The sequence below is a fragment of the Diadema antillarum genome, unplaced genomic scaffold (assembly GCF_040938485.1).
Source record: "Diadema antillarum isolate AM-2024a unplaced genomic scaffold, OU_Dant_1.0 scf00000141, whole genome shotgun sequence".
NCBI lineage: Eukaryota > Metazoa > Echinodermata > Echinoidea > Diadematoida > Diadematidae > Diadema > Diadema antillarum.
This window is the reverse complement of record NW_027271030.1, coordinates 4473037-4617215: the sequence shown is the minus strand read 5'-3', so window position 1 is coordinate 4617215 and position 144179 is coordinate 4473037. Positions and strand designations below refer to the sequence as shown.

Sequence of the window (144179 nt, the reverse complement as noted above, 5' to 3'; positions counted from 1 at the left end):
ATCACCGTCATCGCGCGTATAACATGACCCTGATGTTGCAACGCGTAATCCATGTGTAGGACCGCATAGCAACCGGCTTGTGCCGAAAGGGTGGGTTGGGTGGTGGCGCGTCGCGTTAATGGGAACACCACCCTTCGTCCAAAGCCCCCCCCCCCCCCCCCGGTTTTGCCGAAAGGGTGCGTTGGGAGCGTTGGATCGCGTCGCGTTGACTGGAACCCCACCCTTCGTCCAAACCCCCCCCCCCCCCCCCCCCCGGTTTTGCCGAAAGGGTGCGTTGGTACTTTTTCTCTTTTTCTCATGTAACCCTATAAAGCCCAAGCTATCTTGATGTTATTGTTTGATGTTTCATCGTCACATTCGGCACATGGGTAGAGCAACTCATAGTCTACATGACCGCATACTTGATTTTTTTTTTTCATGGTGACACATAGAGGGCGCTATTCACCAAAATATAAAGAAATACATAGGAAATATGCTAAAAACATGATTTTTCTGTATAATTTCTTTATCCCCACTATGTGTTATCATAGACCAATATTTTTCATATTTGCCACAAATGATTTGCAAGTCAAAGCTCATTATTTTTTATGGTCGAAATTTCTCAAGGTCACTACATGGGGGCGCTATTCATAACAAAATAAAGAAATACATTATGAGACCTGTGATGTATTGTTAGGAATAGGTACATGCATATAGTTATCATATTTCATATACCAATAATATCGGAATTTTAAGTTTGCAGATTGATAATGTGATAAACAAATGATATTAGAGGTATAACTTGGGTGGAGGAATCAAAATGACACAAAATAGAATGGCAATCTTTGGAAAATACTGTTATTTTCAAGTACCTCTATTATATCTACTGTTTTATGGCATTGTCACAGAAAAACAAAGGAAATAATAGGAAGAACATTTCAGGGCCATAATTACTTCACATTTTGCTCCTTCAGCAAATTTCAGCCAAGAAACGCCCATTTTATACATTATAATATGGGTAATTGGAATTGGAACAGAAAAATATGCAAAATCTGACTGACATGGTTGTCAGTTTTATTGTTGCCATGGCAACCAGCAATATCAAATATAGCTTAATCATATGTCAAAATGTTTGGAATAAGATTTTTAGAAAAGTCACCAAATTTGGTTAAAACTGAATTAAGGGCGAAGGAGTGGCGAATGAAAATCGGGTAGGGGGCACAATGTGCCCCCCCCCCCCCCCCCTTGGGCTTTATAGGGTTAAAAGACGAGTTTTGAATTCATATCTAACCAACTGATATTAAACAACAAATAGCAATTAGACCAAACAGTAATTGGACGAAATGATGACTAGACCAACTGGTATATATTAGACCAACTGATATTAAACAGTCTATTAGACCAACTGGCTGTAGACCAAGTTGTAATAGAGTGTAAACCGATCCGGACGATAGCCTCTTTGAAATGGTTGTTTGAAGGTTAAATATAAATTCAATTCTTTTGATATTACGTAAGAAAAAGTACCAACGCACCCTTTCGGCAAAACCGGGGGGGGGGGGGGGGGGGGCTTTGGACGAAGGGTGGGGTTCCAGTCAACGCGACGCGACCCAACGCTCCCAACGCACCCTTTCGGCAAAACCGGGGGGGCTTTGGACGAAGGGTGGTGTTCCCATTAACGCGACGCGCCACCACCCAACCCACCCTTTCGGCACAAGCCATAGCAACCAAGCTGTTTATTATTCATTTTTTTTTTGTTATTTGCATAGTAAACGATTGACCCCCTACTCTAACCTACCCATTGCACATCTTAGATACCTGTTCTATCATTGTACGGGGTCAGTTCAGTATGAAAGTACATCGTTTAGGAGCCTATTCGTGAACAGACAAAGAGAGAGTCTCTGATTTTATTAGTTTAGATTTCAAACGGGTTAAGTTTGCATCATGTTTGCTCTAAATAGTAGGTGCCAAAAGAGGTGTTGCTAATGAGTAATGACATCCAAATAGTAGGCCTAATAATGTTACTTCTGAAAAACTGTTGCTGCTTATTGTCAATTAGAGAATGAAGGTATTGTTTTTAGTTGCTGACGTGCATCTGTCGTCTCATATAACACAGGCGATATCAAGAACTGTGAGGCGTAGCCGAACGGTTCTATCAGAGACTCCAACCCAAGCGCCTTCTGATCTGGAGATTCTCCCGCCTGAAACCCCTAGCAAACGGGAGACTCCAAGTTGATGTGTGAGAAGCGCGAAGTTCCTAGGATTCTAGATGTTCTCTGGTGCTATCAAAGGCTTGTTTTTTCAACATACGATAGAAATAAGTAAGAAATCCTTTCCACCGGGAGACACAGAGCCAGGGCGGGAGAAATCAAATCTCAAACGGGAGAACGGGAGATTGTGCAAAAATGGGCTTTCGGCGGGAGATCTCCCGTCGAAAACGGGAGAGTTGGAGTCTCTGTTCTATGCTAAAAATAATGGAATCCGATCGCTTGTTATATGATATATAGATGCAAGTCAGCAGCTAAAAACAATACCTTTATTCTCATTCTTAAACACTTCAATTCAAGATTGGTTTTAATTTTAAAAATAGACTAACTTTTAGACTAGGCAATTTTTACATTTTTTACACAAAATATTACCTGGGCTTTAGAATCGATCAGTCCCGTTATTACTATGCGGCTCCAATTGGTTCGAGCAGCGCGTGTGCGCATTGCGTAGACGTGCACATGCTGCAGCCATGTGTATGTAACACGGCCAGGAACCAATGAAATTTCAAGAACTGACTAAAGTGTTTAAGAATGGTTGATAAAGTTTAGTGATAATGTTTGTGAGACAAATATTTCACCTTTATAAAACATTGTTAGAATTACACGCTTCATATAAACTGTGAAAAGTGTTAGTCATGATGAGAAGTACATAGGCTTAGGACATGATGATTTTGATTGGTGGGGGGGGGGGGGGGGGGGGTTGGGACTGAGATGCAATGAAATTTCTGTCCAATGTTATGCATTCCAGGAGGCAAAGCTACTTGGCAGGGGTTCCAGGGGGAAAGCCCCTTATTGAGGATCATGGCAAAAATGTGACCGTCCACAACGAATCACTCGTTAAGTTGGTACCAAGGTGAGTCTGGTTTCTGGGTTCTGTTCGTTTCCAGTGGAAGAATTGAACAGGTGTTCTCTACGATAATGTGATCCATGGGCGTTTGTTTGCATTGATTGAATGAAGTATGTTATACATGACCGACCCAGTTACCACCCATTGCCTTTTATCGTTCTTCGTAATCAACAATGCCCAGGGATTGCACTATGGTACAGAACACCTAATCAATTCTTCTACTGAAAACAAACAGAAACTAGTCTCAAGTCGGTGCCGACTTTACAAGCGATTTGTGGTGGATGGTCACAAAATAATGCTGATGCCTTAATGAGATAACGAAGGTCTAGTAGATTTGTTCATAGGGTCTTCCTTTGCATATGAAGTGATGGCTTGAGAAAACTACTGGTAACCACAGTATTTCATGTGTTTTTACTACTATGTAAAGTGTGCTTGTGCATGTCAACCAAAATCAGTATCAGGTAGCCATTGCACATAGATATACCACTATTGTTATTTATATTAGGCCATATGAGCCGACCCATTCATTTTTAACAGAATTTTTATTGGACTTTTTTTATGGGAGTATCCGCTACAGACCCTATATGCATTCCACCATGCGGAACAGCATTACAATTGAAATTGCCGCCATCGTGGAGGACATGGCTTGTCATGTACACCATTTCGCTGGTTTGCATCAGAGTTGACAACCCATTGATACCGGGAATCGGTTGACCAGGCAACATTTCAATATAACCATTGTTTTCTGGCATCTTGTAGGGGCAGAAATTCTATGCATAGGGTCTATTGCATTTGCAAATGAAAGTGAGTCAGAATTCCCAGTTACACCAGCCCAAATCAAATTATTGTCCCCTGGATTTACATTTGGAAAACTGTTTATAAACAATGTCCCTGCTGTACATGTATCACAAGCAGTGGTGTGTGTATTGTGTAAAAGTATATTTCTTATATTTAAGAATCCCTATATTCCTTAGTTTCTTTTTGTTTGTTTGTTTGTTTTGTTTATTTTTTAAAGATATCGAAATGACAAAACTGGCTCAAAGCCTGTTCACTTACTCCTTTATCTAATTTTTATTTTCTTGTGACAGCTTCTAAAATCCACCAAGAACTAGTAAGAGAACTTAAGTCTGATGGAAAATGGTCAGAAAATTGTAACAAGCTCCTCTGCAGCACAGATGCTTCGTTTCTCCTTTATGAGTTTGACCGATTCAGGAGCATGACTGGCAAAGTTTATGGCGATAAGACCTATGAAGTACTGACAATAAATCCAGTTATGTTCTGGTGTCCAGTGATGGACTGTAAATCAAAGAAAGGTATGATACAATTATCTATAATGGAGCTCTAGGGTCATTCCATGCCAATTCACCCAATGAAAGTGCAATTTTGCACCCTTCCGTCTCAGAATTTGCTCAAATTTGGTACACATAAAGTTTAACATTACCTTCCCATGAAACAAAAAAAAAGCCATTCCGAGCTATGGCCCGCCCTATTTGATTCGTTTTGGCAAAAATGGTTGTGACCTTCCATTTCAACGGCACAATGCGTCTGAACTGGTTGACCAATTTTTGTGAAACTGGTACCATTCAAAATGAAATTCAAAGAGGAATTCAAAAATGGTATCAAACATATTATTGGAGAAAGTTAAAGTGCTATGACCTTTGACCTTTCCTTTAACCTTGCTTTTGCCCCCCAGACGAATAATATTTTTACTTGATTTTTATGTATGTTAATTGTCAGTATAGTATTAACATAACATGTAAATATCTAGGATGATATTTTATTTCTTCACCTTTAAAAACTCTTTTTAATGCAATTTACAAAGTTACTGTTACCCCCACATACTGATATTTTGTTGGTAATGTGTGTACAAGACTCCATTATAAATGAATACTTTCAAACTAAAGTAACATTACAATCAAATGCAATAATGTATTCCATATCTGTTGCTGATGCTTCAAAGATCTCAAGGATGTATCCAGTTTGGGACAGTAGAGCTGACTACATGTAGGAAGCATTTTGTTTCTGTCAAAACTGCAGATTTCTGATGATTTGTATATGTATACCTATTGCACCCCAATCAAAAGGGCTAAACAAATGTCTCTCTTCATAAGCAAATGGAGTCTACGTACATGTATACATTATCATTGTGTTTAATGTTTCCTTTATTACCTGAAATGTTTAGTTTTCTGTTTTAATTGAATGTAATTTAACTTCAGTTTGGAAGTATTCAAGTAAGCCTGAAGACACGTGAAAAGAACGTCGCTGCATTATTTTTTTTCGCAAAAGTTCTTAATTTTTTTAATTATTATAATTTATGCAAATGAGGTGCATCAAATTTCATAAAATTCACAAATATATCAATATTTCCTTCAAAAATTATAATTGGATTCTAATTCTTTGCAGAAAGTATCCCAGAAGCATTGTCAACAAGATTATATGGTAATATTTTCAAATTTCAAAACATTTTCTTTGTATTGTATTGTTTTCCGAATTTCTTATGTATTCTATTGTTTTTATTTCTTATGTATTTCCTTGTTTTTAAGATTTTTTTTTGTTTTCTAATCTAAAATTAGTTGATGTGAAGTCACATAACATCTTTTAAATGGCCTAGAAGATTGAAAAAGCTGTGTTTTAGAGCAATTTATGAAATATGCTGCTTTGCACACAAACGTATGGGAAAAGCAGGTTTTTGCCAAATTTTGGGCAGACATGCACTTACGAAATGTCACGTGACCTCGCGACCGGTGGTCGGATTTTCGCAAAATTTATTTCAAAAGAAAAAAAAAGTCACCAAAAATTATCACGCGATCAGCGGCGGTCGCGCGGCAGCAGAAAATTTTTGTACGGGGGGGGGGGGGGGGTCAATTTGACCCCCCCAGTGGACATAGGGTTAAGGGAATCTCTTAACCATGATTAAGTTAAAGGAAGCACATAGTTTAAGGGACTCATGGCGAGTGTTTTATTACACAAGTGTTAATGGTGAAAATGGCCACAGGACAAAAGTTCCTTCTAAGTCAGCAATATTTAATTCTCCATTTTCAGTGCCACAAAAATCTTCTTAATGTGTGTAATTATGGAAGTTATATCTCACTATAATAAATGCTTTTTCCTGACCCCCCCCCCTACTATACTTCATGATCAATTTTGCCAAAACTGGTTTATGTCATTAAGAGACAATGCCGACGAACTGTTCAATACAGTTAGAGGAAGGGTGGTAAACAAAATCCAGCAGTCATATCACATGTATCACATTTTTAAGTATAATAAATTGTTTCTTCCATTACAAAATATTTTTGCAAGCAGGTCTTTTTATTTTGTTCACTAGTACCACATAAAATACTCCAGGCATTGCATGTCATCGTTAGATTTGCGATAGTATATTTAATTAGTTAATGCTAGAGTTCCATGTAATTATCTCCCAAAGAATTTAAAAGGTGGGTGATCCGTTCCACAGCATCATCCCCCACTTTACCGTATTGCATATATGGAGATTTTGGAACCACATGAATGTTAATATTTTCTCCATGATCCCTTTAGATATGAACAAAATATTATAGAGGGCTAGAGGATTAAAAAATTAATAAAGAAATCTTTTATATACATGCACATCTGACATTGCACCATTCTTGGTGTCCTCATACTCTGTGACTGAAGTACATGTATGAATACAGAGTTTCAAAGATGATGTTCAACTATGTGATTGTTTGGCAGAAGTGCATGACCACAGGAAAGATGCAATAGTATTATTATAAAGTCCTGATATTTGAAATCATATACAAGATAAGATTTTGAGACGAATGAAAGAGAGCAGGCACCAAAAGTCAATATATTTTGAAAACCTGCTCAAAGTGGCATTGTATTGTGTGCAGGTGCTAAAAATTGCTAAAAAATGTTTGATATTGTGCAAAGTTCCCTTAAATTGTGCAAACTTTTCCAAAGTTTCCTGAAAATGTGCTAAGTTGCACAAAATTGCTGGAAATGGCGCAAAGTTGGGCAAAATTGCCTAAAATGGCGCAAAGTTGTACAAAATTGCCTGAAATGGTGCAAAGTTGCGCAAAATTGCCCGAAATGGCGCAAAATTGCACAGAAATGCCGGAAAATGGCACGAAGTTGCGTAAAATTGCTGGACATGGCGCAAAGTTGCGCAAAATTGCCGGAAGTTGCGGAAAATTGTCAGAAATGGGCACAAAATTGCCGGAAGTTGCGGAAAATTGCCAGAAATGGGCGCAAAATTGCCGGAAATGGCGCAAGGTTGCGCAAAATTGCCGGAAATGGCGCAAGGTTGCGCAAAATTGCCGGAAATGGTGCAAGGTTGCGCAAAATTGCCGGAAATGGTGCGTGCAAGGTTGCGCAAAATTGCCGGAAGTTGCGGAAAATTGCCAGAAATGGGCGCAAAATTGCCGGAAATGGCGCAAAGTTGCGCAAGCAAATGCAAAGTTGCCTAAACTTGCATGTCAACTTTGCATAATGTTGCGCAATCTTTGTCAATTTTGTCAATTTTTGGCAACTTTTGTCAATTTCCATTGTGACATGGGGCCTTGGGGAGGAAGACAGGGCAATGGAATGTGAGTAGAAAGTGAGGCAGCATGAAGGATGAAGGAGCATGGAGAGTATCTCATTGACTTGGGGCTCAGGTGGCGCCCTTGTGGCGAGTAGCATAGTACATAGGCTACAGGATCGTGGTGGTCGCGGCGACTTCTCCGCGACGTCTTCACGACGTCTGATCTCCACGTATGGAGACTATAGATTATAGCCAGGCCTTATCGTCAAGAACTCGCGAGAGAATCGAACATGTTCGATTTTTTTTCGGATTTTTTTTTTGTTCCAGTCTCCAGCTGGTCTCCGAGACGTCTCCGAGACTTTTTCACGACGTCTCCTTAGTCAAAGCCAATTCGTGGAGACTGTCGTGTACGCTCTCGGAGGTCTCCGAGACGTCCCCGCGACTGAGAAGACGTCTCGGAGACGTATCGGCGATGTCTCCACGATTTACGGACTATTGTTGTTGTTGCCCGTTTTATTTTGGAAACGTCTTTGCTAAAGTTGCCCTGGAGTCGCTTTCTTGGTGAGAGCGCAAGACTGATCAGTCACTAACAATGCTAACAGTCGCGGTTAGGCCCTTTTGCTGAGGAGAGTGGAGACGGATGCACAATGACGATTGAGGGAGAGTAGAATCGGAGATCGAATGAGTGTGAGAAGTATAGTACTTGAAGGGTGAAGCAGATTGGTGCTATATGATGTTTGTAATGTTGGAACGAAGTGATATAAAATGAAATAAAAAATGAAATACGGGTGGTCGTGTTTCCATTCTGGATCTTTTCATGGGGGGGGGGGGAGGACTTTCCCCTTAAGCTTGTTATTCTTTTACATATATTTTGTAAGCATTTTTGTAGATTTTGTATCTGCGAATTTTCAAAATGTACAGGAATTTTGAGCTTAAAATTATTCCTACAAAAATGGACACCCGGATCATTATATTTCAATTCTAAAAATCCTAAAAGTTTCCTTGTGTGAGAGGCGGACACACCCTCCCCGCTTCGGCCCATGCACTTCAACGAGCGTATAATAAAAGGGTCTATACACCGAAGACCAACATGCAGATCTATGTAGAGGCGAACAGATAGCGAGATACCACGATTTCATTTTACATGTAGGCTCTAGATATTTCCATTGCCATACATTTTCTATATTTTTATTATTGCATTTCGCAGATATTCCACCCGTGTGCACAAGATCGATTGAATTCGGGGTGGGGGGGGGATGTTATTGTCATAAGGGGGTATTTCATAAAGCTGTTCTTGTGCTGAATTATGGAAACTCTGATAAGCATAGCACATCAGAACTGATCACCAGTCGTTCTTAAGTCGTTCGTAACTTTAAGAACAGCTTTATGAAACATCCCCGCGAAATGGAAGAGTGTACCTTTGAAAGCGGTTTTGAGACCTTGTAATTTAGTGTGGGGAGAGAGGCAACAGAATGGAGAATGAGTTCAGTGAGAAGAGAGTGAGTGTGAGTGGAATCTTTCGTGGAGACAGCATCATTGAGAAAGTGAATCAAAATTAATGACACAGAAACTGACACTCGAACAAGTCAGTCCATCATTAATTTCGTATCCTATCCCTTTTATGATAGCAGTTTTGTGCCATTGGGTTTGGTCCAGAAATAGACGTTCTCTGATTGGGTAACTACCGACTTTTCGCGCGAATTAAAGTTGCGCGTGCTCATTCAGTTTCGTAATCAATGAGAACAGCCAACACGGGCCACCGCAGGGAAGTGTGCGCACGCTGTACGCTTGTGTGTGCTAGTAATTGGCATCGGCGTTGAGAGGCGAGACACGCGCGCGAGGGACCGACCGTACAGGTTGTTTTGTCCATGTGTTTTGTGTATGTTTACAATGGTCCTCTTTCTACTCGACTACAGTGAAGCGCACGCAAGCGGCTGAGGTGAGTAGTGTGTATTTTCGAAATTTTGCGCCCATGACGTGAAAATCGAGCCTTACCACCCCTGTGCTTCTTGATCCAATGCCAGAAATTGTCATATTTAAGACAAGGCTCGCATAGTTGTGATCTGCAATTATGTAAGTTTGCTGAAAGACAAGCCCGTGTTGCACCTCACAACGGTACGGATCACAGTGCATCGTGATGCCGCAACCAGTGGGGAGGAACGCTGTCACCAGGGTGCTGTTAGTTGTGCAACTGCTGTGTGAATACGAGTGTCACCGGTCATCACTCTTCATATCAATTAAAGGACCTAGGGGACGCCTTGGGCCTACTCTACTATAGGCTTGTTTACCGTTCCACTAGTTTTAATGTTTGGGCCAAATTGGGGATTGGTACTAATTGTCTGATTACATTATGTGTTCTCATAAAGTCATATTTTATTTTCTTCATAAATTTTCTTTCAATATTAAATAACAAATTCATACTTTGTAGGGTCTATTAATTACTTCTAGTAAATTTTAAGTTTATAGATTAGATTCTATCCCACAATCACGGTTACGGATTGACAGTTAAATCAAAAGTAGACACCCTAGGCTAGGGTCTACTACTGGTAGCCTAACTGCGACCAGCAGCCCCAACGTACAACGTACAGTGTTGGGGCTGCGCCGTTTTGGCATCGATATTTTAATGTTGTACCAAACGGGTGCCGTTCCGGCGCTGTATTTCCTTAATTTTTCAACAAAAACTACTGGGAATACTTACATGGGTCGACTAAACCTAAATGATTCACATCGGCGACTGTTTGATGCATTTCATTGCTTATGATGCAGAAAATGCTGTCTTATAAGGCAAATAATCTTCAGCTCACCGATGCTCACTAAAACTCACAATCACTTGCACATGCGCACACAATGCATTCAGTGCAGTGCATTGACAGCTGTATTACTCGCTACATGATGCATATTCACCGTGCGATGATGCATTATTCATATCCTTTTGCGTCCGTAACGTTGACGTCATTGTTTACGCATGCGTAGATGAGTACTGATGGATATACACATTCAAAATAGCAGCAAAGCTCTCCACTAGGGCAGACCGCCTACTCCTAAAAAATGTGGAAAATTATGCAGTTTCCAGATAAATTGGTGAGAAGGACCAAGGCAATGGGGTAGTGTATATTTCATTTTATATTGTCACTGTGTTTATGATGGACATTTAGCCATGGTTTATTTGTGAAGTTGCCGTATATGTGGCAATAGGGAGTTGTTCGTGATTCTCACTTGAACGAAACTGCGGGGTAGCCGCCAGGACCCCGCCGCAGAGCGGCGGGTCTCCGGGGCTACTGGTAGCCCTACCTTTCTATGTAGAGACCTTAGAGTATATTTACACAGATGTATTACACTTATTTACAGGACATCATAGTAATTCGGAGTGCATATATCTACTCTGACTCTGTGCATAAATAATGAAATATGCAGCATGACAGTAGTGGGACTTTATAGACCGTAGACCTAATTTATATCACCGAATGTTGTATGGGCCGAAATCGCCAGAATAAAATGTTACACATTTTACTCAAAAGCAGTCCAACGCTGTTTCATACAGCTAACAAGTGCTAGCACCAAGTAGCCAGCTATGTTTAGGCTTGTGTCCGTGCCATGATTTAGCATTATTGCCTTGTATAAGGGCAATTCCGCAGTTAGGTGGACATGGCATGGATAAAAGAAATGTGCCTCTTTATCATACTCTTTAATTTAGGTTTCAACTAATGCCATGGATGTTCACCAATCATTAAGGTCTTTCAAATTCAGTAGATTTTATTTTTCATATTTATTGATTTTGCGAGATCTAAAACCATCATTGAAAATGTACATGTGGGACTGGGGATGCTGAAATTCACTTAAATGCAAATTACAGTGGGTTCCTTTGAAATTTTTTCCTCAAAGTTTTGCTAAAGGGTAAAAGATGAATACATTTAAGTACTCCAGAAGTCATGTGACATTTTGTCAATTACAAAAGGGTGAAATGACCTGCGGAATTACTCCGGACAAATGTAACGTTACTAACCGTAACGTTACTAACCATGCTTTTGGGGGTCTAGCTAAGAAATCATTGGTCGAACTGCTAAAAAAATTTGTGTGAACATTTGTCATGATGCGATAATTGAAATTAATGCAACACTTTGTTTGAAGTAACTTTAATTTTTGCACATTTTTTGTTACAAGACATTGATTTTTTTGTCATGTCCTTTTTTCGTAACGTTACTAACCAGCCCTTTAAGTTGCCATAGCAATTCTAATATTTCGTGGATTGTATCCATTATTTTTCTGTATCATAAACCTGGGAAAGATGAACGTGTTTTTGTCATAATTTTGACTTGAAATGAATAAATGGTAATTTAGTAGTAAAAACAAATATCTAAATTTGTTCAAATGTAACGTTACTAACCGCGGAATTGCCCATAAATGTCTTTTATATTTGTAGGCTTAAGTTACAATTTCAGAATCAGAATCAGATGAAATATGTGTAATGATTTGTGTTCTTTGTCATCTGTGTATTTTGTTGAAAGGTAAAGGTTGTGCTTGCCAGCATTAAATGAACTTGTAGTGTGTGTGTGTGTGTGTGTGGGGGGGGGGGGGGGGTAACATGTGTTTTGTCCATCTGTATTCTGTACTTTCCACTTAATCTTGATCAATTTCTCTTCTTATTTGAAAACACACAGAGAAGGGATATTTTGCTATTACAAAAAGTACAATGTAAAATGGGTCGTAAAGTGCTTTTGTTGACAGGATAGTTCAGGGATGAGGTGTGAGACAAACTACAGGTCAAAGGTGAGGTTGTAATTTTTGTATGTGCTATGAAATGGTTCCAACAGGCAACAGTATCCAGAATAAGGTATTGATGCAATTTCATCAACTTTTACATAAAAAAGGGTACTGTGCCCATATGCGAAGAATTGACTCTCTTTTATCTCATTTAACCATTCAAAATCAAAGGATTAAAATCAGGAGTTCAAAATTAAGGTCCAATTTGCTCATTTTATTTTGTAAAAGCAGTTAAGTTTAGATATGTAAGAACTACTCAAATGGGCATCTGCCTGTTGATATGAAAATACACAAGAATAACAGGGTTTATATTGTGTGCACATAGAAGTGAAAAGATTGGATGGCATATTACTCTTTTCAGTGGTGGTGAGGCTGCATGTCATCATTCTTGTTCATTGCAATTTGTTCTAAATTTTGAAAACATTCTTATTCCTCATCCAAATCACTCTCAGTTCTGGAACTCTTTACCAAGTATAACTCATTTATAGTTGTACAAGTCTCAAAATCATCTAGAGGTTTCCTTTAAAGGAGAGTGAAACCCAATTTTTATACATGTTGTATGTTGATTGAGGGGATGCAGCCAGCAATAGAATAGAATAAGTACAGTAGAATACACTGCAATGAAGTTTGAGAAAAGGTAGACAGTCCGTTCAAAAGTAATCAATTTTAAAAAAGCTTTAAGTGTTACCATCATTTGAAAACAACACTACAACATCTTATGGCATCATGTCTGGACAACAATATAAAGAAAATTCAACATATTTTCACTTTTCTAGCATAATGGGAAGGTAATTCAGGGAATAATTTTCCTGGTATCGCATCGCAATGTGCTATGCATTTTTACACCACTGCTACACAAATTATCTTTTGTGTAGCAGTTTTCTTCCATAGAAGTGTACAGGTTATCATTTGAAGCATTGTTCACCAGCTTAAATTGCTAATTAAATTTGAGTTGGAAAATTATTCCCTGGTAATTGATATACAATGTATCTCTTTCAGGAGACCTGGGGAATAGTTTACCCTTAACACATATCAGTAACAAGTTGAGGGAATGAATGTTCTTTTCATAAGAAATTAAATTTCGTGGAATTCTCTTTATATTTTCTCTTTTATTGTTGTCCATACGTGATATAACAGGATGTTGTAGTCTTCTCATGCAGCAATGGTAGCACCATAACTTTTAAAAATTCATAACTTTCAATGGATTGTCCAATCTACCTCAAACTTGGCCGATGTGTTCTGCTTACATTGCTGCAGTCACTCAATTAACGGGTGTATTTGGGTTTCATTCCCCTTTAAAAGTTGGAGATGGTGTGAAAAAAAAAAATGCTAACAAATCTAACATTGTTACATACTTAGAGAATTCTGTGCTGGTCTTGGCTTTTCCTTTCTGGTGATGGTGCCCTGGGGTCAAATTTTGTTTGTGTGCACCGCGAGATGTGTTTCTGGCTGCCATCACATCCTGTGACAGAAACTGAAGGGACCTTTAAAGCTACATTGCTTCTGCTTTCTCTGCTGCTATTTTCCAAGATAACTGTACCCGTATTAAAATCTGATCTTGACTACAGCTTGGAGGACGCAGGGAGACAAATTTTTATCCTGCCTGCCAGGAAGCATAAAAAAAAAGAGGGGCTGCAGTTGGCTGTACAGACTCTTGGCTGTTGAGGGCGCTGTGGCGCAGCCATGATAGGGTTGAGCCGTCGCTTCCGTCACATCTATACATTCCAATCAGTGCTGGCGCCATCTCTTGGCGGATGCCGAACCACCTTTTCTCATAATACTGTGCCACAGCCTGTCTTGAGATCAGTTGGGACCGTGTTTGCTCACCAAATCTGCAGCCTCACTCGAGCACAGGACCACCTTGTCAAGCCCCGATTCCTTTCCTTGGCCAAAGGACTGCCACTGTCGGGAAAGCATCTCGCAGCCGAGGCAGCAATGAGGGACTTGATGCACATTGCGTCGCTGGGGAGCAGTGCGGCTCACGTTGCCAGCGCGTCTCCGAAGAAGCCAGAGCGGGATGCAGACGCAGAAAAGTGCATCTCGGATGAGCCAGTCGTTGGCTCGACGGAAGAAGTATATCAGGTAGGCACGATATGTCAAAACATCATTCATGTAGATGCTGTTTTAAGAACATCTTAATTCTGTGTTATTTTTTTTTTTTTCTAATTGAAGGTAACATCCTTCGTTACACTTATAGTATACACAGGTATTTGTGCATATACCATATTGGTAAGAATACATACAATATACACAGAAAGAGAACACACATATTGAGATATACAAGTGTATATAATACGTGTATACAAACATTGTGTATGGCATATTAAGGAAACATTTTAAAAGAAAAAAAAAAAACAGAAGATGGCTTGCCAGCATATTTGAATGATTAGAGATTCATCAACCAACATGCCACTGCACTTTTTTTGTTGTTTTCTCAATATCAGTGTTGACATGGCATATCATTGGTTTGTCCATGTAGTATATATGTCCATTTTGATAGGTAAATGTAAATTTTTAAAAACGTCTACAGGAAGCTGTGAGGAGACTTAACACACTGCAGTCAAATGCCAAGACCATTGATGAGATCAAGAAGAACAGGGACCGAGGTGCCTACAAGAACATCCCCGATGTCATCGACTACGCCAGCCGAGTTGGAATATCGGTGAGTGCATCTATTCACTTGTTCTTGGTTTGAATGCTTTAAAGGGAGAGATCACGTCTTACTTTCAAGGACGTTTGGAAGACTCAATTGGTTTTTAATATCTGTTTTCGTGATATAAGAACTAGGTCTTCTGCGATGATACTGCATAGGGTCATCTAGAACATCCATCATAGTTTCTTTATGTTTTATTCTTTGTTAAATCGGTGTAGGCTGACAAGAAATTCTGTGGACCTTTTTTTGTCCGTTTTTCTGCTGAAATCATCTGTAGACTCCAAAGCATGTGTGCGGAGCCTGGTCTGTCTGATAAGGATGGGAATGATGTAACCGGCTCCAGTATTCACTTATTGGGTAGATAGCCATGCACATTTTGCATCTTAAATAATCTCAATGACCTTTAACCAGAAATTGTGTACCTTACATTCAGCCGAGGTGTCAGTAGACCAGACGGTAAACGCTATAAACGTCCTCGGTAAGCAGTGGCAGGTACAAGGACGTATCAGGAGTGGGGTGTGTAGGTCATAGTAGAATGGATCAGGCAAGGATTGCCCTTTTTTTTTCTTCTTCTTTTTTGTGGTGTTGTCAGACTGAGGCAGGGGTGTTGTATTCACGTATCGATGAACACTTGCCTTTGTGAAGTAGCATACAGACATTGTTATTTCATTTTTTCCAGCCAGCAGTTTCTTTGAATGTTGTGTGGGAAGGTTTTATACCATTTGCTATTGACTTTTCAGTATTTGAAATTTTTTCTTTCTTTTCTAAACCATTGTGAGACAGTTATCAGCACCATTGTGGGACCGTAAATTTTTCGGTTGGTATCATGTAGCATTCTTGTTAGAAATGCAAACCCTGTTTATGAGACAGAATTCCCTCCAGATCTTGACATTGGAGAGCGTTTTCTATCATAAGATTACAGGAAAGTGACAAAATATTGACCTCCTGTACCTTGACAGCTTGGAATCTCATATTCATCCAAACAGGTTTATGCTCACAGATTTTTAAGCATAACCCAAACACTTGTAGATTCATTGTGCTTACAAATTATAAGCTAAACAAGAAACACCCCTCAAACCCCACCCATTTTGGTGTTAGAAGGTGACATATTTTCACACGAAACAAAGTACATTATGTGATGAAGCACAGTCTTTGTAAGCTCTATATACCATTATTTTTGCGTGTTAATAATTTTGCGGATTAGAGCTTGTAAGACTTGCTATTGTAAACCACAGTGACATGTAAAAATTCTAGTGAATTCTTAATTTTCAGATGATACACGGCATATTCATGTTATGGGAGACAATATTTGTGCAATATTTGTAAAATGAAAATGCCACAAAATATACCAAATATGCAGTATGTCAGATGATGCTATTTCACATATATTCAAGTACTGCACATTCAGATACCACTGAAAGAAAGCACTTACAAATGTTCATTCACGAAAATGTATGATTTGATGATTCTTACAAATGTTTTCAAGCATTTATAGATAAAATATACTACTTAATTGATTTTTTTTTGTTCAGTTCAATGCAATTCTACTTTATTTCCATCCAACAAGAGGCAATCCACAATTTAAAGCATACAATTCACAAATTGTATTGTGAACAATATTTGTGAGCAATGTAAGTCACTTACTACTAGTATAATACAAAATACATGATATGAAATATATGTATTGGCAAGAAAAATGAATCATTACATAGAATGGATCAGGATTTGACTGAAATACCAAATATGCATTTTCAATTCTGATATCAACCAGCAGTGCCTCGACAAGAGAAAATATTGCGTGATGACAGGATGCATAGAAGATTATTATGATGTAAAGTAGGGTTAAACTTCTAAAGATTGATGAGGGCTGTCGCAGTTATTTTTTTGCTGGTTGGCAATCACATATTTGTTGCCCAATAGCATTTGACAATGCAGATGTATTCTAAGAACCATATGACTGACTGTGTGGTATACAGAATGGATTTTTGAATTTTAATCATACTATGGTAGAGTGAGCATTTGAAATATCTGTGCAACTCTGGCAGAGCTGCAATTCCACATCAAAAGCTCTGCATGGCACAGTATTATTCTCACGCATTGACACAGTCTTTTATCATTGGTTGATTGAGCAATTATTGAAGCCTGTATTTTATGATTTTCTTCCTCGTGCAATCTCTCCTACAACGTAGTTTCCGCAAGAAGTACAAAATACTGTAGTCTTTTGTCATTGCTAGACCACGTGGTCAGTGCAGCTTTTGATTTGTAATCATTTCCCGTCTAATGGCATCACCCTCTTTTCTTTGTATAACTGCAAGAAGTACAAATAAGAATAGTAATGTGTCCTTGATTATTCAAGAAGTGTAGTCACCAGACACATATAATAGTAACTTTCCTCTGCTCACTCTACTCAGTGACTCTCACTGTCTTAGGATAGGAAATGGAGACTCAGATATGAGGATAAAGCAACAGCAAGCAAAGACTTTGTCTGATTCTGTAACCTTGTGATGACTCTGTGCTAGTTCCTGTCATGGGTTACCATTTGCAGACTCCACAGGACTGTTCCAATATTCTATAGACTCAATTAAATGTGGACGACAGATCACCTGAGTTGTATCTGTATAATTCAAGCAGAAATAAATTTACATGGAACAGCAACATGATTTAAAATGATAAAATATAGATCACCTTTGTATCTTTTTGTGACCCAAACAGGGAATGATTTACTTAGAACAGGACTATGATTTTAAATGCTCTACCACTTGATCTTTGTGTTTGCTTTGATAGATAGATTGGGTGAAATGAGAGGAACAGAACGGGATGAGTGTCATAAAAATTGGCATTGAAATGGGAAAGTTGTTGTATTTTACCAGTAAACATTCAGATGTTTTTACCCCCCCACAGCCCCCCCCCAAAAAAAGCACCACCACTTGATAAATAGATGGGATAAAATAAGATGAACAGAACGTGAAGAGTGTCATCAAAATCGGCACAGATATGGTAAAGTTGTGGTATTTCAAATAGGACCTCCCCCCCCCAAAAAAAGAGAAAAAAGTAAGAAAATAGGTGACATTAGTGGAAGTTGCAACCCTTCATTCAAATTAGCAGTGATGATGCCATCCCCTCTCATGTCCCTCACTGAATAATGAACAAATTATTCACTGAAGATCCTTTATGACAGGAAATCGTGAAATGAGAGTAGGACTTATCCTTTGCCTCAAGTTATTGTACATTTAACCTTGTGATAACTAGGCAATGATGACTTCTAAGTAGGAAGACATTAACTTGCCAAGTCATCATTCAAAAATGTGGTTTTAATAATTTGTGTGTTTGTGTGTGTGTGTGTGTGTGTGTGTGTGTATGTGTGTATGTACAAACTACTGGGGAGGGTCTTAGGCAAAACATACCACCCATCCCCCACCAATTTGTGTGTGTGGTTGCAACAGATACTACTATTTTGTGGAAACTTTGGGAACTTTGAAGTTCCATAACATTCTTATTTTGTTTTTGTTTGAAAATGGGAAAATGAATGGCTGAGTGAGTGAGTACATCAATGTTTCCTTGCTTGTATTGCAAACTCTACATAGTGAATGACTGTTTAAAATAGTGATGCAATGATTATGATAGAAGGCACAGATACCGGTAGATACCAAGATGTGAAATGACATGCTGATGACATTGAAGGTCACGTCCAAAGTAATATTCGGTCAGGCATGCTATTCTTTTCAACCTGTTTGATCAGTACATACGTTTTGTACAATCCGAATCGAGATGAGGCAGTGTTATCACAGTCAGAAGCCAAATGCAAATTCAGTTTGTCAAACCTGGTGACACTAGAGTTTGACGGCCAAGATTTTAATGTCCTTCACAGCTCGACAGGCTGGATGACCTGTCGGTGATCCATGTGGCCGGGACCAAGGGGAAAGGATCTGTCTGTGCCTTCACGGAGAGCATTCTGCGGTCAAGTGGCTTCAAGACAGGATTCTATAGGTAAGAAGAAGACCCTTGTTGCATGTCTGTCACAATCACCAAGATAGATGCGGCTCAGAAATAGCAGTTAGAGTGAAGTCTTGCAACTCTTGAAGCGAAATGTCTTTATGCTCTGGATGAAATTATCGGAAGTGTCACCAAGGTAAAGGGAAAAATCTGTGTAGAGTTGAATTCATTGTATTTGTAATCTTGAAACTAAGTATCTTTTAGGTTAAAAACAAGATATGTGCAGTATGAGTCAGATAAAGGGAAAATCTGTCTGCAGTCTAAGTCATTACAATATGTAGTCTTGAAACAATGCATCTTTAAGCTTTGAACGAAAATGAGCAAATGAGTAGACAAATCTGTTACCAATTGAAATTCATTGTATATTTTGTCTTGAAATATATTGTCCTTAGCTTTGTTGAAAAAAAAAGAAGTACCAGTTAGTTAAAGAGAAAATCTGTTACATTTGAATTTGTTGTATTTAGTCACAGTGGATATATTAGATTTAAAAGAAAAAACAAGATGGAGGTGCACTACAGTGTGACCTTTGTTCAGCAAGTTTGTAGAATTTGCAATGTCACATTTCATAGCTATGTTTTTCTAAAGGGTCATTTGACTCAGAGGCTGGAAATAGAGGATTCTTTTTTAGTTTTTTTTTTGGTGGTATGTATTTTACGTTGGTAGTTGTATTGACTGTTTAGAATGTGATGTAATCTGCTCCTTATCAACCAGACATTTTTTGAACTTTAGCCGGCTGTCGGAGGTGTGTTTGCCAATACTTGTATCTTTACCATGCACTCTTGACAAACAACTATGTTTGACTGTTATCACAGCAATTCGTGGGGACCGTTTGTAGTAGAATTTCGTACTCTCTTCGTCTGTGATGATAAAACTTAAGATTTGTGATTGCCTTTTCATGACCGTCTCATTTCTGGGGCTACTGTCATCTGTTTGAATGAGGCAGACATCTTTAACACCTACTGTAAAGCAAAATAGTTTTGAGGGATGAAATTTCTGCGAATCAGAGCCGATAGCCTTTTTCGCGGCATGACATTTTTGAAAAATTGCCAATGGCATTCGATGCATATGGTGTAGACGAGAACTTTGTTGTGTATTTTGATTTCACGAATCTTGGCTCGCGAAATTCGTGCAATTAAAATGCATGCGATCATTTCTAGTTTTACAGTATACACAAGTCTATTCAAGAGTTTGGTGGCGTAGTGTATGAGCAATTCTCGATGTATGTCATGGCAAAGATTCGCAGTGATATGAGCTGCTCTGCCGTGACCGAAGGGAGATAGATTATTGCGATGACTTGATTTGTGTCGACATCTTCTTCCCACCAACGCCGTTGTTGCCACGGTCACAGCTCTCCCCATCTCGTGGAGGTGCGAGAGAGGATCCGGCTGAACGGCAAGCCCATCTCCAAGGAGGACTTTGCCAAGTATTTCTTCAAGGTCTACAACCGGCTGGATGCCACCAAGGACCAGTACCAGGGCAAGATGCCGGCCTACTTCCGCTTCCTCACTGTCATGGCGTTCCAGGTCTTTCTGGAGGAGAAGGTACTGTCTGCATGTCACCCTTGTTATTTCCCCTTTGCCCACGTTTAGAATTCATGCTCATTATCTTGCGTTACTGTATACGCCATATATCTTAATAGCGAGTCTCAAATTTCGGGAATTGGGACTATTTATATATTTTTGTTCGAGTCATTGTTTGTCATTTCTGTATCTTAATACACTGTACATCTGTCTCCTGCAGGTAATGAACTTTATGTTGTAAAATGTAAAATATCAGTTACTCACTAAGTTACTGTATGATATACTGGAAGCACGAAAATGAAGTCCTTCCTGCAATAAGGAAACAAATCAAAATAGAATGAGAAGGAGACATTAAGCATTTCATAGTATTTCCTCTTCCAGTTTTGAGGTATCTTGTGAAATTTTATGCAAAGAATAAATTTGTGGTTTTTTTTGTGTGTATATGTAGGCCCTATATTGAAGATTTATTGAAAAATCAACAGTTCTGAGTTGCCAACTGACTGTAATTGTGCTGGAATCGTTGCAGGTGGATGTAGCTATCATGGAGGTCGGGATTGGTGGCGAATACGACTGCACAAACATTATAAGGTCAGTGAGGGTTGAGGAGCTGATTGTGTCTCGCTATGTTGACGTCTCCCCGAGGAAGTGATGTGAATGTCACCTTCTCTGGGACGTTGATTGCTCACAGAACAGGCGTGTTCGCACCATGCGCTGTTGGGTCGTGGCTTATCTCTAAAGTCCAAACAATCATGTCTCCTGAGGAGTAGATATTGAATGAAATGTGCTATCCTGTTTATGTGGTGTACCAAATACCATGTACTATGCAGTGGTTTTATTCACTCGTTTTTTTTGAGTCAACTGATTTTTGTAGAAAATAACATCAAAACATTCTCTCACATAGCCCAAATCCAATATAGTATGTCATTTTCAAGGATGGGCGTTGCTTACATTGCTTCTTGAAAAAAGGAATGATACTTGTTCGTCATTGTGATTCTGTAGTTTTTCTTTTATTTGCAAAAATTCAGCTACTTGCATTATCTTTATCTTGATATGAAGATTGGGGGGGGGGGGGTGGTAGCAAAGACATGTTTGTAGTTAGGGTTGGAGGGAAGATAGCAAAGACATGTATGTTGAAGTTCACACAAAGGGCATCCGTACTAGAGCTACATGTACACACACATGATAATAAATGGCATAAATATTTGAGGCAGAATGTTGTAAGGCCGAATTGAGCTCTACATTAATCTTCCTCTTTCATCTCATATGGCACAATGTGCCTGGTTGATGCTATTTGCTGACTATTGCCATTCACCTGGGGCGAATACTAGGGGTCGGCATCATTAGTTAGTTTGTCTTGTGTGGGTACAGTGTAGGTAGGGGGACCACTTCATCGGGTAAGCATCCTGGTCTTTGCAATGAATGAATGAAGTGGGACCTTTTGCGTACTTAGTCGGGGTAACTCACACACAGGACCTCCATTTTAATGTCCTGTGGGAGGGATAGAGTGTTTTGCCTCTTACTAGAGGGAATGAGATGATTACACACAACATTGCTCAGCTAGACTTGGGAATCAAGCCTGGGTCATTTGGATAGGGAGGCAGCTGCGCTATGCCGACTGAGCCAAATCATCGCCCTACTCTTTCTATCTCTCGGTACACAGGAAACCCGTCGTCGTGGGCATCTCATCTCTGGGCGTGGACCACATCGGTGTTCTGGGCTCGACGGTGGACAAGATAGCCTGGCACAAGGCAGGCATCATTAAGGTGAGTCTGGCCTCCTCCTGGAAGGTGGTGGCAGATACCGGTAGCTTTGTGCCACGCCCAATTCATTTCCATACAGTTGGTTGCAATTTGACTTGCACATTACTTACTGGATATTGACTTCCTGAAGATTTGAGCCTCCAGTCAACTATGCGAAAGTTGATCTTAATGCTACTGAGGAAATCGCGTTGACTTAGTGATATTGAACCTATGCGTGCACAGAGCAATACACACATAAGGCTGTGAATGTGAATTTTGTCTTTGAATTTTCATCGCCTTAGACGATTATTCAAAGCGTGCACCACCAACTTGTACAGAGTTGATTGTACATTGATTTATAGACAGTGCTATTGCAGCTGAAAGTGTTGTGTATGGGGGGGGGGGGGGAGGGTATTATCTTATATATCATTTATGTAAAATACAAACACTTCATTGTATAGATAAACTGCTATGGACACACTGTGTGGAAAAAAAATAATGGATTGTGTTTTGATTCGGTGACGAAGGCAATTGCAGATTTTGTTTTTGTGTTTCATTATATGCACATGCCTTGACATCAACTGTACTTCGACTACCCTCCCTCAAGTCTTAATAATGCCTCAGCCTATCGTGATCATTCAGTTATATCTTTACATGTCATACTTATCACCGTGAACAATTTATTTCTCAAATGATCAAATATTTACCTTTGCACAAGTATTTTTTTTTAAAATTATGTCCTGTGCATTAAATTAGCCTTTGATGGCATAAATGTTGACAAAGAGGGAATGAGTTCTTCAAATTATTTTTTTTTTCCTGTGGTAATTATTTGATTGAAAGTCTGCTGTGCTTGATTGAATTTGTATTTGTTGTAGTCCATAATAACTGGCGGATGCTCAGCACACACCCAAAAAAGATGGGAGACAAAACGGGATTATTCCTGGTGTAAACAGTGTTTTCCAACAGGAAGGAGAGTACAGTGTGAGATTTTTTTTACATGCTATTCTGAGGCATACTTCAACAAATTGTGCATATCACTTTGTTGGAGGTTGAATGGTACTTCAAAGGGAGGTCTGCTGCCTCCAAAGAGGGAATCGTGAGAAACAAAACGGATGTTAGATGATATTCCAGGGGCGGATCCAGGGAGGACCGCAACCGGCGCATGCCCCCCCTTTATTTTTTTGTTGAAACAAAAGAAATGAAAAGAAAAAAATGGGGGGAGGGGTGCGTGCGCCCCCCTTTAATTTTGTAAATGCACCCCCTCTTTACGAAATTCCTGGATCCACCCCTGTATTCATTGTGTGAGGTACATACATTGAATATCCTGTGAACTCTATTGCCTTATTCATGACCTTTCAAATGAAATGATGATGTATGAATTAGAATAAATGTGACCTTTTGACTCTGTTTTTGTCATTGATGTGTTTGTATATGTCGCAGACGGGAAGACCAGCTTTTACTGTTCCTCAGCCTGAAAACTCAATCCAAGTGATACAAGACAGAGCCAAGGAGAAAGAAGTTAGTGATGATTCTTATTCAAATTCCTGCAATCCTACTGATATCATTTTCAGTGTGCATTGCAAAATTTTGTTATTAAGCTGTACTGCCATAATTTAGGACTTCCAAAGTAGAAAAATGTCGGTCTCATTGAAGATGAACTGATATTGCATAGACACCTGCCTGAGTATACTCAGAACTAATCTTTAATTGGTTAAGCCAATTAATGAAAATGTGGACTTACATTGTGATCAAAGCGATTAATGATGGACCATGTTTGAACCACCTGAAGAAGGATTTCTTTGAATCCCACAAGAGTCTTTGGTGGTAATCACACCCTATGACAAAAAATTTATGTTGTAACTGATGCGAACCCAACAGGATGTTTTATGTTTTGTGTGTAAGTTTGTTTGTTCTGCCAATTGAAGTCATTTGTTCCAAAGTCGTCTTTGTATCTGTTCACACATACGCAGATCAAACTGACCTAGGGTATTCATATTAACCGTGATATATCTCCATGTATGTACGACTATACTGAGACATGAGAATTTCTTTACATTTTATTTTCATGCTTTTCAAGTGATTACGTCCTAAGTATTGGATGTTATTGGGCATTGATATTCAAGTCATGATATGATGATTTGCCGGCCTAGTTATTTCGTAGATCTGGCCAGGGCTGGGGTCCAAATTTGGCATTCTTTGATTTTGTTGTCAATCAGGGACTTTTATCTTATCAAATCTAATCAAACATGATGCAATTATAGCATATGACAGATTGACTAACTTGACATGATTTGGGGAAGATTCTGGTGAGGATCAACAGCCTGTGTAGAATCTTGCCGTATTTGTCACAACTGAGGAAACGGGAAATCATTTTCTTGCCTGATTTTGGTCATCTGCAGGCATCCCTTCACGTTGTGCCCCACCTCGCCTCGTACGACTTCCACGGCCACGACCTGACCCTGGGACTTGCTGGTATGCATCAGTACCTCAACGCCACGCTGGCCCTCCACCTAGCCAAGACGTGGGTCACCGAGAAACATCCAGGAAAATTCTCCTTTGAAGGTAAGTCAACTTTTTTTTTTGCAGTTGTCTGTCTGGACACAATGCCATTGGTCATTTCATGCTGAGTATTTCTCCATACCACAGTCATGGATGAATCAAAACTTCATACTTCTTGATATTTCCATTTTATTGAATATGGTGCTCTGTCATAAATGCTACACTCCCAGTTAAATACCTCATTGCTGACAAAAAGGTAATGAACTGCACATACTCTTGTCATTGTAAAGTCATGGTGGAGCAACTGAGGAATTAATGTTCCTGGAAGGTGCGTGCAAGGCTTCTTGCTCAGGAGCAGACCATTTTCAGCTTAAAGGACAGGTTCACCTTCATAAACATAAGGATTGAGAAAATGCAGCAATATAAGTAGAACACATCAGTGAAAGTTTGAGGAAAATTGGACAATTGATGCAAAAGTTATGAATTTTAAAAATTTTTGTGTTGGAACCGCTGGATGAGGAGACTACTACAGCTTGTGAGTCATATGCGTACAACAGTGTAAAGAAAATGTAAAGAAAATTCTACATATTTTTCGCATAATAAAAGACCACTGACTTGCCTCTTTCTAAAGGCAGGGGGAATAATATTACCCATAACATATGTCAGTAACGAATGAAGGGAATGTGTACTTTTTTTCAAAAGATGAAATTTTGTGAAATTCTCTTTATATTTTCCTTATATTGTTGTACGCATGTGACATCTAAGTTATTATTAATACACTGCAGTAGTCTTCTCATCCAGCGGTCACTGCACAAAAACTTCAAAAATTCATAACTTTTGAACGGATTGTCCGATTTTCCTCAAACTTTCAATGATGTGTTCTACTAATATTGCTACATTCTCTCAATCCTTATGTTTATGAAGGTGAACTTGTCCTTTAAAGCTAACTAGGCAGAGGTGCCTGGGAGCACCTCTTAGAGACATTCTGCGCTATATGCTGCCATTGCAAAAAGCTGTCACCATAACATTACAGGACTTTTTCTTTTGAGTGTCCCGCATCTTTTGGCCCCAAATTTGCAACTCCTGGACACAAGGTTACTAAGTTATGCATTAATACGTACATGCATGTCAGACCAAATATTGCTAAAAAATGTGAGTTCAATAATTTCAACACAAATTGTGCCTTAAGTCATATTTCATAAAAGCATGATTATTGTTTTTTTGCATTTATCAATTAAAATCTATTGATAACATACATTCATGCTCGGAACAGTGTTGCCAATAAATTTCATCCAAAAAACAGTGAAAAACAAGAAGTCAAAAAATAAAGAAATACAGCGTACATATAAAAAAAACAACAGCAATGAAATACTAATGAAATTATGCTTGATGGTACAATTTTTTTCACTTATATTTGCTAGGAAGACTAGAAAGAATATGTGTGCCATAGGTATGTCTTTTTGGAGCTTTATTTTAGATAATGATTTATAGCAAAAAGTCCACCCCCCCCCCCCCCCCCCCCCAACGCAATAGCCCGGCATAGTTAGAGTTAAGTCATGTGAATTGAATTTGTTAAATTTGTCATTTAATAACAACAGGTGAGGAGGAAGAGGAGGGGCCAGCTAGCAAACATCGTAAAGTGACGGAGACGACGCAAGTCAGCGAAGAGGTTCTGTCAGGAGGAGACGTTCCGGAGGCCACACCCTTTGCTCTCCCAGAAGAGTTTATACAAGGTGGGAAGGACTATATGGTAGGGTTGTCATGGTAGTAATGACTTACATGAATGTTCATGTTGTCATGTGATGCATTGCATTTTGATGTTTCATGTTGTATTGCAGTTGGTTTTATCATTGTGTTTTGATTCAGCTGTGTCTGGTGTTCAAAAGTTCAGGATACTGTAGGTGAACACTTTTCAGTTGATATTGAAGTGTGCACTTATTATTCTGTTTATTGATCAATGACCTGCAATACAGTGGTGTATCAAAAAAAAAAAGAAAAAAAAGGTAATCCAAATTTGGAGGGCTGCTGTTTCATAATTGTCAGCTTTGGAGAGCACAATGTTGGTTGTAGGGAAAGAAGAACTCTTTGTCTTTCCATTGGTACCGAATTATGCTGACAGTGTCATGCATGACTAGGCACATGAACTTTAATGACAACAGTGACAAATTTGCACTTTTTCCAAGTTTTAAGTGTCACATGAAGGAACGATAAATGTCTCGTTGAATGTATGAGATCTGTCAATGAAAGTGGCCGAATGAATAGGTCAGCCTGTACATTTGAATGCAGGTTTGTGTTTAGAGTTTGTGTTTACGGTTTCTTCTAACACTTAATGATCTCCATAGCGTTCCATAGCTGACAATTATTAAGTAGTAGCCCTCCAAAGTTGGATTACCCTTTTTTTTATATGCACTGTATTTCAAAATGCTAAGAATTTTTCCATTGAACATAAATCTGTTACATAACAAGTACAGTTTTATAAGTTCGGTGGAGACAGTTCGAAGATTAGTCATTGGCTATGCTGTATAATGTATTTATGCTCAGTAAGAGTACTCATTTGTGTTATACTATATGTTATTTTGATTCTTCTTCACTTGGGAAGAATAACAAAGTAAAGTGAAATAAAACTTTTGTATACACCAAGCAATCATGATTGTTTGTAGACCAAGTTCTACATGTATGCAAAAATTTTACAGTGGTACAGCTGTACCTACGCATAGGTGTGCCCGTTCAGAAGATACACCTGTAAGTGTAATTTGGTTATATCATGAAGTTCCATTTTGCTCAAAGACCAGCAACATATATGTCTGAATGGTACTGTACAACTTCAGACTGTCGCTCTTTGCACCCCTTGTGGTAAAATTATGAGACAACACGAGGGACTCTACTTGTAAACATGTTATACATTATATGCTTCATATTGCAACATATTCTTATTTTGTATTTATGTGTTTGTACTCTCATACTCTGAGGGTGTTCATAGAGTCAATTAATATACGTATGTCAGAGATGGACCTCATTCATGTCGTTAAATAGGCCTTAAGAAATGCTACTGGCCCGGCCGCAACCAGGTCGTCCGTCGGGAGAAGATCACATACTATCTCGATGGAGCTCACACGCCGCGCAGCATCGCAGCGTGTTGCCGCTGGTTCCACGAGAAGGCTGAGGCCGAGGCTGAGAACATCAAGGGACCCGTTGCTAGGATACTCATCTTCAACTCCACGGGGGACCGGGATGAGTACAGTCTGCTCCCGAAAGTGGTGGTAAGATAGGCGAAAACAGTTGCTACAACTTCTCCCGAGCTGAGATTGAATGGACAAATAAATATGATGACTGCTAATAAGTTGGATAACTTGATTAATTTGGTCAGTTGGACTTTAGGAGAGAACAGTTTCATAACCTGTCTCAGTTGCTTCTATAGTACCGACAAACAGGTGTAATGGATAGTGCCTCAATTGACAAGATGTCCAGGGATTTGAAGATGTTAGTGAAAAGTTGTGTCTCAAACCTCTCCTCCATGTAAGGAAGGATTTTCCACACATACACAAACATGGATTCCCGGGCCCCTTGTTCAAACCACCTTTGGTTCCTCATTGAAGAGAGCAACTTCCTTTTAATATGCTTAGAAAGTTCCTGAGTGTCTACTAAAGAGGCAAAACAATCACTCCTTCACCCAATAATGGTGATTACCTATTTGTCAGTCAAAGCAAAACAAAAACAAAGACAAAAACTGAATAAAAACATAATAATAAAAAAAATGATTGGATTAGTCATGAAATCCTTTTGTCTATGACTTACCAGTATATCCAGTTGACCTGTTTGAACAATTTATTCAACTACCTGGATGAATCAAAATCCACATCGCCATGACTGCTAAAAGTTGGTTTGAACTCTGATGACGACACAGAGCTATGCGGGAGTCATCCATTAAATGAATTTCTTACCCACCTTTGCAGTGATACTTGATCCTGTAAAGCAAACAAATATCTCATGGAAGAATCTCAATGGATAGTTGTCAAACACAGGCTTGCCACATGGCGTATTATATGGAGATATATGGAGAATATTTGATAAAAAGGATGTTCTTTTTCTTTTTCTAGAACTGTGGTGACATTTTGATTTAGTGGAAATGTAATTTTAGAGGAACATGGAAAAAGTCTTACAAATGTAATGGAATTGTGCAAAGTTCACATTACAAAATGAGCTAACGGTTAAGAAATATCTTAGATCAGTGAGGGGTATTTGGAAGTGGCTCTTCAACTTTCATCATCTTGAGAAATAATGCTATTAGACTTGTTCTGACTTCAAAACCACAAGCATGTACAGCACATTTGTAGTTCTTTGTGTACTTCCTACATTTCTTTCTGATGTTAACCAGTACTGGATGGAAGTCTATTTCCAGGTCTGTGTCTCAGATCATCTCGTGGTATGTCACACAAATATCAAATGTTTATGAACACTATTGCAAATAATTTCTGTATAACTTCGAGAGGGATTAATGCATGGGATTGATACCACACTCTGCCATTTCAAATGTCTTATTTCAGACCTGCAACTTCAGTGGAGCTGCGTTCTGTCCAAATATAATCAGTCTTTACAGCCATGACAGTGTAGCTGGTAAGTAGAAATATCTTCCTTTTCTGTCAAAAACAGAAACTTGAAGACCAAAGAAGATTTCTTAGTTTGAAAAAGATGAACTAGGACAATTCATCCAATTTGCACTGCAGTACAAGGGACACAGAATTGCCAGCTTTGTAACTAGTCCATTTGTACATTTGAATTTCAGAAATGTCAAAGGTTGATATTGGAGGATAAGGATACATGAAATTTAGTTTAAGCCTATACCTTCAATAAATGAGTGCAAAAACAAAGAGAGTATTTTCATAATCGTTTACTTTGCAGTAAATGTCTGGTTGGCCCTAAACAAAAAACCGAACACCACTGTTTGTGATGTGGAATCTCTAGTAGAGAGAGAGAGAGTGATAACTGTATGGCTCAGGATCAGTCAGCTCCTAGCTGACTCTGATTAGGACACAAGGCAGCATACCAGGGTATTTAATTAACAAAACATGTATGATAGCAGATCTTGCTAGAATAGCAACATTTTGTAGCAATGCCGTTAGTTGGCTTCAAAATAATGCATATGCCAAAGTTATACAAATTCCTCCACAGGGCCTCTGAGACTCTTTTGACATAAAGGTAGGAGTACAATCTACATTGTGACACCTCTAGATTATGTTGCTCTCTGTTTTCTTTAACAGACACAACAAATTACACCACCACCACGGAGAGACAAATGAAGCGGTGTAATCAGAACCTTGTGGCTTTCCAGACGCTCCTCCAACAACTTCAGAACAAGTCTTCGTCCCCTGGAACAGTGTCCTCTACCCCAACAGCTGCAGGCGATTCTGATCATCACAGTGTTCACACTGTCAGTGATAACCCCTCCCATGTAATAATGGACCATCCCAGTAGCACGAACAGCCAATCGGCAGAGGGCATCTATTCCTTAGACTCTGACTCCGCCTCTAAGGAGGTGCACCAAACCAAGGTGGTGAAGCTTCCCTCCATTCTGGATGCACTGCAGTGGGCGGCCTGCGGCAGGGACCCAGTCTTGAGCTCCCCTAGCAACCATGACCCCACCCCATCCAGCCACGCCATAGCAGCCAATCACATCCAGGTCCTGGTGACTGGAAGCATCCATTTAGTAGGAGGGGTGATCCGTATACTAGATCCCAACTTAGTATCACAGAACTCTTCTGACTAACACTGCATTACTGGCATTACTAATTTACACAGAGCTGAATGTAGTTAAGGACACTGCCTTACCATGTGTGGGGTACAAGAGTTAGTGTTGGTAGGACAAAGAAAGATTTTTTTTTAATCATTCAACCCCCTCCAAAACCTTTGAACATTATACCCAAATGCTAGTAAAGAAAATGAAAGCGATATGAATGAATTACCATCTGATGACTTGCGTGCTACCAATTTCTTCCATTAATTTCTTCTGATTTCAACTGATGTGAAATGCCGCCTCGCAGGCAGTAGTGCAATTTTCAACCCATCAACCAGGAAAAATGTTGCGATGGTTGTGCTAACTTTACCTTCCCCAACAAAATCTTGTCATGTGTGTCCAACGTGAGCTCAGTGACGTTGAGTAAGTTGTGCCGTAGACATGCAGTCTGTTCTGTGACAAGCATCTCACCGTAATGAAATCCCAGTGTTCATTCCTACCTTTAGGAGAAGTTAGTGTTCACTATGATAGTGACGTACAATACAATTCTTGATTTTGCCAATGTGCTTTCTCTAGAATATGAATATAACCACATGTGGAATAATTCTTAGTAGGCCCCTGCTGATTTGCAAAATATTGGCATGTGCAGTACAAGATTTCAACCCAATTTTGTTTGTTTGTTTTTTCAATTCAAATCTTTTGACGTCAGCAGATTTGGCTGCACTCTTGTAGACAGCGTATACCACGTTATGTTTGTAGTTACTGTTCAGTTACATTGGCAGTGATGTAGGCTGTTGTCATTCCAAATGTGGCAGATTAGATGCGTGGTTTGTGGGATTTTATTTCATGCAGGAATTTCAATTTACTTTGGTTCATGTTAAAAGAGGCTCAGAGTGTGTGTCTAGCTTTTTATGTGCTTAGCCCTGTTTAAAAAAGGAAATGTAGCCCATTGCATATAGTGTATTTAGTCATACACCTCAGGTTTACTTGTATAGGGTTTGTGAAGGACTTTGTTTTGTTTTGTTTATGTAGACTGACCAAATTCCGAAAGTTTTTGCCTGCCAATCTTACAGATATTTCATTGGAGTGTGGTGTATACTCTAGTATGTCTTTCTAGTTAGTATGTGGCATTAATCATAACCAAAGTAATGTAAAATAAGCATAAGGAGGGATTTTTGACCTTATGCATGAATATCTAATTGCGTTATGTGCCTTAAGTTTACAGTTGTACCGACTGTTTGCACAATGAGAGTAGTATGTCACGGTGCATTTTATGTCCCACCAACCAAAAATCATGTTGCAAAATTAGATACATTTATGTGTATGATGTTTAGTGAATTTCAAATAAGAGTGCAGCAGCAAAGTTTTTTGGCAAAGTGATTATCAAAGTTTTTGGTAAAAAAACCCCAAACATTAATTAATTTGCAAGTATTCATTCACTTACAGTCAGGATGTAGTTTTCTTTGTTTTTGTTTTGTTTTTCTTCAATTTTGTTAAAGGTTTGACAGAGATGGGCCAAATTGATGTTTAAAAAATGTATGTCTTGTGTATAAATGCAGCAAAAAGTAGATAGATAAGATTTTAATGGTCGCTACCAGCCTTCATCTGAGGGCAGCACTGTAAACCCGGAGTCAAAGGTCATGTATTCTGACGTGTCTTCTCATTAATGGGGCAGAGAGTTGATTACAGTCATCTGTGGTGCTTCACAAGAGAGGACTACTACCTCATGCATATGTATGTCTGATACAGGGGAATCCCGTTAAAATGAGCTTTTTGGAACCACCGACATTTCCTAGTTATGGTTCAATGACATTTGCTCCTGCGACAATTGCTCCCACAAAATATCTGCACGCTACTTAAGCCAAACATAAATTCTACCCACGAGCATAACCCTCACCCCAAACTATACCTAAGACCCTGGATCACATTCCTACCCTAACCCCAGGTCCGTTGAGAAAATACGACCAGAGCAATTGTTGCAGGAGGAAATGTTGTGTCACCCCTAGTTATATTGGGCATCTTATTTTATCAGGGATAAAAACCGAAAAATGTAAAAGAATGGGATCTGCAAAATTACCAGTACCTTGGGTTTATCGGGTATCTCACTACTGTAAGAGTGGAATTCTTTTTTGCACGAGTAATTATTTTTTGCACTCAGATAGGTTAGACAACTTTTGCACATCTTTAGATATGTGGAATCGAAACTTTCAATAGTGTTATACATAATGAACAAGCAAACATTTTGGTGCTTTTATTTTTGCACAAGTTTCTGGTGGTGTGAAATGTTCGAAAATATCTACTTTTAGAGCATATCTGACCTCATTAAAACTAAATTCCACTGTATCATTATGCCAGTAATTTTGTCTCACAACTGCCATGTTGTCTATTAAGGGGATGGTATAGTTTTGGTTCATATCTGGCATCACGTTTCATTTTTTTTTTGGTGAGATGAGAAACCTCTTATGAAATCTGAAAGAGCAAGTAATTCCAAGAGGAATTCAAAGTTTATTTGAGGAAGATTGGTTTTTTGAAATGGCCGAGATATCCAAAACAAGCCATACTCGTGAAAGGTGGGACCCACCTTTTATTAGGATTTCTTTGTTTTACATTGTCAGCCATGTCTAAACCGATTTTGGTCAAATAAACTTTGAATTCCTCTTAGACTGGTATGCTCTGTAACATTTCATAAGTGGTTTCTCAGTATCTCACAAAAAAGATTAAAGCTCGATCCCCATCCCCACCAATACTATACCATCCCTTTAAAGCAGGAAGTTGGTCAGTATTGTTTGAATCTCAACAATCGCTTATTATATGGTACAAATTGTGAATTCATATATTTTATGTATCTGTAAAGCCATATACACAGTGTACCCGGTAGAATATTAATTGCCTAGTCGAGATTTATTATAAGCTCAATTTTCTTTTTTATATGAACAATACTGTACAGTATGTGAATTGTTTATTTTTCATGCGTGATGAAAATAAAAGACTAGAGTCCCATATTGGGAACATGTGTACATTCATCTATACTGGTACTCCCACAGTGTTTTGGAAACAGTTATTACAGTGGAACCTCGGTATAATAAGGACCTACATGTACACGATCAAGTTACCACAACTGCTCCGTTAAATCATGTTTCTCATTACATCATTGTACAAAAAACAAAGAAATGTAAAGAATTAGGATCAGCAAAGTCACCTTATTATGAGAGTGTTTTCTTATATCCAATCTCTGTATATCGAGGTTCTACTGTGTGTTCCATCTGGCTGAAAAGCTTTTTATCTGTAACTATTCGAGCAGGCTGCACACAAGCATAGCATTCACTCAGAAGTGGAATATCTAACATTATATAACGACTGAAGAGATCCATGTCATTTGATTGGTTGTTTGACATTGATTATTCGGCCCATTTCACTATGACGTCATCATCCGTGCAATTGTGGTTCCATTCACCGTGCAATTTTGGATCCATACGATTTGCTCCATCACACACTCGCTGCGAGCCCGGCTTACTTCGCGTATACGCTTGCGTGTACGTGTTGCAGTGTATACCGGGTGTCCCAAAAAAAGCGGAACGGTGGATTTTCAGTACCTTGCGGTCTAAAAGTTATATATCCTTTGACATTATTAGAAAGAGCATCTTCCGCAGAAGACTATGATACCAAAATCATTAAATTTGGTTCAGTACTTTTTATTCTACGCCAATTTCTGAAAATGCAGTCATTGTCAAATTTCGCCGGATTTTTGCGACTTATGAGATAATAATTTGAGTGCGACACGCGATCCATACGGTGAATATTGTGTAAGCTCGGTGATCCATGTCAACAAAAGATACAGCTTTCACATTGGGCACGGGCCAGGAAAAAACAGTGTGTGTGTGTGTGTGTGTACGCTCCCAATATAAAAGCGTTATCTTTTGTTGACATGGATCAACGAGCTTACACAATTCACCGTATGGAACGCGTGTCGCACCCAAATTAATATCTCATAAGTCGCAAAAAATTGAAAATGACTGCATTTATAGAAATTGGCGTAAAACAAATAAAGTACTGAACCAAATTTAATGATTTTGGTATCATGGTCTTCTGCGGAAAATGTTCTTTCTAATAATGTCAAAAAATATATCACTTTTAGAACGCAAGGTACTGAAAATCCACCGTTCCGCTTTTTTTGGGACACCCGGTATATGCGACAGCGCGCTACTGATAATAGCGTAAAGGCTAAAGCACTCAGTGAGCACTCTCTCGCGATCTCAGATTCTCTCTTGTTTCTAAATTAATAAAACATGAAAGGACAAGGATCTCTTTCAGGCGTTATATAAAACAAATAATAAATGTTTTTCATTCGTGCAATGGACAGAATATTTCATTCGGTGAAAGATGAAATGTTCGATCCATTCAACGAGGCTGCGCCTCGTTGAATGGATCATTTCATCTTTCACCTCATGAAATATTCTGTCCATTGCACTCATAAACATTCATTATTTGTATACAGACTCTCCTAGGTGTGTTTAATGTCTTGTTTGGCATTGAACCCTTCGTTCAGAATCATCTTGTTTGAAAGATTGTGTGAATGATGTGATAGGACAAATATCTTTGTGTGTCGAAAGTATGCCTCTGCGTGCATTCACATAGAGTTCACACAAGAAAACAGACAAAGATATTGGACACTGCGATAAAGATTTCAGAAAAGAATATCTTCAATTTTATAATAAAATGTATACAATACATGTACCTATGTATGTACACACACTATTGAACCAGACTTTTACATGTCACTTGTGCATCTCAAATGTCGGGAACATCATGAATACATTTGTAGCAAAAGTGTAAACACAAGAAAGTAGACTCGCAAGAAAGGTTTACATCCAAATATATTTAGTACTCGGAGAAAACTTCTTGTTCAAACTCGTTGCCACATAAATAATGTTTGACAAAGCTTCCGAGGAAAAAAAAAAAGATAAATACACAGGTAGAAACAATGTCAGTATACGTAACATATCATATTGGTGTAGCCTTTCTGTGTGAACATCCCCCACCAAACAACAAAAACAAAAACAAAGGAGAAACAGTATGGCAATAACAGACTTGTTTGGTACAAGCGAAGTTTCCACTTTAGGCTATGGCACAGAACAGCTGGATTATTTGTTCCATGTGGTTAATGCCGATAAACACATTGGGTGGAATACACTCCCATCTTGTAACTATAATTTCCTCACCAACATATCAAAAAGACAAATGAAAATATAATCAGGAAAAGAAGTAGAAAGAACTACAGTTTGCTGCAGATGGAGATGAACATACAACAATCACAAGAACTAGCACACTATCTTGATTAAAATAATAATGCTGGTATTCAAATTTCATTGCAGATAATTCAAGTCTATGTATGTCCAAGTTAGATTCCTAAATTTACAAACACATAAATTAAGACTTTGCAATAGGGTACAATAAAAATGTTATATCTCTAAGATAAATGTCGTTGGATTCAGAGCTAATGCCTTAATATTGCCCGACACACTGGTAGTTTGTTTTGTTTTTTTCACAGCCAGACATTATATGGAAATTACCAAGGTCATTTTGGGGTCATGGCAGGTCCAGCTGAAGGGAAAAGATTTATGTAAACATGCAATGTTCAAAATCGGTCACGTAACAGGTACATTCTTAAAAGACAAGTTCACCTTCATAGACATGTGGGGTTGAGTGAATGCAGCAATATTAGTAGAACACATCAGTGAGAGTTTGAGGAAAATCTAACAATCCATTCAAAAGTTATGAATTTTTAAAGTTTTTGCTCACTCAAGGCTGGATGAGAAGACTACTATAGCTTGTGATGTCACATGTGTACAACGGTATAAAGAAAGAATAAAGAAAATTCAACATATTTTCACTTTTCCCGCATAACAAAAGAACACTTGACTTCTCTCTTTCAGGAAGGCAGGGGGAATAATATTACCCTTAACATATGTCAGTAACAAGTCGAAGAAATGTGCGCTTTATTCAAAATGTGAAGTTTTGTGAAATTCTCTTTGTATTTTCTTTATATCGTTGTATGCATATGACATCATACACTGTAGTAGTCTTCTCATCCAGCAGTGACTGCACAGATACTTTAAAAATTCATAACTTTTGAACGGGTTGTATGATTTTCCCCAAACTTTTACTGATGTGTTGTACTAATATTGTTACATTCACTTGATCCACATGTATATGAAGGTGGACTTGTCCTTTAAATCCCAACTTTGGTAATGGATCCAGGTGGGATTTGAACCTCTGTCCTGCTGACTGGTGTCTGTATAATGACCTCTGGATAAATGCTGTCCAGATGACCATCACACATGTACCAAAAACCAGTTTGTTTATTTGTTTTAATCATGCTTATGAATGCAAAGATTTGTCATCACTTAATGGATAACGAAACAAATCTGGGCCCTGTTTTATGAAGAGTTATAAGTGATTAGTTGGTTTCTATCATAAACCTATGGCGGCCTGTGTGGTAAGGGAATTTATAATCGATTTTATCTTTTGATAAAACGGGGCCCTGTACAGGTAATAATGGTCGTCATATTTGTAATTCATTATAATGAAAAACTATCGGTCCGCCTTTCATAAAGATTCTAAAGAGAGACTAGAAACCACTACTAAACATATTAAGCTGATTTCATTATTTGACCCCGCAAAACCTTAGAAACATGGCTCATGCATGTCGAAACTGCAACACCATCATGGAATGAGTGACAACACACCAAGGAACATGAGGTTACGTAACGCAAGCACCGCCACTTCAACACACACACAGAATGCAATTCACATTACAGAAACATGTGTGATGAAATGTAAAAAACCAATATGACAATGTTGAATGTGAGAATACTGAAACAAACTACATGTATGCAGGTTTGTAAAAGATAATCGAAGTGAAAACAGATTTCCACTGATTATATGAGGAAGAGTTCTTGTGTATTTCATGCATTAAACAAGTACAAAGTAAGCCTCAAATGTAGTCTTGACAACAAAATATGATGACATGCAAATGACCCTCAACAAGAGAAATTCACAATATGTATGCACTGAGGTTAGGAAATCACATACTATCATTTGGAATACAGATATATATTAGATAATTTTCATGAAACTTGTACATTTTCAGTGATGTCTGCTCTCATATGATAGAGCCATGAACAATATGTATATATAGAAAATTTCATTTCAGGCAATGAAAATGTCACCAGTGTCGACATAAAACAGCATGGCTCATTGTTGACATGTCTGACTTTTAAACCTACTAACATGCCCTCTGACCTTCATTATCTCACTCCTGGCTTGCTCTGTGTTTGCACAGGAGTCTCATAAAGTACAGAGCAGTAATAAACAGTTATAATGAATTCACAATAACCGTGGCAATACATAGGCATGTGTTGACGCAGTAATATAAACCAACTACTGAATATGGTACTGATATTTACGCTCCCGAGTCTGCGGCTGTTACACAGTCGTGATTACTGGTGTTAAATGTTGCCGAGCAGAGCAAAACTGAAGACTCTATTGAAAGCAAACGTTCTGTCTGCACGACACAAGAATTGCATTCACCTGTTGACGAGTCCCGAGTACACTTGGGCAAGTGTCTATGGGAAATGCGTGTTGTAGCAAAATCAACCCATCCTCAACGGGTTAAATAGCAGCATCAGACCAGGAGTCAGCTTGAGTATGAAATGCCGCATGTGCACAAACACTTTTTAAACTTCATTTCTAATCTTTATGCCTCCTTTCTGATTATCTTCTCTGAAGTAAACAGGTTCTATGCACTCGTAACAAAAGAAACTTGTACTTTACACTGAAAGAGAAATGCACTGAGAATTCTAGCAAATCAGGGAGTAAAAACTGTCAAGGCACTACAAGTCTTGATCCTCAAAAGATCAAGGTGCAACACATAAAACACACAATCCTTAAATACACAAACTTTGTGGATTTCACACTACACTGGGATGAAAGAAACTTTGGTTCTAAAGTTAAAACAATGCAAAGAAATAACAGACATATCAAAATGACAACAAAAATAGCCTACTTTACTCTTTATCTATCACAAAATCCTACGTAAAAATAATGTGGTCTACTACCTGCAACTATAATTAGTATAATGCATTCTTCCAAAACTAATACAAAGATACACACTCAAAAATAATCATGAAAAAGAGGTAAGAAATGTCATATGCAATGTCAACTCTTCAGTTGTAGTAAGTGAAAGGAAGGTATTCCTCAACATACTGCAGAATTATTTGACAAAGAAATAAGTGTGTGTGCTCTTTGAACTTGGATAGACTCTATGCCATGGCAAGGGTGCACAAAAGCCGAACTTCACATGAAAGCAGAGGCAGGTTGCTAGAGACAGTTTTCCTTCACAAACAACTTTTGGATAGCAAAGTGTGAACCAACAAAACAGGTGAATGTGCTTAGAAAGTTTTGATTTTGATGCCGGCAAACTCAACACTTGGTCTGAAAGGTAAACAGAAGGCCTACAATGAAATGACTTAAAAGAAATGACCACTTGATTCCACCTATGTCATGCCCTGAAGAAGTTTTTCATCTCAACGTATATACAAACTAACATATATTTTCAGCCTACACCATTGATGGCCTTGTTTATGCATGAAAAGATTTTAAAGTGCTAGTGAACATGAAAACATGATGTGATACCAACAGCTGCTGGAAACAACAGACTGTTGATTGGAGAAAAAAACCCAAACAAGCAAATGCACCACTATACAAAAAAAAAGAAAAAAAAAAGAAATACAATATGTGTGATATGGAGAAGAATATGTCACACACTTGGTTGTTCATTCATAATCGTCCCTTTGAATTGCAGGATTTTCAAGAGCCTCTTTAATTGTTAAATATATAACTGATTTTCAAATTGGCCACACAAATTTAGAAAAGGTTCCCGTTCCTCTCCCTCGTATTTGCACATTGTTGATAAACACCTGTCTGATTGTGTGCAGACTTAACACTGTCAGTACCATTAGTATAAACCTGTTTTTGTACAACTGCAATGACATTTTCCAGACATTGGTCCTGAGAAGGTTAATATGACTTCAACCAGTTCGATCTGATCTTTCTCTAGTACAATGGTATATAATGATATATGCAGTGAAATTCAGGGCTGCCAATTTGATGAGGACATAGTGATTATTACTGCAGCATAATTCACCTAGGACTTGATTGAATAATACCAGAAAGGTTGTGGATGTAGAAACATGTTTAAGAAGTGAAGAAATGTTTGGAAAAATGTAATCAATGGGTATACAAGTACTTGTGCTGGCAAGCCAAAAATTAACCAATAGGATAGACAACTGGGTATTTCACAAATTCAGTGTGGCATTTTTCCCTTCTAAGGCAGTAATATTGGCTTAAAAAAGAATAAAAAATAAAAAATTGCAATCATATCTTAAATACGAGTAGAAATGCAGTAATGCAGGGCTGCACACTAACCCATTTTTTTTTCTACTGGTGCGACCTATCTGTCGGACCAGTAGGTACCCAGTTTGTCCATTTCTTAATGGTCCATTCCTGCAAAAGTTACTGGTCCGACGGTGTTTTTCACTGGTCCTTGACTGTCAGAACAGTGCCAGTGTGCAGTGTTGAGCAATGAAAAGAATCCTGATGATAGAGCCATCATATAGAGCTGCTTTGAATATTTCCTTCTTCACTCTGTCTTGCATTGAACAACTTTCAATCAAATAAAAAAAAAAAAAAAAAAAAAACTCTGTCCATTTGACTGCTTCTCCATTAAAAGGTGGAAGCACATTCATGGAGGGAAAGGGCAAAATGTGCAACTTCTGAGACTTAGTTTTTGGCAAGAAAGCTTGCATTTACATGTAAACTTTACATGAACTACAAAATCATTGGTGTCCTGTGCTAACTAGCATCACAGTGGACCAAGACAAAGCATGCCATATTCTCCATCATTACTACATGACCAGCAGCCCCACTGCTGCCTTCTCATGGGTCATTGGCTACAAAGACGGTCACACCTCCCCCTCAACTTGTTGCCATGGTAACTGCATTGTACTGCATAAAACTATTACTGTAAGTCTTCTTTTCTTATTTCAGATCACAGGCAACTCCCGTTATAATGAAGTCCTCGGAATTGGCAGTCTTCCTGTGCTATATCAGAATTATGTCATAGCTGAACAGTGAAGTATGTAAAGAGATACACATGATAATTTGGGGATCTGAATTTTTACTTCATTGTAACAAGAATTTCGTTGTAACCATGTTAGTTATAATGGGAGTGCACTGTACACATAAATGATGGCAGGTTGTAGGAGCAAGAATACAGGAAACAGACATGCGCAGACAGTGAGGATCCAAAAAAAAGTAATGACCATTAAAAATGTGAAGAGGGCAAGTTAGATATAGGTGAAGAATACCTTACCATGATATGAAACAGTCCACTTCATATTCAAGTTAACTTTGAAGGAACAGAATGAGATCACTCAGCTTCATTCTTTTAAGCCCAGTTTTGACAGACCTTACTGCGAAAACCTCGTGACAACATTCACAGAAAAAAAAAAATTCCTTGCCCCAGGAATAAAAACTGCAGGAGAGAGCAAGGGGTACCGTTTTCACAGACACACACTGAAAACCTTCTCTGGGTAGGTTTCAACAAAGGGGGTATGTCCACTGATGCGACTACCCTGCCCATTGGCCAGCGCCACCTATTTTTCCATATTATGCACACACAGAACATGGTTACAATCTCTGAGCTGAACTACATAGAGATCAGTGGTTACAATCCATGCACGTGATGAGCTGTGCTTCAATTATTCTCTGTCTGCAATGTTGTGCATGCGTTTTGATTGCATCAAAGGAATGTTACCGCGATTGCGTTCTAATAGAAGGTTTGTCGTAATGTTGCAGCCATATCAGGGTATCATCAGGGCAATTACCCTAGCTGGCTATAGTAGAATTTTAATATGAATATAATTCTATTCATAATCAAAGTCAACTTGAACATGAAGTGGAGTTCTTCTTTCTAAGATGATGTGATGCTTGGTGTTAAAGGGACATTCCACACGATTTTCATAATTTCATATCATATAGTACATAAATCGACAATTCCATGTATAGATTTGTGGAATTTATTGTGGTTCTTGAGCAGAGAAACAATACTTTGAAAAACCTTAAACAAATTACACTGAACAAGGATGATGACATAGGAGGTTCACATATTTCAGAAATGTAGCAGTGTAATTCCATTACAATACCGCTTGCTTGCGAGTTCACCTGTGTATAATCTATGCATGCCTTCTTCTTTTGTTCTGCTTCCTTGAGCCCCAACTCATGCATTCTTATGGTGACTCTGCCATGTCGTCATCCTTGTTCATAGCAATTTGTTCTAAATTTTGAAAATATTCTTATTCTTCATCCCAATTATCACAAATTCTGAAACTCTGTCCTCGGTATAACTACTTTATAGTTATTCAAAAGTAAAAATCTAAAAATCATCCGGAGGTCTCCTTTAAGGAGGGAAGTTTCCTTAACTGTATGTGTGAATGAAGCAAAAACAGAAAGATTGGGGAAAATCCTCAGTGAAAGTTTGACGACTATGCTGGATAATCTACTTTACACACCAAATATTTAGTGAGGTTTTTATTTTTGGCAAATTTTGCAAGTCAGGTGCAATTTGCACATTTAAAGACACACAAAAATATTGACTCTGACCCCAACATGAATTTGACGTGCACGCATACATTTCTCTGTTCAGTACACTTCATGATCGTGAATTTAACCACTCACGAAATTGTAGGGAAGACCCAATTCAAATAAAGAAAAAAAATAGACTTGCTGAATTTGTGGCATATACAGTGTTCAAACGTAATGACTTTTATGTTTGGATTAAATCCACATGTTACCTTCTCTAGATCTACAAGGGAAACACACAGCAGTTTGTGATGCACAAATGTAGAATGATATAAAGAAATTGTACATGTGATTTCATAAATCTGCAGATGTCTTCACAGTTAAGTACATGTTCCTTTGACCCATTACCGAGATATTTTAAGTAAATACATGTACCATTATCAGGAGGAGGTAGGTAAAGTGTGTTTCCAACACCCTAGAATTTGTTATCTTTTTTTTTTTTTTTTGGGGGGGGGGGGGACAAAAAATTGTCTGTTTCTTCTTTTTAATGCCATAATTCCACTTCAATGAGGTCACAAATTCTTATAAAACTTCCACTTGACAGGGCAGCACATGTAACTAACCTAAACTCTAAAACTGAAAAATAGCTTCTGAACAGATTGTCTGGTTTTCCTCAAACTTTAACCGAGGGTTACACTGACCTTTCTGCGCTCAACTAATCCACATATAAAATGTGTGGGAATTTTCCCTGACATCAGCTAGTAGGCAGCACTACAGTGTCATCAACCTTACCAAATTGGTCGGTTATATTTCTGTATACAAGTTACATTTTGTGGGTGTTCAATTTTTGCCAATTTTGAGAGTCTGGTGTATTTGATACACCATAGATATCTTGACAAAAATGCCATGTGAATGCGTACATTTCTCCCCCCACTGCTTTACTCCACAACATGCAAATCTAACCACTTATGACATTGTTGGGAAGTCCCAATTCGGGAAAAATTAGACGCACTGAATATATGGTGCATGCAGTATTAAGTACTCTGAGTGGTGGCACAGTGCTTCACAACCACACAACAATATTTCAGACGTAGCAAATCGGAGGTGACTTTTTGCATAACAACAACTGCTGAACAGAACTAGGTTATACAGCGTATGTTCGTCATTAAAATAAAGCCCCATACAAATATGGTGGAATTCATCTAATAAGCAGAATTTGAAAAATTACAGGAGTTTGCACTACATAAGGTTTAACAATCTCTTTCTGATGACTTCATTACTGACATTCACAAATTTTGCTCAGTTACAAGTTATGATACTTCATAGGTTGTTGTTTTTTCTCAGCCACACAGGGCCATTATCATTTATTTTTCAAGCTACTACACCACTTCAAGACACTGCCTCGAAAAAAAACTTTGGTGCAAAGTCACAAATATGAGATGATTTGTCAAGAATTAGTCAAGCAGCATTTCCTCAATCTCATCATTCAATTATTACAAATATCTATCTTACATTTTGCATTGTAAAGTCTAATGACTATTTTTTCAATATTTGAATGATTAGTCATCACGGTAAAAACTTAGCACAAAACTGTCACCAGCAGTGTCTTGGTATATCAAGACTAAGTTTTGTTTGGCACACCTTGTAAAGAACAATACGATGTGCCACATTTCTAGCACTGGCAGAGAAATTCAGCACATGACACATGTCATGCTTGCACACACTAATCATTCACATCTGATTGGAAGCATCTTTGATTAAACATCATCACGAACAGGCCAGTCAGTATCGTTGTTGTATCAGAAGTAGCACTGCATTGATATCGATCACAATCATCATCGTCATCGTTGTCATCATCATCATTGGTGGCAGCATCATCAAGACGTCAAATTATGATGGTTATCACATATGTTCAATTTCCATCACAGTATGTCACCCACAATCATCAACACTTCTGCACGAATTAATAAATAAAAAACATTGGTATGATCGTCGCATCTTTCAGAAGACAGACTGTTCAGCATTTAACTCTTCACTATGTACACAGACTTGCCAAACACCTCTGTCTTCTGAAAGATTTGAATTTAATTTCATTTTAATATTTTTCTTTCTTACCTTCAATGTAAAAAATTACTAATAGGAAATAATTAGTCCTTCCTGATTCAAGCCACTATTGCACTATTTCACTTTGGTCCCATCCGGATTCCTGATGGGAAGCGGGTGGGCCTCGGTGTTTATCACAAACTTGTCCAGCGGTATTAAGTTGGGGTCATCGCCGAAGAGGAGGAACAGATACTTCAGCGTCTCCCCGAGAAAGAAGCTCTCCATCTTGTCGCGCATGCTCACGTTGCTGGGATTCTTGACGTTGCCGATGGAGGAGTAGCCCCCGCCGGGAATCTTGGTGTACCTCTCGAAGGCCTGGAAGATCTTCCAGCCCCACTCCCGGTAGTAGTCGTCCCCAGTGATGCGGTTGAGGTAGAAGAAGCTCTCGATGGTCTCTGGTCTCAGCAAGTTGTGCGTGTCAGCAGGCTGCGGGAGAAACAGAAAGGGCAAGCCAAAACTCATGGAGCACCTTTTTTTATATACACCATACTCTAATAGATACAATGAAAATGCTTCCACTGCCGTGAGAACAATTTGTCTCTACACTCAAGTTTTGGGTTAAAAAATGGTTTTCAGTGAAAAATGGACTAAAAGCAGTGTTCTTACTGAAAGTATCGATAGATGGTAGATATCAAAGTGCTGTAAAAGCTGCTATTTTCGTTTACAGATATTTTCATGAATGAGGGGGGGGGGGGGATCAGAGACATTTTCGCAAGATGCTATCTTCACGATTTGACACTGAGGCTATCATAAATGCATTCATGACAGCCTGTCAATTCTCTCTGCTACTTTACCACACAGTCATGCAGACACCTTTACTTCATATATGAATGAGTGCACAAAGAAATTTTTGCGATTCAAATCAGGTGGGGATACTTTGCATCTTGTTAAATTCGCAACCCAACAGTAATTCGCGATATTCGCGAAAAGTTAAACCCTTGTGAAAATAACAGCTTTTACACTACTTTGATGAAGTTCTTTGACATCTCTCAGACAGAAGGAGGAGGAGGGGAAGAGGAAGAGGAAAATACAACAACTACAAACCATGAAACAAGCTGAGGGGAAAAAGGGGAAAGGGGGAAAAAAAGTTCTACCTTGATGTTGAGGTCCTCCGTGGCACCTGGCAGGATGTTGAAGTAGGTGATCTCTGGGGCCAAGAAGGTGGGCATCTGGGCATACATCTGGTAGCAGGTGTGGGCCAGTTCCTGGGCCAGCTCTAGGTGAGCGTCGGGCATCCCATTGCTGTGGCCCAGGGCCAGGGTGCCCGGGAAAAAGCAGGCCAGCTCGTCCTACAGGGGAAGGATGGTCAACGAAATGGCTGGTTACAGGAGCATTCCTGATGATTTTCATAATTTCACATCATGGAGCACATAAATCAACAGCTCCATCTATAGATTTGTGGAATTTATTGTGGTCCTTGAGCAGAGAAACCAATACTCTGAAAAACCCAACACAAATTACACTGAACAGGGATGATGACATAGGAGCCTCACATATTTCAGAAATGTAGCAACGTAATACCATTACAATAGCACATGCTTAACAAGTTCATCTGTGTAGAATTTATGTATGCTTTCTTCTTTTGTTCTGCTTCCTTGAGCCCCAACTCATGCATTCTTATTGTGAGTCTGCCATGTCATCATTCTTGGTCATTGTGATTTGTTATAAATTTTGAAAACATTCTTATTCCTCATCACAATCACTATAAATTCTGAAACTCTGTACCCATTATAACCAATTTATGGTTGTTCATATGTAAAAGTCTGAAACTCATCTGGAGGTCTCCTTTAATCATTTCCCTGTAATCACTCGTCACCCATTGACTTGAACATTTTGCAAGATCCTTGATTCTTGTCTCTTTAAGTTCGTTCTCAAGATGCGTAATATCAACTAGTATGTGGTACCGTACATGCTGAATATTCTGTGAGGTTTTTATTTTTGCGAATTTGGCAAGTCAGGTGCTACTCACGAATTTTAAGACACACGAAAATATTGGCTCTGATCCCGATATGAATGTGACGTGCACGTATACATTTCTCCGTTTAGTACTGTACTCCACAATCATAAATTGAACCACTCGCGAAATCGTCAGGAAGTCCTGATTCGCAAAAATTTAGACTCGCTAAATATATGACGTATACAGCATTATTAGGCTGGTAGTAGAAATATACAAAAACGCTGCACACAAATCACTTGTAAAGATGCAGCATACACAAAGAGTCTTGATTTAAAGTATCTCTTTGTGCCCTCAATAATTGGTGACACCTTCACTTCTGAAATACAAGGAGAAACTTTGAAGAATAGTTTGCTCTTTCTACCTATTCAATGTAAGCAGTTATGTACTGAACACATCTCTGCTTCCAATTCATGCCAATAATTCAGGAATCGTACATGATATCAACTGCTTTCCCCTGGTAACGCTGGTCAAAGGTCATAAGTCAAAACAAGGTCATTTTGGAAATATTTTTCATTATCTCTAATATATACTGTAAAACATGATATATCCGCGGCATGAATTTTTCGCGAATTGGAGCCGACGGCCTTTTTTGCAGCATGAAATTTGTGCGAACTGCCACTGACATTCAGTGCATACAGTGTAGACAAGAACTTTCGCGTGCATTTTAATTTCGCGAATCTTGGCGCTCGCGAAATTCGCGAAATTAAAATGCTCGCGAACATTCCTCGGTTTACAGTAGAGTGGGAGGCTGTCAAATTGAAATGCCTGCAAACAGTGTCTGCAAAGGACTGAATACTGTAAAACGAGAAATTTTCGTGTGCATTTTAATTTCGCGAATTTCACGAGCGCCAAAATTCGCGAAATTAAAATGCACGCGAAAGTTTTTGCCTACACTACATGCATTGAACACCAGTGGCAATTCGCGAAAATATCATGCCATGAAAAGGGCTGTCGGCTCCAATTCGCGAAAATTTCATGCCGCGAATATATTATGTTTTACAGTATTGAAAAACGAGTGGATATGAGTACCTCTGAGACATTCACTCACCATTTTTGGAGAGTACGCTTCCCTGTGGAGTTCCCCTATGAAGGCTAGTTTGTTGGGTTCTGAGTGGCCAAGCAGCTTCTTCTTTATGCCTTCTACAGCTTCTACGTAGTCATCATAAAACCTGATCGATGAAGGAGGAAGTTCGAGAAATCACAGAGAAAAACTGCAAAATTGGTTGGCCATCACTGCATGGAGCTCATTCCTGTTTGAGAAAACCCACCCCTTCCTCACATGCATCTTTATACTGAGATGATTATTGCATTCATTATGAATCTTGCCTTGTCTCTTTCGTAAATTGCGTAGGTCGAGAAATCCACCCCAAAAATAAATAAATTTCAAAACAAAGAAAAATGTTCCCCACAAAATGATACAAAAATGACAAAAATCGGATAAGATATATGAAAGCTATGGTATTTTGAAATTTCACATTTTTTCCGAAAACATTTCTTAACCAGTTCTTATGAATATTCAAATGAGTGAGTTAATAATGCCATACCCTCACAATTTTTAATGTATGTCATGTATGAAAATTAGGGAAAATTACTATTTTTAGCTAATACAAGTAAAACCATGTTCTCATACCAAAATATTTCAGAGTTAACATTTGTTCTTTTTTATTTTGGGTGGATTTAAGGCAAGTTTTATATTTATACAGCTAAAATATGAGATTTTTGTCATTTCTGTATAATGAATAAGAAATTATGAGAGCATGACATTGTCAACTTGCTCATTTGAATATTCATAAGGACTGGTCAAGAAATGTTTTCTGAAAAAAATGTGAAATTCCAAAATGTCATAACTTCCTTATTTCTTATCCCATTTGTGTCATTTTTGTATCGTTCTGTAGGGAATACTTTTCCCTTTCTTTTGAAGTGTATTTATTTTGGGGTGGATTTCCTCTTTAAAAAGAGGTATTACCTCTTCTCTGACTTGCTGGTCTGTAGCCATTGCTTCAGGAGATACTCGTAGTAGCTGTCTGCCCTTGCACCCAGCGTGAGGATGGAGTTGGGTCGGAACTGGCCCGAGTTGGCGTTGATGAAGATGGGCACAAGGCCGTCTTTCTTGGGTAATCCGTGCAGATGTTGCATGACCTGATTTCAGAGACGTATATGGTGACCAAAACATTGTTGAAATATGAATATGTGTGTGTGTGTTTGCATGTGCGTGTTGATGAAAGTATTCTCTGCATAGTATAATATTGCAAAAGATTGGTATAGTTTTCAATGATAGAAGTGATGATTACATGTCAACATTCCATCTAAATTTATGTACAATATATACCCTTTCCTATTGGAATATTCTGGGTCAGTATTCTCTAAACAGTCTTTGCTATGTTTTGAATTACCAAGAAAACCACAATATTATCAAACTAATAATTGCATAACATTATTACTTTTGAACACATTTAGACAAGATCATTAATTTTACGGAACATAAAATGTAAGTCTTTCTATGGTAGTGACCATCAAAAGTAATGATCCATAAAATGACCAATTCTCAGATGACCAACAGTTAGAGTTCTCTCTTCTGTAGTGCACAGTGCAAAGCATTTTTTTTCTCATCTAATCTCAAATCATCTTTTCTCTCGCATTTACTCCATTCCAACGCCATACATCAAAGCATCCATCCAATAGGCATCAAATTATCCCAGCATTCACTCCGTTGTGGCTAGACCTCTGTGGTGAGTATGTTGCCAAACCCTCCATCACAAACAATCTTTCATGGTATGAATTTTTACATAGCAAATCCAAGTCAGTAACATATCAGTACACTCTTACATGTATTTCCACGTAAACCATATCCAATAGCCAAGCTAAGCATATGGGCTCACTTAAGAGTTTGTATTGAATAAAAACATAATCAAAATCTTCCACAGGTGTTTGACAGATGTTCCTTCTCATTTTGAGCGGGAGGACAAGGGGGTGGCAGTTGCTGATTGAGAAACATTTTTAGAAGTACTTCCTCATGACCTCTGACCTTGTCAGCAGCATTCTGGTACTTGGGGTCACCCGTGGTGAAGCTGAGGTCGCGGAACTCCAGCTGGATGGTGCTGACCTCCGACACGGAGCTGTCAGGCCCCCAGCGGGGTGCGTGGGCGTGGCCGGTCTGGAGATTGACGTCCGAGAAGGGGATGGCCGACTTGCTGTTGAAACAGTTCAGCAAATTGTCGGCCAGCTGTTTCTGGAGGTGGCAGGATATGGTGGGAGAGCGATGGAGTATTGGATAAAAGTCACACGATTTGGAATCACTAATACTGTTCATCATTCAAGTATATGTGTGTGTGTGTGTGTGTGTGTGTGTGTGTGTGTATGTGTGTGTGTCTGTCTGTCTGTCTGTTTGTCTCTCTGTTTTGTATGGGAGGGTAAGTTAACCACTCTCTACCGGACTTTGGATCAGAGGCTTTCACCAGCTTAAACCACATACCAGTGGACATACTTTCAAATGGTATGTTCAAACCATCACCAGCAGGTCAATTTGAAAATTGCTGTGTTTTCTTTTCTGCATTCTAAAGAACAACAAAACCTGCAGAACTAATCTGGCACTTTGAGAAATATGAAACATCAAAATAGGATAAGAATTTACCAAGTCATTTTTCATGCAAAAGTAAAACTAGGCAAACATAATATGAAGCTAGTAAAATTCTTCCATAAAGAGAAACACACAAGAAAATGCAGGAATATTAGACTACATTTCCTATGGCAGACTGGCAAATTACCAAATCTCAAGGCAGGAAGCACTGGGGCTGTTGTATACTTACTGCTTTGTCGAGGAACATGGTGTCACCGGTCAGATGAAAGGTACTCAAGAAACTTCCCAGTACCCGTATGGTGGTCTCAAAGAGGTTGACGTCCTTGTTTGGTGTCACACTCATCTTGGCAATGTGGTCTCTAGCCTCCTTGAATTCTGTCAAACAAGCAACAAGATGAACATTCACCTGAAGTGATATGTTTCATGAATCTTCAATAATGCTCTCATCATATTTTTCTCTATCTTTTTTTCTTCTTCTAAAAACAAGAGTACCTATGGTCTAACATCATTGCTTAGCCTGAAGGTGAGATAAATTGTTATATGAGAAGGGCTTATCTTTGTGCTATTCCACTTATGTTGCCAACATTACAATTAACTCTGAATATCAATCAAAGTATATTTCATTCTTGACATTTTGTAATCAACCCTAATTAACCCTACATATTCAGACAGCCCTTAATGAAAGGGCTAAAGTGAACAAATACGGAGAAGCCCAATCCTATACCATCAATCAATTCCTGACCTATCGTACGTGCACTGGTCAAGCCCTAACCTACTTACCACTGGTCAAGCTCTAACATAACTACATTGGTCAAGCCCTAATCTATGTATTGTCAGTCAAACCCACTTACCATCGGTCAACCCCATGATGATCATCGTGTCCAGACTGTCCACCATAGTGAGACTGAGGGTGAACCACTCACTGTACCGCTTGCTGACCGGTTTGAGCTCGTCGTGCCCCCAGGCATACTGCTTGTAGGCCTTCCAGGCATGTTTGAATGCATCCACCACGGCTCGCTGTCTCTCGTTCTTAGGCCCTGGGTTTAGTTGGGAGGAACATATAATAGGGGAATGAAACCCAAATATGCAGGTAGATTGAGTGAATGCAGCAATATTAGTAGAATACGTCAGTGCAATTTGAGGAAAATCATACAATCCAGTAGAAAATTGTGAATACTTAAAATTTTAGTGCAGCCATTCCTGGATGACAACACAGCTACTGTTCTTTAAGTCACATATGTATGACTTAAGCAACATACAGCGTGTACAAGAAAAATTTCATTTTTCATGAAAAGTACACATACCCTTGACTTGCTACTAACAAATTATTCCCTCTGCTTTCTGAAAGAGGCAATTCAACTGCTCTTCCATTATGTTAGAACAGTTAAAACATGAGCAAGAGAGATAAAATCACAAATGAATGAATAATACATTACTTAAATAAACAGACACACATCCACATCTGACACATACACACAAACAGAAAAATCATACAAATATTGTATTTTTACATACATTCCAACTTACTTATTACACACACATAAATACACACACATACAATCATACTCTGCATACATACAGGGAGGTGGGAAGAGACATTACAAATATCTGTATATACACACACAAGTGACAGAATGTCTTAAAGGACCAACTCACCATACAGTGATTGTGTATTTCCATTCCCTGTCTTCTGTCCGTCTGGCATTGGCAGGACAACTTCCTTGTCGTCATTCTCCTGATGGATAGGACGGGATGAAGAGAGAGATGAGTGATGGAAGTCAAAGTTAGCCAAAAACCACTCATCTTTGATACTGGGCTTCAAAAACATTGCATGATAAAGGAAAGTATGACAGTGGCGGATCCAGGGGAGTGCATAAAACAAAAGACAGAAAGAGAAAAAAAAAAGGGGGGGGGGGGGGGCTCTTGCGCCTCCCCCCTTTAATTTTGTAAAGGCGCCTCCCCTTTACGGAAATCCTGGATCCGCCCCTGTACAATAACATAAATCAAATCCTTTTGGACACCCTCAAACTGTGTGATGAATAACATTGATGAGATAATTATCATCACTAATGATAATGATGACAGTAATAATTATCATGGGAATAATAACAAATGCTTTATGCATCACTCTTGACTCTTGACTGAAGTTAGCACATCTTTGTATATTTCTCCTTTCTCTTTAATCTTCTCATACAGGACAGCTACTTGCAGAGGAAAATTAATCCACAGGCGAAAATACTTTGAATGATTTCATTTCATATTCCTAACATCAAACATTTGACTATTATCACCACCTTGAATATATTTTATATTTGTTTAATTTCACTGATTGAAATGTACACTTTATATTAAAACTAGAAATGTCGCTATGGCGACTGATGCCTCCGCCATAATGCATGATTCTCCCAATAGGTGTATAGTATAATGTCTTCACAATGTGTGATGACATTTTCACATAACTGGCAAAATATTGAAATGACAGGTTTGTCAGAAATATCTTGAATGTTCGCTTTCCTTGAACTAGGTTTGCTATAATTGTCTATTAAAGAGTTCAGGTACATGTATTTGGGGAATTGAGGATTTTTACTTAACTTCTGACTGACCCTTTTATAAGTTTATGCATTGAGTAATTTTAAAGGTATGAAGAAAGAGTGTAATAACAGTGCAAAATAGATTTTTTTTTTTTTTTTGCATTTAAACCTTGCCTTGACCCTTAACCTTTGACCTTTCACCTTCTGGCAGGAAATTTCCGAGAGAATCTCCATTAGGTAATACATGTACAAATTGTATATTGAATTTTAAAAATAATAATGCAAGCATTGCATACAGGTATATACTAGTATATGAGGGAAATAGTAAAATATTGAGTTGACCTTGACCTTTGAACCCCTGACTATTGACCCATGACCCCTAAATTCCCTAGATAATCCCTGCCAGTCAGTACATGTGTATGTACCAAGTTCCATGAAGATACATTGAACCATTTGCGAGAAAAGTGAAATTGTAACATTTTCACCTGACCTTTGACCTTTTGACCTTTGACCTTATGACATAGAAACTCTCTCTGGAGAATCTTAATGCAGTAGTACATGTCTACACTAAGTTTCAAGAAAATACCTTAGGGCATGGCATGGATATGGGGGAAATAGCAACATTTTTAGCATTTGACCTTGACCTTTTGACCTCTTTCAAATGTCACTAAAATCTACTCAACTAATTGCCCCGTCATACATCATCCTTGGACCAAGTTTGGGGAAAGCTGCTCCATCCAGTTTTGAGTTATCACATAAACAGATAAATTTTAGGATTTGACCTTGATCTTTGACCTTTGACCTCTGTCTGATTTCACTCAAAAATCAATCAAGTAATTGTCCCTCCATACATCATCCTCGGACAAAGTTTGGTGAAATTTGCTTGATCCAGTCTCGAGTTACCGCGTAAACAGATAGAATTTCATGATTTGACCTTGACCTTTGGCCGATTTCACCCAAAATCTAATTAAGTAATTGCCCCATCATACTTTATACTTGGACCAAGTTTGGTAAAATTCCAGTCAATATTACTCAAGTTATCGCGTAAACGAATGCGGACGGACGTACGTACGGACGGACGGACAACCTGAAAACATAATGCCTCCGGCACCACTTCGTGGCGGAGGCATAAAAACTTAGTGTTTCAAGTACGAGTAATATCATGAAAGTGCAAATTCTTCCCTTCAAACTATATTTTGGTTTTATACACTCTGCAGTCTCTGCAATTGGAAAGTTTACTACCTAGACTGTACAAAGGACTCTGAGGCATCTCACAGTAGAACATAAAATGAAGTCTATGCACAGGCACTAGGTACTCTAAAAGCACAATGTCCACAAAGCATGTGTTTGTGCAACATCAGCAACAAATTAACCTAACATCAAACCTTTACATTCCATACACAAAATGTTTATCCCTAGTTGCATTTTTTCTACCACTGACTTTAACTGATGAATATACCAAAGCAGATAAGACACGAGGATATGAATACAAATCAAAGATACAAGGAAAAATGAAATTCTTGGGATAAGTATATAAAGTAAACAAAGAATCATGCCAGATCATGTCAAAACATGATCATCAAATTACAAAATATATACAGGTGTCCAAGATTAAATGACACCTCCTGCCAGATGAGAAAAAAAAAAAGCAACGAAGATAGAGTATCTGAGAGAAATGAAGCCAATGAAAGACTAAGTTAATCTTGGCACTGAGGTGTAACTTAAAGAGGAGAAAAAGAAACTCTGCTTATAAGCATCATTAGTAGGGGCATTGGATGAAAACAAGAAAAGAGCTCTCTTGTGTTTATTGAGATAACATAGGTAAGAAAACATTCATTCATCGTCACACCCATATCTTCAGATCCCTCAAAAAGACACAAATCTATTGAAGATTGTTGTTCAATTTTTGTCTCTGCCACCAAACTCTAAAATCATCCTCCACTGGACAAACTTCACACAAATACACTTGAAAGCTTTAGAAAGCTCCTTGAAATCATCTGTTCCAGTAAATACTACGGCTTAGTTTTTCTTCTCATCATGCTAACTCCATATGTCTTTGTTTTTCAAAATAATTGCATATTTATATTTGCACTATTTTTTATTGTTGCATTAAAGCACTTTTTAACTGATGATGAAAATCCACTTTATCAATTCTAGTACTATTTTTTATCAAGTGAAAATCCTTGACAGTCAACAGCCCCGAGTTCCTTATGGTTCATTCTCACATTTCTGTCCACAGGAAATACTGAGTAGTGTAAATACAGTATCACAGAGAATTTTCATTTCTTTGGAGCATTTGGTGTCGACTTTAATACAATGCTAACGTTTTTCATAGCATCATACATCTACGCGATATCAGCGACTCCGACAGCATGAAGATTCCAAGAAACATGCTGATCATATTTTCAAACTAGAAATCTCGCTACACAGCACCTTAAACCACTGCAGTCAGGATACTGATGACGCAGCAGGCCCAAATGAAGGCAACTAAGATGTATTAGAGATTTAGGAGGATTAACTGATCTCTTTTCATTGACAGTCAGTTTCGAGATTTAGGGGGATCAATCACAATCTCCTTTCATTGAAAATCAGTTTCAGGACAGCTGCACTAATCAGCAAAGAGCACTAGCCTGTGAACGTACCGTTGGTATGGAGAGTACAGCTAAAGACTCTGCACTCTGATAGACTAGAATGAAAATAAAAGAAACACTGACAAAAATTTCACCGAAAATGACTCTGTAGTTTGAAATTTAATTTGGTGCAAATTCCTTGATAGTTATTAATTTCTGCATGAAACTGAACAAAGTGCAAAGAGCTTTCAGAAAAGGTCTATCAATCTATAAACTCCCAATCTTCTCATATTTCTTCCTTATTTTTCCACACAGATATAATAACACATTTTCATATTCTTGTCTCAAGAAATACACAGAAATATTACATCACACGCTACCACCTACGGCAAATGAAAAATGAATGCTTGATGTAATCTTGCAGTTTTCTTCGAGTTGAATTCACTCATTCTCTGCTAGCCAATAATGCAAGCGCACACAGAAACTCCTGTAGAAACAGTAAAATGAAAATCAGCAAAATCCAGTATAATTGAAAGATGATGGACAGAGAAAAAAAGGAAGCAGAAGAAAAGGTCAGTGTATCACAGAGTATTTGGCAGTAGTTTGGTCCACTCTCAAATCCAATCAAAGTAGAAACCATAGACTCACATCGTGAGCAGCTAAAATACAACCATTTTATCCCACGAAAAATAATGGTTCAGGGACAAACTAAATGAATATCTCAGTAGTATGAGAATCTCTATTTTGACCACTGAAAAGTCTGACATACCACGACACATCACAAACACAATAAGACTTAATCTGAAAAGGGGCGCAACGGGAAAGAGAAAGACATTGCAAGAGAACAGAATTCCTCAAACTAATAAAAATGACAGGAATACTGCAGACAGACCAGATGGATAGGCACCAATAAATTAACCAAGGCCAGGAGACATACAAATCACCATGAAAGGAAAAAGGGAGATATGAAATGCTAGGAGTCTAAACTTGGGGTAAATCAACCGAGACAATGTACTAAACACAGAGAATTGGGTATATCATGTAAGATATCGCTGACAGACAACAGATGCATATTCATATGCACACATAAAGGGACGGCTGCATTCAATGCGTAGGAGGGTCTACACAGAGGTTTCTTTACCCCTGGCGCGCCTGCGGCTGCACCAACATCAGAATCATCGTCCTCAGGGCCAACGCCATCATGCTCTTCGCCCTCATCTTCCTCCTCCTCATCATCATCATCGTCACCTATATCGCCATCGTCTTCGCTTTCGTCATGGACATGGTCCTCATTGCTCACCCCTTCTTTGATGACGTCGGGCGGGACCTGTATGCCCAGCTGGGGTAGCTCATCGTCGGGCCCGTCTCCCTGTCTGTCGCCGCCCGCCCTCTGCTGGTTGCCGTTCTCTCTCGTGCGCTTCGGTGGTCCCCGCTTCCCTGGCCTCCCACCCGGCTGATCCTGATGGGAGATGGACAGAAAAGGGTTCATGGAGAAATTGTGATATCCACAATTGGAGTATATATGTTTTTAGCACCACGGTTTGCATTCTTCATTTCAATAGCTTAAAATCAAAATCACTCATCAACAATTTTGCAACGTGTGCAGAAATCTTACAATCATATCCACAGTATTTTTCAGAGTGTTTTGCAATGTGCCAGGAGGAAGTCTGTTTGAAATCAGTCCGAATTCCCTAATTACAGAGTGAATAAAAATTCCTACATTTCATATTGAACTCACTGGATGACACCGACTATGGCTACATAAAAAATAAAGATTCTGCAAAACTTGTGGACCGATTGCTAAAATCATTTTCAGGCACCTTAAAAGTAAAGATACTACTTCATAAACAAAATGATTTGGGGCTAGCACCTGAAACAAAACAAAAAAGTATAATATATGAATGATCTACAAATTATCTCTATTACCTTGGTCAACAGCGATGACCAATTGTTGCAAGTCCTTGACCGCCACTATCCACTCTGACCACTTGATCATCGCTTAACCCCTCAATTCCCCAAAACAAAATTCCTATGGTTTAGTGCCATGCTTTATTATCACAATTTTCAATTTTTGTTAGTTTTACCCAAGTCCCCCACCCCATTTTTTAATTTTTATTCTTATTTTTTAATCTTTTTATTTATTTTTTTTTGGGGGGGTACTTCATTGGTAATGTGCTATGATTTGTTTTGTTTGTATAATTTGTACAAGTCTCATACAACGTTAAGAGTGCTAGATTTATTACTGCTTCGTTAATTCGCAACATATTCTGAAAGATTTTAATTCTTATTTTTCTTTCACATCGACATGTGTTGTTAACTTTCTTTCTGATTTCCTGCAGATTTAATGACTTTACCAGTTCCATCTAATTCTTCCTCCAATAAAAGACATTCACTGAAATTCAGAGGGGCCAATTCAATGATAGGAAGATGATAACTTCTGCGATTAATTCCTCCAAGGTCTTGATAGGTCAAACTAGAAATGTCGCTATGGCGACTGGTATGCCTCCGCCATAATGCATGATTCTCCTAATAGGTCTATAGTACATGTGGACAATGTGTGATTACATTTTCACAAAATTGGCAAAATATTAAAATGACATGTTTGTCACAAATGTATTGAATGTTTACCTTCCTTGACCTATGTTTAATTGGATGAATAGGAGAGCATGTATTTGGGGATTTAAAAACTTTAACTTGACTTTGACCATTTCATAAGTTTATGCACTGAGTAATTTTCAAGGTATGGAGAAAAAGCGCAATTTCTGTACTGAACAGTAAATTGTTATCATTTTCATCTGGCCTTTGATTTATAAGAGAAGCACTGTCAGGCAGAACATACATAAATTCAGCATGTACTAAGTTTCAAGATAACTTGAGCCACTTCCGAGATATGGAGAAAAAAGTAAGTTCAGCACTTTCACTTGATCTTTGACCTTTGACCTTCTTGGCAAAAAAAAATCCCAGAGAAACTCTATTGGGTTAGACATGCATACATCAAGTCTAAAAAAAAAAAATCCTACTGGCATTGCATAAATATAAGGAAAATAGTAAGATTTTGAAGTATTGCCCTTGACCTTTGACCCCTGACCTTTGACCCCATGAACCCTAAATTCCCTAGATAACCACTGCCAGTCAGTAGATGCATATACAGTACACTATGTTCCATGAAGATACCTTGAACAATTTCCAAGATACAGAGAAAAAAGTAAAATTTTAACATTTTACTTGACCTTTTGACCTTTGACCTTTTGACCTCATGACCCCAAACTTTCACCAGAGAATCTTAATTGGGTAGTACATGTATACACTAAGTTTCAAGAAAATATCTTCAGGCATTGCATAGATATGGGGGAAATTGTAAAATTTTGAGCATTTGACCTTGACCTTTTGACCTTTGACCTTGAGCATGTGCACCCAAAAGTTGATAGGCACAACTTCACCCCCTAATACACATACATGCCAAGTTTCATTAGGATACCTCAAAAGGTTTTGGTAGTTACCCTGTCCACAAAATTCATTACGGACGGACGGAAGGACGGACGGACAGAAGGACGGACGGACGGACGGACGGACGGAAGGACGGACGGACGGACGGACGGACGGACGGACGGACGGACAACCCGAAAACATAATGCCTCCGGCACCACTTCGTGGCGGAGGCATAAAAAACAAAACAAAACAAAACAAAACAAAGACAACTGACTTAAGACTTCTTTTACCTTGTCCTTGGTGTTTTGCTTGATTTTCTCGATTAAATCTCCCTCGTTGCCGTACACGAAAACATCCCTCTCTCCGTCCTTTTCCCCAGCCGGACCAACGTCCGGCGGCATCAGACCCCCAACCGGGTCTGCTCTGTCCCGCTCATCTCTGGAGAAGCTCAGGTAGCTGCCCAGGGTGTCCGGCATGAAATGTCTGAAGACGAAGAAGCTGCACATTAGGCAAAGCAGGAGAACCAGCGTCGCCACTCGCCTCTGAAGTCTCGGTAGTCTTCTCCATATCTGAAATCACAAAGTTCCAGTTATTTCTTTCTAAAGCTGCACTTCCCAACCATGCTCTACTTGACTATAGAGAAGAGAGCAAAAATCAAGCACTGCTACATGCACTGCATGTTCTTCACTTGCTCCGCATACATGTCTACAGCAATCAATAGGCTGAAAGGTTGAAAGGCCATTTTCTGTATCTTCCTCTATCAAAATTTATCATCTGAAGGTAATCAAACATTGATTTCTCCGCAAGAGACTCTCCTGAACCCCCAGATTTGTACTAAATCTAAGTTCACTGATTTTTAAGCTGATTTTAGCAAAATTGTTCATGTTTTGCGTACATACATATGTACATGTCCACACATAAAGATACGTACATACACTGTATACTTATAATTTTCTTTTTACATTTTTTTGAACTGGCAGAAGACTTTACTATTCAGGCATGAAAGTCTCTAGATTCTATTCACTGCTAGTACTTGGTATATGCTTTTTCATTGCATTTAAACACTTACCCTCCAACAGGACTGAGGTCGCCGCGCCTTGTTGTTGTCGTAATACGAACCGGTCGTGGACTTGGATGTAAATGGCAGCATAATGTTTCCCTTTAAGTGGGAGACGACTGCTCAGAATATTGCCTGAATTGGACACCAAAAAATTACAGACACAATAACTGATTTGCTTATAACTTTCCAACTGCTTTCTTTTCATTGGAAAGAAACTGGTATCATGTAGATAGCAGTTAATAAAGTTGATACAATTATGTAACAGGCTGTGAGTAAGAATCAATTAGGCACAACAAGCGCTGAATAAAGCCATGTACATGTTTTGATAAAGAATATAAGCCTACAGTGACAGAATACCTTATCATCTCAAGTCTGACAGACATGTTAAAGGTACCCTTCTCCTTCAAAACTAGTGCAGATCTGGAGTCTCCACTCATCACATATCAAATCTACATGCATAAACATGAGCATCTATCACTCTGGGGTCTGCCTGACCTCCCAGGTGTATCCTTACCATGCATTTGTGAGGAAACAGACAAATTTTAATTACTAATACGTTCACTGTCCATGCAAATCTGCAAGAACATGTGCTAGGCTGATAACAGACACAATGCTTTGAGGTATATAAAATTTAGACCAGCAGCCGGTAATAGAGTGCTGAAGTACAGTGGTAACCACCTTATCTCAAAGGCAATGCCAAAGGTCATTTTGGTCTGTCCATTCATATAGTTTTTTTATTATTATTATTATCACAGCCTGTATATTATCAAGATAATGAGTTCAAGGGTCCTATTATCGTGTATTTCAAGACCCTGTTTGTGTTGGCAGTCAGGTGATCACAGTGGTACTCAACTTTCTCATTGCCTCAAGCAAACTTTTGGCACATCCGCTTGCTCGGAACTTCTGGCACAAATGCAAGTAAAATATGTACAGTGTTTTCTTTCATTATGCAAGCTCTAACAATGACACAAATAGGGATGTTTTCAGTGTGGAAAACATCCCGGAGGTATTTCATAAAGAATTCAAGTAGATTTTATGTGATAATGAATCTTTCAAGAAACTCAGAGAAAAAAAAAAATCAACACGCAAATGATTTATGGCAAGTTGAATGAAGTCGGACAAGAAATGCAGTCCCTAACTAAATCGCACAAGATCACAGAAGACAATACATGTGCATAGACAGACAAGACAGACCGACAGACAGACAAACACACACACATGAGTTTCTCAATAACTGACTTCCTTCAACTTGCTGCAATCACTGGACATTGATTTTACTCATTTTAGCTTCTGCGGTGAGTCTCTGTTTGCATAATATTAGCAGCTAACTTCAGTTCTAGTTTGTGCAGGCAGTGCAAAGAGTGAGTTTGTTTCCATCGACGACTTCAAAGTCGACGTCGATATTGGCACTTTTCGATAACCTATTTATTTGTTAGTTCAAATTCACATGATGAGTAATTGGAGATGTGCTATATCCTAAGATTTTAGCACAATTTATAGTAGTTCTGTGGAATTTTAGATACCGACATGGATATGCAAGTACATTAGTGCCATGGGCTTGAATCTTCTTACTGAGCAGTTAGTGTCTGAAGCTACTGTAGGCCCTATACATTCTGTTTGAAGGTTGCAGACCTTTCCATTGGGAAAAGAGAACTAAAGTACCAAGTATTCCACATTTAAGGAGACGCTACATTCAGAGTGATGGATCCTATCGAGTACCGAAGTAGAAGAAGTAGAAGTAAGTAGACCTAAGGCCAAGTAAAAAAAGATAGTAGTTTCTTGTCCGGGTTTTTTGAGCAAGGCGATGAGGGAGGTCCTTGCTATTTGATATCTTACTATTTTTTCGAGGATTGTCAAAATGAAAGTGATATGTGTTTCTCGTCCGGTAATTCTGAGAAAGGTAACAAGAGAGGGCTTTACTATTTTCTATATCCAATTTATAAAATATCACTCTGGAAGCTGTGTTATGAGAGACCAGGTCCCAAGTGTATGTCTTGCCTGCACTCTGTGCATTTTCAAACAAATAGATTATGTACCATACTTGAAATGAAACTTCATGCATGCAGAAATACATTTGCTTTTTCTTTCCACTACAGATGTCAAGGGAAAATGACCATCTTAATACTGGTATTTAGTGTTGTAATGGCATTTCTGATACCAGTGTACTTGCAATTCTGATGTATTGTGCTATTAAATGAAACAGGTATAAAACATGTATTTCAACAAAGAATGTATGACTGAAATAAATTCCATGATATTCAAAACACTGCTTTATTCATCATTGGTGTTTGTGACTTTTTGTGTCCACACAGCTGGTATGTATCTGTATTTCTTCACAGTACAATTGTAGCACATTCAACTGGAAACTGGCTTCTACAATTGCAGAAGGATGTCAAAATGATACTGATATGGCATTATAGCATTAAACATTTAAAGATGTTTCTTCATGTTCTAAAAAGACATTTGATAATCACTCATCATTTGGATGATGAATGATTGTATACCACACTACAAATGATACGACTCACGGCCGTGTCCGTGAATTTACATCGTAAAGAAAAGTATCCCGCAGAAATACGAGACAAACCAGAATCCGTGGAAAAATTATTTATTTTGTAGATACACCCATTTGATAATTCTACATTTGCTGGAAAAAGCGATCATTTTCTCTTCAAAATAGAACAATACATCGCCGTCAGATGCAACGTTACAGAGCAGAGTGTACGGGCTTCTACACATTCGAATGTGTTCATGCGTGCGTGCAGACAGCTGACAGATTAGGGGATGGTACCGGTGACCGACCCTGGACAGCTACAGACACGCACACTTTGCAATACAGTGCGGCACAGCCACTGGGCACCGTACCTTCCGACACTGCACACACATGCACATAGTCACAATGACATGAAAATGTATACAAACTCGATACAATCCTCACAAGCATTTGTACAGTACAATTCATTCGCTTGAAATATGAGAAACGGGGAAAAATACGAACAATGCGCGAAATATGCGTGCAATATCAGCGATTGATCGCAAAAATTTTGCCGCTATTGCGTTCACGACGTACCCAGTGCGCTGTGGATACATCACAGCTAGCTCAGGCCCGCCCGCGCCCATCCAACTACAGTTCGACTGCTTTATGGGTCATTCCTTCTTGCCGAGCTCGCAGTGTGAAATGCATGCGTTATTACATACGCACTACAGAAGCTACAGCTTAAAGTGAAAACTAAGTTTCGGTAAGTGCTGGAGAACCCGTCTAGCACCATTTCATTTTTACTTGCAATATATCGAAAGAGTCCACTAAGAAACTTACCTGGCTGACGCGGTTTGCCGGAATGATGAGTCGATTTGGAGTATTTTGAGAAAAATAATAATAGTAGGAAAACCGACTTTTATTCCAGAAGGTTCCAGACTAACTCGGTCTCGGGAAAAATTCGACTTTACTTCAGACAATTCACACGCAGTAAGTGATCGCCACATTCTACTGGCCACTGCAAAGTACCAAATGAGGCCTAACTGAATGGACAGGAAAGTGCGTGCTAACGTACGTAGTCCTGTACAAAACGCTTGAAACAAAAATGACAGCGCGCGGTCCTCAGTTGCTGAGACGCGGTCTTTGGAGTTTTTGTTGTTGTTTATCAAGGGCCTTTGATTGTTTTAGAGGTGCTTGATAGGCGCACACTAATTTTGCTTGCGCGCAAAAGAGGTTTTTGATGCGCGCGTTGTAGCAACTCGGACCATTACTGCGAGTAGCCAGAACACGAAGCGCTAGTTTATACAGGCCGCTCCCATAGGACAACACTGTACAATCAGAGGGACAACCATTACAACTCATCCCGCCGTCAAAGCGAAGCCGAGTTATCCCCGAGTCCGAGTTTAGCCTGACCCCGTTCGGGTAAGTTCTGAGACTGAACCTTTTTGGTTAATATTTCGCATTTTCGTCGTTACACATCGAATATCTTGTAATAACATCGTTATCCTGTACATTTCCGAAGCATACGTTCACATTTGGGAGCGAAATTTGACAACTTTTGCAGGCCTACCAGAACTTTGTTTGGGCTTTAAGTAACAGCTAAGTAGAGGATGCAAGGCATAATTAGAAATGAGACATCATGATTGGTAGGTGAATTGTCGATTTGTTTTTCGGCGGCCGAAAAAATAGTAACAATGTTAAATATCAAAAAAGTCGATGCGGCAACTGAAAATCGATGCGGGCGGGGAGCGGGCTGGGACGAGAATTATGAATTTCTTGGTATTTTCAGCGCCATTTTGAAAATAGTAAATAGCAAAAAAATCGACGCGGCGGCCAAAATCGATGCGCGCGAGGACGAGAAACTGGTTTCTTTTTTTACTTGGCCTAATGTCATCTACTAAAGTCCCCATTACCATGAAGTCGCCACTCGTTCATGCACCTGTGACTGTTTGTCCCTCTCCTGCTTTATTATTTCATGTGTATGACTATTTTTACGTCAAGTGAAAAGTAAAAAATCCTTCTGTCAAAGTGAAAAATCCGTATGTGGCTGGGAAGAACTTTATGGACAAATGTGTTTGAATTCGGTACCGGTACTACATTTGACACACACACACACACACTATGTGTAGAGCATCCTCACGCGTTAGGTCGGGCACCGCCCACTTTTTCACATGGGGAAGGCGATATTTTGAAGGTTAGTTACCTATATTTAATATATCACACATCATTTTGAACTTCAGCATTTACAGCATTGGGTCGAACCATTTAATTATGGGTGGGTCGAACCATTTAATTATGGGCGAGTTTTGAACAATGAGAGAAAATAATAGTGGCAGCTCAACAGTGACAAAATGACTGTCCAATGGCAACCCTATGAGAGTACTGGCGAATGGCGAATTGCATAATGGCAATGCATGTGTTGTGGCCTGTAGGGTGTGCATGGGCGCTGGATTGAGAACCTGACTGAGGGCATTCAAGCACGGCCTTGCGTGCAGGTCTGATGCAGGTGCATTATTCAACATGTGCAAGCTGCACACTGGTGACTCCACGCTAATCAATACTTTCCTCGGGTCGCCAGATGGAAAATACCAAAAACATGTAGACACTATTTCTCCATAAATCAGAGATGCCAAGTTCAAAAAACTTTTATGCGTGAGATTTTTATGACTCGGCGTCTCGGTGCTCGCGCGCATGCGCACGCGAACGAGGAGGGTGTCCCCCTCCCATGATAAGGAGCTTTTTAAAATTATTAGCTCTTAATGATGCAATCGGGTGCATACTTAAGTGACTATTTTTTACTAATTTTGAAAGGCAAAAGGGAAATATACCTTCAATTGCAACTATCACTCTAATCCTTTGAGCTATGCTCCTCATTTTTGGCCCAAATTGCAGACTTCACCAGATGCGTGAGAAAAATGGGTGCCATGTGTGAGATCGTGAGACAGACCAAATGCTTGAGTCTCACGCAGAATGCGTGAGACTTGGTAGCTCTGCATAAATTTATGAGAATTTGTTTTTCATCACAAACTGCATGGAAGAGCTAGAGAGCTCCCACAGTATAACTGTGTGAAGGAGCGCCCCGGGTTAGGTAGTCTATTACTATTAAACTAATGACAATGTTAGAATCTGACACGTTAGTTGACATTTTGGTGGCTCTTCTTTTCTTCTTCTTCGACCTTTTCGTCTTCTTCTTTTTTACAAATTAAATTTAGGGTCTACCTCACTAACAATAAGCGTACGTTATGTCACTAACATTACAGTTATCTCACTCTCAGTTTCTACATTTAATCAGATTCATGATTCTTTAGAAGTTGTTATCGACTCACAAAAATGAACCGCATGATTTCGACTATTCTTCTTCTTCAAACTCGGCTCATTAAACAATGCATGGAACCTGCTGCATGCTGTGCACTGTCACTGATCTACCGCAGCTAGCTAGCTGACAAGTGCAAGATACCACAAAAACTCAGCCGCCCAGTACCCCGGAACTTACCCGTACATCCACCGCCCGGCTTCTCCTCCCCACTTCACGAAGCTGCTGCCTGCTTGAGTTAAAATGACCGTAAGTTCTCAATATTTGACCGTAGATTTCGCCAACGGGCGGATATGAATTTACTTTCAGTGTTCGTTTCCAATGGTTTGTGCTGATTTCGAGCAAATGTGCATGAAATCTATTTGTACATCGGATATTAGAAGAAGAAATAATGCAGAAGTCTACGTGTCGTCGTCGGTGGGCCCTGGGCCATGACGGCAAACTATAACTTGTCGGTCACTAGATGGGGCTATTTGAGAACACCCCTGGCTGGTAACACGGTCCCTTGCTCAGCAAAATCACTGATCCGCAGTGATAATTTCTACATGTTCCGCCCCTTTGTCAGAAACTGACGGAGCATATCGAGCGCTTCTCACATTCTCATTCATATCAGAATAATTACTACTTTCTACGTCCGCATTTTTATGCCATTGTTTTCAGTTTGTGCCGTTTAGCGTCAAAATTGTTGCTGATGATTCTAGTGCAGTTATTTTCAAAAAAAAAAAAGGAACCTAGATAAGCATTATTTTACAAAAACAACTATAATTACTTCATTCCACTTTTTGATATTTTCTTTATGTTGTAGGCCTACTATGCAGGCATATTTTCATTCATCTGGGCTCGTACTACAATTGTGTGAGTGGTTGCACTTGTGATTAAGAAACACAGTGACAGAATGAGAAATATGACATATCCCTTTTCTAGAGAAAAGCTGGTTATATCCCACTTTGGTGACAATATACATTGCATTTCTGTTAATAGTGGAGCGGCATAGCCGAACAATTGTGCATTTTGTGATAAAAGCACCAAATTTCGTACACAGGTTGACAATCACGTTCAGATTAAATTTAGATATTGGGCCATAGTAAATAGCGCCCTCAACGTCCATGGCAGCCATTTTTCAAAATGGCTGCCATAAATGCCATATTTTCGTAAAATTTGCTAATTTTAGGAGAAAAAAGTCAATAAGATTTTGGTTACAAATGGGAAATTACATTCAAAATAAATCTAGATATCGGGTCATCGGAAATAGCGCCCTCAACGGCAACGGCAGCCATTTTTCAAAATGGCCACCGTAAATGCCATTTTTTCTCAAAATATTTGCTAACTTCAGAAGGGTATGCCAGTAAGATTTTGCAAACAAGTGGGAAAGTACATTCAAAATGAATTTAAAATTTTGGCAATCGTTAATTGCGCCCTCAACGTCCATGACAGCCATTTTTCAAAATGGCTGTCTAATGTGCCACTTCTTCGATGATTTTGCAAATTTGAGAAGGGAAAAGTTAATAAGATTTTGCCCATAAATGTTAATTACATTCAAATTAAATCTAGATATGGGGCCATCGGAAATTGCGCCCTCAACGGCCGTGGTACCCATTTTTTTTTTCAAAATGGGCGCCATAAATGCCATTTTTTGTTAAAAATGCAAATTTCAGAAGGGAAAGCCATTTTTTTCTTTTTTTACAAATAAGCGGAAAATTACATCCAAAATAAATCCACACAGTCAATGGGCAATTGAAAATTGCGCTCTCAATGGCTATGCCAGACTTTTTTTTTTGTTGAATGGGCAACATTGCTGCCACTTTTTCATTTAAAAAAAATGCTAATTTCAAAAGGAAAAGTCAATGAAATATTGGTTATAAATGGGAAATGACATTTAAAATAAATCTCGATATTGGGCCATCGGAAATTGCGCTCTCAACTGTCATGACAGCCATTTTTCAAAATGGCCGCCATAAATACTATATTTTTTTGAAAAGATTTACTAAAATCAGAAGGGAAAGCCAGCGAGACTTTGCAAACAAGTGGGAAATTACATTCAAAAGTAAACTTATTGGGCCATTGCAAATTGCCCCCGCAATGGCTATTGCAGCCATTTTTCAAAATGGCCACCATGAATGTCTTTTTTTTTCGTAAAGTGTTGCAGACGTCAATTAGAATTGCCACAAGGATGGAAATTTATATTGAAACTGAAATTGATAACAGGCCATCCAAAGTGCACCCTCAACAGCCATAGCAGCCAAGTTTCAAAACAGCTGCCATGGATGCCCCTTTTTGTTTTTGCAAAAAATTGCTGATGTCAGAAGGAAAAGTCAATGAGACTTTGCAAACAAGTTGAAAATTATGCTCAAATATAAATTGAAGAATAAGGTCTTCTTAGAAGGCGCCCTCAAGGGCCATGCTGACCGCCATGGATGTCTGCTTCTTTTTCTTTTCTTTTTTTTTTTTTTGGGGGGGGGGAAGATTTGCTAATTTCAGAGAGAGAATCAATGAAATTTGTACATATGAAATGTTGAAAATCATACTCAAAAGAAAATAATATATGAGGTAATTACAAGTGGCACCATCAACGACCATGGCAGCCATTTTCCAAATGGTCACTATAGATGCTATTCATTTCTTGAAAATATGATAATGCCAGAAGAAGACAATACAATTTCTTGTGCAAATTGACAAAAGACATTCAAATAAATTCAAGCTTGAATTTGAATTTGAATTTGAAATGAAGATTCACCACCATTTAAACATCGTCCCCAACGGCTATGACAGATCTTTGTCAAATTGGCTTCCACACACTCCTTTTTTTATTTGTTTATTCCAGAAGGAGAAAGCAATAGAATAGTGCTAAAAAGCCATTATATCTAATGCAATCTGGTGTTCAAAGAAATTTAAATTTTAAAAAAGGTTTCATTGATGGGTTAGTTCTAAATTCATGTTTTCAGTTTAGATCTAATTGCAGTATTTCGCGTGTAGCGGCTAACAGTATGGATATCAAAGGTATGTGTCTTTGTGGAAGCATAGCAAGTAAATTAACTTTTTTTCGTAAAATGAAAGACCATTTTTTCGTATCTGTCTTAAAAATATTTAGGAAGTTACATTTTAGAAAAGATACACGTCATATAGTCCCATATATTCAATGATTGGTGTTACTGTCAAAGTTAATACATGGCGCCATTATCCCTGGATATTCATATTACTCTTTTTCGGAAATTTTTCATGTTTGCCACCTAAAATATGCATCCATCATTGGTGAGATATAGTCGCTAAGCATTTGCCTTGTTTATTTTAGTTGTTCCTCAAATGATTTCTTTAACACCATATTTCAGATTATATAATGTCTCTGTGAGTATTCTACTGTCTTCTCCTTCTGAAGTTAAGCAAATTCTCAAGACAAAAAAAGAAGACTGTATTGTAGCTATTTTGACAAATAGCTGAAATAGCCATTGAGAACACATGATGGCTCAATGTCAAAACTTCTTTTTATGTAATTGTCAACTTGCAGTAAAAAAAAAATTGTCTTCTTCCGACATTAGGACATCTTCACAAAAGAAAAATGGCATCTATGATAGCCATTTTGGAAAATGGCTGCAATTACCATTATTAGCATTTTTTTTTCTTCTTGAAAATTTGCGCAGGAACAATTTCTAGAGTTAATGCAATCTAGATAAATTGTTTGATTTTAGACATGATTTTCAATTTATGTACACATTTGTTGACTTTTCTTTCTGAAATTATCATTTTTTAAAACAAAATGACTATGACAATGGCAGCCATTTTGGGATATGGCGGCCATGGCCGTTGAGGGCAGTGTTATAATAATCTAACGCAAACATTTATTTCAAACGTAATTTTCAAATTGTGTGCAAATTCTTATAGACTTTTCCTTTCATAAAATCAGGAAATAAAAAATAATGGAATCCATGGTGGCCATTTTGAAAAATGGCTGCAATTGCCATTGAGGGCGCTATTTACAATAATATAATTCATAGGCGCAAGATATACTTCAAACGAAATTTTTGAATTGAGTGCAAAATCTTATTTACTTTTCCTTCTGGAATTAGTAAATTCAGAGAAAAATGTGGTATTCATGGCAGCCAATTTTAAACATGGCCGCCAGTGGCGTTGAGGGCGCAATTTGCGATGGCCCAATATCTAAATTTATTTTGAATGTTATGTCCCACTCGTTTGCAAAATCTTATTGATTTTCCCTTCTGAAATTTGTAAAATTTTACGAAAACTGGCATTTATGGCGGCCATTTTGAAAAAATCATGCCATGGCCGTTGAGGGCGCAATTTGCGATGGCCCAATATCTGATTTTACTTTGAATGCTATTTCCGACACGTTTGCAAAATCTTATTGATTTTCCCTGTTGAAAGTTGTAAATTTTTACAGAAAATGGCATTTATGGCAGCCCTTTTGAAAAAATGGCTGCTATGGCCGTTGAGGGCGCTATTTACGATGGCCCAATATCTGAATTTATTTTGAATGTTATTCCTTACTCGTTTGCAAAATCTTGATGATTTTCCCTTCTGAAATTTTTCATTTTTTGCGAAAACTGGCATTTATGGCGGCCATTTTGAGAAATGGCTGCCATGGCCGTTGAGGGCGCAATTTGTGGTGGCCCAATATCTGAATTCATTTTGGATGTTATTTCCTACTCGTTTGCAAAATCTTATTGATTTTCCCTTCTGAAATTTGTAATTTTTTACGAAAAATGGCATTTATGGCGGCCATTTTGAAAAATGGTCGCCACGGCCGCTGAGGGCGCTATTTACGATGGCCCAATATCTGAATTTATTTCAAATGTCATTGTCAACATGTGTGCGAAATTTGGTGATTTTATCATAAAATGCACAATTCCTCTAATTTTTCAAGCTATGCCGCTCCACTATAAAGGGTGAGTGATTTTGTGACTTGTTAATTTCTCTATTATCACATAATGCATGATATTATGTCATACAGTGTGTGATCATATCAAATGTGTGTATAATCATACATAGGCCTACATGCATGTTTATATATATATATATATATATGTATATACAATATATATATATATATATATATATATATATATATATATATATATATATATATATAAATATATTATACTACAAGGAAGAATAAACCGATAATGCAATATTTCGCCAAAATAGAGTTTATTGAGCAACTCAAATTTTCGGTGGCTTCCATCCACCTTCTTCAGGAGTTTACATATATATTTATATATAAATATACCAAAACACAAATATCTATTCATGAATACCGGTATATGTCTACACACAGGTTTATGCAGTTTAGTGGAAATCAATTTTTTATCATTTACCTTGTGCCTTTTTCCAGACAGTTAATGACTAAGCTATGTTGCCAATTTGAGTAAAATATATTGTAAAAGTTGATTTTTGTGTACAATTTTTCGCACTTGGTTGGGCAAGATGAATTTGGTATTCTCACTAAAAATAGTTACATATACATGTAACAAGCAAAAATTGCATGGTTTTATTTTCATGCTAGAGTTTCTTGAAAGATTCCACTTCTAAAGTAGTGCTTTATCCCCTTTTTTTCTTTCTCTCTCTCTCTCTCTCACACACACACACACACATACACACACACACTGTTTTGTCTTTATGATATACGTACCATCACATCTCTGATGTGCATCATATTCTACTTTTATGATAAATGAAGTTTGCAGGTGGTCTCTATGATGATATGTGTTGTTGTTGTTTTAAAGAAGAGAAAGAGGGAAAATTGGGGCCCTATTCATCAAATAATTTGCCCCAAAATTTGCCCCATGATATGTGTATTCAGAAGCATTAACCCGTTGAGGACGGACTGATTTTGCTACAACACACATTTCCCATAGACACCTGCCCGAGTATACTCGGGACTTGTCTTCAACAGGTTAAAAAAATGAAACAGACATAATTGTGCAGAACCTCACAAAATCAACCACATAATCCTCATGATCATTGAAGGCGCAAGAAAATGAACGTCAAGGACATTTCATCAATCAGAATCTAAGTTATTTCATATCTCATTTTATTTGCCTTTCTTGAAATATGATAGAATGGCAATTAATAGATTGTGCCTATAGACAGACAAGGCCATATAATTTTCCACTAGTTTGTACATACATACATACATATCATAACTATTCCTTCTTAAAATCAATTCTTTTTTTTTTAATTTTCTCATGAATAACATACAGAGCAACAGTGACATATCCATGTAGTACATCATTGGTGCACAGAGCAATATAAGAATATGCACTTCCTACATTGTTTTCATTGGTATTTAAATGTATAATGAAAGTAAAGGTGAAAACAAAAACAACAAAGAGATAGAGAGAACGACTGGATGTTTTGCTACAATAACACAAACACATTTTTGATGACACATTAGCGAGCATCTTAAAACCATATTATCACAATCGGATGATGTAATAATCATTGTGCATTTTCAATACATGTACAATAATCTCTCTCTTGATAACAAAATGACTCATGTAAAGAAAAAAAGAATTAGAGTTTCAGATAAGTTAAGCAAGAAGAAGTCTCCTCCCCCATGTGTGAATCACACATGTCCAGAATATACATGCAATCTCATCTTCTCTTTGGGTAAAAATCTATATCAGCTTACATTTCATAGACTGCCTTGTCAAAGCTCTTTACTTGGCTTGACATGGAGACCTATTCACACAAAATTTCAATATTTATCCCACAATCAAAAGAATTGTACATGAAAAAAACAACAACAACCCAACCAAATCAATTCCCTGTACCATCATTTCTACCCTAGGATGAACCAGTCATTCCAATACCCTCACATTAAACTAGCACCTCTCATGTTGTATGCTCATATATAGGGCTCCACACTAGTGTTGGCCCCGGGCCACTAAAGAATTGATGAAGGGCCACCAAATGAAACAAAATGGAAGGGGAACCTATGGAAATAAATGTACATAATTAAACTTCAATGTCTACCTTGATATTTGATTTTTGGAGTCACCAGCTGGAAGAATAAAAATGAGAAATTAATCATATGAAACATGCACGGCCTTTGGTGTGACTTCCACTATTTGACGCTAACTTTCATTTCAAACACTGCATGGTTATACATAAAAATGAAATCTTTCCAACAAGTGCTACATCAAATATTGTCTCCCGGGATAAGGTAACTAAAACAGCCCTCTTAATCCTAATTTAATCTGAACTTATCATGCAGGAAAAATCTACAATTGAAAGAAAAGAAACAAACAAAATATTTGTGACGGGCATACGAAGTAAACACTACACGTCTCTTCTATGTACTGCCTCTGATGGCACGAAATCTAATTATTGAGAAATAGGGGCACAGGTAATTTCTTCAATTACCTAAACTCTAGAATATCATACACTGGACATTCTGTGTACTACCTATTTCTGCTTTCAAGAATATCTTCATTTCAAAACAATGGCAGGATGGTGAGGTTGACAAAAAAAAAGAATATATCACCGTTTGTGAGAACAACTAAATGTCAGAAGATAGCAATTCACTCTTACAGTATAGAATGGCTTGTTCTTGAGATAATGAATTCATAGAGACCAAAACTGGAATGCTTCATGTGTGTTACATTAGGACAAATAGAATACAGAAATGTGACATCATAGCCATTCATCGCCATGGAAACTGGTTCTAAACAACCTCACCTGGCCTAAATATCTGTAAACACTATTGTTGCTAAACCATGTTTGCACCTGGTTCCAAACCAAGCTATAACAAAAGACTGTGACATCATCACTTTGGTATTCTATACACAAGGTGTGTTACTACAAAGACAGACAGACAAACAAAAAAATGTGTTACAAAGCATCACATTGTTGTAACAAAACAATACAACAGGTGTCAAAACAACAGGTGTTAAAAGGTATCATATTGTTACACAAGGATAATTACACACTAAGTAGTACAATGAGAATGTTACAACAGGTGTTGTGTGTCACAGAATAACAAAAGGATAATCAAAGCAAACTAGCAACGAATGCTTATGACAATCACAAAGGATATGATACTAGGCAAAATACATGGCCTGAGCATTGGAAAAATTGCAAGTCTAAGTACTTAAAACAACTGAAAACACTACACTCATATATCTGATGAAAATTCTTTCTCTTTTTTTTTTTCTCTCCTTTTGTTCGTACATGAATATCTACAGCCTATAAAATTGCACATGAATGTTCAAGACATGACAGTACTAAATGTTAAAATTAAACCTCTCTCCAGATCCGCAATGCAGTCAAACCAACCATGCATCCTACGGGATGATTTCTTTATTTCTATTCATTTCTCTGCTTCCTACGCACTCAAAGCAGAAAAGAAATAAAGAAAAAAATGCCAACGGTTGTCGCAACAGAACAGATTTAGAATCCCACTCTACTTCATAAATATTCATGAATCGTCATTACATCTTGACATTTCACAAATGGTCCAGAAGTAGCTCTTGGACTCAGAAGGTAACTCTACAAATCAATATGGTGTGATTAGAATTTCCCTGGCACCATATTTCCACACTTATGTCTGCACTTACAGCTCTACCAAACCCAAAATGACGGAATCTGACATTACAGTACATGGAAAATGGACACGACTGACATCTTGGTGTGACTGTCACTGAAAATTATCACATTGCAGTATACAAGGGAACACTTCCCTTTCTTGAAAACTCTCTGTACAGACAAGTCAGGGTTATAGTTGTTTGGCAATTGCTACAAGTTCATCTATTTCACAGGAATACTGCTATAATGATGTCAGTCACAAAAAGGACCTGGCTCCTTGCTATTAGATAGAACTGAAACCTAATTTCTTCAAAGGAGTAGATTTCATGCAAAGAAGGTCAAAAATGTCTTTGCACACTATGTGAAATTCTTATTCACACTGGGACAAAAGGTGTGATACAAATATAGCTGGGAGCGTCAGTGCACTCTCGATAATAATATCAAATTCATATCATTGTCTTTCTAACCACAAATTATCACCACCTTGGCTCATTGGTGAGTAGGGCATTAGATTATGACACCTATGACGGCTAACATCCATGACTTCATTCCATGCGAATCAATTACTGATAATTAGCACTTGTTATCAGCAGAATCATCATTATGGTGCTGCGTTTCTGACATCCGATCCATCTTCTTGTGTCTTCCAGCACCTCATCGAACCCAACACCCCAAAATTTGCCACCGGACCGTCACCACTGTTCAGCCTCCTCCCCCGTCCCATCGGGAGTGCATCACCTCTGGTTGGGGTACTGGCGTGGCGCCCCATAGCTCCTCCGGGTGGGGCCGGACCCGCCCCCCTGGCCGTACCCTGCCGGCTGGGCGAACTGCTGGGGGTTGTACATCATCGGGACCCCAGCGGGCTGGGCTGCTGGTGGTGGTGGTGGCTGTGGCTGCTGCTGCTGCTGGGCTGGTGGCGGCTGCTGGGGCGGCTGGTTCTGTCCCAAGCTGGCGTCCTGCTGTTCCCAGGTTGAGGGAGGCTGGGATGAAGCCTGTTGGGTTACAGGGAAAAATTTGTTGCAGACTCAGTGAGACCATCAAGAGACATATCACATATAATTTTGTTTGCAGGGATGGTAAAGCTTTGATTGAGATGGGGAACTCGGATATTAAGTTGTTGCGAGATAATTAGAAACCACTTATAAAAAATTTTGAAACCTGAAGCCCCACCTCAACAAAACTATACCATTCCTTTAATATGGCATGTCATGATACCATTAAAGTACGGACAGAAAAGACGCATGTGTAAAGACATTGCTAAATCACCCAGCATGCATTATACGTACGTCCAACACATTAGCAACAAGATTATCTACATTGATATCAACAGAAGTAAAGACAGAATAGGAGAAAGAGACATATTAACATAAAAAAAGGCTACATAATATTTGCTAAAATCTAGATCAAGTTTGACAACAAAAGATCTAATGTACCAAATACATCTTGAAGATAACTTAACAAATATTAGTAGGTGATTGTGAATTACATGTTGCGTAAATGTTAGCTTTGATTAGTTATGTATCCATGTACAACATGCTCAAATATTTTTTTTTTTTTTTCAAAGACATTAGTTCAGAATAATACGAAGCAGCTGCCTGTCATTAGTGATATTAAAATGATATTTAGTGCGTGAAAAAACCCCCCAAGAGTTATAAATTTCTGGCATGATTTGATGAAACAGATTGGTAACATAACACTGGCAATTTCTTCAACTGCTAAAGATACATAAGACATTTTGTGCAGGGCATATATTCTTGCTTTAAAAAAAAAAAAAAAAAAAAAAAAAAAAAAAAAAATATATATATATATATATATATATATATATATATATATATATATATAAGTAACCCCCTCCCCATCCCCCCCACATAAAAAAAAAGATAAAACAAAGCAAAACATTTTTTTTTTTTCATACAGCACAATAATCTTGTATTTGAGTCATCCTGTAAAAGAATACATTATTTCTGTTGATTTGTAAATCTAGCAAGACAAATTTAACATCTGACCCTCTCAGACAAAGATGAATACATGAGTAATTCTGGACCCTGTCCCATAAGGAGCTGCAATCTAATTTAGATTTGTTCCACACCACAGTTAGTTGGAGGAATAGAAGTGGATCTAAAATCAAATGAAACTCTATTATGACACATGGGCCTGGTGGAACTTAATATCTCACACTGTATTATCTATCACTTAATCAAGTGGTGGAGGATGAAATTTCTCATACAAGTCTTCGTAAGAGAAAAGTGCTGCTTGGCAGGCACCAAAAAAAAAAACCAAAAAACCAACTAAACAGAACAGAACAGAACAAAACAAAAACAAACAAACAAACCAAAAAACAAAACAAAACAAAACAAAACAAAATCATACAATCAAAAAAGTTGACTGTGGATAGAAGAGACTTGAAGTTTTCTATGGTAAATTGGTGAACCGCAGTGTTTGATCTGTGTTCTTGTGAGCGGTTTACCGTAGCAGAATGAAAGAATGCTCTTTGGTTGACTTCATTTTGTCTGCATTACAACAAACTGATATTATGGTGAACAAGAAACAAACATACATATGACTGAAATACGTGATACTATAAAAGAACATTGAGGTGTAATCCCTCCCCTTCCCCCTATCATCAAATGTGTGGAACAGAGCACACCACACATGGCATGAAGGCTAATCATACAAACAAAAACATTACTCCTAGATCTAAAAGGAAAGTGAAATCCAAATAAAATTCCTGATTTCAGACTTAGTTATGCTTTGCTTCATACAGGAGAGCAAATACATGTTATGTCCTACTCCAGAGAATTCTGTCTTGTTCTTTGCTTGTTTGTTTGTTCAACCAACATTGAAAGCTGCTAGGAGGAAATGCACATAAATCAACACTGCAATAGAGTAAGGGCACAGCGGTTGCTTGTGCACCAGCAGAAAGCTTTGCTTTGTGCAGCTTTATGTTGGGTGCTTTGTATTGGCTTTTGCATACAAGTAGACCACCATATCACATCAAGCATTCTTTGCTTTCTAGCTCATGTACACAGAAGCAGTTTGAAACATAATAAACAGGAATTAAAGCACGAAGCCACGTAACTTATGGGCTGCTTTTGTTGTTGTTTTGCTCACTACTACGTTAAACTGACAACTTCCACATATTATTAACGATACAAAGAAGCGGTGCAGATGTCACACGCAAAAGCATGATCAATGGCAGTGCAAACAATCTCTTAGCACAGTCATAAAATTGCTTGCTGTTTGGAACATGCAAATACAGTCTTTTAATCTCAGAATTTCCAGCCATTGCAGTGCATTTCTTTGACCTTTGATTCTCCAACACACTGATTCCACCCATCACCACATGACCCCAAGAGAAGGATTTTTTCATCTTTCCCAAGTCCAATTTAACACTGTAGGCTGACAGGATAAATATCACAGTGAAAGGGCTTCACTTACACAGCTTAACAAATGGCTTTTTTTTTCTCTCTTGCTCAATGTGTCCATATTCAATATATACAGTCAACCTCACTGACATAAAATCCAAAGGGACCTGAAAAAATCCTTTAACTCTTGTGAATTCTGACTTACACAACAGAAGTACTGAAAACATGATAATAATCAGCCGAGTAGAAGTTTTCTTCAACTTACCCAACTTTTTTTTTTTTTACTTGCACGCTGACTTAGGCGAGGTTGACTGTATACATTATGTACAATTTATTCATTTACCTGTTGATTTATACATTACTTGGCCTATAGTGAACATTAGTTGTCACAGCCAAGTAGGTATGTGGGTTTGTAGCACTTGTAGACTTCTATAGTACAATTTCACTCTTCAACCAGATTTAGATGACACATAGGCATGAAAGTATAATGTGCATTTCAGATCAAACTTTTGTACAACTTCCGATGATCCAATAGGATATCAGGAAATGACAATATCCTTTCATTTTGCTTTTTCTTTCTTTCTTTCTTTCTCTCTCTCTCTCTCTCTCTCTCTCTGTGAATGTTTTGAGAAACGTTACAGTCCCACTGGGGTAACAGGCTTGGTTCGAGGTGAAGTTATTAAAAACATCATAATTATGTGCATTTGGCCACTCACTTGCAAATTGACTTGTATTTAATCTTAATTGAAAATGAAATTAACTTATTTCAATTTTGGACCACCAAACAAGCTTCGCCCACGATGATTACTCTCTCAACCAGAAAAAAACAAAAAAATCCAGCTGATGGAATTGATCATCACATCATCATTCCATGCGATCACGACAACCTCAACCTCTTGTTTTATGTATTGACAGTCCCATGAATGGAAAGATAAAAGTCTACAGCTGGTACAGCATGCTACAAAATAATATGTTGATGGAAATTGAGCCCTGTGGGAAAAAGAACAACCACAAGTAGAGTGATTTAAAAAAAAAACACAACAAAACTGCTCCCATGAAATACAGAGAACAATTAGGCACATCTTCCACATGATACAACATATCAACCAAGTACACAATATATTTACAGACACCGAAATGAAATGAATTGTATTAATAAATATCTGATGAGTTAAACAACGAGGCCTTTGTAGGACAGTGCAATTGTTAGTCACATGTGATGTTTGACGTGAATTGTTAATGTACATGTTTGCCAATGAATATAGCTCACACATAATAAATAAGGAGAGATATTAAAGCAGAAATCAAATGAGTGGCTGGGTAAACATTTAGATTGTTTGCCAGACTATTTGTTCCTCTAATTTCCGGTGGGAAGATGCTTGCAAAGTCATCTTGCAGAGAGAGAGCAGCACAATACCATAGAGCTGAGGGGAAGGTTGCCACCCTGCTAATGCCAGCTTTTGCCACACCAAAGTAAGAAAGTCTATGACAAAGTGTCAATGCAAAACTTCTTCATGAAGCTGTTACACAACAGACCATGAATAGTTTTAGAGGTAGCAAAGCAGTTAACACAGGAATGCAGAGTACCAAACACCAGTGGGTTAAAGTGTATCTTGACACTAGGAAGTGTAGAAGTGTACCTTGACACTAGTAGACAGAGGAAGGGCTTTACACCATTAGTACCAGGAGATCTTCATGAATCAATTTCCTGCAAGTAACCTATACACTGTAAGTGCAAATATTGTATGTTTATTGCAAATCATTAATTTTGAAAATAAACTGTTCAGCATTGTTGTTATTGTTTTTTTAAGTGCTCGAGCCTTGACCAAAAAAAAAGAGAAAAGAAATGCATCATTTGCTGTGTGTTTAACTGATGCTGTAAAGCTGATATCTCAATCAAAGCAAATTTGCTGGCACGTTGAGTAGGAATTATAACAAATTATAAAATATACTGATAATAATCACATTTCTTTTTTTTTTAAACAATGCGTCATGGTGTATACAATCATTGCACAAGGAAAAAAAAAATGGCCTAATGCGGTACATGTAACAGAGCACTGCTTATACACCACATTGAGTGAAAATGAGTGGTCAGTGAATGGACAAGTGAAGAATGAGTGAGATTTGTGGGACAAGCACTGGGGGGAAAAGGGGGTGAGTGAGGCAAGCTTTAGCATGGTATAGCATGGCATGGCATGGGGCAGGGGGGAGAGGAATGCCCACAAGGGGGTCCCGAGGCTCCCCCAGGGGTGAGATCAAATGAGCGAGGGTGTACCTGGTGTGCCATGTGCTGGCTGACCTCACACGAGAGATCACTCATCGAGCTTGAGCGAGAGAGCTGTACAGAAGGGAGGAAAAGCAGCCATGATGGGCGGGGTTTACTCTTGGGAATGACCATCAAATACGAGCTCTACCTAATAGCTCATTCCCACTGTTCATGTAATCTGCTACGCATGCCACAATTGGGCCATTAGGAGCTGATCGTGTGAGTTTTGTTCGCTTGTATCACAATTTGCGCCACAATTGAAATCATGGTGTGAATTGTGGAGCAATCGTGATGATATTATCAGAAAAAATCAGATCTTGAGATCAGTTGTGGCTATTGCATTGATCATACACGTGTGTAGACAGTTTTTGAACGATCCAAAACTTTTCTACAATCAACGTGACAGCAACGACTGACCTCAAAATCTGATATGATCACGATGATTACGCGACAATGTCAATCGTGATGCAAATCATGATACAAATAGACAAAACTCAGACGATCAGCTACTTATGGCCCAATCGCGGCATACATAGCAAATCACACGATAGTGGGAACAAGCCATAAGCTGGCTGTCGGATGATTTCAAACCTAAGAGGCATCTAAAAAAGCGTAAAAACTGTCCTGGCACCTCCAGCCAGACCATCCAAAGTTCAGCACTACATGAAATGATTACAGAGCCACAAACCCCTTGTAGTTTTAATGACAGAAAGATTCACACATCACACAAATCACACACAAGTGCCCGAGTCATTTTGACGTACTTGTAACTCAAATATGCCTTCCGTTGACCATCAGAGAGTTGTATTCTACTACCTAGTACATAATACATGTTTTTCACTTTGATTGACAGGTCTGACAAGTGAACTACTCTAAATATCATCATACCACTTTTTAAATCGGGAGACTCATGATACTGCTACTCTGCCTACTGTAGCAATACTTCAGAATTTCTAGCACACCTCAACCTACAAAGCCATTGATCAAAGCAAATTAAACTAGAAATGTCGCTACAGCGACTGATTATACCCCCGCCAAACAACATTTCATAAGCTTTGGTCAAAGCAACATTTCATAAGCTTTGGTCAAAAAACTGAGGAAGTAGTTAAATCCGCAAGATCTTTCCTTGATCTTCTGCCATTAATATGCCGTTACCATGGCAACGTACTTTCGGGTACTGTCGAAAAATGCGTCTTGCACATCTACAACCAAAGGCACACATCTGTACCAAGTTTCATGGAAATTGGGCAAAAACTGAGGAAGTAGTTTGCAACACAAAATTTTCCATCATTTTGGCTCATAATATGTGAGCTGTTACCATGGCAACATACTTTTTGTCACTGTCAAGAAATGTGTCATGCTGACCTATATCCTAAGACAAACATTCAATATGAATTCCATGAGAATTGGAAGAACACTGATGAAGCAGTTTTGCCATGAAGCATTTTGCCCTATATTTTACCAATAACATGCCGTTACCATGGTAACGCACTTTTTGCCACTGCGGAAATATGTGTCTTGCACATTAACATATTCAGATGAACATCTGTACCTAATTTCATAAAAATTGATCACAAACTGTGGGAGGAGTTCGCGACGCAAGATTTGTACCAATTTTTGCCCATAATATGCCATTACCATGGCAACGTACTTTTGGGTACTGTCAAAAAATATGTCTTGCACATCTACAACCCAAGGCACACATCTGTGCCAAGTTTTATGGGAATCGGTTGAAAACTGAGGAAGTAGTTCGCGACGCAAGATTTGCAACGGACCGACCGCCCGACCGACCGCCCGACCGACCGCCCCACCGCCCGACCGTCCGCTGATTCCTATATACCCCCTTCAAACTTCGTTTGGCGGGGGTATAAAAATAAAGAGCAAAAAATCTCAAACAAGCCCAGAGCATCATGAGGATATTGGTGCCAGTATACGATTTATAATGCCTTCAGTTTAATCTGATTAATAACAGCACAGACAAAGTGTGCAGAGATTTAACAAACATCAATGAATAACTTGAATATCAAGACAAGATTTTCATATGAATTAAATGTACAATGTAGGACACTTACTGTTTAATTTATGTTGTATGGTTATAGAGTTTTCAAAATATTACATTTAGGACACACACTGTTTGAGTTGTTCTATAAAGTTTACAGCTGTACATAAAGACATTGACAAAGTGCTTTGAAATCATTTTATATCTACAGAAAAGTGTGTTAAAATTCAAAAGTCCAGAATTCAATATTAATGTGCACAAATAACACACAGACACACATACAAACAATAAAAACAGAGAAACACAACAGCGTTTTCTTCAGCCAGCCTGTAAACCCTCTGAACGATCCCTCTCCATAAACACGCAGACATAACACTGTCAAATGGCCATCAAAATAAACATACCCGAATAAACATACTCTAAAATCATGAACTTGTGCTTGATTGAAACATTACATTTCAACATCCGTTTCACTGTTTGATTTTCCTTTTTAGAAGTAAAACCTAACTGATGCACAAGTTTTCGAAAACAAGGCTCTGAGGGACTAACTGAGTGCACACACTGCTCAGCCACTCACACATGCATGTGGCATGCACATACTTTGGGATTTCATTCCAATCAGCCGTGATTACGATAACGATAGCCAATCACAGCCAATGACGACCAAAGGGATTTGGATAATTGCAACAAAGGGGACACTGAACAAAAACAACAACAACAAATGAATATAACACAAACAACTGACCACAGTCTCTTCTGAACAAAGGCAATATGATACAAAAATAATCAACAAGAACTATTCATAGAAGCAACCCTTGTACTCTTTTTTTAACATGCCAATCAAATTCCAAATATTTGTATCAATCATTACTGTAGTGATGTCATATCAATATTTTCAATTCCACAGTGCTAGATTCACTCTCTTTAAGATGGGATTTCTTGCCCCAAACAATGAACACTATTGAGTCATGTCTGTCATGACAAGAACAGGAAGAAGAAATTACGGAACGCTAACTTCAGGGACAAGATTCCAATATCTGTGTCACTCAATGACATGATGACATCGTCTCCGGGCAAAAATTTAATGCTAGTGTGATTAAACGCACGGGCATGAGTCACACAAGTCTGATTGGATGCTAGTAGTATGCATTATGGACTCCCCTTATATCATCAGATGAGTATGAATGGTAGAAGGGCACTAATTCCATAGACTATCTTGAGATAGTGCCATTTGAATCTCACATCATAAGATAGATCACAACATCAAGTACATGTATGTATATGACAAGATTTAAAGAACTCTAATAAATGCACACCTACCAACCTCTCTGACTGGAAAATAGGGATGATTTGGCTCAAAAGTAGGAAAGAAAATGCAGTTCCTATAGGAGTGTGTAGTAAAATTATCAAGAAAAATTTGAAACTCCTTTTGAAACACCAGCCAGAAATGGTCGAAATCAGATTCCTTCCTCCAAATTCAGAATGGTTTAGAGGTCTGCAAATATAATATCACTTCACTTCACTCTCAAGAAAAACAAACAAAGCAACAGAGGTCCAGAAATCTTCAAATGGGTTCAAATACCGAGATATTAAATCTAAGAAATGGGACAAAGATAATTTTGGTGGAAGGGGTCTGCAGTCACACAACATTTCGTTTTGGTTTTCAAAAGGACAGATGACAGCTAAAGGTTGATAAATCCTTCACACCAGGTGCATGAGAAATGTTCAAAAGCACAAAATCTGTATGGTCAACATGCACAACATCTGTATGGCCATGGCACCGTGGGCTAATTTGTTGCTGTCGTTGGCAATCGAATTTGGCGATGGTATCTGGAACCATGCTGATGTGAAACGCTTGAAAAGATATGCATACAACCCTCCACCCTGTATGATGCAGTTTTCTATACTTTCAAAGGGATAACAAAGGGAGGCGACTCACATTTTCCGCTCCCTGCTGTTGGTTGCTTGGGCTGTGGGGTCGTGACCCTGGGTTGCCAACTTGAGGAGCCTGGTCGTCCTGGTTGACTGATTGATTGCTGTCTCCCATTGCTGCATAAATAAAGTTATCAGGCATTACTCTTCTCAAGTCAAGTCTACAATAACTAGCCCTATTATTTACAAAATATTTTGCCTTTACCTAAAAAACATTTGCAATACATTTGTTTAAGTGGACAAATATGTTTGCCAGTTGTTATTTGTTTGTTGTTGATTTTTTGTCTTCCATACTAACTGCTTTAAGAGAGATATCTGATACTTGTACATCACACTGTACCAGATCATTCATTAAACTAGAAATGTCGCTATGGCGACTGGTATGCCTCCGCCATAATGCATGATTCTCCTAATAGGTCTAGATAGTACATGTGGACAATGGGTGATTACATTTTCACAAAATTGGCAAAATATTAAAATGACAAGCTTGTCACAAATGTGTTGAATGTTCACCTTCCTTGACCTAGGTTTAATTGGATGAATAGGAGAGCATGTAATTGGAATTTGAGGACTTTAATTTGACTTTGACCCATTCATACGTTTATGCATTGAGTAATTTTCAAGGTATGGAGAAAAAGTTTTGTCATCCATCTGAACATAATTAGACTGGTCAGGCAGCTCAGTTTTAGAATATTTTAAATCGATCAAACACAATGTTGATTAGTGGCTTTAAACTGAAGTTTATGGGTCTAAAATCTGTAATATTATAAAAATATTTTATTTTTGTTATATCATAAGGACCTTTGTGACCTTTGCCCCAAAATACCACTGAATATTTGTCTTGTCATACTCTACCCTCACACCAAGTTAAATGTTCGTATCTCATAGTATGTAAAATACTGTACCAAAAGTTTTTTTTCACAAAATAACCTGTGACCTTTGACCTTTGACCCCATGACCCTAAAATCCAAACAAAGTATTATCCCCCCAGGATATACCCTCATACCAAGTTTGATGTAAAACCGCCACACGGTTCTTGAGGCATCGACAAAAACAAAACGGGACGGACGTACAGACGGACGTACGGATGGACGGACGTACGTACTGACGGACGGACGGACGGACGACCCGAAAACATAATGCCTCCGGCCACTTCGTTGGTGGAGGCATAAAAAGAATTAATTGTTTAAAGCACTAATACAAAAATGCAACATTCATTACTTTTCTACCTTATGTAAATACGAACAAAGTGTGACAAAATACCCTGGCAGCTAGAGAAATATCACTGGGCATCCACAGTGATACACTTTGGACTGAAATGGGATAAAGGTTTTAACCCTTTACAAAAAATTTCTCAAAAAACCCAAACAAACACACACACACAAACAAACAAACAAATAAGACCAGGAAATGCAGGATTCTCACATGTATCTGGGATGAAGAAGTTGACGGGGGCACTACTGGCTGGATTCGGGAACGTCTGGAAGAGACTGCTGGCTCCACCTGCCTTGGACAGCGATGACTGACCTTTGCCCTTGTTTAGCACGTCCACATAATTTCCAGGTCCTACAAAACGGAGAAGAAGAGATTTGTGATGGAGATTCATCAGCCGACAGTCAGGTTATAACAACTTTCAAAATGGTTTTCGTGCAGAACCACCACTCCATCAAAACTTTGTTGACAGGTGATGCTATTTCATCATACAAAAACAAAAAGATATCCCAATATTACTACATTGTATTATCATATTTACTGCACACAATCTGAATTCAAATGTCAATAGAAAAACATACCATCAGTACCTGCAAATTATGAGCCTGAAGAATGAACACACACACAAAAAAAAATGAAATCATAGTGCATATGAATCAAGGGAAACACCACAAAGTAGCTTCAAAAGTTACGGTAAAATAGTCACTTCAGCAGCCACTTACAGCATAATTCATCTATTCTAACCAACAATTCAATCGCATATGAAACATTTCATCATACAAACGTCACCACACATCTTTTCACAGCACTGCGTTACATTAAAAATCATACCAAATTTCCTTGAGAATTTGTTGGGTCCTGTGGGCGGGGCACCTGCTGCTGGCTGTGGGACACCGGAGCTAGTGATCCCGCCCGGAGGAGGTGCACCCCCTGCTGATGAGGGGGGCCCAGGAGGGGCGGAGCCTTCGATCTCTTTGTCGGAAGGAGGGGGTGGGGGAGGCCCACTGTCCTCTTCCTCTGTGGCATTGGTGTCTACCCACTTCTTCTTCACTGGATCCCACTCAATCTATGGTGGCAGAAACAAGCAAACACAATAAAAACACACAAAAAACAAACAATGACTGCCTTTAAACAAGACTACAGGTTTCTTATTTGTTTGCTTTGCTTGATAATATATAATATTACCTGACCACAATGATTTAGTGTTAAAATTAAGTAAAATATTTCCATCTACTTTCTACCTTGATTTGTTGAACTGTACAGTTAAGAAAAAAAAATGTTGTTGTTTTTTTTCACAAGCAATCAAGAATTTGTGGCTGCAACTCACTGTTTTCTTGGTGTCATCCGGTAAGTGGATGTTGGAACCGCCAATCTTCTTGTTGAACCATCTAAACCAGCCACCACTTGTTGACTGTCGAAGCAACAAGTGAACAGAAATTAGCCTGGACTGCTCAAAGAACCATCCACAAGAATCAAACAGACACTATACAATTCCCATACCACCACATATACAGATAGAGCACATAAAGGGGTCAATATTTCCAAAGTTTTAGTCTCATGAAACTAATAGGGGATCTGCTGAGATAATTGATATGTTTTGTGTAAAACGCAAACGGGTGGTATCACTTTACATGTACTTCTGTCTAAAAGGGCAAGGACATTGCTTTGCTATCAGTAAAAACAACAGAACAACCACTTCAAAGCATAAAGTCTGATAATACTAAAACAGCTTGCTAGTATGGCACAACAATGATACATTTTCTTACAACTGAATTTTCTTTATTTGTTGCCTATTGTCTCAAACCAAAACTAAAACAACAAACCATCAAACAAACAAGCAAGCAAACTAACAATTCAACTCTTTCTTTGGTACAATTACATACATGATCACCTATTATCATCACACAGCAGTTGTGACTGCAGTAACTGGATTCACAGAAACCATTTTTCTACGACTTTCTCGTATGAAGAAGAAGTTGCATTTCAATGAAACTATCCATGTTTGATTTGCTTGATTTTAACCCATTTAGCAACATTCATTTGTCATTCCCACACATCTGCTGCAGTTCTTACTGTTTTACTGTGTTTATACCTCACTGTAACTGTCCTTGTACTGTTTATACCTTGTTTTGTGTATATTTCTGTGTTCTGTTCTGTACATTTTATACATACATGTATGTCTATCATTGTTTGTTTTTTGAAAGATGTGAAATAAATTGAATTGAATTGAATTGAATTTGATCACAGCATGGATTTTCACTTTCTATTTCTAAGAAACACATTTACACATCACACCTTTGGCTTTGCTGTTGATGCTGCTGATTTGGTTTCCTTCGGCTCAGGTTGCTTCGGCTGCCGGAGGTGCGTGGTACTCTGAGTGGATGCTGTGGACCCTCCGGACATGGTCCTGGCCCGGCTCCGGGTCATCGCGTCCGGCGAGTCGGGCGGAGTCAGGGTCTTCTGGGGAGATGGAGGGCCTCCCATGGAGTCCATGGTGTTGGTTCGACCACGTCCCTGCATGTGTGACTGAGAGTAAAAACACATGCAAGGGAGAATGAAAGACTGCCTGTGGTATTTTCTTACCATCAAAGTTGACTGTCATGAATACATTCTTCTCATATCTTGTGTATGCATGTGAGTGTGCATGGTGAGCCCAGAAACGTTAAACTTTTTAATATTAATATTGTCATAATCACATTTTGCACATTAACCTATTTGGGTAGTGCATGCCTGGTGTTTGCTTGTCCACTCTTCTCTTATTTCTGTCTAAATTTTTGCTGTTTTTATTATTCATGTCCTTGTTTTTTTCTACTTTCTTTACTTCTCATAACCTCCTCTTCTCTTATTGCATTTGTGCCTACAGCACTCCACAGAGCGAGTTTGGCATGTTATACATCATATCAATTATCATCATTAATAAAATTAAACTATGGCCACCGTTATCATTGCAACACACAATATTTTGATCTATGAATTTGACAAAATAAATAAGTAAACTATAGTAATCAATGTAAAGAAGAATTATAAAAATCTTGAAACAGATGCTTCAGTTGCTGAAACTCAATGATGACGAACCCCTCCCCTAACAAAAATGAGAGACACAAAATATCAAAAGTTATGATAGAACTTGGCTCTGTGGCTGCTTACCACTCTGTGGAAGTCAAACTGTGACGCTCCGCTCTGTTCAAACTCTGTGGTGTCTGTGTCAGTCTCCGTGTTTGTGGTGGTGCTGTACTCGCTGAAGTTGCTCCCAACGGAGGCTCCCAGATCCTGGTTGGCTGCAAAGTTTTGGCTACAGATAGAAAATTAACCAGAACACAGAGGTGGAATGAAACAAGAGTTGCTCCTTGTGTGCTCTTGACAACTACCGCAACTTTTGAATTATAAAACCGTTAGGACAGAAGCCTGAGAATAAGCCAGTACACCAGGTGGTTTAAAGGAACATATGCAACATGGAACAACTCTCCAATTGAAATCAGAGTAAGCGCAACTTTGGTATTCTTGGCCATGTTCTGTCACTCAGTCACAAAATATTAACTTATTATCAATACAGCTCAAATGTAACAGCATTTACACAACTAACATTCAATTTTTTTTTTTACTTGTCAGCTGAAGAAACTCAGAAGTGGCACCAAAATTAGCTGATGAAACCTGGAAGTGGACCTCCCAACTTTTGAAAACATAGCGGTGATAACAATAACGCTTTCTTTGTTTTTAGACTCAGAAGTAAACGAAAACAGGAAAATATTTACTGTGATATTGGTACATCATAATATCTAATATTAAACACCAACACAGAAAAATTAATCTGGTACTTGACAGTTCTACTTGACAGTAAAGGACAATTTACTAACCTCATTGACGTGGGGTTGTATGGCTGGTATGCCCCATACTGGCTGGTGGGGTACTGGTGCTGTTGCCCCTGTGAGTTGTGGGTGCCATCTGCTTGTAGGGGTGGCTGCTGGTGTTGTTGTGCATCTTGTTGCAGCTGTTGCTGGCCAATGTCGTAGAAGGGCACTTGCTGCTGTTGGCTGGGATCCTGTTGGCCCGGGTCTTGGTACTGGTTTTGAACTGAAAATGAGAGGAGACCAACACACAGAGGCAAATAATGTGGCATCGTCACATAAAACTTTGGGAGTAATCAACAGACTTCTAAATTCCTGTGCTAGCTAACTGGAAGGATTCAAATCATACACATAACATAAAATTATTGCTCCAGATGACTGCAACAATTCAAAGCACATAATTCTAATACACTGTACAAGAAAGCATCAAGATCTCAAAAAAAACAGTTGTTACACAGATAACACCACTACCATTGTTATCATCATCATCATCATTAGCATATCATCATCATCATCATCATCATCATCATCACCATCACCATCATCACCATCATTACCATCATCATCATCATCATCACCATCACCATCATCATCTTCTTCTTCATCATCACCATCACCATCACCATCACCATCATCCCAATCTTCATCACCATTCTTTCTTCGTCTTCATCCTCTCCTCTATCTCTTCCTTCCTCGTCACCATCATCATCGTTGTCATGGACACTGACACCATCCTCATCATCACCCTGTCATCTTCTATGGAGACCTACCTTGTTGCTGGTCATAATACTGCTCATAGCCCTTGGCTGCCCCGCCCTGATCCTGCTGAGACTGGTCCTGCTGGAATGCACCCTGCCCATCGTAGGGGAAGCTCATCACCCCTTCAGACATCGCTTGGACCGTGCCATCCGTGCTCTCCCCACCCATGGTGCTCAGGTTGGAGGATGATTCCACCCACGGCATGGGGGTGCCCGATGAGGATGGCGGCTTGAGTTGCCCCTCCTTTGAAGGGACAAAAAAGGTAGAGCCAATCAACAATAATGTATCTCTATAATATCTGTATAATGTACTTTATACAATATCAAAAGAAAATTGAAGTTTAAAGTAATAATAGTAACATTTCTGTAAGTTTCTATCCAATGAAGATGGTGCACAAGGTCATCATGAACAAGAAAATAATGCCTTCTTCACGATTTACAAACTTTGTGCTAAGGGCTTTACTCACATTGATCTGCACCAAGATGTTCTCCAGAGGTTTGATCCAATGCGGCTCTGTTATTTCCCTCAGGTCGTGGTACTCTGGATCGTGATGTTTTAACCTGTGTGAAAGCTGCAAAGGAAGAGAAACACAGAGGATGGTGTTAGTGGAGTCCTCGTAAAGAGCAGTATAAATGCAATGGCTGGACAAATGCTATCATCTATGAGAGCAGCACTGAACTGTGTACATACTAAGTATATTATATCCATCTATCCATGTGTAAAAGATGGTGGCCCTTCTTGGCTCGTTATGACGAGGAGGGGAGATGGAAAAGAAATGTACTAAGAAGGAAGGCTGACTGCCCTTCTTGTATGCCTGTCAGAGTATGTTTCCTGTTAAAAGTGTGAACATGTCACACAAACATACTAGAGCATATGATTTCAGAGTCAGAGCGTATGAGTTCTGCTCGAAGTGGAAACATCAAATCAACATTTCAATATACATAATTACTTATGTAAGTCTGAACATATTACATAAACATTAAAAAACTAGAAATGTCGCTATGGCGATTGGTATGCCCCCGCCATAATGCATGGTTCTCCTAATAGTACTATGTCTTGGCAACGTGTGATGATACATGTAGTTTCACATAATTGGCAAACTACTAAAATGACAGGCTTGTCACAACCCTAGCATGTGCACTCAAACGTTGATAGGTACCACTTCACCCACTCATACATATATATGCCAAGTTTCATTAGGATACCTCAAACAGTTATTTAGTTACGCTGTCCACAAAACTTGATTACGGTCAGACGGACAACCCAAAAACATAATGCCTCCAGCGACACTTCGTGGCGGGGGCATAAAAACATAGCAGAGCATATGATTTCTGCTAAAAGTGTGAACATAACATACAAACACATCAAAGAAAGTAAGAAAGCGGGAATCGTTGTTCGCTCACCTCACACAGCTGACTGACCAGAGTGGCGTTGTAGTAGTTGGCTGAGCACTGGATCGTGTTCGCGATAGTCTCACAATATCTCAGAGCCTGTGATGAGAAAATGGGACATGAGAGCAATGCAATGTAACAGAGTCATATGAGGTACTCTAGGACAATTCAGACAATTATAAGCACAGGCACACACATAAACACACACACGCACAAATAGATGAACAATGTCTCACTAAAGATCGTATTCCAATATTTCTGTTTGAAAGGGACATATCTACTTTCATTTTTCTTTCTTACGTCTTTCAAAGTAACATCGGTAATATGAAATTGTCACATCAAGAAATCAAAGAGAAAAAGTTCCGAAAGTCATTCCAACAAGGTGTAAAGGTTACTGAGCAACCTTTCATTTATGCCATAATGGTTAAGAAACTCACTCTGTTATTTTCGAGATTTTCTTGTTTTGTTTTCGTTTTGGGAGGGTAGGTGTTATAATAGAATAGTTATACCTGAGAAAGCTCTACTTGATTCAATTTCATTCAGATCACCTACAGAAAAGCTGGACGTTGGAGCAACCAAACATTTTTCACCAGTTAGATTCACTCCGCACTATAGACGCAATACAAATCAAATATTTACAGTCTACCATGACACATCCCCCACCATCTTGGACAAAAGTCAATGAATAATAGCGAACGCTGTCTCATGAAAGACAAAATGATGATGAACCAACAATAAGCTGAAATTGTTGAAACATCACATGCAATTGCTGAGTGTGTACTCTGGGTCAGATGAACTCTGACCCAGGATGAACTTTGACCTCACCTGTGACGTGAAGCCCAGGTCTGCCAGGCGGCAGGCGTAGATGAACTTGTACGGCTGGAAGTTCGGGATGAGGAAATGCTTGTTTGCCAGCATCTGGGCGTACTCGTAGATCTCCGTCAGCTGGATGGCTGGGTTGGTAGCAAACTTGCTGAATGGCAAGCTGAAGACAAAGGCAAGGAAGGAAATGAAAATGAATTCAAATATGGATATATAGCATTTCTGTTGTCAACATAACGCAGGTTATTCAAATTCATGAAATTCTTCCGTTGAGATGTTTTCATTGTAACTGATTGACGTCGATGTAGGGCAATTTGTCAATCAGTTGCAATAACGCAGGTTTATGTTTGTCTCATCTCGTACAGCAGTGACACAGCAATAATGCATACACGAAGAAATTACATGGTCAGTACACAATATTCTATTAGATCATAATCAGCTTCTTGTAATACAGAATGCTGATTAGTTAAAAAGAACACTGACACAACAAAATCTTGTTGTAATAACGTAACTTTTCTTGTCCAAAAAGCTCAGTTTAACTAGTAAGTAAATAGTCTGTTTTAACATATTGAGGATGAGTCCCGAGTATACTTGGGCAAGTGTCTATGGGAAATGCGTGTTGTAGCAAAATCATTGTGTCCTCAACGGGTTAATGAGAACCCATTCTACAACAGTCAAGTTTACTATAAACACTGTAACATCATCAAACTAATTGACATTGGATCTTGGTAGATTTTTTGGCCTAACTAAAATTTGTCAAATTGATTTTGGTATTAACAGTATTAACAGAGACTTTCATTCCCTCTTCCGATCCAAGTTTCAGACCCAATGGGCACCCGATACTTAAAAAGGTGGCATACAAAAGAAAAAAATACATAATCAAGCCAAACAACCATAAATCTTGCTCCACTAAAATCTTGAATACCACATGGAGCATTTCAAGCACAGCGAGTCAGTGTACACAATTGCCTTTTGGGAAATAACAAGAGGAACAGCAGCACCTGATATACTCTTTTGATCACATGATCACTGACTTGATCACATGATCACTGACAGGATCACATGATATGCCCACATTGTATAAAAGCAAAATGCATGATGTGAATATGCTGGTGCTAGACAGACACTCCAAAAAGCAGGGTCTAGGATTTTCATTTCTAGACATATGTGCCATTGTCGGGGAAGAGCGTCAAAATCAAAATACAACAGGACAAAGCTGTTTGCCTCACTTGTGACTGGAGCCGAGAAGGACGATCTTGGTGGTTTTCTTGCTGTAGATGCCGAAACCAATCTGAGCCATGAGATAGCAGAACTGTGATGCATGCAGTAAGCCTCTCGACGCTACAACAAATCATATGAAAAGTGACAGGACAAGATATAATGTGTCGATTAGTCGGGAGAATGTACAATGGTTTGAATATTGCTCTCAATTATGAATCAAATATATGATTTCACTCAGCAGTATGGCTTAGCAAATTTGAAATTAATAACATGATTACAATGATAGAATTACGTGAGAATCAGACAGACATTAATCCTGCATAAACTTAAAAATAAAAAATCACATATTTTGCAGCATTTCATAGATTACAACATTACAACTACATGGTAACTTGCATTAAAGAAATTGCTATGGCTTTCCTTTCACCAGCTGACACTTTATCCTCATGGCCTAGTCTTTCGAAGGGGACTAACAGCAGTTGTTCCCTTGCTTGCTAACTGAATCAGTGGCTATGTGAAAGAAATCACATGTAATTCAATTCAATTTATCTGGACGCATACAAGTATGTGTTAAGCCCGCTACACACTATACAACTCACGACCTTACGACGAACAGATTTGGATCCGAAATAAATCACAATAGCCTCAGGAAAAACATGCTTGGTTCAATTTTAGATCCAAAGTCTGTGGGTTGTATAGTCTGAGTCGTATAGTGTGCGGCGGGCTTTAGAGTGAGTAATTCCGTCAAGTAACTCACCCAATGAGTCTCCCAGTGTCAACACACTCTTGTATCCTACATCTGCACTGCTCGTCAGGTTGGACATCACCATGGCCAAGTGAGGGCGCCAGTCACCCCACTTCTCATCACTACAGCTCTGTTAAGGATAATGACAATGGACAAAAGTCACTGCACAGATTTGTTTCCCCCTGTCTTCTTAACCCACTGAAGATGAGTCCCGAGAATACTCGGGCAGGTGTCGATGGGAAATGCATGTCATAGCAAAATCAGTCCGTCCTCAACAGGTTAATAGTCTGGTTCAATTTGGAGACGAGGTATTGCAGATGATGAATGCAGATGAAGAGATTTTGCTTTGTTAGAATAATAGAATTTTTAGAGTGCTTGTTTTTGTAAGATATGATATATATTACACATTTTGACTAACTATAAATCATGTTCATCTTGTTCAAACTTGGAATAATATGTGTCTCCAGCTTCATGAAATGATACACGAGTTGACAAAATGTCATGTATGTCAACAGAAACTTCTCCCATCCCACGTCCACAGAATACATAAATGTGGAAAGTTGGGATAAGGTGATGCTATATGATGTGGTTGGTGATGCTATATGATTCAAATTTGAACTCCTGTAAGTGCCAAACAAGCGGGTACATTCAAGAGTTTGTATGAATATATTTCAGACTGCCCCCCCCCCCCCCCCCACAGCGGGCTGAGGGTCAAGCTAACTCACCGTGACAGCTGCAGGCTGTCTGTCCGACATGAGTTGGTACAGGGTCTGCAGGGGGTCATTCATGGGCAGGCTGTTGGCAAACCTGGTTGAGACATGTCAAAAGAACATATAATTAGGCATAGAAGGTCATGATGACAGTCATTTCAAGTTGAGAAAGTTTTAGGCTAATGCTTTCTCGAAGCACTCTCTGATGAATACAAGTTCTTTCCGTTACATAACATTATGACATAAGAATAAAGTCTCTGTACTGTAAAGATGGAGAAATTATTCATAAACACACAATGTGAAAATGTGTGTGATTTTTAAAAAAAAAAAGGTGTCTAGTGCAATAATTTGGGGTAATGCTGACATGCTTCTCAGCTGCTCGTTGAGAAGACCATTTTGCAAATGATTAAATGTGAGTATATGTCCACCGTTTGATTTAACAAGCTCAACAAAATTTCCTTCAGAATAATAACTCTCTTTCAAAACATGCTGATGAGAGTTGTTTTGAGTATGGATGAATGAGTGTTTCTCACACTCCATCAAACCAAAGTGTCTTCTCTTACAGTGTCTTCTCTTACACTGAACACTCAGAAAGTTATCCTTAATCTCAATGATATAATTGCCACTGGTTAGACTACTGCATATGAAAAGCAGGCATGTCATGTATCTATTACAATGGACTGTACAACATCTCTGATGTAAGGAGTTAAGATAATGGAGTGTATCCCCTGCACAGCATACCTTGTCATGACGCTGGCATGTGTCCTGTTGTCCATCTTACTGGCCAGAAGAAGGGCGTGGCCCCACAGTCCTCCCTTCATCGCCCACTCCAGAGCTTCCTGGTGGTCAAACGAAACAAAACAAAATTAAAGCACAGCCATGACTGGGAGGTCTGCATGGGATCTTAGATGGACTCATGGAAGGACACAATAACTTTCCTTTGTCTCTGGAATAAAAGAAAACTACAACTTGGTACACACAAAACCCACTAGGAATGAGGGTTTACAGACATGGTAGCATGGAAGGGAAGCCAAATCGAATTGATCTTTATTTGCTGCCCACTGAGTTACATTCCAATACCACACTCATGCAGGCCTGCCTGAATAGAATTGCTCCTCGGCGAATATGTGAATGGAAGCGTATGCTCATTGTTCAACCGCAGTCCAGATTCAAGTCCAGTCAAGATTCTTCGGCTGCATTCAAAACTGTACACAATATGTTATTTGAATTTCTGAACATATCCAAGTTGGGCCCGCTCCCCATTGCATCGTCCCCACACTACCGCTACTTTAACTTAACTTGATCCATCCAAGTTTCACACAATATGAAAGCTGAAAATTAGAGATTTATGTTAACACTCATATAACACTTAGTACATGAAACAACATCTACAATAATTCAGATATAAGCCAATAATAAAATCTGCGATTCCACAATCTAAATATTACCCAATGTTTGAAATCTCTATAATCATAGTTCATACTTTGTACAAATGCCCATGCAACACAGTGGGCTCACAACAAGGTCACTACATAAACAGAGATCACAGTTAGGGACAAATATCACAGACTTGGGTCCAGATAGACAAGGTCCAAATGAACTCAAATTTTCCAAACTGACCTTCTTCCTTCCAAACAGTAATAGTTCCCGGAACCGATGGGTCTGCTTGCTTGGGTCTGGTCCTTCTTTAGGTTTGGACAAGTGTGACAATAGCAGGGAGCTCTGGTCCGTGACATCATCCGTTGTCTCCGCCTCTACTTCCTCTCCCTGGGATACGTCCGTCTCCACGGCAACCCTCGTCGTCATCGGGTGGTCCGTGAGTAGTAGGTCTGAGATGTCTGTTTCCACCACAGTCTGCCACATGGGAGAGGAAGAGAAATAGCGAAGACATCATGTAATTGATGCATTCATAGTAACTATACTGTCAGCAAACTTTGCATTATATTCAGTCAAACCTGTCTATAGCGGCTACCCAAGGGAGATGCAATGAGCGACCACTATAGACAGCAGACCATTATGGACAGGTTCTCCCACATTTTGTCGGTATCACATACTTGTAGATATTTGTTTATAAGTATATGCATTTAAAATGACGTGCAGTAACTGATCACATTTTTGCACACAGGCGTGCATACGGAAGATAAGCAAGATTTTTATGAGCGCATTACTATGCCTAAATGGTGGAAGAATGCAAAAGTGGCTATCATTTTAATCATTTGCCGTGCAGAAAAAGAAACTGAAATATCAACTCGGCTGCAGCGCTATATGAATCTGTGGCCGCTAATTAAGGCAGGTTTGACTGTACTTTACATTTGTTTCACATACAATCTTATCTTGATGACCATTCTTGATAACAGCTTTGACAGAACTTTGGTATCAGTCAGGAGATATTAGGATCTTTTAGATTGTGTGGACACGACAGCGGTCAGGCCGCCCAAAAGTGCGAGCCAACCATTCCCCGCAACTCCCGTCGACGCCAGAGTAAAACAATTTTAGATTTCAGCTGACAGTGAGTACAACTTGACAGATGTGGTGACGTCATAATCTTCATGCTAAATACATGCTGCCCACGCTGCCCGTCCTCAATCTGGGAGGAGGTGAAATCCTTCGAAGACACGTTCTTGATTTTAGCGCTGGACGTGCCAGAAAATCTGGAGCATGTGCTATATCATGAAATGATGTCATCATGTCGCATTTCACATCCTGGGTGTGAAATCTAAAAGTCCCTATTGCAAGAATGCACTAAGGTTCTTCCTCACCCCATTCTGTCTACACAAGAGGACGAGCAAGTCCCAGAGGAGGGCGGCTGACTCCCTGTCTGTCATTGTCGTACTCTTTCTGCACTCTGTGGCTTGGGCAGCAGCGAAATGCAAGACATCATTCTTGTGAGTTTCACCCCTGGAATGGTAACAGAGAAGAACACTATCAAGACAGACACATCACAAGGAACAATTAAAGGGGATGGCTGGTAACTGATCAGTGGGAATCAGTGGGAATACTGGGGAATGATTGTTCCAATCCTTGTGGGATTCATGTAAGAGTACATTATATATCTATTGCTGTGTGAAAATTATTTGCTTCAGAATGGTCTCATATTCAAGTAATGTGCAGTTTAATGCTTCAAGGTTAGCATGCCTGTACAGTGACGGGGCGATTATTAACATTGAACGGCACATTACTTGAATATGAGACCATTCTGAAGCAAATAATTTTCACACAACAATAGCAATGTACTCTCAAATGAATCCCACAAGGATTGGAACAATCATCCCCCAGCATTCCCAATGATTCCCACTAATCAGTTACTAGCCATCCTCTTTAATTAATGGTATAGTCTGTAACCTGCTACGGAGGGGGCAAAAAAGATCTGGATGTTTCATTGAAAACATATTCATAAGTAAGTTTGAAATTGTGTAAATCAACTTGATCATAAAAATAATACATGATACTAAATGACTTACTTTATCAAAGGACCTGGATATTTCTTGTAGTCCTGGATCTCGACACATTCTTGAATCATGGTCTGCAAGGCAAAAGTGAAAAAATAAATGAGTCTACGAACTGCAACAAATGAAAGATGTCGACTACAATGTTCATGGTAGACAGATCCTTTACTGCAGTAAACCATTATGTGCACATCATGCGTACTCCAGAACTACCAAGTCTCACGCATTCTGCGTGAGACTCAAGCATTTAGGGGCCGTCTCACGATCTCACGCATGACACCCATTTTTCTCACGCATCGGGCGAAGTCTGCAACTTGGGCCTATAATAATGAGCATAGCTCAAAGGATTTCCCTTTTGTCTGTCAAAATAAGCAAAAATAGACGCTTACTTGTAACTGTTAAGTATGCACCTGATTGCACCATTAAAAGCTAAAAATTGAAACAGCTCCCTACCCTGGGAGGGGGGAAAAACCCCATTCCACACCCACGCTCGCGCACACATTTGCGCGCCGAGATGCCGAGTCATGAAAATCTCACTCATAAAAAGTTTTTGAACTTGGCATCCCTGGTACTCTTATAGGTAAACTTTTTTTTTTCCTGAAACTACTTATCACCCAAATACTGTATATGCCGAATATTTCGCGTGATTATCATTTTCGCGAAATTTAACGAGTCGTGTGCTTTTTGCGAATTTAAAAATGTGTGAAAATATTAATTCTGATCCTGACATGAATGTGACATGCACACATACCACACTTCTCCGTTCAGTACTACACTCCACAATTGCCAATTTAACCACCTGTGAAATTGTTAGGAAATCCAGATTTGCAAAAAATCAGACTTGCTAAATACATGGCTTATACAGTAATGCTGATTTCATAGTAAAGACGTGTAAATTGCAAATAAAGTGTACTTAACCTCGAAGAGAGGATCAAGACGGATACTAGTGATCTTTTTTTCAAAGCAAAATACCCCCCCCCCCAAAAAAAAAAAAAAAAAAAGAGCTAACACTTCCATGCACAGACTGACCTCTACACTGTGGACCTCCACGATGGCTGGCATTCCATCGGCTGGGACATTTGGCAGAACCTTGATGAGCTGTCCTCCTGGACTGAAGCGGGCGATGACGTGGGGCAGGCTGTGCTTCACTGGGGTCAACCGCGCAGGTGGGGTAGGCTCAACTACAGGGGATGAGGGCAGCATTTTGGTTATTTAATATCAGGAAAAAAATGAGTTTATATAGCCACAGGGGCAATTGTGATTTGTTCATAACTTTCCCAAGATGCACCTCACGATGCGTTATTTAATGCAAGACATCAACTATTGTACAGCAACTTAAACTGTGTGCATGAAATAAAGTTTTGATGAGAACAAAATTCTAGTACATTTTTTTTTGTTCTTTAAGTAACAAAACTCATGATGCAGCTTACGCACTATGGCCTTATCATCGCTGAATACAGTAGAGAAAATTTATTGTGAAATGACAGAGCACCAAATCACAGAAATATGGTATTTGGAACTTGAAGCGTTTTACACCCACCTGACACGGGTTCCTCTTGTTGCTGCCAGCTGTAGTCCTGGTCGTAGTAGCTGCCGTCGTATGCTGCCATCCCCGATGAGTTGCCGCTGTGGTCGTAGCCGTAGCCCCGCCTCCCCTGCTGGTCATAGTAGTCGTAGCCGGAGTAGATGCCACTTTGGTTGGCTCCGTAGCGCTCTGGCGTGTCCCCGCCCTGGTGATGGAATTCTGATGCGAAATCGCTGCTTGGGGTAGAAAGATTGAAAGGTTGCCATGTGATTATTTTGAGAAGGGAAAGGGAAGGAAATAATAAGAACAAAGCAATAAACATTCTTGCACTGCATATGCTTTGAAAGAAATATATCTATGAATATTCCTTGTATACGCATAACTTGAAAAACAGCATACGCAATAACAGGTATTTTCTGGTGTAAATCAAAAGCTGACTGATAACATTCATGAAACGTAGACTTCAATTCTTGGTAAGAGATTACTGTAAAACACAATATTTTCGTGGCATGAAATTTTCACGAATTGGAGCCGACGGCCTTTTTTTGTGACATGAAATTTTCGTGAGTTGCCTCTAACATTCAATGCGTATAATGTAGACAAGGATATTCATGTGTATTTTAATTTCGCGAATCTTAGCTCTTGTGAAATTTGCGAAATTTAAAACACACGCGAACATTCCTCAAACAGTCCTCATACAGTTCTCAAAAACTACTTCTATAAGCCCCCTGAAGTACTCTTTTTGCTTAGATCTGAGGAGACATTCTAAAACCTGTTTGAAATATTTTTTCTCTCGAGTCATGAGGAGAGACTAGCTTCACTGCCTACCTCTGTGACTGGCCACCATCCTTCTCGTCCTGCCTGGATGTCTCTGCCGCGGTGGACTGGTCCTGGGAATACTGCTGTGACACGCCCCTGCTTTTTGCGTACTCGTAATACTTCTGAGAATGAAAAGTCACATGTAATGATGGGTGTGAATTCTACATTGAAGTGCATCTGCGAAGCTACACATGACAGGTTATTACTCCCAAATCATAAATATGTTAGGCAAAGCTCAGCATGTTTGAACAATAGTACAAAGATAATGGAAGCATTTTCGAATCATTTGGTCTATTCAGTTTATCAGATCTTTCATATCATATATTTCATACACAACTACGTATAATGATAGCGAGGAGTTATTTTAGCAATGCCTTACATGATGCTAAAAGTGCAGCCAGAAATTATCATAGTCAGAGATAAAAATGTAACCTTTTGAAATACCAACTATTTACATAGCCATGAATACTCACCTCCCGATTGTCCCAGTAATAGCCAGCATACTTCTTGCCGTAGTAGTAGTCATAGTAACGTCTGTCATAGGGGCGACCATACTCATCCACACCTGTAGAAAAAAGGCCACACAATAAATATATCACAGAAGCTTTCTCGGGATGAATCTATAACATACTGAGAGAATGCAGATGGATATCCGAAAGGAAGTGATCCTAATTAAAGGTGGGATCCACCTTTGATTAGGATTACTCTGTTTTACTTTGTATTTGGATATTTCAGTCATTCCAAAACCAAATTTCATGAAGTAAAATTTGAATTCCTCATAGAATTGTATGCTCTTAAACCTTTCATACATACAGGGGTTTCTAAGTATCTCACAATATATTAAAAGCTAAATTCTCATCTCAACTTACACTATACCATCCCTTTAAGGTGAACTTTGATGTAAGAATCCTAGAAGACGCATGTAAACATGTAAATGATGACAGCTCCATCCTCAGTAAACCATGGGTACCTACCCCCGTAATGTCTTGGATCGCGCCTGCTGCGGGGATACCTGGAGTCAGAGTCGTAATCATAGCCCCACCCTTGCCTGGAGCTGGGTCTCTCCATACCCTGCCTGGACTGAGGTCTGGACTGCGGCCTGGACTGAGACTGGGTTTGGTCCCACTGCTGGGTGCCCGCCCTGTGGGGGGTCCTCTGCTGCTGAGGTGGCCTGCCGTAGCCCTGCTGCTGCCCGTGCGATGGGCCCTGGTAGTAGGGGTCCTGCCTGGAGTAAGGGTGCTGTCGGCCGTAGGGGCTGGCCGGGTACCCGTAGCCATATCCTCGGTACCCATGGCCATAGGGACTGCCTTGGTAGTAGCCTGGAGGGTACTGGGAACGCTCATGAGGGTACCAGTGACCTCCCTGCAGGAACATGGAGCATGATTTTATACATCGTCATTACTTGCACATATCTCCAACTTTCCGAGTATTTCACATCAATGTGACAGGGCATGTCACAAGTACTCGTTAATCTGAAAATCCATTTTACCAGTAATTCTCACATTATGTTTCAGTCACTGCCTGGACAGACTTCATCAAAACAGGGAACATTAAGTGGTTTAACAAACTGATAAGCTCTTTGCATTGAATACAGATAACAATTACCTGGCAAATGTTGAGCACACACCATACGACTGTACTGCTTTCATATCTTCTCCCACTAGCAATGCTTCTGCATCCTTCATTCTTTTGTTGATCCATTACATCCCATTTTTACAGGATTATATAATGAATATTCTGACACAATTACACCAAGTCAAACCTCATCAAGAAAATATCAATTGTCTCCTCCATTACATTTACAAAATAAAGAGCATTGGGCACCCTGTATTTCTATTACCTTTCACTGCATTTATGTAACTACTGGAAGTGAATTCTAAATGTGACACACTATGAACATTTTCAACTTTTTTGGGGGGTCTTGTTTTGCTTCAACGGACTAAAATGGAAATGAGTACTCATTAACATTTGTTGAGATATCAACATATGAGAGAAAATGCTCTCATCTGTGCAATTACGGACAAGCAAAGTTTACTGTAATTGACCCATGCAAAAAATTGGTCTGGCAAAAGTTTTCTTATCTACAATTCATGTGACTGTAAGTTAGAACCATCCTGTACCTCAGAAGGGTAGGAGCCGTAACCTTGGTGAGGTCCCTCTGGTCCACCCTGCCCTGGTCCAACACCCTGCTGCTGCTGATATGGCTGATGAGGTTGTTGCTGAAGTTGTTGCTGAGGTGGTTGTTGTGACTGTTGTGGTTGTTGATGTGGTTGTTGATGTTGCTGGGGCTGTTGCTGAGATTGCTGTGAGGGTACAGCACCAGAAGTCGATACCACGGCCGTGTTTTGTGCCGTGGTTGCCTGGTTGCTCGTGGGTTGTACAGGGGGTTGCTGCTGGACAGATGTAGCACCTGCAACTTGTTGTTGTGGCTGTACACCTGTACTAGCTTGTAGTGAGCCTTGAGAGGTGGAGGGAATTGCTACATTTTGATTATGGTAATGAGCACCAGAGGTGACAGGAGCCTGGTATGGCTGAGGTTGGCCAGGTTGTGTGGCAACCTGACTAGTCACTTGCTGAGATTGGGGAGCTATGACCGGATGGGGGTTGCCCGCAAGATTAGGGACTGCTGCTTGTGAGGGCTGCTGTGCTGCCCCCTGCAAGGTGCCTTCAGGGGGATGATTGGGTGCAGTGGTGTGAGGCACTGTCTGGCTAATGTTCAGCTGAGAAACATTCTGAGACAACTGGCTAACAGCTGGGTTTGCTGGCGTCACAGGGTTTGTGAGATGACTGCTGGTAGTTGGAGAAGCTTTGGAGGTAGGGTCACTGCCTCCTGTAAGCAATGGCGCAACAACTGCTGGAAGGGGTGGAACGCTGACTGATGCAACACTGGCTGCTAACTGTCCTGGGGTAGAACTTGATATTGACGGAGTGGACAGAGAAGCTGAGGGGACCATTGGCGTAAAGTTTGATGATATGTTCAAGGCAGCCGGGGCAAGAAGAATGTTCCCTGGAAGGGGTGGGACTTCGGCCTTCCAGAGGGGTGGGGAAGGGTTGACGGACATATCCCGGTGGCTATGGTGACCTCTTACCTGCCTGAAAGCACTGACATGTGAACCTGATGAGACAGAGTCTGAGCGAGACTTGGACTCTTCGGCTTGTGCTTTTTCTCCAGAGATGTCAGGCAGCTGTACTGGTGGTGGTGCTGTCACTATTGACTGGCCTTGAGGGATCACTGATGATGGACCGGAGGACATTGCTTCTGCTTGATTTTGAGGCATATGCAATTGCTGCTCATCAGAACGAGTTGATGGTGTAGTCCCTGAGGATTCTTCAGGATGATGGGGAGTTTGGACATTATCGTGTGCTGGATGTGGTGGTGAACTCAATGGTGGAGCTCCTAAAGCTGTTTCAGTTTTCTGTCCACTGAACTCCTGGTCATGAGTTTCAGAGACAGGAGTTGGTATACTTGTGGCAGACAGCTGCTCATCAGTTCTTTGTGGAAGCTCATTATTTAAATCGGACACAGGAGTCTGAGACTGGGGGGACAGGACTAGGTTCGGTTGACTAGGGCTCACCTGTGAGCCCAGATGACTGGACACTGGCTGTGGTCCCGAAAATGGCACTGAAAGCAGCTGATGAACCAATTGCTCAGATGAAGCAGAATCTGAATTTTCACGATCAGTTTTACTGGTCTCAATTGCACTTTTCACCTCCACATTGCCCTCCACACTGGACCCATTCAATGAATCTGCAGGTGGTGCCAGGTCCTGGATTCCTTTAACATTGTCAGGAGTGTTCCTATACTCAGGGTCTGGACCTAGATCCTTACTGATTTCTGCAGCTGCTGCACCTGAATCTACACCCTGAAATTGGGAGGGGTTAATCACATCTCCAGGAAATGAGGGGACATTCTGATTGCCTTGATGAAAAGTAAAGGGATCATCTGTTCTGCCATTAAGATTGACATCCTGGACAAGTCCATGGTTGGTGCTTCCACCACCTCCTGGCTGCACAAACTCACTGGAAGAAATGGGAGGAGAGCTGATGGTAGCAGAGTGTGTTCCAGGACTCACACTATTGTCCATAGGTCTCTGATCATATCCCTGGAAAGCAGGATTAGGAATATTGGTATCAGGACTAGTTCTTTCGCTAGCATTTTCACTCTGTGAAACACTCTCCTTGCCACTGGACTCCACAATATCGGATTCATCATCATGGTAGAACGCACCAAAGCCTGAGCAACTGGAGGCATCCTCCTGATCCTGATCCACAATCCTTGAGGATTGTGGTGGAGGACCACTTTGGATATCCTGCTGGTTGACACCTGCAAAATCACCACTTGTCGCTACACCATTATCAAACTCAGGCTGCATTACTTGTTGGGCGGCTTGCCCCTCCCAATTAGGATGACCATCTACATTGTGCTGGTTCTGCCAGGCTGTACCTTGCTCGTTATTCCCTGGTTCAGCTGGGTAACCATAGCCACCATCAAAAGGTGCACCATATCCAGGCCATGTTTGTTGGTAGGGCGTGTTGACTTCCATATTCTGTTGAGGGTGTTGCTGTGCTTGTTGATGTTCCATGTCATGATTCTGGTTGTACTGCTGATTGTAGCCATACTGTTGCTGTGGCTGTTGCTGCTGCTGTTGTTGCTGCTGAAAACTGTCCTGTTGCTGAAGATTGGGGTAAGGGTTGAAAATTTCAGGTTGCTGGCTCTGCGCTGACTTTTGGAAGTCTAGAGGATTGTAGAACTGGGGAACCTGCTGTGGTTGTTGCTGATGTTGTGGGAATCCCCCTTGAGAGGATTGTTGCTCTCCAGGGTAGAAACCCCACTGGTTTGTGGGGGCTGGGTTATGGTCAAAGAAATTTGCTCCATCTCCTTCTGCTGATCCTACCACAAAGAGAAAGAGATAAAGAGAGATGCTTGGTACACGGTTGATTCCCTTAAACTGTCAATCACACACTCCATGTATGTGATACAAGCAAGAAAACACTCCATTGTTGTAGTTGCAGAAGTTTTGTATTTGTAGTGTTAGTATGTCAGGGATATATAAATAGTAAGACAAATTGGACATTTCAGCACTTTGAAAGAGTTAGAAACCTTTTTTATTCTATTCAGAATAACTAGTACACAAGCGATCAATAGCATCACTCCTGCCCATAAAACACACAAAGTACTCAATGACTTCCATATCAAGCTATTACAAGAAATTTGTGACTTAGAAGCCACATCAATAAAAATGCTCCATCAATAAGCTCTTGATCAAAATATCAACACACATTGGGAATACCAACACTGGTAGAGCTTATATAATTTGAGTTTTTCACGATACATCTGCACATATTTCTCATACATACATGATGCAAGTGTTACTTCTATTTTCAATCATTTAAAACCTTCACACAGATTTCCACTGATATTCTATCTGAACATTTACATCTTTCCCACCTTCAAGCTCACTACAACATAACCAAAACAATGCTTCAACAACTAGTCTTGAATACAAATAACTCTTAAACTTAAAATTGACATAGCTTTCTCTTCAGTATCACCAAAGCAGAGTATGTTACCAAACTCTTGAGTCATCATTTCAACTGTACAAGCATATACAACTAGCAGATATCCATAGTTTATTAAAACTTGAGCTGAAGAAATATGCTTTCAGTACATACCATTGCTGAAGTATGCAGAGGTTCCACTTGTGTTTCCAGTTCCTTCATTTCCTGACATGGTCTGCTTTACAGTCTTGTTTCAGGAATCTCTAAATACTAAGCAGCAAAAGACAAAAATAAAAAGAACATAATGGCATGCACTGTATGAATTCAGAAAGTCATACATGTGTGTCACAATTCAAAATAGCTGATTGGTCACATTTCAATCCACTTTTTTAAAGGCATTGGGAAGTCTGCATATATGCATTCGACATTATGACAAGCTCTCTTTTGTGTTATTCCTGAGTGGTAATATTAATTCAATCACTCATGTCCCCCTAGATTACATATTATGTAACAATGCTGAAAATCCAATCCAGTTTCTCAGGGAACACAATTAACAAGAAGGCTGAAGGCCAAAGTTTCTCGCAAGGCACAATCCTGATACGTACGCTGAGATAAATGGTAAAAAGACAATATGACCAACTTTCACATGCTAGAAGTACATGTAGGACAATATCAAATCATCTGTCCATCTTCTCCCCCCCCCCCTCAAGATTTTTAATTACACATCATGACCATGAACACTGCACACAAATTACAAGTAAACATGTGCAAGTTAAACATGGTAATGTTGAGCCAAGAAAACTGCAACAGTGGCAAGTAATAATTATGTAGTATCTATCATTTCAGAAAATGCCAGTGGAGTGGCCGTCAAAAATTTGTGCAAGTGCAGTATGATCAATCAAACAGAAGAGCAAATAAGAGTTAAGAGTCAACCATGCATGGACTGTGGCTATGGGTGTAAAAAATAAACATACGTGTCTCTGTACATGTATATTGTAAATCAGTCATGCATGCTTTTTACTTTGCAATATTCACATGATATCAGACAAAATTTGGAAAACATTCTAAATCACCAATTTACAACACATTTAATCGAATATCATCAAAACTGCCCTTATCTGATACCAGGTACAGTAGAAGTGTTATGTGTGATATTATTTTATTATGATCATAATTTCATGCTTTTGCTTCATTACAGACATTAATGAAATCTGTGTTTGATTGAGGAATGATTTCCCAGAATGCTTTGATGAAAAAAAACACACTTGCTTACAGGGTTGGCAAACATCAAATCAAGGTTGTCCATGAAGCAATCATAGAGATATTTGGGTGCTATTTATATCTGGAAAGGCATTTAGTCATAGTAGTACCCAATTACGACAGATTTCATATTCATGAATTCATGAAGAGATATGGCCTCTTTGGGTAATTCATTTCAGGGAGACTTGTTAGCTCTGATTCCAATTAGAACTAATATTTCAAGAGATGCAATCATTAGTACTAGTAGTAGCTTGATATGTTCTTATGATTTAAAGTCTACATGACGATGTGACTGTGTACCAGTATCATGTATACAACTGTACGTGTGACTCTTATAAAAGCCATTGAATTGAACACAGGGAGAGATGCAGAGATGTGTGGTAATGTAAAACTCTGCACTGTGCTCTACTAAATCAAAGTGAACAGCATACAACGTAGAATTACATGCATTAGTTGTATCACATACACATTGTACACTTGTATTATACTTTTCTTTTCTTTCTTTCTTTTTTAAGCCAAACCTAACACTGGCCTTCACATTTCCCTTTACAATTAAAAAGCCTGACATGCCTTTATAGTGCACCATCCAAAATGTGCTTCCTGTTTGATTTCTGTGCATTTACTATTTATTCATTGGTAGCAGCTGGAATATCATGTGTGAGTTTCACACCAGGTGTTGCAGGTTTGGTTACAGCCCAGCTTATATCACAGGATTTTGTGAGGACATCAACGAGGACACAGCATACTTTGTCACACAGACAAAAAGGATACATACACACTGTATTTAGTTACAAACATGATGTCTGGTAATAGCAAACAGTTTATCATATAATCTACAAAATTTTGTAGATGTTATCAATCTCCACCACTCAGCATTCACTAGCAAATTTAGTTTCAGAGCAAGTTAAAATACAAATTGATATTACGAAACAAATACGGATACAATAACTGAAATTGAAATTGGATTAAAAGGAGTTCATATGTGAATGATTTAAGACACACAGCATGCTATATGATGACAGATCTCATCATAACATTTGTGATTAAAAAAATCTTACATTAATTAAATCTATAGATTCCTCCGACTGGACATTTACATTGCAAAGGTATATTAACTTTCGGAGGAAATTTGATATTCTCTCTTCTGAGTGAAAAGCCTTGTAGAGTTCTGACATTTATTTGCACTAATGATCTTGATATTATTCAGATAATGTTTGATTTGTATACAAAGTGAAAGTGTTTCCATTCTTAGATTACCAGAAACCTAGCCTTCACATACAATGTACCATCATAACATTGAGTCATCTATTTAAATTGCATGTACAGCCATACAAATACATCCACCAAAGTCATGCATTTAATTTGCCTATGCTGTACAGTAGCCCCAATCTTTCCATTGCTGGACTAGTAAAGTTAATTTCTCTATCTAAATGACTCAGAGTCAAGTTCTCTTAAAGGAACAAGTTCATGTGTGATGAAAACAACTTTTCAATTTCTTGGGCAGGTGTGGAGTGGGGGAAGTATTGCCACAGATCGGATACTGCTAATCAAGTTACTGAACTGTGGATGCCATGACCAATCTACATTGTACATTACACATGCCTTCTTTCAGTCATATCATCAGAGAGTACAAATTGTACTTTTTAAACATCAAATGAAAGCCCAAATCTATGACTGCGCATTGTATTGTTCACCAAAACACTAATATCAGTTCATGATTTTCTCAAATGTCTTGGATAGACTAGAACGTATGCTTTTTGGGCAGAATCCCGGGGAAAATGATGTCCATGCCCAAAATGGACAAAAAGTATTACAAAAATGCCTCCACAACAACTTTAAAAATGGCTGTCCTTGGGCGGTAGAACAAAGACAAAACCTTAAATATACTCAGAAAACTGTTGCTCAATAAAAGCCCCATGACTATTGTACAGTCGGTGCCAGATACCATCTTTGAAACAAATTCTTCCCAGACCAGGATGGGACACCATGTATGACACACAATTTGCAGGGTTTGAATTTTGCAAATTTAACAACACGCAAAAATATCAACGCTGATCCCGACATGCAACATGCACAAATACATGTATAGGCATTGTACGTGTACAATGTGTACATTTCTCTGTTCAATACTGTGCGAGTGCCCTGATCGTGGACACGACACCTAGGCTCTAAATGTGGTAGACACAATTACATTATGTACCATCCTTCATCTTCCACAAGCGCTATAAACTGCATGCACGGCAATGGTGAAAGATTATCTATATTGAGAAAAAACAGGAAAAGGGAGGAGGACATGATTGAAATGATACTAAAAAATTGTAAAGTGGGAAAAAATGAAATAAAAGATTTACAAAATATAGAGTAAACTTAAAATAAAACAGAAATGAAAGACAGAAAGAAGAGAAACTTGGATTATAAAGGAAAGCAAGGGAGAGATGGATATGTTTGAAGGGAAAAGTGGAAAGCAAAGAAGCATTAAAGATTGAAAACAAAAAAGCACTAAGTAGTATGATAGAATGGAGAATGAGAGATGAATCAAAATTGGATGAAAGCAAAGATAAATAGGAAGGAAAGTAAGAATTACACTGTTTGAAAAGGAAATAAAGAAAAGTATACATTGGAACAAAACATAAGAAAAAAATATTGAAAAGAAAACAAACGTCGATGGAAGGAAATAACCCATGACGGAAACAAAGAACAATTAGTCTATAGATGCAGAAAGTAAGATCAAATAGGAAATTGCAAAAATTAGATACGAGGAAACTCGCAAAAAATGATTAATAAGACGAAAAGGGAAAGTTAGGAATACCTGAAGATGAAAGAAGAAAAGACAGAAAAGAGAGAGAAAGATATAAGGAGCTGCACACACGCGCTCAACCGCTTTGCATAGAAGCTACAACCGCTACCGCAAGACTTGTCTGAGGAAAAGGGAAAAACAAATTTTAGCTTTTCACAGACAACACAGAAAAAGCTGCTGTGATTGCTGTACATTGAGATCAAAGGATCGACTCATACTGCATGCGCTGAATGTAGTCATAATGTACCGATTGCTTGTGTATCTAAAGAGCAGCATTTCAAGCGTTCACGATATTCCATCACTTGTACCATAGTTAAAACTGAACTTCTATTCGACTTTGGAGACTCGGATGCAATTATTTTAGGTGTGTCTACTAAACTAGGGTGAGTTTGGGAATGTTTCTAAATCATTTTGATGAGGAGGTGTGAAAGTACACAAGCACCAGGTTTTTCACTAGTACTAGACCTAGTAGACATCATGTCTAGACTCTACTATCTAGTAACAAGTTATTTGTAGTAGATGGTCTAGAGAAGAGTAAGATTACTTCTCCAGATGCAGTAAATTTACCAGGGTATTTATAGTACACTTGGTTATCTGGTTGTACACAACTGTAGTGTCACTAATGTTAAGTCAGCTGTCTCTGCATATCATGCATTTCATTACAATTTAATTTTACGTCATGCATATGCCTAGACAGAAAGATCCGTCTGTCCGGAGGACTCTTTTATATTTTTGCCATTAATGCTGTCCTCAGTAGACAGACGGAAGGTATCAGTACCCATTGCTGTGTGGATGTTCTTAACCACTGTCTCTATGGAAAATTGGGTGAGGTACCTCACCCTTCTCGATTGCGTCTAATTCACGGCCCTAGGTCGGCAAATTTAAGCTTGTATGGTGAAATTATGTTTTAAGAATACATTACACTCACCAGATTAATGAATAATCCAACATTTTAGTAGAATTTTCAACGTAAAACACAGCCTGTCGTGTCGTAACATTCAAACTGCAGAAACATACACTATGAATCTCTTAGCCAATCACATGCGAGGTACTGTAGTTTCTACGTGTCTGTTTTACTAAAACACGTAACTCGCATGTGATTGGCTTACAGATTCAAAATGGCGACTTACTGCTCGTAAACGGCGATGTTGCAATATCGATAAAATTTCCGCGTCATAACTGAGCTTATGTGAGTATTTCGATTGCACAATATGAGAAATTTATCCCAAATATTGCTGCATAAATGTGTCATGTCATATTAAACTTGTTTGAATGTAAAAAAGCTGTCTGAAATTTGGTTTATCGTAACGTTTGATCTGTGCGCGACTGCTCCACACAGGAGCTGCAATCATTGACTTTGGTCTGTAATACAGAGGGGATCCGTGAAGCCAGACGCAGTCTCCGCGGAACATTCCCCGACGGACAGATACAGACCGATCTTTCGGTCAAGCATATGCCATGCATGGCATGGTAAAAACGAATGTGGAAACATCTCCCACAGAAATAGAATTGGAAGCTGTCCTCTGTAGAAACCATATCTCACTCTCCATGTCTCACGGAAGGTACATAATCATGTACGTAATCCGATGCAACGCCATTGGCTCGTGCCTCAAGTCAAGGCCTCGAGAAGCAAGGAAACGTATCAAAACTTGCATGTATTATTAAATTGCAAGGAGAGTACACGACCAACATTGGCATTGATTAACCCATTTATCACCGTTTGGAGCCATCTATTTATATAACTACTAACTGTTAGGCCTACTAACAGTTACACTTACACAAGAAGGCAAGCTAACGTTTCAAGACTAGTATAAAATAGACTGGAGTCTTTTCATGTCCGACGTCCGTCCTGCCTCCGCTACAATATACGTTCACTTACACCATCCATGCAGTACCCATGCACCATTTAAAGAGTCTACCACGACTTGACTCCGATCCGGAATGATGTTACAGATGGATCGTAAAGCTCCCTGTTTATCGTAATCATCCCAAAATTACTACTTCCTAATCATAACATCATGGTAACAGATTATCAAGCAATGCATACATTCTGATTATATGAAATAAGATTAAAAAGAAAATCTGTATATTGAGGTAGAAATTTACTTACCAAACGTTTATCCGTAGACTTATAAGCTACGTGTCTTTCACTGACGACGGCTTTGCGTGCGTAAAGGGTGTTACGGACGAGAGTACTATGGATCTCACTTGTTCAAATAATTTCGATGTTGTATTTTTTGTTTAAACAGAAAAAATTAGGTAATTGGTTAATAAATTCAAAAAAATTGCAAATAATTTATTTTTTTAATATAATGACTTGTCAAAAAATTGTCCATTATGTATAATAAATCTGATAAAACTTTGTTGAATTATTACTTACTATTGCGTTCCATAACTTCCTAGGCTTTTATTTCTTTTGTTTTTCTGCTTCTGTGCGTGCAGCGCATAGAGCACTGAAGCAAACAGGTTCTAATAATGATGTACGTCTTGGGATGTGCGGGCGGCGAGCGGGCGCGGAGATCGCACCCTCATACATCACCGGTGATTGGATCTCGCTGCGCTGCAATGCCATTCGTATGCCAAGTACGGCCGGTTGGTACTACAGTACACATGTGACAGGATCAAAATAGGATCTTGCTTAGCACTATCAGCGTGCCTGCGCCTCGCTGGTGACGGTACGGTGAGCAGGCGCCCTGCCGGACTTTCCCCGGTGCTGTAGCACACCAGTACCGTATCTCAGGTTTGTGTCGTTTGCGATGCGTGGAATGAGAGCGGCGACCTGTCCATTTACCTAAGCTAAAGCGTGTCTTGACGTTCGAATTCTTCAACAGGGGTAAATGTGCGGCTAACCTTACATCATTATGGACCAACTGAGAAACATTTTCCAGCTATGGACAAGAACCAGCCTGATGACGACCAGTCTTGGAAGGTCGGCAGTGTTAGCAAAAGCTGTGAACGGCCATAGATCTAACTCTCTGGTACGTACGTAGACAAAGTTCTTCTTCTTCTTCCAGGTAGAGTGCAGCTTCAAGTTTTGAAGATTATCGCACTGTGAAATGCGTGTGAGTGTGTGGACCCTCACACACGTCTACGTCAGGATAGCTTTCGTGCAAGTGCGTATATATACAACGTGTAAGTAAAAATTTGTGTCCTCTGGAGACAAAACTATTTCTTCTTCCCACTCAAGACAAGCCGAAAGGCGTCGAGAGAAGAAGAAGAAGCTGGGTCCTCTTGGAGGCTGTTCCAGTCCTTACAGGTCCTTGGGAAGAAGGAAGAAGCGTACTCCTGATTGCTACATTGGATCGTCTGCAGTCGAGAGCCGTGTCCTCTAGTGGCTGATGTCCGTTCGCTGAGGTAGGACTGCCAAGCGATGTCAACAAGGTTGAAGCGGATGCGATACAACATAGCCAGGCGGCTGTGAAGGCGTCTGTCCCGTAAGGAATGCCACTGCAGGTTGTTAAGCATGGCTGTCACACTGGATGTTTGGTTGAAGTCACCTGTCACATAGCGGGCACACCTTCGCTGGACCATCTCGATCTTGTTGATGTTCCGCTGAGTGTGTGGGTCCCATGCTGTTGCAGCATATTCCACCACTGGTCGGACATATGTGAAGTAAGTGGCCTGCTTGATGTGACGGTTACAGTGTTTGAAGTTACGACGTAAGAAGCCAGTAACAGAGTTAGCCTTCTTCACTGTGGTATCAACGTGAGAGTTGAAGTTAAGCTTGCAGTCAATGTGGAGGCCGAGGTATTTTGCGGAACTCACCACTTCGAGATCATGCCCATGGATGTTATACTGGCCAGTAACTTGCTTCCTCTTGTTGGTCACGCGAAGGATCTGGCATTTAGAAGGGTGAAATTCCATCTTCCATTTGCTCTCCCATTCCTGTAGCCGGTCTAAGTCTTCCTGAAGATTGGTACAATCTTGGGCTGACCTAATGCGCCTGTAGAGCAGGCAGTCATCAGCGAAAAGGCGTGTTGTCGAGTGCTCAACGCTGTCTGGTAGATCGTTGATGTAGATCAAGAAAAGGAGTGGGCCTAGGGCACTGCCCTGCGGTACTCCAGATGTAACCTTGATCTCCTGACTGATCTGGCCCTCAAGTACGACTTGTTGGGTGCGGTCGCTCAGGAAGCTTTTGACCCATCTGAGAGTAGTGCCGCGTATGCCATAGTAGTCTGCTTTGAGTAGAAGTCGCCGGTGAGAGACTTTGTCGAATGCTTTCGCAAAGTCTAACAGTATGCAATCTATCTGTTCCTTGTCGTTGAGCCCTTTTGCAAGGTCATTGATGGTGAGGATGAGCTGGGTTTCACAGGATCTTCGCTTTCTGAAGCCGTGTTGTGCGTCTGACAAGATGTTGTGTTCAATGAGGTGATGGATGACAGCACAATGCACCACATGCTCGCATAATTTGGACAGGATTGCAGTGAGTGAGATTGGCCGATAGTTCGCCGGGTTGGACTTGCATCCCTTTTTGTGGATTGGTACAACAAAAGCTTTCTTCCAATGAGATGGAATGCTGCCCTGGACGAGGGAGGCCTGGAAAAGCAAGGTGATGACAGGTGAGATCTGGTAAGTCGTCTCCTTGAGTAGTCGAGCAGAAATGCCGTCTGGTCCGGTGGCTTTGTGTGGCTTCAGTCTTTTCATCAGCTTTTCTACTCCAACTTGGCTAATCGATATGTCAGCCATGGTTGGGTAAGGACTTGGTCCCAGGTCTGGCAGGGTGTTGTCGTTGTCAGGTGTGAAGACTGAGGAAAACTGCCTGTTCAGGATCTGAGCTTTCTGCTTTGGGTCACAATGCAGTATAATGCCTTCCTTCAGTGGTGCTACTCCCAAGTGGTCACACCGCATGGTCTTGACAAGCTCTCCCAAGCGCTTGTTGCAGCCTGCGTCATTGCTGACAAGGTCTGCAATGTATTTGTTGTAGGCCTGTCTACAGACTTTCTGGGCTTTCTTCTTCAAGATGTTGTAGCGGTGCCACGAAGATGTCGCCTTAGCCTTCTTGTATGCTCTGGCCTTCCTTCGGCATATGCGCTTGGTAGCGGTGTTGAACCAGCACTGATTGAGTCTTGTTGACGACATCTTTTTAGGAACGTTGTCTGTGAGGATCTTTTCCAAGCCTTGTTGGATCTCATTTAGGAGCGTTTCCACTGGGGTTGATGTATTATGAGACTCCATGAACTGGTCTGCCCATGCCTCGGCATCACTATGAAGTGCTTCAAGGTTGGCTTTGTTCCACAGAAAAATCTCTCTCCGTGTTGGCTTATTCCTGTGGGCCCTGGTTGTCATGTCCATGAATATCACATCGTGATCACTCAGACCGGGCATGGGTTCACATTGCCTGACTAGTGTTGGACGATTTGTGATGATGACATCCAGTGTATTTTCCCCTCTGGTAGGGAAGTTGACAATCTGCTCAACTCCAATGTCTCCCAAGGTCTGCAGGTATGATTCACTTAGTGAGTGTCGATACTGGTGAGATGTGATCTCTTCTGTCTCCCAGTTGATGTCGGGTAAGTTCATGTCACCTCCAATCCAGACTGCTGCACCAGGGTTGGATGTGCACAAGTCTCGGATGAACTGGTTCATGCTGTCCAAGTACTGTTGGTCAGTGTTCGGAGGACGGTATACAGCTCCAAATATGACGCTGTTGTTGTTCGTGGGTCCGTTTACCACCTTAGCTGCAACGGCTTCCGCATCAGTAGTGATGTCTACCTGGTGACCATTAAGGCTTGTTGAGATTGCTAGCAAGACCCCTCCATATCCGCCAATTCGGTCTTTGCGGTACACATTGTAACCAGGAGGAAAGACTTCCCCGACACTGATGCTTGGTTTGAGCCAAGTTAATAGCTTTTCAATCACGATGTCGTGTAAGTTGCAGATGGGTTCTTGTAACTATACACAGCCTGTCCATGTCGCTGCACGGCGTCTGGTTGTGCTAACGTTACAGTTCTTGCAACTTTCTTTGACTTTATACTAGTCTACTTCATTCTTCTTTTTATGCCTCCGCCACGAAGTGGCCGGAGGCATTATGTTTTCGGGTCGTCCGTCCGTCCGTCCGTCCGTCCCGTTTTGTTTTTGTCGATATCTCAAGAACCGTGTGGTGGTTTTACATCAAACTTGGTATGAGGGTATATCCTTGGGGGATAATACTTTGTGTGGATTTTAGGGTCACAGGGTCAAAGGTCAAAGGTCACAGGTTATTTTGTGAAAAAAAATTGAAATTTCATGTTTTTCTCCATATCTCGCAAATGGTTCAAGGTATCTTCATGGAACTTAGTATATATGCTTGTACCGATGGGCAGTGATTATCTAGGGAAGTTGGGGGTCATGGGTCAAAGGTCAGGGGGGTCAAAGGTCAAGGTCAACTCCTCAAAATATCACTACTTTCCTTATATTTATGCAATGAATGAAGGTTTGTTTTTTTTTTTACTTGATGTGTACATGTATTACCCAATATATATTCTGTGGGAAGTGTCTTGCCAAAAGGTCAAAGGTCAAAAGGTCAAAGGTCAAGTGAAAGTGCTGAATTGCACTTTTTCCTCCATATCTCAAAAGTAACTCAAGGTATCATAATGAAACTTACATATTTATGCATGTTCAACCTAACAGTGATTCTCTTTGGAACTGTGAGGTCAAAGGTCAAAGGCCAGGTTTAGATAATGCTATTTTCCCATTTGATACTGAATTTTACTTTTTCTCAATACCTTGAAAAATTACTCAATGCATAAACTTATAAAAGGGTCAAAAATCAAGTAAAAATCATCAGTTCCCCAAATACCTGCACTCTGACATTTTAATCATTCATCCAATTGAACCTAGTTCTAGGAAAGTGAACATTCAGCACATTTGTGTCAAACCTGTCATTTTAATATTTTGCCAATTGTTTGAAACTGTCATCACACATTGTCAAGACATTGTACTATAGACCTTTTAGGAGAACCATGCATTATGGCGGAGGCATATCAGTCGCCGTAGCGATATATCTAGTTTCATTCATCGTATTTACAACACTCATTTTCTCAGCTAGCTCTGGACTCTATTGTTAGTAATTTTAGTACTAGGTAGCACTGCTGAGTGGGAAAATTACTCAAATCACTCGGTAGCGTATATTTTCAGTTTCATCTGCAGTTTTAGCCTTGAAGCACTTTTTAAATTTTAGTAGTGTTTGTGGTCCAAACTGTACCCATTCTCTGTTAAACAGTAAATCTTGTTCGAGCAGCCAAAGAATGAGGTAATTTGTACTGTTAATTTATACGTGTTACTGTTATATTATAGATCCTGTGCTGACTGACTAGCTGACTGAACTCTTGCATGTGATGTATTTTTAGGTTTAATTAATCCACTGAGCTGAGCTAGACTATAAATTCTCGTTATCACCGATGACATAAAAACCTCCTGTGCACGCTAAAGAGCTCTGTCACAGGTGCACTGTGGGATTCCTCGGTCCCTTGTTCGCGTCCGGTTGTCTCACGCGAGTCGCAGTTCCCATACGATTCAATGGAGTTCTTTGTTTGCTTTTCCGTTGTTACTAATGATAATGTTAGCCCTTTTTTTCTTGGCTATAATTCAGCTTAAAAGAGTCGAAAGTGTCTAAGCTTTACTGATTTTCAGTCACTAGAGTCATGGTTCACTATTGCAAGGCTTCAATGTGCTAGTCGCATGATGGAAAGCGAAGAAATCTTCAACAAAAAAATACCTCTTTATACAGACAGAGCGTGTTGTACAAGTTGTAACTACATGTGCAGCCAAGACCGGGGCAAGTTTGTCCCATGAGCTATCCCATAATGCATCTAAAACGCTGCTCTGCGCACTGCACCTACGTATTGGCGATACCCTCAATTAAATGGAAGTAGAGTCTAGTCAATCATAAAAGTCCATGGGCATACTGAATAGTGCAACTATAGTGCACATTTTTTTCATGACCTCCATTAAAAAAAGCCAAAACAAAACAAAAACAGAAAAATCATGTCCTAGAATAAACTATTAAGAGATAAATGTGTGTGAGTGTGCACTATGGGAACCTCAAATATTCTAATACACAGCCCGTTGCTGTATACAACTTAACAAGTGTTGCACTGCGTCTGGTCGGGCTACAAATACTCGAGCGATCACATTAGAGAATTAAGACTAAATGTATTTTTTTCTCAGTCTCTCATTTGAAATAGATGTTGATTCAGTGACTTATAACATGTTAAGACTCCAATATTCTGTCAGACATGAGACTTGCTTTGCCATGTTCTGAAATGAAATACTTGGGCCTACTCGACATAAATTTACTCCTATTTGTATTGAACAGAATAATTTCTGAATACTTGATTCATAAATTCTAAAGGATATATATCTTATTCTTCCAGAGCAACTCAACAGGTCAGAGGTCACATGCAACAAGCGAGGATGAGCGCAGGCGGCGTTTGATGGCAAGGAATCTCCCTCAACGACAGCCGATACCTGGTGTCAAACATGTGATACTGGTTGCTTCGGGCAAAGGTGGAGTCGGGAAATCAACGACAGCAGGTACCAATGTTGAGATTTTCAGAAATAGGAAAAATTCTCAATACTAAACAAAGTTTACTGATGTCAGATTCTTTGACCATATACCCTGTAGATTATTTATTTTTTGGGGAAAATATTATGAATCTGATTTGAATGTCTGAAATCAAATCAAGTGATCAGTAAACAAATGACATTTAAAAGAATTAGTCACTGAAATGGGATCTCAGAGATATTAACCAATGCAGGATTGTTGAAATACAGTGTCATGTATCATAGAAAAATGATAATTAAAATAATAATTTCTATATCTTCAATGTTAGCACCGTTAGTTCATTTCTGTTTGTTTATTTGGACAAAATATGTTATCAATATTGTGATTAGTATCATATTATCTTCATACTTATCTGTTGTTGCATCTGCTCCTAAGATGTAACTTTACAATATGTTGTGTATTCTGACCCAGAACAAAAATCTGAATCCATTTGCTTCTTTGTGTTCCATGTTATAGTGATGAATGAAATAAACTTTTATTAGTGCATCTTTCTGTTGTGGGAATAGAAAAGAAAAATTGTTAGTGTAAAATTTGAGTTTTTTTTTAATCTGTGGGTGCATGGAGATGATTGTGTAGGACCATTATTTTGTAGTTGCTTACTTTGCTGTATAAGCCAGTTCGGAGATGACAAATGACCTTTCATTTTTCTCAATTGGTTAGGCACTTCACTTAATTCAAAGCAACATAATGCAGCAGCTTGCCCAACATAGCAATTTATGGAACTCATATTCTAACAAAGAATGAACCTGTGTAGATGAAGTGCCCAGAATGGTTCGTCAATCAACACTTTGGGAAGCATCTATTTAATTGTGCTGTTTTGACTACATTGACAAAGCTTTTTCTGTTAACATTGTCAAATACCAGGCTTGCTGTCAGGTGGATGTACTGGCAGGCACCATTTATAGGGATCCATGAATAATCATAGCATTAAAGGATGTTTATCTCAGTGAAATTAAAGGGAACACAAACCCAAAGAGCAATGTGGATCGAGTAAAAGCAGTAACATTAGTAGAACACATCAGTGAAAGTTTGAGGAAAATCGGACAATCGATGCAAAAGTTATGAATTTTTAAAGTTTTGGTGTTGGAACCGCTGGATGAGGAGACTACTAGAGGTTATGACGTATGAGGGGACAATAATATAAAGAAAATATAAACGGAATTCCACAAAAATTCACTTTTCTAGCAAAATGAAAGAGTACTTGAATAGCCGCTCTTAGAAAGCAGGGGGAATAAGTGCTACCCCTAACACAATTATGTCAGTATCAAGTTGATGGAATATGTAATTTTCATGAAAAATGAATTTTTATTGAATTCCTTATATTTTCTTTATATTGTAGTCCACTCATACGTCATAACCTCTAGTAGTCTCCTTACCCAGCAGTTCCAACACCAAAACTTTAAAAATTCATAACTTTTGCATCGATTGCCCAATTTTCCTCAAACTTTCACTGATGTGTTCTACTAATATTACTGCTTTCACTCAATCCACATTGCTCTTTGGGTTTACGTTCCCTTTAATAACCAACCTGTCTCTCGGTACAAATGACCTTTTTCTGCTCATGCTCAAACTGGAACCCTGAACTGGCTTATTTTTGGTTTGTCTACTCTCTCTTCGCTGTCTGTCTAGACCTTGTATTAATTTGCATTGATTTGCTTTTCAGCATTACCTTGCAGTCTGACATTAATTCATGATACTAGTATTCAGTTATCACCTCCATGATCATTACTTCAGATACCTTTCCTCTTCTTCAGTTTTGTCACCTTCATTCTTTCTCTATTCAGTGGTGTTCATTCATTCCATCCCACACCTGATTCTTTAGTTGAGCCCAGACAGCTCCCATTCTTACGTAAATCACCCCCTCCTGCTTCCATCATCTCATGCTTCTCTTTATCTATTGGTTGATTTATTGAATTGGACTCCTCCATTTATTGAAGTCCTCTGTTCCATTTATTTCTATTGGTTGCTATAAGATAATTAAAGTATATGTAAATATTGTTTATATGTAAATCATATGTTCATCAAAGTTTTCTGAGGGCGAGTTGTCCTCAGAATAAGTCAGAGCATTACCAGCCTTCATTGCGTTTGGTTCACCTTATTTGCGTCATCTCAGTTCTCAACATAATTCATCTCCCTAATTTTTACAAGTACATTTTGTTACAAGATTGAGAGCAATTGTTCATATTTTCACATATATTTTGAACACTACAACTGGTGGCCTTAACGCTATTTCGACACGCTACAACTGGTGGCAGTGGTAGTCGTACTTTCCATGCCTGGTTATTTCATCCGTCTTCAGTTTTTGTTCTCAATATTTTCTACTTTGGGAGATGATTTTTATCACTGAGCTCCAAGTTTGCTATGTTGGCCACAGTTATGCTATTCCAGCCTCTCTTCTGCTGCTCCTTCGGTGAGTGAATGACGCTGAGTGTAATTGTACCAATTGTTACAAGATCAAGAGCATTTGTTCATAATTTCACATATATATTTTGAACACTACAACTGGTGGCCTTAACGCTATTTCGACACGCTACAATTTACATCGTATTTGTTTTGTTTCATTTGCTACAGTGAATCTTGCTCTTGGCATTGCTGATGTGGAAAAGGTAGAGAAATGGTTATTTATGGCAGTAACATCTCGGAATCAGTGAAAACCCACACAGTTTTGTGATACACTGTATTCTGTCTTTGGATTGTTTTTGATAATCCTGAAAGTGATAAAACAATTTAAAATCTCCAGATTCTAACTTGACTCCAATGTTAGTATTTGATTCTTTGTTGAAGGTGCTAAGTAAACTGCATGTATCACAAAGAGTGCACCACATTTGACATGAAATCGCTTCTACATTGTATGTGATTTCTTTTTCCAAGGATAAGTATTTTAATGCTGTGGCTTACAGCATTTAATCTTTGCATATTTTCTTCTTTTTTTCCCAACAAAATGGTTCTTTGTTGAGAGACATAATGAATTAGCTTACGTTGTGTGTTACAAACCTTTATAAAATGACCTCTGTCCATAGAGGTCATAGGTCAACATTTATTTTCTGTATGCACTTTAATCTACTCTTTCCTTGTATGTTTCCGTACATATTTGAAAGGCGAGGCATCATAATTTTCAGTTGTAATGCTGCAGTATTCTGAATAATGACCAATACTTGGTATTCATAGTGCCATTACCTAATCATCATGGATGTATTCATATGGAGTAATTTTCAGAAAAACATGGTCTTGAATGTCTTCATTTTTGTAATCCCCAAGTGTTCACTTTCTTCACGACTTCTTTGCAGGATGCCAGTGTCGGCCTCCTTGATGCTGATGTCTTTGGACCTTCTATTCCAAGGATGATGAACCTCCAGGGAAAAGAGCCAGATGTTGATGACAGTTAGTATTTCAAAACACTGCAGATGAAAGTGCCTTCACACCATGTGGCTTGGGATGTGGATTTGATGCCGTGTATGCAAGTTTTAGATACATGTATGATATACGATATACCTGATGATTTTTATGTTGATGACATTTACTGGTACTTGATGATTTTTGTTGTCAACACATATACCATTTACAATCATACAAATTGCATTTGAAGAAATACTTGTAAAACAGTAGAATTGATATCACAAACATTAATTATGATATATCTGATACGAATTTGTCATGTTCTCATACCATTTACTGATCTGTAGCCTGTATTTCATATCATGTGAAACAATGAAATAGGTGGATCCCCTTTGTGTGCTGATAAGCTGTTCATTTCCAACATTGTTGCGTTCTCTGTCTTTGTGAACTTAAAATCTAGGACAGAAGTGCAGCATTTGATGTCACATCACACTCCAGTGTGCACTCAAGCAAGCACAAATGGTACCAGAACATCAGTATAATATCAAAATGTCTGAAAATAAATAAGGCAATAACTGTTTCCAGTTTAAAAAACAACAACAACAACAACAAAATATATATAATGCTATAAGGTTAAATCACAGACTAGGATAGTGTGGGTAATTCTTTGAAGTTCCGGGAGAAAGGTTGGAGGACGATTTGAATGAGGAGTGTGTAATTGCTGAATAAAAGTTCCTATTTATTCTGATACTGATAGGATAATCTGTCATTGTTCTTTTGTTGTCTGTAGAAAATCTGCTCATCCCACTGAAGAACTTTGGTATATCATGGTAAGAAGACTCTGTTTTTAGCTCACCTGAGCCAAAGGCTCAAGTGAGCTATTGCGATCGCCCTTCGTCCGGCGTCCGTCGTGCGTCGTGCGTCGTGCGTCGTGCGTCGTCCGTCGTCCGTCGTCCGTCGTGCGTCGTCCGTCGTGCGTCGTGCGTAAACTCTTTACATTTTCATCTTCTTCTTGAAAACCCCATGACCGATTTTCATCAAACTTGGCAGGTAGCATCCCTAGGGGGTTAGGAACTCAATTTGTTAAAATGGGCACCATGCCCCACCCAGGGGGCCCCCAGGGGGGCCCAAACCCCCCAAAATTAAGGAATCTGTAAAAATCTTCTTCTCTAGAACCAGAAGTGATAGAGCTAAGTTAATACTATGAGTTAGTACATTGATGACTGTAGTTTCAAGTTTGTTCATGGCAGAATCAGGGGTGCCCCCCTTGGGACCCAGGGGAGGGGGGTGGGGAAGGGTTGTAATGGGGCCTAAATTGTACATTTTCATCTTCTTCTTGAGAACTCCATGACCCATTTTCACCAAACTTGGCAGGTAGCATCCCTAGGGGGTTAGGAACTCCATTTGTTAAAATGGGCACCATGACCCACCCAGGGGGCCCCCAGGGGGCCCAAACCCCCCAAAATTAAGGAATCCGCAAAAATCTTCTTCTCTAGAACCAGAAGTGATAGAGCTAGGTTAATACTATGAGTTAGCACATTGATGACTGTAGTTTCAAGTTTGTTCATGGCAGAATCAGGGGTGCCCCCCTTGGGACCCAGGGGGGGGGGGGGGGGGTGAGGAGGGGTCCTAATGGGGCCTAAATTGTACATTTTTATCTTCTTCTTGAGAACCCCATGACCCATTTTCACCAAACTTGGCAGGTAGCATCCCTAGGGGGTTAGGATCTCAATTTGTTAAAATGGGCACCATGCCCCGCCCAGGGGGCCCCCAGGGGGCCCAAACCCCCCAAATGAAGGAATCTGTAAAAATCTTCTTCTCTAGAACCAGAAGTGATAGAGCTAAGTTAATACTATGAGTTAGTACATTGATGACTGTAGTTTCAAGTTTGTTCATGGCAGAATCAGGAGTGCCCCCCTTGGGACCCAGGGGAGGGGGGTGGGGAAGGGTTGTAATGGGGCCTAAATTGTACATTTTCATCTTCTTCTTGAGAACTCCATGACCCATTTTCACCAAACTTGGCAGGTAGCATCCCTAGGGGGTTAGGAACTCCATTTGTTAAAATGGGCACCATGACCCACCCAGGGGGCCCCCAGGGGGCCCAAACCCCCCAAAATTAAGGAATCCGCAAAAATCTTCTCTAGAACCAGAAGTGATAGAGCTAGGTTAATACTATGAGTTAGCACATTGATGACTGTAGTTTCAAGTTTGTTCATGGCAGAATCAGGGGTGCCCCCCTTGGGACCCGGGGGGGGGGGGGGGGGGGGGGGGGGGGGGTGAGGAGGGGTCCTAATGGGGCCTAAATTGTACATTTTTATCTTCTTCTTGAGAACCCCATGACCCATTTTCACCAAACTTGGCAGGTAGCATCCCTAGGGGGTTAGGATCTCAATTTGTTAACATGGGCACCATGCCCCGCCCAGGATGCCCCCAGGGGGCCCAAACCCCCCAAATGAAGGAATCTTTAAAAATCTTCTCTAGAATCAGAAGTTATAGAGCTGAGATAATACTACTGTATGAGTGAGTACATTAATGACTGTAGTTTCAAGTTTGTTCATAGGAGATCCAGGGGTGCCCCTCTTGGGGGTAGGGGGGGGTGGTTGGAAGGGTCCAAATGGGGGCCTGAATTGTACATTTTCATCTTCCTGAAAACCTCATGATGGATTTTTGTCAAACTTGGCAGGTAGCATCCCTAGGTGGTCAGGATCTCAATTTATCAAACTGGGCACCATGCCCCACCCAGAGGGCCCCAGGGGGCCCCAATTCCCCCAAATTAAGGAATCTTGAAAAAATTGGGCCCTTATTGTACATTTTCATCTTCCACTTGAGAATGCCTCATCAAATTTTGGTAGAGCTGTGAATAATTTAGATTAGTGACTGCGTGAAAGGTGAACTTGCGATACTCAGGTGAGCGCTAGACCCACGGGTCTCTTGTTCATTAAAATTTCTCATTCTACTTCTAACCCAAGCAAACTGCCAAAGAGTCAGACTCCAGACATTTGTCTGTCCCATCTCTGAATTGTTTTCTTCTTTATTTGTGACACCATATATGATGGATGTTTGCAATGTTACGTATTGGCCTTGCATGAAACCAGGTATTTTCTTGTTGGAAAGAGTTCCTTATGTCCCCCCCCCCCCCCCCCACTAATTTGCACAAAATAAACAAATTACAATTTTTTAAAAATAATAAACTAAATAAAGGTTATCCTAGGGTTATGTCTCAAAAGGAAGTCTTCCCACAAATGGCATAACCTTTATTTAGTTTATTATTAGTAAGAAAAAATGTAATTTAGTGGGGGGGGGGGGACATAAGGAACTCTTTCCCTCTTGTTCAATGAAAAATATGTAATGTGACGCTTACAATTTATTTGTAAATCATATTCTAAGTTCTTATTGTGTATAATGTCATTTATACTTCATAAAATTGCCTTAAAAATTGTAAGAAGTGGATACCATCAACCAAGTAGTAACATGTACGAAGAACATCACATAATTATGCAAATGTATGTAATCAGTAAATCACTAACCGGAAGTTTTGTATTTTTTTCTCATAGTATGTCAATGGGCTTCCTTGTGGATGAAAAGTCACCTGTAGTGTGGAGAGGCCTTATGGTGATGTCAGCTATACAGAGACTGGTCAAACAGGTGAGTACTACAAAAAGATAGTAAGAATATCATATCTGCTATCTTTTTTTTTCTTTTTCCATCCTTTTTTTTTTTTTAACTGATGGTTCCAATTCAAAGCACACATAGCTATAATGTCCCATTTATGTTTTTTGTGATAGATTGTTTGCTCTCAAACTGTCCAGGGCAAGCCTTTTGTTGCCCCAAAGGATGATGGTCGTTGATGATAGACCACTTCCTGTATATTGAAGAATGATGTTCACTCACAAGGTTTTATCAAGAGTCCCTCACAATAGAGCTTTTTGTCTTTGCTGTGAGCAAGAACACACTCTCCTCTACAGCAGCCATTTTTTTCTTGTAGGTGGCATGGGCTCCACTGGACTACCTTGTGATTGATATGCCACCGGGGACTGGGGATACTCAGCTGTCGATATCTCAACTCATCACCATCGCAGGTATGTACATATTTTCCCCACTGGTGACAGTACAGTACTTTGCTTAAGTGATGCCAGTGCGTGACTTCACTTCATTTGTGACTGTACATCATTCGTTTCGTTGGTGAAGTTACTTTAAAGGGATGCAGTCCTCACGAAATTTAAAAAAATATGTTGTTGTTGGTACCTCCAATGAACTACTTTCATCAAAAACAAACTTTCAAATCACCAAATAAGCTCGTACATTTCGGTTAAAAAAGTGTGACTCTGCAAATGAGCAAGTCTTGGCGGAGAGTCATACGTCATTGATGCACAACTCTTTCCAGCGGTGTTCTGCTCATCATCCCTAGTTATTTATAAATACATGTTTACTATTTATTTTTATATTAATTGTATATATAAATAAGCTTGAAATATTTTGTTTGAAATAATAAAACCACATATTGTCACATTTTATGAAAAAGTCAGATATGATCATTTTCAACACTTCAATTGGTTTTCTGAGGCACGGCTGTCAACTTGAGAGTAGGGCATCAATGACGTTGCACCTTTTGGCAGGCTCTTACACGATCGCTTGCAGGAATTATTTTTTAAAAATCGCGTACGGAGACAATTTTCGATGTCCACGCGTATAAATTGGTGAAAGGTTATATTTTTTACTCTTCTTCATTATCAGTACAGTGAAAATATCAGGACTGCTTCCCTTTAAGCAGGGAGGTGGGAAACCCTCCCTGCTCTAAGTCTAATTATAACAGTGCTTCATACATTAGCAAGTTATTCGGGTACATTCTGCATTTCTTTCGAATAACAAGTACATGTCTAGGTATCCTGTAGAATATCAAGTCTTCATTCTGGCAAATTCCATGCACTGATGGATGGTTATATAATTGTGACAAACTGTACTGACTCAGTTATGTCATATTTTTAGATATCATACTCCCTTAAAAGAGCATGGTTTGTGAGTGTGTGTGTGTGTGTGTGTGTGTGTGTGTGTGTGTGTGTGTGTGTGTGTGTGTGTGTTTGTCTCTCTATCTCACCCTTGACTGACCCAGACAGACCTTTTTCTGAAACCTTCTACCAGGGAGATGTTCCAGAGATGGAGTGGCAACTCTTCGTAATTCATGCAAACACATGTTTGGGTTCAAGGCGTTACAATGGGATGTCTAGCATTCCACTACGCTTTGAAGTCATGCTCGGCACAGCTCTAGTTGCGAGACGAAGTTCAGAGAAGAAGAGCGCACTTCACCTTTCGTTGAATTACCAGCTTTATTTCACAGTAAAATTTAAGTGAAATACTTGAATTGATTTAGAATAGTTTAGGAAAGAATTCAGTATTATAAACATGTACTTCTAGTTTCTTAGTAATGCGCAAATCGAAATGAAATGAAAATTAGGTCCTCTTAAAAACCTAATTATTTTTCTATAATGCGCACATTTCCGCATGTTAGTTTTCTATATTTCAATCTGGTATATTTTGATCTTTCAAATAAAGTACTCTAGTAAAGCATGTTCCAGCGTGCTTTTGAACTATTTGCTGTTAAAATTGTCAGTTTTACACTGCATTTTGATTTGCTGCTCCAATTCAAGGCACACAAATTCATTGTTGTCATCACATTGAAAGAGAGAGCGAATTGCAGTAGGGGCAAGTATTTCTAGATGCGAGAGCGCTAGTCCCGATTATTGATGCTCTCTTTTGTCAAAGCACATGGGTAACACCTGTAGTTGAACGCATAACTTCTTGGCGGTGCCGCGCATGACTTCAAAGGAGAGCAGTAGTTGTCTCTCCTTCTCTGCACCTCCCTGCTTCTACTGTCAGGTGCAGTGATAGTGCTTTATACATTAGCAAATTATTTTGGTACATTCTGCATTCCTTTCGAATAACAAGTGAATGTCAAGATATCCTGTAGAATATCAAGTCTTCATTCTGGCAAATTCCATGCACTGATGGATGGTTATATAATTGTGACAAACTGTACTGACTCAATTATGTCATATTTTTAGATATCATACTCCCTTAAAAGAGCATGGTTTGTGACTGTGTGTGTGTGTGTGTGTGTGTGTGTGTGTGTGTGTGTGTGTTTTGTTTGTCTCTCTCTGTCACCTTTGACCGACCCAGACATACCTTTTCTGAAACCTTCTACTATCAGGTGCAGTGATAGTGTCCACTCCTCAAGACATTGCGTTACTAGATGCACGAAAAGGAGCAGAGATGTTCAAGAAAGTAGATGTTCCGGTAAGATTTTGTGTCTGAAAACAATGCAAGATTATATCTCATTGACATATCATACTAATGTTTGCTTTGATCTGGTATGCTAGAATATTTCGTCCAGACTTTACCAACATGACTCTCTTGGTCTATCTGCATTTCTATTGTGGTAGTGTATGTTGTGTGTCATCTGGATGTAAATAGTATTGTCTTGTGTTTGATGACCATTGAAACAACACTTGCTGGATATGTTTCAGCTGGTGGCATTTCAAGCACAAAGCTACTTGGCTTTATGGTTACCAGTTGAGTTGACAATGATTTTTGTACCTGTTTATATTACCATCACAGGTTGCTGTGGTGTTACAGTTGTTTCCTGTCCACATAACATAATGGTTTATCTTCACCAACAACTTATATTCGAGTCTATTTATTTGCTTCAATCTTTTTTCTTTTCGTTGCAAATTGAGTCAACAATTTTTGTATTGTGACAAAGTTTTCGTGTAATAATAAAATAAGCCATTGGCTGTCCCTTCAAGTGTTTTGGAGCAGTTGCGGAGGTTGTCATTGTTCAAAACAAATGGAAGTAGGGAATATTTCTACCTATAGATTATGAAATGTTTGTGAACTTGGCTCTTTTTACTCACATTGGCAGGTGCTGGGTATTGTGCAGAACATGAGTGTGTTCCAGTGCCCCAAGTGTGGTCATGAGACGCACATCTTTGGGCAGGATGGGGTCAAGGGCGTTGCCAGGGAGATGGGACTGGACGTCTTGGGTAAGAATGTTTGACCCCTCTGTCAGAAAACTCTCCATGTTCGAAATGAGTGCTATCATCTGTTCTGTCAAGCTCTAGAAATAACAGTATTGCTGGAAATATTAAAGCTAGGATTCCTGCAGTTACAGTGGACTCCTGTTATAACAAAGTCCTCGGGACCAACAGGTTTTTTTTTTTCGTTATATCGAAATTTCATTATAACCGAACAAATAAGCAGTAAGAATAGGTAGAAAGGATAATGTTGCAACTTGAATTGTGAATTTGTTGTAACTGGAATTTTGTTATAAACATGTTCGTTATAACGGGAGTGCACTGTAGTGTATTTCACCTCAAGCAAAGGCCCATTATGAAAAGGGTCAACCAACAGACTGCATGCCATTGTCAGAATGTGTCTTTCACAGGTCAGTTTTAGTAAGAAATAAAAGTGTGTTAATTGTGGTTAACTGCCGAAAGAAAAGAGTGACAAGGCTGCTTTTTCCCTTGCACACATAAAATACATTGTAGATAAAGGACGTGTGTTCTTTGTGGTTTGCGCCAGGTGGCTAGTAGTTTTCACCAAATGGTATGGATGCAATACATAGTTCCGTAGAAATGCTCGAGTGATTATGAACTTAGATGAGTTCAAAGATAAGAGTGAAAGTTTGGTAAATAACAGATCAAATTTTTTTCGTGGGGGGAGGGGGTTGTCAATATGAATCAGTTGTTGTGTAAAGTGTCAGTTTGTTTTATTTCTTTTCTTTATGTCTCCCTGTAAAGTTGTAAAGCTGTAAAATTTGATGTAAACCAAATATGGTTAGTCTTCAGACTTTTATTTGGTATTTTTTAATAAAACCGAAATTGAATTGAATTGAAAAAAAAAATAAAAGTCACAAATACACAGTCCTGTATTTTTGCCCATCCCTGTCATCTGCCCCTTTTACCCTTGACTCAAGAAACATTAGCTAGAAATACTGACTACTTCTGTGTAGACAATTGTCTTTAGTAATAAATGCAGGTTGAACAAATGCATGGTGTCAGACAAAAGTGAGAGTAACTCTAGCTCAGTATGATAAGTCTATTATTTATGAGAACAATTTTCAAGTTCTGACTCGACAGGGACTGCACACTCGCTGGAAGAGGGAATGATTTAACACTCTCTGTCCCAGGGACTTTTGACAGTATGTACAATGCTATATAACACAGTTTATATAACACAGTGCGTATGTGGCGCATATCACTACCGTGGTGTCTCTATGCGCTTTAAGGGAGAGGATGAAAGTAGAAAGAGGAAATGTAGTGTACAATGTGTATACCATAAATGCAAAACCAAACTCATAATACTTTTTGAACAGAAATGTCTTGAGAGCAGTTTTAAACTTTAACACTGTGGGAGCTATGGGGGTTTTCTGTGCCAATTGGCACTCAAAGCACGCAAAGGGTGTAGCAAGTTCACACACTTTGTTTAATTTTTATTTTTCCTTCAGGAGATGTTCCTCTTCACATAGACATCCGTGAAACATCGGACAGCGGGAAGCCCATAGTAGTCTCTGCACCAGGCAGTCCTCAATCTCTGGCCTACAAAGCCATTGCCACAGAAGTGCTCCAGAGAGTTGAAGGCAAATCAGACAGGTGACAAGGGCGAAGTTCGAGCAGATCGGTAAATATTTTGATGAGGGTCAGTCATGGCAGAGGACATAGCTTATAAGGTGCTGTTGGAAACCTCGTCTGGAGCTGCGAACTGCCTGGAAGTTGAAAGTTCCGTTCCGACGCCCGTGCAACGGACGACGGTCATCACACAGACTACTGAATCACGTTGACGTTAACGGCAGGAACGTGCAAGCGTGAGCGATGATCTTGAAAACATGCTACCCCTTTCATTTGTTTGTTTGTATGACATGGTTACACTGTCATGATGCTGCTGATACAGTGAGTGTCACATTGATAGTGATTAACCTCTCCCCAATTCTCATGGTCAAATGTCCGGGTATTTAGTGGTGGCTGGAGTGATAACAAACCCGAACAGTGCATGATCAGCACATTTTTATAGATGAAATTATATACTTTTCTTCCATGATTGGCTTTTGAAATTCTGTGAAACTGTCAGATGCGGTCCACCGTAACATTTCTGATAGCCACAGGAAATGTCATTGATAAGTTAGGTAAAAGAATGGTAGATCAAAGATTTTAAAACACTGACACCTTGTTGTCTGTACTGCCACATATATTTGTATACTGTATACATGTGCATTCTCAGCATTCACACTGATTCTCATTTCAGCTCCGCACATGTACTGAACAAGCGAGCTATTTGTTTTCACTCCAATTACATTGTATACTAAATATGACATATACCCGATCATGAGAACTATAGAATGGCGAAGAAGAGCAGTAACAGAGAATATTTCTTTGATGTCATCCATGCTTCTTTAGAAATCATTGTTTTTGGTGCTAACTGTGCTACTGAATGCTATAGAAATGATTCAAATTTATTCTGTTGTACTGTTAAGCTTGTGGTGCAATATTGCTTCGACTTGTCAACACCACTTTTCAGAGTGATGATTACTGAATATCAGTAAGTCAGGTCCAATAAAACTGTGAAATGGCTATAAGAAGGTAGAAAAATCAAAATCAAGACTTATATCGATGTAGGACAATGATGACTTTCATGGTACCTGTGCTCGCTAGAATAGATGTAGTCCATATCGAGCGAGTTCCAGTTACCACCAGAGTCGTCTTGCCCATAAAGAAAAGCAATCTGCACACAGACTCTCGACCAAACTCTTCTAGCCATAGTCATGGACTAATAAAGTAGTGCTTGTGTCAGTGTTACAGTACGCGCAGTGAGAAACGCCTCCATCAATTTCGTTTTGCAATGAAAGTTCGTTATCAAATCAGTAGCAACGAAATCTGGACCAAATTTGGACCAATTTCGTCCATAAACTTTTGCCAACGATTCTGACGCTTTTCGGACGCAATTTCATCCACATCTGCCCACGCAATTCCGTTCGGCAAATGCGTTGCTCGTTCGGAAAAAGCGTGTTTGTAGCTCGGCAATTTTGTCCAAATTTCATTAGAAGTGTCCAAGGCGCACATGCGCCGGCCGCAGCCGAGTCGCTGCAAAATGATCACACACTTTCTGTCACAAGAATCAACAAGTAGCGATTGGAATGAGAACAGCAGACAGGCGTGGAATTCACCAGATACACATGATAATATTAATATGGTAACATGTATACATATATCGATGTCGTTTTATTGAAGCAATTTCATTTCCTGTTGGTTCGTAAACATAATTTGTAAAAGCTTCAGTTTCCCTTACCCTGTAAGTACGGTACTGTTATCAGGTTGTTCACTCCTGGTTTGATCTCAATTAATGGACCTTCTGTGTTTTCACAGATTGCTCATCGAGTGAAGTGAGTTTGAGTGCTACACTTTCAACTATGAGTATGACCTTCTTCCCAACCAATCTCAGAACTGCCTCAGGACCTGTCCAAAGGTCAAGCAGGAGTTTACAAAGTTTCTTCTTGTTCCCATCATTCTGAAGAAAAGCCTTGAAATCAACTGGCTCTTAAGTGTTAGAGCCTTCAAGGAGTATTTTCCACTATATCTTTGCCAGAGCCACTCTTGGAATTGATAAGAGTTTTCCACACAACATACATCCTGCCAGTCTTTATTGAACAGATGTACAGCAATGTCATTGGCTTCATCCTTAAGCTGCTTTATGAGATCAGCTACAGTGCCCTTCTCGGTGACAAGCGAACGCTTCTTCACTTCTTTTGTCTTGTTTGATTTGGTGTGACAGGTATGGTTGACCATTTTCCAAACTTTCCATTCAACTTCCTCATGTGGCTCTTTGTCATGAAATATATCGTCCAGTTTGTGGATACCACAGTTGCCACACTTTCTTTCCAAACAGGTTGGCCTATGAAATGCTGATGCACTTGGCTTTGGACAGAGAGTTGCATTAGCAACGTCATACACTGTTCTCAATTTCACGTTGGCTAGTACCTCCAATTTTAGTTGCAGATTTTCGCAGTATTCGCAAAGACAGCCATGATATTTTGCCTGTCTCTTGGTGCTTACATGTTTAGGTCTGAGTGCATAGAAACTGGAAGAGCACACTTGTTGATCTGGATAGGTCTTGTTGTATTGTTCATGTAAAATGGCAATGGAGGTATCAATAATGCGTCTAGGCTTTCTGGTTTTTTTGCTTACAAGTCGCTTGTCTGGCATTTCTGACGAGTTAACTTCATAAAACTCATGAACCTGCTTTACGGTTTCCACGTTGACCTTTGGCCTTCCTTGCTTTGACAATTTCTTGTTTATCAATTTCTTGTTTACACCAAACCGCTTACAGGCCTGTCTTTGCAGACGGTATTTTTTCATGAGGTGAAGCGTCGATGCTAGAATTTTCCGACTTTTCTTTTCTTTTCTTCTTTGAGCCTTGATGACAGTCCTTTAGTGACTACCTCTTCAAGATTAGGCTGTCTCCTCGCTGTTTTGGTAAGTTTTACACCTGCTCCTGTAAAGGCTGCTTGTTTTGTAGGAGAAGCTTTGTTAAGAATGTCAACAATAGTACCAACAAAGTGTGATGTCTTGCTGGGTAAAGCATGTAATGCCCTTTTCAAGCTCTGTCGTCTAGCTGGGTTTGATCGTACATCGTTCCCTTCAGCATCTTTAAATTCTTTCATTTGGCGTTTTCTTGTCTCCATCTCTTTCATGCAGTTGGAGTTGCCTTTCTCTCTCTCTTATCTCCGCTTCCATTGCCCTGAGGTGCTCCTCGTCAGCTTTTAATTTCTTTTCTCTTTCCTGTAAGATGACATCTTTTTCACATTGCCGCTTCTGTGCGCATAATTCTCTTCTCCTCGCTTTAACTGCTTCATGTCTTTCGACTGAGTATGCTTCACGCTGCTTCCGTTTTTTGTTTCTTTCATACTCTTTTTTTTTATCAGCTTGTTTCCTCGTCACAGGAATGTGTGGCTTGTTCTTGTTCTCTTCCCTTTCTTTTTTCTTTTTCTCAGCAAATCTTCGCTGGCGGATTCTACTTTTCTCATTGTACTTCTTCTTTTTCTCTAGCCACTCTTCAGCTTCTTCTCTTTCCTCTGATTTGAGGTTTCTTTTTCTTAAAGTCTTTTCGGCCAATGCCATGTTTAGGCGGTACATCTGGCTGTACAACTTTCCACTTTGTTGCACTTTTTGGTATTTTTGGGGGTCATTTTGCTTCAGTTTATGTCTCCAACTTGTACTGGCACTTCTACTTTTTCTCTTTGTCTGACTGGCCCCACTTGATTGACCACTATCCTCTCGATTTTGGCATCGAATGCGGAGAGCAAAGGGCAGTTTGATTTTTTTTTTTAGTTTCTTTCACTTTGCTTTTGCACGGTGACCTTTTGCCTTTGCGTGGTGACCTTTTTGCTTCGCCTCTGCAGGCCACCCCTCTCTCTTTGAACTGGCGAGCCATCTTCAATAGTGAACCCTGTTAAATGAAAAAGAATTGACTTCATAAATCGTAATATGGTTTAAAGCATAATTTAAAAAAATATCAGGTGTGAAACAGAAATTTCAAAAAAGAGGAAACACTTGTCTGAGGGAGCGGCAAAAAAAAAAAAAAAAATCCCAGACTCAAAATCCGCGGAGAAATCTCATCCCTGTAAATATGGTAAATGAATAGTTAAATAAAAATGAAGTATAAAGGGATTGGTAGTGGTTATGATTTCATATTAAATTTGTTTAAGTGTTAATGAAGTGTTCTAGAAATAACCCTAAACTTTTGGTATCATAACATAATTTCAGCTATATATGTTTCCAGACAAAAATGTTCAAGTGTTTATAAAGAAAAGTGTTCCGTACATTTTCAGTGTCTGTAAAATTTATCAAAAGTGCTGGCAAATTCTGGAAAATTAAGCTCAAAAAATCAAGGGGGATAACCCCCTCCCATGAGGGGGTGGGCATTGGCGGCGGAAGCAAAAAAATTTAGGGGGGGATGCGGCGGAAAAAAATTTGACAAGCAAAAAAAAAAGGTTATCAACCAAAATTAAGAGGGGGATCCAGGAAAAAAAAATTGCCCCCGATTGTTGTCTGTTGGGGGGGTCCAAAAAAAAAAAATTTTATCACCCAAAAAAATTTGGGGGGGGGGGGACGCAACCCCCCCCCCCCATCCCCCCCGCTTCCGCCGCCTATGGGGGTGGGTAAGGTAACACCACACCGGATCACTGCCTATGCAACCAAGAGTTAATTTCTGGACATTTAAAACTTCATGGTAGTCTCAAATATATTATCCTCTTAGGAATGCATAATTGATTCCCAAACCCGGTACTTAAAAAAAAAAATGGAAAATGTAGACCAGCATAAACTAAAGTTTTAGTGTCTATTCTCCATTTCACTTTCACCCAAACTTGCTTAGAATATTACACTTATCTTATTCAAAATCTTTGAAATGGTTAGGCCTACCTAATCAGAATTTATTAGATAGAGTACACTACTTGGGAAATATTTAGTAACAAAGTTCTTCATAAAACCACTACCCCAGCCAGGGAACTGGACACCGCGCCTGCCACCTTCCAACCCCAGAGTTCAGGGGATGATTCTGTGACTGAATGGGTCATATAGCTATGTTTCCAGCTGCTAAATTTGCCACTTTTTGACCAAGTATCCCTCTTTAAATCCACTTAAAAACACAAATATTATTTCTGAATCTCCTATGACACTTTGATGGTCAGATTTATCATTTTCAAGTGCCGAAAATTACCGCCAATATCGCAAGTTAAGACTTGAAAATACGAACTCACATACACAATACACCATTTAACACATGTGGGACTAACATGGCACGACGCATAAGGGACACTGCACTTCAAGGCGTCCCCATCGTCATGCTAACGTTGGGTGTACAGTGCTCCACAAATGACTAGTATTACGGCAATCTAAGCATAATATTGGATATGAAACGATACGGTATTTGCAAGTAGTAATTGCGACAGGTGTTGCTTGCAAAATTATGCCGCTACAATGAAAGACGGAGTGTTTTCATCGTCAATACTCGTACTTCGTTAGCGGGGACACGGTGAATATGGTTTCCCATTAACAGCAACATTGCATGTGTGAAGGTTTCACCACCCAGCACAAAACTGTCCCGATATTTTACGCTTTTCGTAATAATCGAAACAATAAAAATTCATAATTATAATGTTTAAAATCTACAGAAAATCGTGCTTACATTACTTTTGAGAGCTCGATGATGATTCCGGCGTAATTTGCAGTGAAAGTGCCACCGACGTTAGGGAGGGACACAGAGTACACATCGTGGTTTGTAGCGCGCTGAAAATATCTATTTTGATCGAGCCTGAGATATGACGTAGATCGGGCCTGAGATATGACGTAGGGTACATTTCGTTCATGAATTTAATTGGGAGTGTGCTTGGCGGAGTAATAAACTCATGACCGACGTTAGGATATCGAAGGGACACAATATGAACGCATCATCCAAGAAACTCAAGAAATTACGATGTATTGTACTTATTATACAAAAAAAATGTGATGAAAATTACATTTTCGTTCATTAATGCTAAAAAATGAAATATTTGCCGGCAAAAAACATGTTTTTGCTTAGTAATATTTCACCAAAGCAATACCTATCATACGTGAGGACGGGGACACCAACGCTTACGTCGTGAGGCTAAAAGTCCAATATTTTGGAAAGCAAATTAGCACCCGATTTGTGGAAAAGTTGCATAGCATTTTAAACAATAGTTGATAGACATTACTTCCAATAAAAATAAATTAAAAAAAAAGGACTTTTAAATACACAAACAATGTATTAAAATTTAATGTAAAAAATGTCACGCCGACATTAGGAAAAACCTAATGCAACAACCATACTTCTTGCTCGTGGCAAGCCAATTATAATTTTTTCCGTGCCCCAAAACTTGTATACGGACATTATGAAACACAGTACACACATACTACCTAAGGAAACTCAAATTAGTAGCATTGTAGTGAATAAAACATTGATATAAATGCAGGGACACCAAACACAGCCAATGGGTTCCTATTTTATGGAAATAGCCACATGTCGGTGGAAACTACCATATTTTGCCTGGAAGCAAGTCACAGACCTCCTTTCTGACATATGCATTGCATATGGCACTCTCATTGTGTGGGGTGAGGTCTACACAGTACATTAATGAGATCTTGTCCACAACCGCTTTCTTCTTGGGGCGTTGACGTGCCTGTCTTGCTATACTTTTTCTTGAAGATGCCAAATCCACGGTCTGGTAAGAATTTTGTGTGTCCAGCTAGGAGGAAGTTGAGAGTGATGGTCTAGTGAAGGTCCTTCAGTGTGCACCAGCACAAGTACCAAAGCAAGTCAGAACTTGTTCTTATTCTGTCCTGGGCAGTTGTCGCAATGTAGGCCCAGTTGCTTTTCTCCACCACCTGGCTTCCAGCCTATATCTCCAATGGTGTACGGTTGGTTGTGTATGTGAATGGGTTATAACAGATAAAAAGAGATATAAAAGGGTAAACATTTATGGCAATTTATGGATTTTAAATGCAGATGTCATGTCTGTACTGCCATGTTCATAGATTGGAACCACATAGCTTTCAGCCTTATCTCCAGTGGTGTGCGGTTGGTTGTGTTTTGTCTGGCTGGAGCTTTGGTAGACGCAGTTGATGATGTTGTCCAACATTAACATGGCTGTCTTGCTGTTCTTTTCCTTGAACAGGCCAAAGCCAAGGTCGGGTGAGAATTTTGTGTGGCCAGCCAAGAGGAAGTTGAGAGTGATGGTGTGGTGAAGACCCTTCAATGTGCGCTAGCACAAGTACCAAAGCAAGTCAGAACTTGTTCTTATTTTGTCCTGCGCAGTTGTCGCTATGTAGGCCCAGGTACTTTTCTCCAAGGCTATACACTGGAACCACCTGGCTTCCAGCCTACATCTCCAATGGTGTGCGGTTGGTTGTGTACACGAATGGGATATAACAGATAAAAAGACATATAGAAGGGTAAAAAGGCTAGCACAAGTACCAAAGCAAGTCAGAACTTGTTCTTGTTTTGTCCTGTGCAGTCGTCGCAATGAAGGTCCAGGTACTCTTCTCCAAGGTCATAGTTCTGAAGGAAGAAATGCAGTTAGGAGATGACTAAAATGGAGGCCCTTAGAAAGACAAATCTCCTCATCAATTAGGAATTTAAAGTGAGAACAAAGAATCAAACAAGTTAATGAGTATAGAGAAAGCTTGAATATTACAATTTCCACAAAGAAAGGTAATGTTGTGAATCCAATCTTGAGCTATGATGATCTTTTGCTAAAGTGTGTGTAAATTGCAACCTTCTCATAGAATATGAGACTAAGAGTAGTATTGTCATCAGAATAACATTTACAAGCAGAACATCTTTGGCAAGTCCTTTAAGACCCAATTCATGTTCTGGACTATTCTCAGAGAGTCAATCCTGGAATAGTAGCCACTAAAATGTGTGTGTGTGTGTGTGTGTGTGTGTGTTTTGTTTTGCTTTTGTTAATATCTAGCTCACAGCATAATGTACACATTGTTATTGTTAAAGATATAATATATAAATCAGATACATAAATATTAATTTTTATGCCTTTCCAGTAGATTTAAAAAGATTAAGATTCAACATAAACATCAATGTGTAACATCTCACCGGTTGGCCAACACCTTCTCCACTAACTTTAAACATGCCACACTTCTGATGTGTCAGAAAATACATAGGTTCAGGCTGTAGGAGGGGATGGGTATTGAATGAACTTGCTGTGCATTGTCAACTTAAAGCCCAAACAAAGTTGTGGTACGCCTGCAAAAGTTGTCAAATTTCATTCCCAAATGTGAACGTATGCCTAGGAAATGTGCGGAATAACGCTGTAATAACAATATATTCGATGGGTATCAATGAAAATGCAAAATATTATAAACCAAAAAGGTTCAGTCTCAGAACTTACCCGAATGGGGTCAGGCTAAACTCGGACTCGGGGATAACTCGGCCTCGCTTTGACGGCAGGTTGAGTTGTCTTGGTTGTCCCTCTGGATTGTACAGTGTTGCTGGAAAGAGCCCTCACTGACATTAACACTGGTCCTGTAGGAATAGATGTCCTCTACTATCCTCAATGATCTCCCCTTCCTTTTTCACTTTAATATTTCACTTGACCTCCTGCTGTGGCTGTCATGACTGTTGCTGCATCTCCTTGCCATCGTCCCCTGGCTATATCTCAGACTCCTTCTTGTAGATCACTGTTTTTTGCACATTCTCAAGGCTATTCATGACTGATACGGGTAAGTCTACCATTTCTCCCCCTCAAACCTGTGATGGTAGCTGTGTAGAACAGCTGCAGATTTGCAGATCCTGCATGTGTTTCTGCTTGGTCTTCATCCACATCAGCCGCATTCAACGTAGTACTGTTATAGAGGGGGCATCTGGTGCTGGTGGTAGGCTGGTTTGCTCTAAGGCTGTAGACATTTCTGCTTACCCATTCTCATCGTCTAGGCCGATGATGACTCCTCTCATTTCTTTTGATGGAGCTGATGTAGACTGGAATAAAACGTCAAAATGACCTTTTTCAATATTGATATAGTGGTTTAAGTAGGTTGAGTCATACAATTTGTACTAGTTCACATGAGGAGTAAAAATGTTTTCAAAATTTATAACTAATCATTATGAATTAGGATCATGACATACTAGACGTAGTAGTCTCGGATAATAATGCGTTCCTCTGTGCTTATTATAGAGTAACAAAGAAAAAAGAGCATGCATAAAATCTACATTAAGTCATCAAGAAAGTTGTATGGTATTAAAGTTATATAGGCTTACTGCTATATTAGGAGATTGAGATCAAGCTGTATCATCCATCTCATTCAATGTAATTTTTTTTTCAAAGTATTATCTTATCTAATCAAGGAATAAAATGTAGAATTAATTTCTGTAGTCTACACATTATGATGTCATTACTAATTTATATGTATCTGTAACCTAGAGACTACAACTTAGAAGTTGTGTCGAGTTTAGATTAATTCAATTTATGCTGCCACACAACCATATCCTGCCGACTTTATTTTGCCATCATTGCTACACAGAAATCCAGGTTGTGTATCAAAACTGATGCTCTGACTTTACTTTTGCTCTCACGTAGGTATGGTGAGAGTGTCTAACAATTCTACTAATGTCCGCATATTCCACATGTTCTTGAAACATGTATCCGTCATCTCTCCGGTAATGCTTCAGTCTCTGAGAGGACCGTTTGCATTCCAAGAAGAGAAGGTACACAAAAACATCACTACAAGCTATTGTTGGGAGATCTTTCAGATTTAAGTCCAAGCCACATTTTTTTTTTTTTTTTTTGCTGCTACACCCAAGCAACGCAAGCACACAAGAGATCGCTGCATTGATAGAGTTGAGGCTTTCGAAAGACAACAGGGAATGTCGCTGGATGCAACTGCTGTCACTCAATGCCTATAGTACCCTCCAGTTTTAGGAGCAAAAGTATTTTTGCATGAAATGCAAAGTTTGTCCATGCCCGTATGGAACATGGTTACTATACACAGCTCTGGCCCTGCTACTGTCCACAATGTGCTTTGCACGGCGTCTGGTTGGGCTAGGAGCTTTGAGCTCCATGCCACGGTTCCTTCTAGCTTCATATTCAGGAGACTAGCAGACAAGGTTTGTTCGGTAAAGAAGACAGGTTCTTCGATCGGCGGTGAGAAGTTCCTGCTTTCAGTCTTTGAGATGGCTGATAGCGATGACAGGACTTCTTCTGCCTCATTGGGGAATTTCTTAGTGGGATCCGACGGCAGGGGTGTGTAGAATCTGCCATCAGAGAGTTGCTGTTGTGCTTCCACATTGTAGTTGTCTTTATTTTGAACAGTAGCTGCTCCTCCTTTATCTGCTGGTTTGATATTTATGTCATCATTGTTTTGGAGGGGTCTGATGGCTTGTTGTTCACTTGTGCTTAATGTTGTCAGCTACAAATTTTCCTTCTGGGGAGCAGAGGAAAGTGTCAAGGTTCTGATTGACCCTGTTTATGAAGGTGTCAATGTACTGGTTTCAATTTGCCGGGTGGTGTCCATTCTTTGTCGTCACTGCGTTTGGATTTAACTTGAGCAGGCACTGCCTTCTCCACTTGTGTATCCTGTGAATTTTCCTCATCAAAGTACTAACAGAGTCTCACCTGACATTTGAACTTCCGAACATGATGACAAAGTTGGAGTTTGTCGAGTTTCGTGGTGGGGCAGAAGGACAAACCACAGTTGAGAACTTTCTCTTCTGCATCATTGAGAGAATAGTGGAATAAAAGTTTACAACCACCTTGTGAGCTTCCGTAATTCCGTCCAGTGAGTCTGTGGACCTTGGTTACCAGTTTTGAATGTGGGTGAGGCAGATATTAGCCAATAGAGCTTTTGGTTTTTCAATTTCATTCTCACAGATAGTGTCTGCTTTCATCTCTTGTCCAGATATTCAAATGTTGATTCCATATTGTCCATGGTGTAGTTGCATTGTTTTACTACGCAGCTTTCATTTTGCTTTGGGTTTCCGCTCCTCAAACTTCGTCAGTTCTTGAGCTTTGCTTTGAACAGAGTCTTAAACAGTCTTTAACAGAGTTCTTTCAAGGTGCCAGCCAGGTGGTAAAACTTTGTTGATTCCACCACTCAAGCCTCTCTCTCTTCTTCGAACATCTGGGCCATGTTGTATACAGAATCAATGAAATTGAAGGAGTACACCAAGATGACCCAATGCTGAAATTAAGTGCTTGTATACTGTCTCCTTCCATGATAGCCACCTGCAGTCTCCATGGTCCATCTGACTGTTGTAGCCATACTGACACCCTGCACATGAGTCATGAATGAGTTTGCTCATTTTGCTGGAAAGAGCCCTCACTGACATCCGCAACAGTCCTGCAGTTATAGGTATCCACTATCCTCCATCAAACTCCCTTCTTTCCCCTTTCACTTAAACTTAAACTTAAACTTTTCCAATTTCTGTGTACAAATCAATAGGGGAGTTCTCCATGCCTGTCGCCATTTTGTTTGATTTTAGTGTGGCAATGGTGGTACATAGTGTAATTATCATGTCAAACATAAAAAGACCATCATTCTTGATTGGCTTATCTAATTTTGCCCTTCCACTGTCTTCCAATATACTCTTTTAAACAGTCCTATGTTGATATCTGGCTTTAATTCCTATCTTCTGTACTTACTTGAGGGAGTTTTCTTTGATGAAGATGGTCTTGATGCGTCTTGCGAATATAGTGTAGCTCTGAATGTCTTTCCTGAACAGAGAGAAATTAATCGAGTGTTAGCTCCGGTGCAGTTAAGAAGGTGCTTTATGATAATCGCCAAAGGAGGGAATAAAATTAGATTTAGGTATTGACAGATTGTGAGGGTAGAGGGAAAACCTGTGGCAAAAGTGACTGTTCTACTATTCACATCAACTGCAGTCAGAAATGTTTTTCTTCTTCTTTTTTTTAAAATTTTGAGCAGGGACCGCGCAATCGGCCTTTAAATATAAACAGAAGCAGATTTACCAAACGCAACAATTTGTGTGACCCTTTCTAAAACCATGTAAATTTTCTACAAGTTTCTACTTGGTCTTCATCCACATCAGCAGCATTCAACGAATTACTGTTATAGAGGGGGCATCTGGTGCTGGTGGTATGCTGGTTTGCTCTAAGGCTGTAGACATTTCTGCTTACCCATTCTCATCGTCTAGGCCGATGATGACTCCTCTCATTTCTTTTGATGGAGCTGATGTAGACTGGAATAAAACGTCAAAATGACCTTTTTCAATATTGATATAGTGGTTTAAGTAGCTTGAGTCATACAATTTGTACTAGTTCACATGAGGAGTAAAAATGTTTTCAAAATTTATAACTAATCATTATGAATTAGGATCATGACATACTAGACGTAGTAGTCTCGGATAATAATGCGTTCCTCTGTGCTTATTATAGAGTAACAAAGAAAAAAGAGCATGCATAAAATCTACATTAAGTCATCAAGAAAGTTGTATGGTATTAAAGTTATATAGGCTTACTGCTATATTAGGAGATTGAGATCAAGCTGTATCATCCATCTCATTCAATGTAATTTTTTTTTCTCAAAGTATTATCTTATCTAATCAAGAAATAAAATGTAGAATTAATTTCTGTAGTCTACACATTATGATGTCATTACTGATTTATATGTATCTCTACAACTTAGAAGTTGTGTTGAGTTTAGATTAATTCAATTTATGCTGCCACACAACCATATCCTGGCGACTTTATTTTGCCATCATTGCTACACAAAAATCCAGGTTGTGTATCAAAACTGATGCTCTGACTTTACTTTTGCTCTCACATAGGTATGGTGTGAGTGTCTTACAGTTCTACTAATGTCCACATTTTCCACATGTTCTTGAAACATGTATCCGTCATCTCTCCGGTGTTGCTTCAGTCTCTGAGAGGACCGTTTGCATTCCAAGAGAAGGTACACAAAAACATCACTACAAGCTATTGTTGGGAGATCTTTCAGAGTTAAGTCCAGGCCACATTTTTTTTTTTTTTTTTTTTTTTTTTGCTGCTACACCCAAGCAACGCAAGCACACAAGAGATCGCTGCATTGATAGAGTTGAGGGTTTCGAAAGACAACAGGGAATGTCGCTGGATGCAACTGCTGTCACTCAATGCCTATAGTACCCTCCAGTTTTAGGAGCAAAAGTATTTTTGCATGAAATGCAAAGTTTGTCCATGCCCGTATGGAACATGGTTACTATACACAGCTCTGGCCCTGCTACTGTCCACAACGTGCTTTGCACGGCGTCTGGTTGGGCTAGGAGCTTTGAGCTCCATGCCACGGTTCCTTCTAGCTTCATATTCAGGAGACTAGCAGACAAGGTTTGTTCGGTAAAGAAGACAGGTTCTTCGATCGGCGGGGAGAAGTTCCTGCTTTCAGTCTTTGAGATGGCTGATAGCGATGACAGGACTTCTTCTGCCTCATTGGGGAATTTCTTAGTGGGATCCGACGGCAGGGGTGTGTAGAATCTGCCATCAGAGAGTTGCTGTTGTGCTTCCGCAATGTAGTTGTCTTTATTTTGAACAGTAGCTGCTCCTCCTTTATCTGCTGGTTTGATATTTATGTCATCATTGTTTTGGAGGGGTCTGATGGCTTGTTGTTCACTTGTGCTTAAAGTTGTCAGCTACAAATTTTCCTTCTGGGGAGCAGAGGAAAGTGTCAAGGTTCTGATTGACCCTGTTTATGAAGGTGTCAATGTACTGGTTTCAATTTGCCGGGTGGTGTCCATTCTTTGTCGTCACTGCGTTTGGATTTAACTTGAGCAGGCACTGCCTTCTCCACTTGTGTATCCTGTGAATTTTCCTCATCAGAGTACTAACAGAGTCTCACCTGACATTTGAACTTCCGAACATGATGACAAAGTTGGAGTTTGTCGAGTTTCGTGGTGGGGCAGAAGGACAAACCACAGTTGAGAACTTTCTCTTCTGCATCATTGAGAGAATAGTGGGATAAAAGTTTACAACCACCTTGTGAGCTTCCGTAATTCCGTCCAGTGAGTCTGTGGACCTTGGTTACCAGTTTTGAATGTGGGTGAGGCAGATATTAGCCAATAGAGCTTTTGGTTTTTCAATTTCATTCTCACAGATAGTGTCTGCTTTCATCTCTTGTCCAGATATTCAAATGTTGATTCCATATTGTCCATGGTGTAGTTGCATTGTTTTACTACGCAGCTTTCATTTTGCTTTGGGTTTCCGCTCCTCAAACTTCGTCAGTTCTTGAGCTTTGCTTTGAACAGAGTCTTAAACAGTCTTTAACAGAGTTCTTTCAAGGTGCCAAGTGGTAAAACTTTGTTGATTCCACCACTCAAGCCTCTCTCTCTTCTTCGAACATCTGGGCCATGTTGTATACAGAATCAATGAAATTGAAGGAGTACACCAAGATGACCCAATGCTGAAATTAAGTGCTTGTCTACTGTCTCCTTCCATGATAGCCA

The 144179-nt window shown here is 39.3% G+C and overlaps 4 protein-coding genes across 4 annotated transcripts; 2 read left to right on the top strand and 2 right to left on the bottom strand.

Moving 5' to 3' along the window:
- Positions 1-14011: 14011 nt before the first annotated feature.
- On the top strand, positions 14012-30620 carry LOC139721355 (folylpolyglutamate synthase, mitochondrial-like). The gene is made up of 12 exons (XM_071632672.1): positions 14012-14434; positions 14883-15014; positions 18874-18992; positions 20347-20539; positions 21045-21106; positions 22179-22281; positions 23698-23775; positions 24657-24819; positions 26355-26489; positions 27790-28016; positions 29301-29370; positions 30015-30620. Exons 1-12 carry the CDS (start codon positions 14036-14038, stop codon positions 30518-30520), a joined length of 2187 nt encoding a protein of 728 aa, XP_071488773.1. The 5' UTR covers positions 14012-14035; the 3' UTR covers positions 30521-30620.
- A 13685-nt stretch (positions 30621-44305) lies between these two features.
- On the bottom strand, positions 44306-65566 carry LOC139721308 (endoplasmic reticulum mannosyl-oligosaccharide 1,2-alpha-mannosidase-like). The gene is made up of 12 exons (XM_071632630.1): positions 65324-65566; positions 59364-59486; positions 58585-58863; positions 56007-56324; positions 51421-51499; positions 50616-50801; positions 49994-50139; positions 49213-49416; positions 48154-48326; positions 47236-47356; positions 45325-45519; positions 44306-44656 (listed from the first exon to the last, which is right to left on the bottom strand). The coding sequence occupies exons 2-12, from the start codon at positions 59442-59444 to the stop codon at positions 44306-44308; spliced, it is 2133 nt and encodes a 710-aa protein (XP_071488731.1). The 5' UTR covers positions 59445-59486; positions 65324-65566.
- Positions 65567-72102: 6536 nt separating this feature from the next.
- On the bottom strand, positions 72103-111439 carry LOC139721369 (uncharacterized). Its single transcript, XM_071632686.1, has 28 exons — positions 111405-111439; positions 105412-105507; positions 101859-104629; positions 100713-101100; positions 100212-100303; positions 99748-99860; positions 98935-99152; positions 98424-98575; positions 97410-97471; positions 96708-96846; positions 95569-95802; positions 94690-94787; positions 93964-94045; positions 93251-93368; positions 92502-92613; positions 91276-91435; positions 90463-90549; positions 89526-89630; positions 89071-89302; positions 88310-88526; positions 87603-87747; positions 86751-86981; positions 85783-85866; positions 85287-85521; positions 84669-84809; positions 83251-83360; positions 79322-79384; positions 72103-74673 (listed from the first exon to the last, which is right to left on the bottom strand). Exons 2-28 carry the CDS (start codon positions 105467-105469, stop codon positions 74416-74418), a joined length of 6705 nt encoding a protein of 2234 aa, XP_071488787.1. The 5' UTR covers positions 105470-105507; positions 111405-111439; the 3' UTR covers positions 72103-74415.
- Positions 111440-117679: 6240 nt separating this feature from the next.
- Positions 117680-129824, top strand: LOC139721307 (iron-sulfur cluster transfer protein NUBPL-like). The gene is made up of 9 exons (XM_071632629.1): positions 117680-117808; positions 120411-120445; positions 121127-121220; positions 121966-122005; positions 124730-124820; positions 125161-125254; positions 127381-127466; positions 128092-128212; positions 129676-129824. Exons 1-9 carry the CDS (start codon positions 117709-117711, stop codon positions 129822-129824), a joined length of 810 nt encoding a protein of 269 aa, XP_071488730.1. The 5' UTR covers positions 117680-117708.
- The last annotated feature ends 14355 nt before the right edge of the window (positions 129825-144179 follow it).

Coding starts and splice junctions, on each gene's coding strand:
- LOC139721355 (XM_071632672.1), top strand. CDS start 14,036: ATGATAGGGTTGAGCCGTCGCTTCCGTCACATCTATACATTCCAATCA. Junction 15,015..18,873: donor CCAGCCGAGTTGGAATATCG/GTGAGTGCATCT, acceptor TGTCCTTCACAG/CTCGACAGGCTGGATGACCT. Junction 29,371..30,014: donor CAGCCATGACAGTGTAGCTG/GTAAGTAGAAAT, acceptor TTTCTTTAACAG/ACACAACAAATTACACCACC.
- LOC139721308 (XM_071632630.1), bottom strand. CDS start 59,444: ATGCTGCCATTTACATCCAAGTCCACGACCGGTTCGTATTACGACAAC. Junction 56,325..58,584: donor AGCAAAACACCAAGGACAAG/GTAAAAGAAGTC, acceptor ATCTCCCATCAG/GATCAGCCGGGTGGGAGGCC. Junction 44,657..45,324: donor CGGAGGACCTCAACATCAAG/GTAGAACTTTTT, acceptor TTTCTCCCGCAG/CCTGCTGACACGCACAACTT.
- LOC139721369 (XM_071632686.1), bottom strand. CDS start 105,469: ATGTCAGGAAATGAAGGAACTGGAAACACAAGTGGAACCTCTGCATAC. Junction 90,550..91,275: donor ACCTGGGCTTCACGTCACAG/GTGAGGTCAAAG, acceptor TTCTCATCACAG/GCTCTGAGATATTGTGAGAC. Junction 85,867..86,750: donor CATCAACAGCAAAGCCAAAG/GTGTGATGTGTA, acceptor TTGCTTCGACAG/TCAACAAGTGGTGGCTGGTT.
- LOC139721307 (XM_071632629.1), top strand. CDS start 117,709: ATGGCAAGGAATCTCCCTCAACGACAGCCGATACCTGGTGTCAAACAT. Junction 122,006..124,729: donor AAGAACTTTGGTATATCATG/GTAAGAAGACTC, acceptor TTTTTCTCATAG/TATGTCAATGGGCTTCCTTG. Junction 125,255..127,380: donor TCAACTCATCACCATCGCAG/GTATGTACATAT, acceptor TTCTACTATCAG/GTGCAGTGATAGTGTCCACT.